Raw genomic sequence first — 116,373 nt, forward strand, 5'->3', positions numbered from 1 at the left:
GAATCTTTTTAACAGTTGATGTGGTTTAAGAAATTGTTTGGTAACACTTTAGTATAGGGTCCAATTCACACGAATAACTAGTTGCTTATTAGCATGTCTATTATTAACATATTAGCTGTTTATTAGTGCTTATAAAGTACATATAATGCATGACATCCATAATCCTAAACCAATACCCAATACCCTAAACTTAACAACTACCTTATAAACTATTAATAAGCAGCAAATAAGGAGTTAATTGAGGCAAAAGTCATAGTTAATGGTTATTTAATAGTCAGAATTGGACCCTAAAATAAAGTGTGACCATAATTTTTTTTTAGTTTGAGAAAAATGTTCCTGTAGTTAAACTAGCAGATCAATATGCACATTTCCATTGTCCTTAAAATTGCGCAAATTGAAATTGCGAATTGAAAATACACCTAATGGAAATCCGTTTTTTTCGCTCGCATGAGGTGGTTTTTCAGGCAATAATTTGCAAACTGCAATGTAAACGTTTTTGTTTTTTTCTCATTAACAGGTCACATGTCATACAACCCGAATTCCGGAAAAGTTGGGACGTTTTTTAAATTTTAATAAAATGAAAACTAAAAGACTTTCAAATCACATGAGCCAATATTTTATTCACAATAGAACATAGATAACATAGCAAATGTTTAAACTGAGAAATTTAAACTGAGAAAAACACTTTTATCCACTTAATTAGCTCATTTAAAATTTAATGCCTGCTACAGGTCTCAAAAAAGTTGGCACGGGGGGCAACAAATGGCTAAAAAAGCAAGCAGTTTTGAAAAGATTCAGCTGGGAGAACATCTAGGGATTAATTAAGTTAATTGATATCAGGTCTGTAACATGATTAGCTATAAAAGCTTTGTCTTAGAGAAGCAGAGTCTCTCAGAAGTAAAGATGGGCAGAGGCTCTCCAATCTGTGAAAGACTGCGTAAAAAAATTGTGGAAAACTTTAAAAACAATGTTCCTCAACGTCAAATTGCAAAGGCTTTGCAAATCTCATCATCTACAGTGCATAACATCATCAAAAGATTCAGAGAAACTGGAGAAATCTCTGTGCGTAAGGGACAAGGCCGGAGACCTTTATTGGATGCCCGTGGTCTTTGGGCTCTCAGACGACACTGCATCACTCATCGGCATGATTGTGTCAATGACATTACTAAATGGGCCCAGGAATACTTTTAGAAACCACTGTCGGTAAACACAATCCGCCGTACCATCAGCAGATGCCAACTAAAGCTTTATCATGCAAAAAGGAGCCATATGTGAACATGGTCCAGAAGCGCCGTCGTGTCCTGTGGGCCAAGGCTAATTTAAAATGGACTATTTCAAAGTGGAATAGTGTTTTATGGTCAGACGAGTCCAAATTTGACATTCTTGTTGGAAATCACGGACGCCGTGTCCTCCGGCCTAAAAAGGAAGGAGACCTTCCAGCATGTTATCAGCGTTCAGTTCAAAAGCCAGCATCTCTGATGGTATGGGGGTGCATAAGTGCATACGGTATGGGCAGCTTGCATGTTTTGGAAGGCTCTGTGAATGCTGAAAGGTATATAAAGGTTTTAGAGCAACATATGCTTCCCTCCAAACAACGTCTATTTCAGGGAAGGCCTTGTTTATTTCAGCAGGACAATGCAAACCCACATACTGCAGCTATAACAACAGCATGGCTTTGTCGTAGAAGAGTCCGGATGCTAACCTGGCCTGCCTGCAGTCCAGATCTTTCACCGATAGAGAACATTTGGCACATCATTAAACGAAAAATACGTCAAAGACGACCACGAACTCTTCAGCAGCTGGAAATCTATATAAGGCAAGAATGGGACCAAATTCCAACAGCAAAACTCCAGCAACTCATAGCCTCAATGCCCAGACGACTTCAAACTGTTTTGAAAAGAAAAGGAGATGCTACACCATGGTAAACATGCCCCGTCCCAACTATTTTGAGACCTGTAGCAGAAATCAAAATTGAAATGAGCTCATTTTGTGCATAAAATTGTAAACTTTCTCAGTTTAAACATTTGCTATGTTATCTATGTTCTATTGTGAATAAAATATTGGCTCATGTGATTTGAAAGTCTTTTAGTTTTCATTTTATTAAAATTTAAAAAACGTCCCAACTTTTCCGGAATTCGGGTTGTATATAAAAAAAGCAATATGATCATTCCTCAATGTACTATAACCTCCAAGAAAATCCAAAATCCATTCAAATCCATTGCCATGACTTATCCTAAGAGGAAAATTCCATTTCGCAATACTTTTTATCGACATTTATGAAATATTGCCAAAGCTTTGCAGGTCAACATCAATGTCAAGATTACACAGGGAACACCTACTACCAGGGACCTGTTTTTATAAAACAAGTTAACAAAGTAAGCTAAGCTTATTTCAGTCTAACTTATTATCAGTTGATCTGGTTCAAAATAAGTCTGACTAATTGAAATAAGCCCTCATCCTCATGTCGTTCCATACCCTTAAGACCTTTTAAGATATTTTAGATTTAGTCCGAGAGTTTTCTGTCCCTCCATTGAAGCTGTGTGTACGGTATACTGTCCATGTCCAGAAAGGTAATAAAAACATCATCAAAGTAGTCCATGTGACATCAGAGGGTCGGTTAGAATTAGTTGAAGTTTCAAAAATACATTTTGGTCCAAAAATAGCAAAAACTATGACTTTATTCAGCATTGTCTTCTCTTCTGGGTCTGTTGTGAGCGAGTTCAAAACACTGCAGTTTAGTGATATCTGGTTCAAGAACGAATCATTCGATGTAACCGGATCTTCTTGAATCATTTCACCAAATCGAACTGAATCGTTTGAAACGGTTTGCGTCTCCAATACGCATTAATCCACAAATGACTTAAGCTGTTAACTTTTTTAATGTGGCTGACACTTAACACTAAAACAAACCAATATCCCGGAGTAAATCATTTACTCAAACAGTACACTGACTGAACTGCTGTGAAGAGAGAACTGAAGATGAACACCGAGCCGAGCCAGATAACGAACAAAAGATTGACTCGTTCTGATGCACTAATCTAAATAATTTAAGAAATCTTTTAACCTTGACTTTCAATTTTGAACTTTTAAATGTTTGCCTTAGCAAATATTGATTCTGAATTTAAACAAATTGCCATTCAGATGATGTCTGACATTTTGCCTTTAAATTGTTTTTAGCAATGTATGCAGATAGGTCTTTCGGACAGCAGAACCTTGACCTTTAAAAGAAGAGCATAGTAAGATCAGAAGAGATGGAAGAGATCATGACGGGCAGTAGATAAGAGCAGGACTGGCCAAACAAACCAGATTAGAAGTTGTTGCATCACATTTAAAACAAGGCAGTAGCACCAAATTAACATACTGAAGGTGTCCCATACAAGCAGCATGTAGTGTCACTCACTGTCCACAAACATGGTACCCTAACCCCATACCGTCTTGGCCATCTTATCTGTGATGTTTCTCACTTGTCTAAGTCTTCGGAAAATCAGCTTTTTTCTCCTTTGTGGTTTAAGAGATTTCACTGCTTGTTTTATAATTTTATATTATTTTAATGGCATTATTGTCCCTATGAAAAGAAGGAAAGATGCAGCCTGAGCTGCTCTTATATGCTTACTAGTAAGGTTGTCACAATACCAAATTCCATTAGCTGACATCAATACCAGTGTAATTGCACAATTGTTGTTGCTAGTTTTAATATCAAAAGTTAACTATTTATATTCATATGGTCTGGAGGAAAAGACATCAGTCAAACATCACAAGAAAGAAAGGATGAGATGATCAGAGGTAAAGTGAACTCATATATATAAACATGGCACTTGTTTGAAAACTTGATTTCCACAGGCCCTGATATCCCTCTCAGGGTCAGAGCCCACACCGCTCAAGGAGATAACACCGCAGCTCTGGTCTGATTCATCGTAAAGATATACACGGTAGCGTTATCTCAAATAAGCAGTGTACACTCAGTGAAGAGTAGATGGACCAATATGATTGATCTCATGGTGTTATTAAAGGGAAAGAGACCAATTCACATCTATCATTCCAGCTGTATTGACAGATTAAAGTCAACTCTTGTGGCTTGTGGCTTGTGTTTGGCGCACATCGAAAAGAAAGTTCACCCCAAAAATGAAAACTCTGTCCTTATTTATTCCCTCATGTTATTCTAAACTGGTTGCTTGTTTTTTTTTTTTAAACATGGAACACAAAAAGTTTTGTTAGAAAATAATGACAATTATAATTCTTGGGTTAACCATTCTTATGACTTTGAGTAAATTCTCTCTTTTTTTAAGTGCTTGCCTTTCTATTATTAGCAATACAAAGACAGATGCTAAATACTTTGGCATATACCTTTAGCATTCAGCAAACACATCTATATCATCTCAACAAGTCTTGCATATCATTTTACAAACCTGGCAAACTTGTAGAATCCAGCTGTTAGATCTTCTGAAGTTTTAAACTGTAGTTTCTGCATTGGATGTGAACAGGAGAATCCCTATTTCAATCTATGTTGCTCAAGCCCTTCTATTATTGTAAAACTGTGGGGATTTGTTTTACCCATTTTGTTATTTGCCAGTCTAAAATTTTGACACTGATGACTGAGAATAACAATACCTCCTCAGAAAACCTTTTCTTAATTAAGCTACAGGTTTAATTCATGTATGAAGCACAAATGTGCAAGCAATGTTCACACTTTCAAAAACCACTAACCGCAAGTAAAAGTAATAGTGATATTTGACTTAACATGACTGTTTCTGTCAACCCCCTTATAAGTTAATTCAGAACAGTTTCTGACAACCCCCTCCATGCTTCATGCAAGAGTGTAAAGTACACAGCTTGAGAAGAGACCTGATAAGAGAATGTTCTTTATGGAGAACAGTTTTATCTGCACATAACGCTATTCACATTATACTGCCCTATATAATAATAAATTAATAACTGCCTTGCACAATATAAATCTCTACGTGGCAGCACTCAGCTCTCTGCTCTCTTTTATAAATTCATGTCAGGCATTCACTTTTTTAGACATTTATTAATTGTTAAACACACATGATGGAGAAAGATGTTAAGAAATATAAAGAAATATTTGAATATCATTTGACTGTAATGTTTTCCAATCAAATGTGATAATGTAATGTGATAACTGGCAATGAGTCTTTCACATCGCTGTGGAGGAATTTTGTCCCACTCTTCTTTGCAGAATTGTTTTAATTCAGCCACATTGGAGGGTTTCCGAGCATGAAAGGACTGTTTAAGGTCATGCCACAGCTTCTCAATCGGATTTAAGTCTGGACTTCAAAACCTTAGTTTTTCTTGACCTGTTCAGAGGTGGACTTGCTGTTGTGTTGGGGATCATTGTCCTGCTGCATAAAGTGCTCTTGAGCTTGAGGTCACAAACTGACAGCCAGACATTCTCCTTCAGGATTTTCTGAAAGAGTGCAGAAATCAAAAAGTTAAACTTTTGTTGCATCAGTCCACAGAATATTTGCCCAAAAGCCTTGAGGATAATCCAGATATTTTTTGGCATCTATTGCCCACATACAAAACCGTTTTAAGGAGAGAAAAGGTGCAGATAAAGGACATTAAAGTCTAGGATACAGAATCAGTGCTCTGCTTGCAGGAATGCTATATTGGAACATGCTTCTACAATCCTGTGGTGATGATTTGGATCATCTTGCTGATGTAACAAGCTCATATATTTTGCTTTCTGTAGAAATATGATTATTCCCTGTAAACCTGTTAAGGTTTACCCTAATAAGAAGCCATGGGTTACCAAATCTGTTCATTTCAGCATACAGAAAAAGAAACAGGGAGTACCCTCTGATCTGCATATAGCCACTAAGGAACTTAAAATAGAAATTCAAAAAGCAAAACAGACATACAAATCTGAATTGGAGAATAAAATGGCAGCAAATAACCTTGGCTCAGCCTGGGCTAGTTTGAAAACTATAACAGGCCTTGAGAATATACAGATCAGCAGCCAGGTTGCACTGGAAGGGTTTAATTCACCAGTATATTGTATACCAGACAGTTACAGCGGATTACTAACTCAATTCTAAATGATGACTCTCATCCTTTGAACAATGAATTTAAACTTCTGCCATCTAGACGTAGATTTGTATTTCCGGATTGTAGAACTAAACCGTATAAAAACAGCTTTGTGCCAGCAGCTATCACTCAGTTGATACGTTGTTTAATGTTTGTGGTGTCTGTAAAATGGGGTACAAATAAAGTGAACCTGAACCTGAATCTGAACCACTGTTCCAAGTTTTCTCCTATTTGTGGATAATGGCTCTGACCGTGGTTCACTGGAGTCCCAAAGTCTTAGAAATGGCTTTAAAACCCTTTCCAGGCTGTCAACTATTTAGTTTCTCATCTGTTCTAGAAGTTCTTTAGATCATGGCATGATGGGTTGCTCTGTAAGCATGCTCCACTTTGACAGGCAGGTTCTATTTAAGTGATTTCTTGATCCAACAGGTCTGGCAGTAATCAGGCCTGGGTGAGGCTAGTGAAATTTACCTCCGCTTTCTAAAATAATGTAGTTAATCAGTTATTTCATGATTTAAAGGGATACTCCACCCCAAAATGAAAATCTTGTCACTAATCACTAACCCCCCATGTTGTTGCAAACCCGTAAAAGCTTTGTTCCTTCTTCTGAACACAATTTAAGATATTTTGGATGGATTCAGAGAGACACAGAGGTGACGAATTGTTGAATAGAGTCATTATTTTTGGTTTTGTTCACGTACAAAAATTATTCTCGTTGCTTCATATTATTCTGATTGAACCACTGATGGCAGATGGACTATTCTGACGATGCTTTTCATTCTTTTCTGGGCCTTGACAGTGTATTTTACTTGGCACTCAATAAGACAGTCACAAGCCTCCCGGTTTTCATCCAAAATATCTTAAATTGTGTTCCGAAGACGAACAAAGCTTTTACGGGTTTCGGAACGACATGGGGGTAAGTGATTAATGACAAAATGTTCATTTTGGGGTGCAGATCCTTTTAACTGGAGGTGCCAATTAATCTTTCATGTAGGGCCAGGTAGGTTTGGACAGCTTTTTCCCCTTAAATAATCATTTTAAAACTGCATTTTGTATTTACTTGCATAATATTTGTATAATATAAAAATTTGATTGATCTGAATCTTTTTTAAAAACGGGAAGGGGACAAAAATCTTTTCACGGCACTCTACTTACACCACACACGCACGCATGCATGAATAAATATTTATATATATATATACATATATATATATATATATACATACACACATGTATACATTGCCACTTGAAAGATTGTGAACCCCTTGCAGAATCTGAGAAAATGTAATTTTAACAAAATAACAGAGATCTTACAAAAAGCATGTTATTTTTTTAATGTAATACTGTGCTGAATACGATATTTTACATAAAGGATGTCTACATTTAGTCCAAAAGACAAAAAAAAGGAAATAGTTGAAATTATTTAAATAATGTAGGAACGATTATAGATCGATCCAAAGTATTATTTGTAAGCAGCTAGTTATTTTTACAACAAACCATTTGTCCACGCTGAACCATTACTGTTTCAAGCAGCAAAACTGTTTCACTTTACACAATAATGACTAATCAAAAGATTTTTGACAATCCATACAGTTACAACGAGTGGCATTTTGGGCCAATGAGATTGCACAGTACTACAAGGTCAAGTGCTTAGTTTAAAAGCTCTTAAGCATTGTGATTTACACTTGACCTGCACTGCATTAGACTGAATGGACTGGATGTGTGCTGAAAATCTTACATTGAATTGAAAATCTGATGTTGAATCTGAAGCTTTAAATGGCTGCGCTGGTGTGTTAGCGAGATCTCTGCTGCCCCGCTGTGTTCATGCCCACACACACTGAAGGAATTCACATATGTGTGTTTGAACACCCTGAAGAGTAAATAAACTGTGACTCATTCATACAACCAGATTTGCAAATTTCCAAAAGCTTATATTGAATAATGAGTTTAAATAGTTTATCATTTTATTCCATTTCATTCATTTGCTCGTCACTTCAGATAGTCATAACATCTGCATTGTTCTTTCCCTGTGCTTTGTCGTGATGCCACATACTCTGGTTTTGTTGTTTCTTTTTTCCCAGTGATCTGGTGAATGGCCTGGTGTCCCTGATGAACAGTAACATCAGTAGTCCAGTGAACCTGGTGAGTTTAGCATTTTGCCTTCAGGCATTATTCACACAGTGAGTTATAGTACAGTGTGTGTGTGTGTACATATATATATATATATATATATATATACATAACTGTTAATATATGATAAATAGAAACAATCCAGTAATTTGGGGGTTAGGCCTGGTTTTCAGTTGTACTGTAAGGTGGAATGTCTAGTTATCATTTTCTCCTTAGAAACCGAGAAGGAAAAACTTCCTAACTGAGGCATCAGTACAGGTTTATTGTAGTTAACATAACTTTCAAATAATTACTTCAACTTCAGCAAGGAATCTATATATATATATACCTCACAATAAATAAAACCAAATAATTCAAATGCAAATAAAAAGGAGAAATTTCTAGATTTCTTTAAAATTATTTCTTTAAAGTTAAATGACTAAATGTATTTTATATATATATATATTTATTTATATATAATTATTATTTTATTTTTTATTTTTTACAGTTTTTAATAGTGTTACTTTACAGCTATAGACGGTTTCATCGGGCGCACGCGCCTGTCCCTAAGTTAACTTCCGGTCTGTGTTGTGTATATCGGTCTGGCTGCAGTGCCTTCTACAAACCCCGTTTAAAGTCAATGTGATGAGTAGACTGAAGTTGGGCTCAGGTGGTTGTGCTGCGGGATGTGTTTCCCATACATTTATTTATTTTTGGAGACTCGCCACAATTTTAAAACTGATCGATTTTCAAAAAGGCTTCATTGAATAAACATGAGTAATGTTATGTACTGCACGTTTAATAATAATAATTCCTTACATTTATATGTTTAAATATCAAAACGAGGCACAGGTGTTTATATATCGCTGTATTTCTGAAGGAAGACTTGCATCATGTTATATGCCTGATAAAGCAGTGTGTGAGCGTACCAGCTCTGCTTTGTTTACAGCTGTTACTGGGGAAACCTCTATTTCTCGCGCTTTATGTCTATGCTTTAAAACATCTCCTGCTGGCAAAGAATGAATTTGCATTTTCATTAAGTCCGCCTGATCCACGCAGCAAACATATTTTTTTTTTTGTTATCAAAAAATATCTACTCTAGAGGAACTTGGCTGTAGGTCCACAAAAGAGCACATGCGCAGTAACGTTTGTTTATGTTGTTGCCGTTGAAACTGTCTATACTATTGATTGTTGTTATAGTAATTAATATTAACCAAAATGCACACACAGGCAATTTGGTCATTTGATTACATGAAAATATGTTTTACATGTTTACACAAGTACATTTATGCTATATGGATAACATAAATGTACTCTCTTCTCTTTTGTCCTCTTCTCTTTTCTCCTCTCCTCTTCCCTTCTCTTTTCTCCTCTCCTCTTCTCCTCTTCTCTTCTCTTTTGTCCTCTCCTCTTCCCTTCTCTTTTCTCATCTCCTCTTCTAGGGCAATCCAGAGGAACACACTATACTAGAGTTTGCACAGCTTATTAAAAGTCTAGTTGGTAAGTAGAAATTTTATAAAATTGCAAATGAGGTTTTAGAATCTATGAATAAATTAACAGCACGCCGCTGATTGTCTCCTCAGTGAGCCGCAGTCATATTCAGTTCCTTCCAGAAGCACAGGATGATCCACAGAGAAGGCGGCCAGATATCCGCAAGGCCAAAATGCTTCTGGGCTGGGAACCTGTGGTGAGCATCATGAATATTAGGGCAGTTTTACCTAAACCTTTGTGTATGTAGATCTTTTTTTAATAGATTTACTTTTATTTACCACATTACATTTGTTCTTAGTAGTAATATTAATAAGAATTATAGAATTTTTCTGAATATAATAAAAGATGTATATTAATAATCAGGAATATTAATAAGTATAACTGTAGGCACATTTACATAGTATGTGTACAGTACGACAGTCTCAAATATGGTTGATCCGATCATATTTGTAGTCGGAGCAGTCGGTTTAATAAGATGTGATTTGTGTATTTGCAGGTGCCACTGGAGGAAGGCTTGAACAAAACCATCCAGTACTTCAGCCGAGAGCTGGAGCATCAAGCCAACAATCAGTATATACCCAAACCCAAAGCTGCGCGGATGAAAAAAGGAAGACCCAGACACAACTGATGAATTGTTGATCTCAGGGATGCTGGGATACTGAAGGACCTTAGACGTCCAGCAGCCATTTTATGGCTTGGGTTTCCCGCCTCCCGCTTTCAGATCCATCTTTTTGAGAAGAAAAAGAAGAAGAAGAAAAAAAGGAATTTTTCTGATGTTTTCCCAAATGTTTTGAAAAGCAGCTCAGGCAGAGAGCTGTCTCTAAAGAGTTTGTTTTTCAGTCAAATGTGCCTCAAAGATATCCGATTTACAGACTTTGCCTTGCACTTTGGTTTGTCAGTCGTCTGTCTGTTATTTAAAGCAAGCTTAGATCTTCGTGTGCATTTTTGTTGTGTGTTTACATTCTGTGCCGTTTTAATTGATGTGATCTATTTTTTTTATCGTTGTCAAAGCTAGCGTAGAAAATTATGGAAATTAGCGATTGCAAACTATTTAAAGATCTCGAATGTCTGGTCTGGAGCAGGAAATTTGAGGACACGGATGAAAAAAAAAAAAGCTTTGGAAAATGTTCTTTCTGCTTTAAACTTTGTGATGATTTTGAGCAAAATCTGCTGTTAACTTTGTGAAACTTCATACAGAACTTTGAACCTATAATTGATTTCAGGTGAAAATATTTTAATAAAATATTTACTGTGACTTTCACTGTATTCTGTTTTTAATCTCACTTTCTCTGCCCTTCTGCTTCATGAAAAGTTATTTCACCTTTTTTGGTGTATTTATCAAATTTTATTTTATCTCTGCATTCCCCTTTCTCTTTTCTCTGTTCACTACTGATTTTTGTCTGTGTTGTGTCGGGAGACATTTTTGGTTTGTTGACGCTGCATTTATTTGATAAAAAATAAAGTAAAAACAGTCATATTGTGCAATGTTAATACAATTCAAAATAACTGTTTTCTGTTTGAACACATTTTAAAGTGTCATTTATTCCTGTGATGCGAAGTTGAATTTTCAGCATCACTCCTCAGTGTCCCATGATCCTCCAGAAATCATTCTAACATGCAGATTTGCTTCTCAAGAAACATTTCTTATCCATTTGTGAGTTTTATAGATAGTTCAAAATATCTTTTGTAGCATTGTAAATGTGACTTTTGATCAATTTAATGCGTCCTTGCTGAATAAAAGTATAAATTTCTTTCAAAAATCAAACAAACAAACAACCTAGGTTCTGTGATTTTTTATTGTAACTCTTTCCAGCCTTTTGAAAACAACACACAGACACCAAGTTCACCCAGAAATGATTCGCTCATCATTTACTCCTTGGTCCAAAAATGTGGGCTTTTTTTTTTGTTTGTTTGTTTTGTTTTGTTTTAATAACATTCTTATTTTTATGAAAGAAATTTTTATGAAAGAAGACTGGGGCTGTCGAGCTCAAAATATGATTCGACAAGATTATTGCTAATGACCTAAATTTCTAAAAGTCCTTTCTTCACATAAAGGTATCATAATAGGTATATGGCAGTGGTTCTCAACTCTATAGGCTAATTTTATGCTATTTTTCCGTTATGTTTTTGTCATTTTCAAATAAATGATGACATTCTTCATTTATGGGTGAATTATTAAAATTGACTTTTTCCCACACAGTACAGAAGGAAGAAGCAAGCTGGCGTCACTGTGTGCTAAATCAGAGCGGTTTTGTCTTCGTTGTTTTAGTAGTAGTCATAATTGACATTAGCCCCGTGCCTGTAAGAGCCGGCGCTGCGAGGCCCCATGGGAGAGTTTTCATCATAGTGATGCTGGCGACCCTGGTCACTGGATCGGTAGTAGTCCATCCAGTAGGCCAGATCCGTCTCGAGTCTCTGAAGGAAATGAGAGGAAAAGGTTCAAACTTAAATATAAATCCCAGAAGTCTGAAACAAGATATCGCATCACTAAAACATTTACTGACACATCACAAACATCAAGAATCACGCAGGTGTAATGTACAGAGACAGTGTTGTATAAACTATATCTTTATGGAAATTGATTCAACTGAACTTAAAATAGCATATAAGTTACATTTCAGTGACTGATATTAAAACCAGCCTAATTGAGTATCAAAAGTATTGAGTTATTCATCATTATATTAAAAGATAATATAGCCATTGGCATCCTTATATTAAAAATTTACCTGTTTACATTCTATGTCTCTATATTAGACAAACAAAAATAAATGAATAGAAGCTGCAGCTCTGTAATGAAATACCCCCCCCCCCCCCCCCCCCCTCCAACAAAAAAAGCTTGATATTGTTTGGGAGTACCATTATACAGAGATGGCATCAAATGGTAATACCATGGTACTTATAGCATGATACTGACACCATGATATTTACATTGTTCATGTTCAAAACACCATGGTACTTTTTGATACTTTGTTGAATGTGTCATATAGGCTATAATGTAAAGTGATATGACTGCTGGTAAATCAAATTTTGGAAACACAGTAATAATTAAAAAAAGAGAAAAAAATTGTTGGTTACTACAGTATAGGGCTCCCCCTGGTTCCCACCCTTGCAGGCGTTTTTAGGAAATGACAAGAAGCACTCACTGCCTCATCATAGCCCATGTACATGAACTGCTGGATCCACTGCTGAACATCAGGGCGGCTGCGGTCCCACAGGTTCCTTTTAGGTCTTTTAAGGGAGGCCAGGAACTGTTTGGCCCTGGAGGGAGTCACAGCCACAGCTGCAGCTGGCTTTACATCACCGTCCACTAGTGGGCGACAAAGACAAACCACAGGCTCACGGTACACCAGGGGGATTTTTAGATTAGTGGGACGATTGGAAAACAAGTTTTCAGAAGATACTTAAACATACTTTTATGTTTTAAATTTACAAGATTTTCGCAGAATTAAGCAAAACTGCATAATATATTCAGACATGTTTTCAGAACATTTAGGCTATATCGAAAGTCTTCCATGTTTTTGAATTGGTGAATATTTAGATAAAGGAAAAAAACAAATTACCCTTTTTCATCAACAGTTTTTCCAGAGTGTTCTCACTTGCAACATCTAGAAAATATCAAAAACTGAATTAGAAGGATTTATATATTTTATACATTTTTAAGGTTTATATATATATATATATATATATATATATATATATATAGTTTAAATTGCAAACATATAAAACGTTAACATTTTTGTCGTTTTTACAAAAAAAAAAAAAAAAACAGTAAAAATGCCACAAAATACCATCAAATGTAAAAACTGTCAGTGTCAAATTGTGGAAGTAAAACGATGAATTACCATATAATTTACAATGACATTATTGAATTACATTATTTTATACAAATATTTTTTTGTAAAGTGTTTTGTGTTAGGCCACTGTATTTTTGGTTGATTATTTAATATTTATTGCATTGCTTTAGCGTCAGACATGTCATGCAGACTCCAGATGAATTCTGATTCAACATGGGGTTTTCTACTGTAATCACATTGTTTGTTTATTAGGCTCTCAGTGGAACATATTTACTCAAAACCAAAGAGAATACAAAGAAATATTTATCAAGATGTAAGCGAGGCAATCAGCTTCACAAAAGAATGTCCTTCAAGTACATAACATTCAGCTACGTTTATTATTTTCAAGACTTCATTCAAGAACTGAACAGTTTTCATGCATTCAAACTCTCTGTGAAAAGTTTGACTCAATCAGACGCTACCAGACGGGGGAAGGGAGCGGGATCATAAGCCTATGCAAAGAGGAAAAACATTTAGTCTTAATAACCTTCAAGTGCTGTAGGTGTCCAATTCACTTTTGAAGATTTTAGTGAGACTTACAACTGCAGAGATTTCAGAACTGTTTATTTTTCATACATTTTGCATCTCTCCTGCTTTTACAGCTCCTTTCACACATTTAACATGTTGTTTGATGATAAAAAAAGAATTATTTGTCTTTAAAGTGCACATCCACAGACCAAACAATTATAGAAATTTCTGCCCACAGTACATTTACTGACCTTTCCCACCTCTTCTGCTTACAATATGAGGTGAAGGCTTCAGACAAAACTAGACTGTGCAAGAAACTTTTAACAGGCATTTTTGAAAGAAAGAAAAAGTTAGCTGCTAAGTGCAAGAAAGAACGAGGAGGGTAAAAAGAGAGAAGAAATTACCCGAGAGTGCCAGTACTGTCAACAGGGTTACAAAGGTGAGCAAGCGCAAGTAAAACTTTTCAGAAACCATGATTTCTTGTCTTCTCTGTCGATTTGCACAACGCCGTTGATCTGCAAGCGAATGCACAGAGAGGAGAGAGGAGGAGAGAGCCCGAGGGAAGCCCACGCAAACATTCTCAACAGAAACTGCAGCTGGCAAATGACTGTAAACCAAGTCGACCATGTCTCGTTGTATATATAAGTGCTTACACATGTGCAGCTCTAGTATTTTTCCACATTAAGGGGGGTTTCAGCTTTTCATATAGAAACTACTGGTCTGAATTCTTCAAACCTCCTCATGTTGAGTTATTTTATAACTGTTACCACTGTACTTTAAAAACAGTTTACACTTGGAAATTACTAGAACATTTCACCCCAAAAACTTACAAAGAAATGGCAAGCAAGAAATAAATATGAAAGTAGAAAGAGTGAAATTGCATTTTCTTGTAAAACATACTCCTGCATCATATTTGATAAATTGAACCCAAGTTTCTTACTAATTTTGGGGTGCTTATTTAAAAAATAGTGCATGTCTTCTGTAGCATGTCACACTTTCTCACAAAATATGATGCTTTTTGTAGCATTTTTCTTTTGAAATGTTTTTTTTCATCCCTTAATTATAACTTCCACTAAGAATGGGTCATCCAGTAACAGGAAAAATGCAAACGTCCCAGATGTTTTCTGGTACATCTGTTGGTGTTTTAAACAGTGACAGAAAATTACAGATTTTGTGGGGTGTAAAGTTCTTTGAGATTAAATTGAGTATTTGGATTTATTTATACACTCCTTTGCAGACTGTAACTTTAATCATACATTTAGAATAATTATTTTTGTCATTTAAAACAAACTACTTGATTCATTGATTATTTGTTTGTGTGTGTGTGTGTATGTGTGTGTGTGTGTGTGTGTGTGTGTGTGTGTGTGTGTGTGTGTGTGTGTGTGTGTGTGTGTGTGTGTGTGTGTGTGCGTGTGTGTGTGTGTGTGTGTGTGTGTGATCTTTATTTACAACTTCATAATCTTTTTTTTTTTTACATTGTGTACAAAATGAAATCAGATGAATGTGTTGGATTGAACGCCTTCTCAAGTTGTTGGAGCTCTTTGTTTCAGACTGAGGAGGTAAGGTTTTCCCCTTTTCGAAAAGCCGACCCGATGGGACATACGCCTGGAAACAGGCAACGGCTGTTAGTGGTCACAGGCTAAGCTAACAGGCCCAAAGGCTGAGGTTGGTAGAAGTGCGAGCACACACTAATTTGCTGCTCCACCAATTTGTTGGTTGCTAGCTGTGTCGGAGGTAATCCAGGAGAGCTAACAAGGGCTTGTTAGAGACTTTTTCTGACTACAGGATTATATCAGCTTGCATGAGCAGAACTCATATCCCAGTCTGCTTTATTAAGTGTTTAGTGTTTCTCAGTTTTAGAAAATGGGCCTATCTTCACTTCTTCATAGAGATATTTTATTCAAATTTGACTTTTTTTTTCCATCAAGCTGAATCAAACATCATTCGTATTTTTTGGTTCTGAGACTTCAGTACTGGTGATTTGTCCTCTCCAAAGTTTGGATTGATGTGTTGTTGTACTTTATCAGATGCTCACAGGACCACAGACCACCAGTAGTGAAAGACACCAGTAAATCAGCAGACCCTGAGCTTCATCTGTTGTTTTGTTGAAAAAAAGGATGGCTCTGCTTTACTGATGTTTACCTTCCAGTTGATCAAAGGAGAGACGATTCCTGATTATTTTGATGCAGTCAAGAGTTTTTGTTCAGCATAGTGGAGTGGTTGAATGAGAGTTGTGTTGCTGGATCTATTTGAGGGCTTATGCATAGATTTAAATGGTCTATTTGATTAATCACTGTTAGTCATTTCCTCTCTATGCTTTTTCATTAAAGATCAAATGGCTGAAGTTTTGGACTGTGATAATAATCTGGAGTATTATATTACTGCCTGTTTTTTCATCATTTCATTCTCCTCAAAGCTGTTGTCCTTCTTCTAGCACTCATGTGTTTTGAGGCCAGCCATTCAGTGCAGTTGGATAGTTCAGCTGCACTTTGAAATGATTGTTTCATAAGAAATATTGTCATAGTGAGTATAATATTACAGGATTGTTACACTGTGGAAAATGAATGTTAGAATGTAATATCCAGCAACCGCAGTGGACTTTTTTTAGAAGAGCTGAGCAGAGCTGTTGCTTTAATGCTTCATAAAGTATAGCACAGGATATAGATTGACTGGCAGACGCAAACTATTTTCAGTCAAGGACTTTATCAGGGCAAAGAAATGTAAAGTCTTAGATTGCCCAAATCACCATGTAACACTAATGTCATTTAACTCCTCCACAGCTAAGCTCTTGCCTCAGCATGGGAGTAAATCACAATTTCAGACTACAGGCTTGACAATTTGGTAAAACAGCAGTAATGGTAAATCATCTAAAGAAGTCCTAGCTCCTTTTGCCTTAAGTGCTGGGCGTTTGACGTTTTAAACCTATTTGTATTATCTTCCAATTTTTCTTTGGAACAGTAAGTTTCAGCTGAAAACTGCAAAACATAAAAGTAAGACGAAAAATGGCGATTATTTTAAACAAGCATGTTTAAAGTCTTAATCATTTATTGTAATTTGTAAGTGCTGAAACACAATTATTTTGAAAAAATATAAGCTATATTATATATGACTGTGACCTCAACTGGGCCTCATTTTCTTAATTTGCATAAACAGCGAAGCTTTGGGTCGACGCGTATAGTTATCTTCTATTGTTAAATGATCACAATACATTAATAATGCAATTATAAAACAGCTTGAGCTCCTGAACTCTGGTCAAATAAATAAAAATAAAAAATTTGTAAACTGCATTTATTGCTGTACTTATATTTAAAATCACTGATTTACAAAATGTGCCTGATGTTGTACTAACAATAAACATCTTTTGAATCATTTAATGTGCAAGAATAAAAGAGTGAGCGAGAGAAAAATCTGCAAAAATGATTCACAGATGGGGGGCACAAGATAATGATCCATAAGGAAAAATACATGTACTGTAATAGATACACAGGCAGCTAATGGAGGGGAAAGCTGTATAGAAAAAGCCCAGTGGGAAAGACGTTGCCATGTTATTTTAAGTCTTCAACTTCCAGCTCTGGATGATGGTCTTTTTGCCCTGGGGTGCTTCCATAACCTAGATAACCAGCAATGGGAAAGTGAGCCCAATAGTTTCTCGCCAAGTCCAGCAGCGTGTCATATCCGCTCTGAGATCGCAACTCATCCACCCAGCCATAGAAATCAGAGGACCAGAGGTTCCAGTACGGGAGACTTCTCTTTGCCCTGATCTCCTTGTGAGCTGGAACACCTTACAGACAAACAAACTGGAATACGTGTCAAGGCTTTAAAACACTAAAGCCATCAAACACTTGCAGACTTTGTGAATGGTTACAGAGATAAATATAATGGAAATATAAATGAGGATCAGTTACTCAAGTTGTTCTGAACACAAACTCATGCATGTGCCTTTTTCTAGGAGACGTGGCAACTGAAAACAAAAGGTACGTTAAAATCAGCTCAAAATATCAAATATATTTGATCACTGACGACTACAGTTAGCTGTCTGAAGCTCAAAGAAAAGTTCATTCAGCAACTAGTTTTGACTCAAATGAATTATAAATTGGGGCAAACATCTGGGCAAAAATGAAGTAGTTTTTTCAAGCTTTAAGATGATGAAACAATTTCAAGGAATAAGGGTATTTCTTCATCGATGGACACTATTTATATATTTATTTTTACTTTTCAAAATGTCTCCGTTCTAGATATTTTTATAAACCATGCTGATTTAATCACAGAGTGAAATAAACAATTTCATTATTTAGTGTGTAAAACTTCATTTGAATTTTGCACAAACATGGTTCTTCCACCAACCACAACAAATGCTTTTGGTTCCAAGCAATGATTTATTTATTTTTTTATTATTTACGTCAAGTCCAAAGGGCCAAAAATTCTCATAACTAAAGAAACTTAAATATAAACCCTTAAATATTTAACTCAAATATATATTTGCTTTTTAGATCTCAAAACACAGATCATTTCTCATCAGTGAGAGAGTCTCAAATATTTAAGACCCTTGGCAAGCAAATCAAGTAATTCCACAGAAATATCATTCATCTGACAGAAGATATCTCCCTCTTTCTCAACTACACTGGGACAGAGAAGAAAACTTTTTTAATGCAGTGAAGAATGTGCTTTTAGGACTGATACGGCTCTCTTACATAACATTCAATAAGTTCCAGTTAGTTTTTAAAGCCTTTACTGGCAAAAAGCCTGTGTAATTAGCGACTATAATGCTACTGAGCCAGACTTGCTGGCCAAATGTTTGGACTGTTTAGTCCGGTGGTGTTAATGGATCTGGCTAAAGCTGAAACAGACCAACACACACGCTAAATCAGCAGTAAAAGAAATACTTAAGAACAGTTAATCACATCAACAGATGGGAGAACTGAGATCTTACCTGCTTCACAGAAACAAATCAGCAGGAATGTGCTGAGAAGCACAAACATACGAATATGAGGCATTACGTCACCCTGTGTGCTGAAAAGATCATGGGATAGAATTATTGCAAAAACTATATTCAATTATCTTTATGATAATAGCATCACACAACAAAACGAGTACGCTTGTATTAGCTAAATTGGCTCTGCTAGCAAAACCTAAGTGTACTTTTTACCGTTCTAAAGTCAAAATTTGGCTTCCAAATTTTTTTTTCAATACTACTTTTTCTAAGGTCTCTGACAGATGAAGGCTATTCATTCCTTTTTGAAAGAAGAAAGCAAAGTGCATCTAATAAAAAAATAAATTAAATAAAATAAAAACCCTGTGGACAAAAACAAGGACACTCATCTCTAGCTTAAGAGACTCAACTGGGAGCTTGAGCTGTTCAAGTGTAGAATGGGCAAATTAACAATTAAAGACTGAACTGTAAAATATTTGAAAATAATTTAATGGCTGGCTGAATCAGTTTGAGGAGTTGAGATACAAGTTGAGATACAACACCAAAGGGACCTTCGGCAGAAACCATGAAAAAACACCTGATTTCTATCTTAATGTGATTGCTTAATATGAAAGCACAACATATTCACATTTAAACTATATCATTAATTAGAAACAGAAATGACTATAAACACCTCTACTGTAATTTTAATACATTTTGCTGAAAAAAAATCTCTGTTTTTGAAATGATGTTGTCAGATCCATGAGAGGTAACTTACCTAGAAGTTAGAAGCAGAGAAAAGCCTGTAAAACTGAGCTTGTCTGTCCTTCTCAAATAAGTGCTATTGACCAGTGAAGTAGCATGAAGAGTGCTTTGCTTTTTTTGCCAGAATTGATGCCATCACATTCTTTTTCTAAGCCAGACTCAACATGTCCATGTTACTTCAGCGGTGAGGGACCATTTGTGATTGCACCGACAGAAGAAACAGCCAGGGACAAGCAGAAGTAGAAGAAAAACAGCTCAGTGGTAAAATTACCGGTCACAATGTCATTCTTGTTTATACAAGATTTTATTGACATGACAGATTTCAGGAGTGCGAGTGAAAACCATATGCCATCAGCAGACAGAGAGAAAAACACTGAACTTCTTCACATCCTCATTGCATTCATCAGCACAATGATCGTCCCTGTCTGAGAAAACACTCTGCCAATCACACATTTATACAAACAGTGCATGTGAATGAGGACTGCAGATCATTTTTATATGGTGAAAACAATTGAAGGTTGATCCAAATTTAAAAGAACACAAAAGAACAAAGGTTCCTTTTTGCACTAAATTGATTTGTTCAAGACGTCTTTTGTCCTGAAAGAAAGATGTAACCAGACAAAGTAGTAATCAGTTGCAAAGTTTGGACTACAGTTTGTACAAAGTACAGATCATGTGAATGAAAAATCTAGACATCTATTAAAAAATAGAAGAGAAAAAACAAGCTATGCTACTTTGATGTTTTTCTTATTAAGGCTATAATAATAACTATCTATCTACTGTAACTAGCTAAACTATAACAACAGCTTAAATATAGGCCTATTAGCATCTACGCCAAAGAATCCATAACACTGTCTAAACATTGTCTAATTGACTGTCAGTGTGTTATTGTTCATCAGCTAAGAAAATTTTGTTGTGAAAGTGATTCCAACACTATTTTTCCAATTTGATGATTGAGTTGTGGTGATTGTTTTAGATCTTCTGTCATTTGTTGGAAATAGAGGAAAAGTGGCTTTAGACCTTATGGTTAGTTATTGTAATAGTTTAAATTCTTGGTCAAAATGTGCATTTACTCTTCTTCTAGACATTAGGGAAAATAGCATATTGAATTTTATGCTGATGAATAGCCATATACAAAACCGTGAAGAATCCTGTGATTCAGGGGATTTTGCAGTTCTTGTGCTCTTAGATTTAACAGCTGCTTTTGAATACAGTTGACCATGTTGTTCTCATTGATCGATTAGAACATTGTGTTGGTTTAAGAAGTGAAGTTTTAATCGTATTTTGCAAGTATGAGTTTTTCAATCAAGATGGATGAGCATTACTCGAGTAATGCTTTTTTGCCCTGTGGGATTCCCCAGGGTTCTATTTTGGCTCCTTTGCTTTTTTCCCTCTGTATGCTCCCTCTTGGTTTGATTTTAAGAATCAACAGTTATTTCACTGTTATGCAGAAGATACTCAGGTTTATCTGCCTGATAAATGAAATTCTGTGGGCTGTGAATCTCTTATGGCTTGTTTGGTGGATGTGTAGGCCTGGCTTTCATTACATTTTTTAAATTTTTAATGAAATGAAAACTGAAATTATTGTTTTTAGCCTGTCTGAACTTACAGACTCCCCGAAATTGGATTTGGGTGGGATGCCATTGTCTCTGAAATCATGGGTAAAAAACCTGGGATTAGTTTTTTGATGATGGCCTAAAGTTTGACCGTCAAATTAATACAGTTGTCAAAACTTGCTTTTTTTTCAGCTGCGTTTGCTTTCTAAAGCAAAGCTTTTTCTTTCTTTTAAAGATTTTGAAAAAGTGATTCATATTGTAACCCACTTTATTTTGGGATTAGCCAGATGGCTTTATCCCATCTACAGCTTGTTCAAAATGCTGCGGTTCGACTCTTGAGTGGGGTTAAATAAAGGGAGCATATTACTCCTATTTTACGTTTACTACACTGGTTTACTGTTCATTTTAGAGTAGATTTAAACATTTTGCTCCTTGCTTATAAATCTCGAAATAGTTTGGCCCCTACCTATCTATGTGAGTTACTGACTGATTTGCAACCCAATAGAAATTGTCATTGTCAAGGATGCAATGCACTGGGTCATACATCAACCAACAACTTTTTTTGTCTACTAAAAAACTGCTTTTTTTTCATAAACTGAAGGGTATCATAGTGTTACAGTACAACCACTGGAAACAACGTCTCTTACATCATCACTTTATTGGTTTAATTTCCCGGAGTCCATTATTCCCCAAATACTACGGTTGCCACACTTCAAGCAGGGTTGCCAGGTTTTCACAGCAAAACCCGCCCAATTGCTACTCAAAACTAGCCAAAAACTAGCCCAATCGCTTTTCAGGGGCGATCCCCGGTAGAAATCGCGTCCCGGGGGGTAAATATCACGTTATTGTGGTCGCTTTAACCCGCGGACATAAAAAACATCCCGCGGGAACAGTGTAAAAGTAGCGGGAATTCGTAACACTGACCTTAAGACATCCATCGGTTGATATATTTAAAGGGATTCGTCCGGATTTTTATACTTAAAACGCTAATGCAAGTAGGAATATTTCTTCCGCATCTCATCCAACGCCTATTTTGCTAGTTCCAAAACGTCATTTTAAAGCTGGTAATGGAGGCTTGAGCCGTTGATTGCATTCTAATGCAGTTATTTATCAAGTAGTTAGAAAGAGAGCAAGAGAGACAGAGACACAGAGCTTGTGTGAATTAGGCTAACGTTACCTCTGTGCGCCAAAATCTTCTGCAGCAGCGTCTCTGAACAGCGCTGTTATTTCCTCGCTAGTGAGAAATGGTGACCTTGATTTCACCAAGTACAACATGTTCCTGGATCAACATCCTTGTTGATCCTGGAGCAACATTCCAATCAGCCAATCAGAATTCAGATATAACCTTTCAGGAAATATCTGTTTTAGGCTTAAAATCAGGGTTAGGTGCTTCTACACTCTTGTTAATCAGCTATAATTTCCCACTGATTTTAGGAATAAATTATGGGCAGTGTTAGGATTAGGGGTAGGAATTGGGTAAAATCTATATTTTTAATAATAATAATGTTGATCCAGGATCAACAAAAGATGTTGATCCAGGAACATGTCATACTTGGCAAAATCACGACGACCAGTGAGAAATGTCATGTGTAGCCTTTAAGCTGCTACACTATATAGGCTAACGTTAACTGATAAATTCGTCAGGGCAACACTGCGTGACCGTCATTACAGTTAACTATGCGCTGATATGGAACTGCAAGGGGCCGTTCACATATCGCGCCTAAAAACACGTGGAAAACGCTAGGCGCGCCGCTTTCTCCTTCTTTCCAAACCGCTCGGGCAGTTGCGCCCCTGAGGCGGCTGCCGTTGCTAAGCAACCATGACGTGCTCTCTCCATGAAGACGCGGAAATTTCAGCAAAGGACAAATGAATTTGCAGCACTAAAAATCGCTTGCAGTAGCTCTGCTACTAAATTTATTTCAAAATTCCTTAATCTTGGTTGAGCTTTCAACGTTGTTACGGGTGAGGATGAAGCTGATTGGTTGGTTCTTGTCACATGACCTGCGGTGCGCTTGTGGCTCTCTGAAAAGTTGAGATGTTTTTAACTCGATGCGGTGCGGACGCGCCTGGAAAAAACGACCGCGTCGCTTCCATTATGAGCACGCATACCGCGCGCCTACATTGGAAAAAACTAGCTTGAGCGTGCAAAAGACGCGATATGTGAACAGCCCCTAATGCGGTCCAGAGAGCTGCATGGAACTACGTTCACCATGCGTTTATCAGAAAATAATTGTACGCCTCAGAACGTTCGTCAGCCAATCAGATTCAAGCATTCAACGCCCCGTTTAAAATACGATAAACAGCAGTCTACACGATAATTTAAACGTCTCAACATTTCCGATATAAAAAATGAATAATGCAAAAGCTGATGTAACTATCACAGTATAATAATGTATGTTGCTAGGTTTAGATTAGATAAAAAGATTGCGCCTGGGTTTATGGTATGAAAAGCCTGGAAAGGTTATTTTGTGTTTTTCTAAAATATAGAGCTGTCTGATAGTGCCATCCACCGGTGAACTGCACACATGGCATGCACATTTTTGTAAAAATATAACTAGTTTCAACCAGAGGTTTCAACAGGGATGTCAAACTCAGTTCCTGTAGGGCCACAGCCCTTCACAGTTTAGATTCAACTCTAATTAAACACACCTGATGCAGCTAATCAAGTCATTTAGGCTTATTTGAAAACTACATGGTATGCGTGTTGGGACAGGGTTGGAACTACACTCTGCATGGCTTTAAATGTTAATCTGCAGGTGATGTGATGAACTGATACATTCTTTCATTGCACACTAGAAATCAATAGTAATGAGAAAAGAAAGCACAGGCAACGCCAAAGGTCATTAAGTTATTTTGCAAAACTTTTATTGAACAAAAGTATTTCAATTCTCACCACACTGTCCTCAGTACAGTACCATAATGCTGGATCTAAATGATTCATATATGCACCATATCTGTTTTTTAATATATATATGTACATACAGTGGATAGAGGAATTAAATAACATTGCTCAATAACATTCAGACAAATAGATAAAAAAAAAAAAAAACCCGGAAACCCCTTGACCAAACACGCTTATTGGTAAACAGACTTAGAGTAATAGACTAAAGTAAAGAAATAAAATGATATTTGTTTTATTACTCTTGAATTAGTGTTCACAATCAACTATCTGTTACTGAGAGCAGAGAAGACATGTTGGTGAGGTGCAATAAGACATCAATAGTAGCAGAACTGGAAGTGGGTGGCACATTTGGTTGAAAGGACACACATTCAAACTTTCTCCTTGTTTACAGAATCTACTCTCTCTTAATAGCTACACTCTTTTCTCTCTTTACATCCATCTCTTTTAAAGCCTGTCATAACTGCGGCATTTATCTCCCTTTATGACGTACCCTGATTCTGAAGAAACCCTGATCCAAGAGAAATACCTGGAAAGCTGTGTATGTTCGCATTATAGGAGCAGATAAGTCCAAACACTGCCTTCATGTATGTGGGATGGACTGCAGATGCAAAAACAGTGGTTGTAAAGGCTCAGAGGATGGGACAGCACCACTTTATTTCAGGGTGAAATCTGACTGTCATCTCAATTATCAGTTTGGATTCAGATTAAGACTGCAGCTGCAGTGTGAAAATACAGAGAAGATACACGGCCTTCGGATGAGCCCTATGAATGGAGACACCATCTGTTGGAAACCAAATCACACTCATTCTTCATATGTTCACCTGCTTTGAAGGATCAAGGTTCAGACATGCACATGAATCTATTCTCCTCTGCCAACTCAGTACAAGTAGTACACATTTACATACTGTAATGCTCTTTTGGGCAGAGAAATGTAAACCAATGTTATGTGGGTTGAAGATAATCCAGCAACAGGAAGAGCAGAAGAACAGCTGTCCAAAACCTGGGAGAGATTTCTACAGATGTTGCTCAGTGAAATGCCATTCTGTTTGTCCTTTACCAAAACCTCCAAAGTGACTGTAAATCATTAAAACAAAAACAAGAAACACGGCATGTATATCAAGGACGGACATCTGTTTAAAAGAATGAAAAGTTGCTACTGCTCCCAACAGGACTGGAGGCAATGTTGGGCTTAGAAAAGTCAAATAGTCCTTGAAGTTGCTTCTGAAAGGGGCAAGAGACAAAATAAGGTAAGGAGGGAACAGAGATGCACGGGGGGAGAGGTAACGTCTGACAAATTCAGGCAAGGGGCTTGACGAGATAGAGTTTGTCTCCTTGCTCACTGGTGAAGATGGGTGCTTTCTTGTAGTGCTCTACAAGCTCATCCATACTGCTAAAACGCCGCTGACCGATGCAGTACACTCCGTTCTGCAGCTGCACCTTGAAGTGCTTGTTCTTCTCCACAGCCTTCAGAGAAATTGAGAAATCGCTGGGCTGAAACAAAATAACAAAAAAACAGACATGGAGAGATAAATGAATGGGACGTTGTTGCTGCTGCTGCTTTTCCATATCTAAACACCAGATGGCAGCATTGATTCAAATAAAATAAAGCCTGACACCAAGTCACACAGCAGTTAAGAGAGGACAGCCTTGTGGGGCAGTAAAACTTCCTCCAAGATTTCTGTATTGAATAAAAAAAATTAAAAAAAGATTTGTTCTTTGTCATTTCCAGGTTTCGATTCTTTCTTGTTATCATTCTTCATAGGGTTCTGCAAGCTTTTTCATGTATCAAATCTATCTTTCTTTTAACTCTAAATACATCTTACAAAAAAAAAAAAAAAATTAAATAAATCACATTTGGAAGTACATATGTGACTACAGGACAAACCAAAAAACAACCCCAGGGGTGAGTGATATGAGGGTATATTGCGTGATGGTAGAAATGTCAACCGCTGGAGATTCTACTTTACCATATACCACAGCATGATTTTAAAAATCCCACACTATTCAGAAAAACATATCAAACATTGAAAACTGTGTCGCAGAAAAGCAGAGTTTACTGTCTGGTGAATATTACATATTCTGGTAAATATCAATTTGTATCTATCTTCCAATTAAAACTTCCACAAAAAGTTTCAAAGAAAATAATTAATTCTTAAAGTATGTGACAACATTAATAAAATTATGTAATATAAATTTTTTTTTGGAATTAATTTCCAGATTTTGTAATATATAGCATACATATATTGCATTACCATATATATGTAATATCTGATAAAACAGTACCTATGTAAGATTTTGGTCATAGCGCCCCATTCTAAACAGCACTATGGGAAGTCATTCAACAGTGTCCAAACTGGTCTCTGTCACACAGTACACTCAGTGGGTTGTGCATGTAAACTGATCCAACATCCAGTGGGTTGCACAAATAATTGGTTCACACTGTGCAGTTCAGTCGGCTAGTGCAGTTTCTATCCATTTGGGGTTCCAATACAGTACATTACATTACACAATAAGGGCTGCATAACTATGTGGGCAGGTTGCTGCAATAGTTTGCATGCAGATGTGAGGAAATTCAGTCCAACTTACCGATGACTCACTGTCCCGTATCAGAAAGTCTCCTTCCACTCCTCTCTCATTAAGTGCACCCTCAGCTTGGTGCCGTGTCACATTACCATAGTACCAATCCTTTCCAGCAAATTTGCCTGTACGTGAGGGAACTGTGTGACTGATGTGAGGGGAGCCGTGACTTGACCCTAAACCCTTCGCTATAGGACCATCACTGAGCACTACCACATAGTTCTTGGGCACAAGACCGACCATGCCATGACTGTTTTTACACCTCCACCACTCTGGGTCATTCTCTGGCTTTTCCAAAACTTCCATCGTCTCCCCTTTCTCAAAGTTCAGTTCCTCCTCTGTGACAGAGCTGAAGGGGTACAGAGTCTGGACCATATGCAGAACGGAGCTCCCAGAGCCTCCTGGCCGGCCGTTGGCCATCGCTGCACCTTGCCCCACTTTTAAGGACCGGAAGCCCCCCAACGAGTCCCCAAAGACGCTATCATGGTCTGTGTATCCCACCTCCTCTTGGACGTAGTTGGACGGGAACCAACCGACGCGGCCGGCATGGCTACCCCTCCACCAGCCGTCGCTGCACTTCTCCATCACGACCACCCTCTCCCCTTTTATTAGGTTGAGTTCATCTTCACGCTCAGCTGCATAAGAAAACTTCACCAGTGCGGGAATGTTGAGGTCATAGATCCGCTCAGCCCCGCCCACTCCACCTCCTCCTGCGCTGCCATTGGACGGGTACTCTGCCTCTGTGCTGGGTGTGGGAGATGGATCACGAGCACTAGTCTTCCTTTTCATTTTTCCAAGGCCTAAGTGGAATAGAGAGAGACACAAAACAGTAAGTAAGTAGAAATCTGGAAAAAAGCTGTCAAAACAGAAATAACAACTGATTGATTGAGACTTGACAGATCGACAGCTTTTACCAGTGCTTAAGAGTTGCTTAAATGAAATAGACTTTATATTAAGTTACCCTAGGTTTCATGGATTAGAAGATTTTGGGGGGTTGGCAACCTTGGGAATAATTATTCTATGACTCTGTTCATTTAATGGGGCTGCAATGATAAATCGATGCAGAGTCGATTCGTGGATCGATTCTGAGTAGAGATGTCCACAATCTCTATCCATTCAGCGGTGAATGAATGAATCTATCCATTCAGCGGTCTCCGTGATGGGATATGTCAACAAAGTAAAATTATCCCAAATGTAACTACAGCGTGGTCTCTTCATTTTCTCAAATGATCATAATCACATCTATTCATTATCCAATCCTGCTACTAGCCTTTTATTTAGACTAAAACCCCTTTTAATTCGGTTGAGGAATCCTGTGTTTGAGTGGCATTTGCACTTCCTGTCATGTTGTTTACTATATGCCACTGCAACAGACGCATTTTGCAGTATTAAGGTTAATGATTAATCATTTAATTGATTGTTAAAATAACAATCAATCATGGAAATAATCGAAAATTTATTTAGATGAATTCTGAGCTTAGATTTTAAGCAGATGGCGCTCTAATTTACTTTTTATCTACACACTCAAATGCTCACGAAAAAGAGTGCTGAAGAGCACTTGTGCGTTCGGCTGAGTCATGTAATTTCACGTCTTTTATGACGCAAGATTAATGTAAACAGCCCATTGTGAACACTCTTGTTATTTGCTTTAACCTTTTCAAAAAGCAGAGTATGGCTGTTTCTAAAGCATGCAGTGCCATCTGCTGTTCAAAACTACGCTCAGAACTGACTCGAGAAAGAACCGCATGCATTTGGAAAATATCAGAATCGAATGCTGAACAGTGAAAAAATACACTGAAAAAATACACTGACAAGAAAAAGATGACATGCCTTTCTATTGCAATGTACTCACTGATTGCACATGCAACAACAAACATTCAGTATACAGATACACTTTAAAGAATCTTTTTTTTTTTTAATGAATCGGTCAAAAAGACAGAAACAACATTTGTTGCTTTAATGCCAAAGAGGACACATTTGGTGATGTAAGTGGCAGGGAAATGGCACGCTTCTGCTTTAAATTCCTCATGATTTCCATTCCTATTTTACTCTTTAATGAAACTGCAAAGTTCCCTTAAGTTCAATGATGTCTTAAAGCATTACATTTTCTCCTACTATAGAAAATTGTTCCCACTTCTGGGCAAATAGAAGCTGATCTACTCAAGACTAGTGATGTGACAGAGTAGACTGTGTTAGAGGGTAAACACTTGAGTCCTAGAGGTGCACTGAGAACTGTGGAAGAAAAGAGAGATTAAGGATTGAAGACTTTAATATTCAGCTCTAAAGACGGGGGGAATTACTCTGATATGATATATCTAACAAAGGAACAAGTAACCTAAGAAACAGACAATGGTTTGAGCACATAAATTTCCATTTCAAACATATACAAACATATATGTACACTAGGGCTGTCACTTTTGAGAAAAATCTAATTCGAACGGATATCGAATATCATGCAATGTATTCGAATATATTTGAATATCTACTTGCCCCAACTGGCTACTAGCTATTATTCGCTTGATACGTCTAGAGTGCCCTCTACTGGATAAGATGGCAAAGAATAAAATAAAAAACAAACGGTCTAATCATAGACTGTAAAAAATGCGCTACACATGGCATTTTAAAAACCAGATATTTTATTTATAGTTCGATTACGGATATTTCACGTCATGTTCGAATGCATATTCAAATATCGAATAAAAAGTGACAGCCCTAATGTACACCACTAGTGGGAAAATTATTCTTTATGAGTGTCAAAAACTTGGTTTTCTTATACAGTGAACATGTCAAAAACGTACTTTTAGTAAGCCAGATCAGTACACACATCCCCATTGTCCATAACTCCAATTTTGCTCTGCATGTAAATTAGGGCTAGGTAAAAAATACTGATATCTTGATTTTAATCGATTCTTATTTTTATGAAACGATATTGATTCTCAAATGCCAAGAATCGATTAGTCTAGCCTGTTTTCAGTTAATGGACAGAACATTGAAGGACACCTCCCATTCAATATATCACAATAAGTATTGTGCTTTGGTACTTTTAATATGAAACAAAGTCTCAGATTGCAAATTCTGTCCACTGTATAAAAGTATTCAAACAATAAATGGCATTTTGGCACTGTTTATTGTGGAGTGACAGATCGCTGTAGCACAACAAAAGGCGCATGTGAACTAATCATCTCCTCCACATTTATATCAGTTTCAGCACAAAATAAACATGACTAAACATCCGAAATTCTGTCTCATGTAATAGCTCAATCAGTGTATTCAGTGACCATAAACTCGTTAATTAGCTAGAAAAATAAATTGTAGAGAGAGGCATTTTGCTAAATATATGCACCATATAATATATTCATTATAATATTTTACTGTTCTTCAAAGTTAATTTTTTTTATGACAGTCACTATTAAAAACAAATTGAAGTTAAAATATATTGTAATTGTACATGTATTTTTTTTCCTTGAGAAAATTTGGCATGCGTACCTGATATATATCCAAAATAATCTATATCGAATCGAATCGAGACGTGAAATTTGTGTCAAATTCCAGCCCTAATGTAAACACCTCTGCCAGCATTCTGGCGGCTTCCATGTGTGCACGTCTTCTGCATGTTTCAAAATCGTGTTTTTATAATGAGCAGATTTTTGACAGTTACCAGGATTTCAATGTACATGTAAACACATTCATTGTCTAAATGCCAGTGAAACAGACAGGTACCCTGTCGTATCCTGAGTAGGACCCCTGTTTGCATTTCAGTGTCTTGACAGGCAGCCAAAAATAAGCCCTCTCACTTGTTCCCAGGTAACAGAGGAGATCTGCCACTGCCAATGTTCCTGCCTCCTCTACTGATCCCAATTGGCCACATACAGCCCACAATCACACGCTTTATGTTCTCATATGCACGCTCGGTGTGCTGTCACTGCGAACAGAGTACACAGAAATAGCGAGCTGTGGAAATTGGGCTGAGGACTGGTAACTCCTTGCAGACTCCAAACCCCAGCTCTCTGTGAGCAATTCAAATGCAATGGGTATCCCAGGCAACAGGGGCAGCATGCTTCATATTGATATGAATAGAAAATGTGCAAGGGGAGGACGAGAAGTTTTCAAAAGAAACTCAATCTGACATGAGCTGACAGGAGAAAGAGAAGTCAATTTGCAAAGTAATGACACACAGAATAACAGAGCCGTGGGAAAGCAGGAGAACATTTGATGTCTGTCAAATTCTCACAATTCTCCAGGAGCCTATCAAATGATCTGCAAAGCTTTCTCACATGCATCCAGGCGTGCTTGCACACACAAGCATCTCTTGCACGCGAGCAGCATTCTTAGGCTCGAATAGATATGTGTGAAGACAAAAAAAAAAGGCCGACTTCAACTCCTGGGTCCTTGACCACTGAAGTACACTTAACAGGTACTTTCTCTAGGGATTGTCAGTCTCACACCACACTGCACATTAACCTGGAAATATCTCTACCAAAGGCTTTCTGGGGCGCAAACTAATCTGAAGCCATTCCTGACTTCAGACTAAAATATCGACCCTTGCAGTCCAGAAGGTAGGGATGGGCTTGTGTACATGAAGAATTACTCAAAGTGACTCCAATGATCAATCACGATATAAAGCAAATGTGGGTGATTATATATACTGTATGTTAGCATTAGTGCTCTACACATTGACTTGCTGTCTGGAGTAGTAACAGCACTCAAAACACTATGATGTGGGAGTGACCTGGATCGCAAACAAGAACAGTTAACACAATTTTCTAGTTCAAAGGGAGCAGAAACTTTTCCTTATTCTGGAACTTAGAGACTGTGTTGGCTGAGAGTGGTGTGTACTTCTGAGGCTCGGGCTGATGGGGAATGAAAACTACAACACAAACAGAACAAAGGCCTTCTGGGAAATCTAGAAATTGAAGCACGTTCCACCACAAGTGACAAATACATGAGAGGAATGCCTGAGAAGGCTTAAAAAAGGAGAATCAAGATTGAAAAATCAATGAAAATCACATACAAGAAGTCTTTGAGATGACACAATGTGAAGCCTCTTTTCAGACGTCCCAGAGAGGGATAATGCTGTTGACTTGAGCAGAGGAGATTTGATTCTGGCCAATCTCAAGTGAACAAAACATGGCACACCAAACTACTACAAGCAACACAATAACGGAAACTCCCTCATGGCCGTTCTGGCACATTAATTCCAATGCAGCCAGACACTCATTTTCATACATTCATTTCATTACAAGCTAGCAATATAACCGTTCATTAATCTGCATTTCCAGAAAGCAATCACCCCTTTTCTCTTTAACCTTTACACTTACAGTTTACTTATGTCTCCTTATGTCAAATATAAAACTGACTTGTTAACAGGCAAAATTATCCAACCAACAAAGCTGCAATAATGGCGCTCCCCCACAATTATGCTGTCCATTAAGCTCCATACCATAATAATACCCAAATATCCCTTCATTCAATTAACTCCCCATCTATATGATTAGCTTGGAACTTAACCCACAGTAAAGCTGCAGGCTCCATTTGTCTTTCATTGAGCCTTGCCTCTACGTATTAGGGAAATACGATGTTGCATATTCAGAAAGTTTTCTGACAGGGAGACTGTTTCTATCCTACACCTCATCAGGGGCGTCGGACTGGGGGTAAAACCAGTACTGATTACCAGGGCCTCAAAGGAAGAGAGGGCCCTTGAAAAGTCTGGAATATTATTTATATTATATTATATTATTATATATTATATTATATTATTTATATATTTTCAGGGGGGGGGGGGGGGGGGGCATTAGGACTGCCTAGGGCCCGGGATCTTGTGTAGCGCCCCTGCACCTCATGGTCCACATATTGATGCGCTTATATTTTAGAAGGTGACAGAACCCCAAACAGTATTGTTCAAAATAACAAGCTAAAATAAATATAGGAAAAGAAAAAAGGCAATCTATAAAATCAATAGGATTTTTTTTTTTTTTTGCTTTAAAAAAAAATCACGTTTGTTTGTGCATACTGTGAAGAGTGATCAAGCTGTGTCATAATGCGAGTGTAAATGATCAAATGTATTTCTTGGTCAAAATGGCCTTTTTTAATGTGGTTTTAATGTAAACACAGTTGGTTGTTCGAATGCTGAACTTTACTATTTGTAATCCATTTGACCATAAAGTGTCCCATTTGTCATAAAGCCAATCATGAACAGCCTGACGCTTTGCACCCCTGATACATCCTTTTGTGAACTCCACAGCAGACAAAGCAAAAGTCGATAATGAGAAACACTTTAACCAACTAAAGTTAGGTTTCAAAATATCTGCCACTGGTTGGACAAAAAGCAAACCTACAAGAGATTCATGTTTTTATTGAACCCAAGGGCTAGATTGTACCTACACCATAGGTACTTTGTTCAGAGTAACTGCTTTTGAATGATAGACCTTCTAAGTGAGGCTCATTTTGTTAAGTTGGGCTGGTCAGGATATCCAAATAAGCAGCCACTAGCACCACAGAATCACATTATTTGCACTTTTGTTTTTGTTCTGTTGATGGAAAGCTTATAAGGAAATGCCAATTCACAGAACAACTCGTGTGAGTTGTGGAGCTCAGAGGTGCCATGAAGAAGTGTATTAGTGTGTGTATGCTGACAGTTCTTTAGCGAGATCCTCTGATCTTCAAAGAGTGACAGGTTTTGAGCTCAACGGGATGGAGGGAGTGTTTGAGTGCAGGTATCCGTGACAACCACCAATCAGAGGTCCCCCCTTGTGGCCCCTCAGTGGGAATTAATTCCCAATGCAGAATTAACTTAAGCCCCTTTCACATTGCCATTCCGGCAAATACACGGGTAAAGTGTTCCAGCAATTGTTCCCAGGTCGCTAGATTTTGCACTTTCACACTGCCAGTGATTACCCGGAATATGTGCGTGCTTTCACACACAACCCGTAAAGATCCCGTAACGACACGTGACATCAGAGCATGACGTGTAATGTACGAGTCGAAAACGTTAGGCACGTTATGCTTTCACTGAAGCAAGCGAACGATCTCAGCATCAGCTCAGAAAGTGAGGAACTAACTGATCTCTGCTTCATTACAGTTTGCACATATTTTTTCATCGCGAACGTTGATCTTCCTTCAAAACAGCCGGTAAAAGAGTCGTCATCACTTCGACATGACATTAGATCTGGATTTTGTTCACACAGCGCTCGTCCCGGGTTGAACCCGGCAATGTTACTAGGTCCCCGACCCGGGTTCAATGCCGGAATCAATCCCGGGACATGGTTGCTTTCACACAGAAGGCGACCCAGCAATGTTCCGGCAATTTGCCTTGTCCGATGTGGAGTGTGAAAGGGGCTTTAGAAGGTCACTGATGCATATTCACGACCTTCCTCTTGGTATACAAGTAAATGGCCCTCTTATCTTTGTTCCATAGATTATTAGGGAATAACTAGAACACCAAGTAATTTGACAAATGTAAAAAATCAACACACACAAAAAAAGTAAACCAAACTGCGCTGGATCTATTCCTAATAGGGCCGAGTGATTTGGGGAAAATATCTAATTGTGATTTTTTTTTGACAGATATTGTGATTGTGATTTGATTTGCGATTTGAATTTTGCACAGTCAAGCTTCAGCTTAATATTGTCAATAGTGTGCAGCACAGTATGGGTATCGTTACCCAGCTGAAAAAAAACAAAACAATAAAAACCATCACAGAAATTCTTATGGTTTCGATTAAAACAATTACAAAATTACTTTTTGTAGTGTGTTTTGGGCATTATTCCCATAGGAATTACTGTTGTTCTATTGTTTCCCATCTGACAGATTACATCCCACCAATAGAATCTGTCAAATACCAGTATAATTCACATTAAAGCAGGGAATATTGTAATTTTATAACAACTTTTAAATAATCTACTTAATTATTGAATTTCACAGGAAAGATTAGTTTATTTTGTGTAAATAAATAACTGTATTACTGTAGTAAATTATTAAAGTACTACTTAGGTTAGGTAGGCTGATTTATACACTTTTAAGTATTTGGGATTTTAAGAACAAGTGGAAAATGTGCTGAATGTTTCATTTCATCCAAGTGAAATTAGCAAAGCAGACTGAATTCACATTCATTTTAAAAGCGGAGCCAGACAGGTTACGTGCGTGCATCAGGTCTCATCCATATTGCCAGATGCACTCGTGGAGACGTGCGGAGCTGAGCCGCACGAGTATAACCAAACATTACAAGACAGGCTGAGTGTGTGTGGCGAGTTTAAACGGCTCCTCCATGAGATGCGGCAGAGAGGAGGGAATATGAGAAGCTTTCAGAGATACAGGCTGTGTGTGTGGTCTTCTGAATTGGGAATAGCGAACATGCATTATAAACTTTTATCAAATTAGAATCTGTTGGGGAGATACAATGTGCAAGTTAACGTACATGTATTAATAAAAACATATAAGAACATACATTTTATTCTCCAGTAGTGAAAGCAGAAACAATAAGGGAGCTCTTGATATGTGTTGTGACACAGCTCTTGTAAATTAATGTTACCTTTTTTGTTTGGTGTCTGTCATTTCGAAGCCAAGTAATCTCATATTACATAAGTTTTTCTTTAGTATTAATTTAGCCTAACTATCGACCCTGTAGATGCTATAATCACACACACACACACACACACACACACGCTCTCTCTCTCTCTCTCTCTCTCCCACTTTCCCTTTTTTAATGGTGGGCGTTTACGCAGTTGGTTAGAGCAGTGCTGATTGGGGAGAATGGAGGTGTGCTCACTCTGTTGGTAAGACAGTCACTCAAGGCTGACAGTCAAGCATATGCCCTGGAACAGAATAATATCACGTCCACATCGCAGGTTTTGCGATTAGCAAAATCGCAATGTCTCAAATCGCGATTGCGATTCGATTCTGATTAATCGCACAGCCCTAATTCCAACTGTTTATTATCCTGAAATCTGAAGGCTTTGCTATGGACGGACAGATTAAATTTGAATGAGGAATCTCATTTCAACACTTGTCTAACCTGCTTTAAAAATGCTCCACTTAACCTGCTTGGAATTCACACACATTCACTCACACACAATGGAACACAATGGAAAGGAAGCAGGTAAAATGTAACACTCTTTTCATGAAAGCCTACTCCAATTTCATTGGCTGTCTCAGGGAAGTGGATGGGGAAAATGCTTTGCATTTAACAACTTCAGTAGCTATTAAACCTCTCCATGTCTTTACCTCCCGCAGCAGAAAAGGCATTATCGATTCACTGCTTCCTGTTGTTCAGAGCTCATTAACAAAATAACAAAATGTTATTTAGAGCTCATTAACTCATGGTAATCACTTATGGGACAAACAAACACATAGACAGGGATAAGCATGCTCTCATTAAGGGATACTAATGATTTGGACAGATTTATAAATAAATAAAAAATACATTGGTCAATGTGATGTGGTTAGTATCTTAGATTAAATAGAATCATATGTAATTTTTGTCTGACAATGCAAGAGCTTTTTAAGTTTTCCATATTCTCTTCCCAAACTTTCCAGGTTACATTCTTTCTTTTTCTCCGTCTGCAGCACATGGAAATGGAAACGCCTAGAAGTCAGGCATTTCATGAGAAGGGCAGAAATTGGGATGCAATGGAGCTAGAAATCCATTAATCCTCACACCTGTAGTGTCTTACCCATATGTAGGTCCCGAGATGGCCCATGGGAGAACTGATTGATACCTTGCACTTGTGGAAAATATTGCCAGCTATGGCAAATGTGATTCTGCACCCTTTAAATGATAAATAACTGTTTAGCAGAAAATATAAAAATAGTCTCTATATATTTCCAAAAAAGTACAACGTATCAATGTTTATTTTGAGGGCTAAACAGTATAGTGAGGATTATTGGTGGTTTTGCTAATGGACAGCAGGGGGTCCCAGCCTCTATGGCAGGGGTAGTCTCAGCCTCAGATGTCATGCCCACGGACCAGTGACTAAACATCTGATGCATATGGGACACAAAAGTGGAAATTTTTAAGGAGTGTCGAAGTCGTCATCGTATTAGTTGAATTCTACAGGATTTCTGGGAGATGTGTGTCTGGTTCTTTAATGTTCTGCCTGAAAACAAAAATGCTGTGCCGCCAAACTCCTCACGAAAGAAGAAAGCCATCGAGTTTACAACTGTGATGACGAGTGCTTATCAGGATCAACTAAATGCTGGATATTAAAAATTATGTGAAATATTTAAAGTTTGCGGCATACAATCTTTAAAATAAGTCAGAGAGTTTTACAAACCGGTCTGTTATTGTGGCAAGATTTACACACCCAGAAACGTGATGGTGAATGAAATGAACTGTGATTGGTTGTTTGACATGTCGGTTAAACGGCCTCATGGGTGGGCCTTGGCCAACGAAAGATGCCATGGATTCCAGACCTTCAGCCATCAGTCTGAAGGTATAGCTACGCGAGACAAGGGCAAGGGGTGGCAAACTCCAGCCCCGGAGAGCCACAGTCCTGCAGAATTCAGCTCCAACGGTAATTAAAACTCACCTGCCTGTAATTTTCTAGTAACACTTCAGACCTTGATTAGCTTGTTCATGTATGTTTTGATTAGGGTTAAAGCAGGACTGTCATTCTCCACCTCTGCCCTAGGGCAACACCAATCTTGAACATGAGATTCATTTTTGAACAGTCTACATTTTCAATAAAACAATTCCCACGAATGCTGTCCTAAAAAAACAATGCCCTCAAAAACTTGTGTTCAGATGCTTCACCTGCTTTTAGTGTTGTGATAGACACTTTAACATTAAGATGTTTTATTGGAATGAATGAAGGAGGGCCTCTCAAGGTGACTTTAGATCAAAGTATCTCAACAATAAATTCAATCATTTTTTATGAAGCATAACACATGCAATCAAAGGATCCCAGGGTTTGTCTTGTGTTGTTGGCTTGTACATAACTCACTACAAAAAATGACAGTCCCAAGAGTTTTCCTTAGTGCCTTGAGATGACAGATTGAGCGTTAAAAGGCATGAAGCTCCGGAGGCGTATGGGGGAAGTAGGGCATTGCAACTGCAAGGGCGTTTCATACGCGTCATCTCCTACTGAAGGATTAAGAGGTCTAGACCTGTACAGACTCTTCAGTATGACATTTAGATCAACACAGAACAATTTATCTAACAACCCAACTATTCTGAACTTTAAATCTGACTGGCTTAGGCTTAGGCCATGAAAAGGCCTGTTGTCAAATTCACAACTGTACGAAAACAAAGGAGAGCAAGCATTCCAGTCACTGTCAGATTTTGATGATTTGGCATTTTATGGGCACTTAGCAGTGCTGGAGATTTCATTTTCTCCCCAGTAGATATTCTATTTGCTTACATATAAACTAGCTTCTTGATGGTGTTGCCAAGATGACTGCTAAATAAACCGACTTGCCTTGTAAGGATTTTTCTGGTTTGGCAGGACTGTCAATTGGTGGAATGCTTCACTGAGCTGTGAGTAGGGATGGGTATCGTTAAGGTTTTAATGGTATTACTACTCTTACCGATACTGCTTAACGGTCCAGTACTTTAACTGTATTCTTATCGGTACTTTGTGTTGTGTTACTTTGTGTTGTGTTAGGCAGTCGAAAACTTTGCATTGCTCTGTCTGCACATAATGCACTTTTGAAAGATGCTTTGACAGATTGCTTGTGTTTCCGCCCTTACATGCAAAAATTTTGTTGCACTTATGACAACCAGCATTGTCTGCATCAACTCTAGTGAAGTATCGCGTCTAAAAACGCGTGGGAAACTCTAGGCACGCCGCTTTCTGATTTGTTTTTCCCAAAACCTTCGGGCACTTGCGCTCCTGAGGAGTCTGCCATTGCTAAGCAACCATGACCTGCTCTCTCCATGAAGACGAGGAAATTTCAGCAATGGATAAATGGATTTGCAGCACTAAAAACTGCTTGCAGTAGCTCTGCTACTAAATTAATTTAAAAACCCACATACAGCTATCAGCTGTTCCTTCATCTTGGCTGAGCTTTCAACGTTGTTACGGAAAAGGTGAGGAAGCTACATGACCTGCGGTGCGCTTGCGGCATTCTGAAAAGTTGAGATGTTTTTAACTCGATGCGGTGCGGACGTGCCTGGAAAAAACGAGCTCGTCGCACCGCATGCACGTCGCAACTGCGTCGCTTCCATTATTAGCGCGCATACCACGCGCCTACATTTGAAATAACGAACTTGAGCGCGCAAAAGACGAGATATTTGAACGGTCCCTTATGCGTGTGTGTGCGCCGTGCTCGTTCTTGTTGTGTGTGTGTGTGACTGACAGACAGCCTCCGCGGCACACATGAGAGATCTCGCAGATCTCACAGACAAACGTCTTAATATGATCACACATTAGAAATGTTTGGTGAGATAAAATGTGCATGATAACATTATTAAGCAAAAATACATAGTACATTATTTTTTTTCCTCCAGTTCCCAAAGCAGAACCGATAGCGTCAGATCTTACTGATACTACGGTCTTTCATAATTTAGCCCCGGGGCCAGTTTAATACCGGATTTCGGTACCCATCCCTAGCTGTGAGACTTCTTACCGAGAGTGTCTTTCAGGTTCTTCACTAGTGAGGTTTTCTTCAGACTGTTTTTGCGCTCAACATAATTAGAGGGGACGTAGCCGGTGCGGTTGGATGCGTTGCGGACTCTCCACCAGGTCTTGGAATCATCCAGCAACCACAGGCGCTCGTTCTTCCGGATGTCCAGTTCCTGGTCTTGCTGAGCTGTGTAGTCCCACTTGGCTATAACAATCACCTCCTCTGTCATCTTTCATCGAGTCCCACTGCCAAGAGAGAGAAAGAAAAAATTATATTAAATATTATTGGAAATCAGAATGATCAGAATGAATCTCCTGACTGATGAGAACCTAAATAGTTTAATAAATGACAAACTGCCCAACTATAACATTCATTAAGTGCCAAGCAAAGTCTAGAGATCAGATTAAAAATTAAAATGGTCTTCAATTTGTCCTCCAAAAAAAAAAGGTCTAGACCTTCTCCTATAATAAGACATTAAGTCAAGCCTCTATGACAAGTGCAGGACTCAGACGAGAGACAGACATGATTACATATGCTCTATTTAACACATCTTGATCAGCAGGTGAGCTCACACTCCCTCCACCCAAACCATTTACCAGAAGGAGGAAGAGAATAGCAGGAGAATGTGTGACAGACTGGAGGAGTCAAGAAACAAAAATAATTTTGGAGGATACAGTAATATTTCATTCAAGCTTAAAGGTGATAAATAGTAAGCCATTCACAGGTTCATTTCCCTTAAAACACTTGTCTCTGTAGTGATATCAAAACATTGCTGTTTGTCTAAAGAGGTGCATTCCCTGTACAACTCACTTCTTAAATGTATCATTGGTGAAATTAACTAGCTAGCCACATCTGTTTCCTGAAACCACAGTAACAAAATTCTCTTCTCAAATGTAAAATGAAACTTGTGTATATTTGCATATGTACTGAATGAAAGTTGTTGCATTCCAAATTATGCACTATAAACTATGCACTTAAACAATGCATTATTAACCTCGAGGTTAACTTCCCTGCAGAGTTTAGCTACAACCCTAATCAAATACACCTGAACAAGCTACTCAGTATTGGGGATTACTAGAAAGTCACAGGCAGGTGAGTTTGATCAACGTTGGAGCGAAACTCTGCAGGAAAGTGGACCTCAACAGCTAGAGTTGAGAACCCCTGCATTATGTACTTCTGTCAATAGTATGAAAATTAAAAGGTTATTTTGTCATCCAATATCAAGTTTAATGGCCCTTATCTTCTGCTACGTAAAGAAAGCATGACAGTTCAGTGCATGAGATTGGAATAGAATTGAACAGAACACACGTGAATAGTGACACACAGATTGTACTGAATGCTATTTTGCTTTTTAATCAAGAGCATGATCTATTTAGGCCTACATGTCATACTAACAAGAACCTAACCACAGGTTAACCACAGATAAAGAGCTATAGTTCCGACCACACAATACTGAGATGCAGTTTGCGAATGTTCATTGGAACTATGATTTCAGGAAATGACAAATAGCTGAACTGTGTTGCTACTAATGCAGCCTGCAACCATAGTTGACTAACAATGAAGCAAATTACATGAAGATATTATTAAAATGAGATCGACTGATATGTTGCTTAGGACTACATTTGATAATATTTAGATCAGAGGACAATAATCTACTTGGATATTTGGCTCCGCTTTTCTAATTTTTAGTGTAATTTATGAGTACATTTTTTTTGGTTACAACAATTTAATGTGTGCATTTTATCACATTATGACATTATATCAACCTGTTCTGTACATCATCAGTCATGGCCATTAAAAACCCATAATGGTTGACCACTAAAACTGATACAAACATTCTCATTCCATTAAACAGTCAGACCGGATGTATCTAAATATAGCTGACAACAGCACTAACAAGCCTTGAAACAAAGCAAACAGTGAATCTGAGAATTTAGTCAGAGAATATTATAAGCAATAAAAAGCAAGTGAGGCAGAAAAGCATTTTCGCAATGGATAAGCCACTTAATCCATGGCTTTGGTCTTAATAAATAAACAGCTAAACCTTCTGACAGAGCCATTAAAAATGACTGAGACTGTCAAAATACATGGGTTTTCAAAATACATGGAGCGCTCTTGTTCCTCCGAGCAAAATGACAGAAATGATAGTAGGCAATTGCTAAACCCATAAATGAGTAAGTAGGCGGGTTTATTGGCATGGCCGATTTTAAACGCCTAGCCTGAGATGTGAGAGCGAGCTGTTGAAGGATTAAATATGCACTGAATAGTAATGGACTGATTAAGTATTGATGGTGTTTCAGGCAAACGCACTTAAAGCTCTATGCTCCTGCTGAGAGAAGCTTTAGGCACGGCTACTAAGCCATTAGAAGAGAAGGGCAGACCTAGTGAGCCTAGTGAGAGATGGGCGCATGTGGGTGTGTATGAGCGAGCAACAGCTTTCATTTCACGCTTTGCCTACAACGCACATGTGATGCAGATCCCATATGCATAGCTTTCTGGATTCTGAAAGTTGTAGTGAATCTGTTCTTTAATACACTCTTATGTTTATGTATCTGTAAGTATGTTTCCATTACCCTGTTTTAATGCACAATTTGAAGTATCGTGTAAGAAACGAGTGATGGAAATGCCAATTTTTTTTTTTTTTTTTTCATTTTAATCAGTGAAAACGTTTTTACACTCGCTTGAGGTGGTTTTTGTCTTGTGCAAAAAAGGGTTAATGCGAATAATGAGAGTTTTTGCTGTATAAATTCCTCTATGCACATCAAAAAAAGTGTACTTGCTAGGGGTGTAACGGTACGCAAAAATCACGGTTCGGTACGTACCTCGGTTTTAAAGTCACGGTTCGGTTCATTTTCGGTATAGTAAGGGAAAGAAATGCAAACATTAAACTGCAGGTTGTTTATTACTATAAACTTTTTTTTTTACAATTTGTTTACACTCTTTTTTTAAATTCTTTTTAATAAAATATATATAAAATAAAAAAAGAATAAGAAATAAAATACGGCTGCAAAGTTCCTCACTAAATAAAATACTCTCAGTCTCAAACCAATATCATATAATAAAATATAATGAAAAATATAAATAAATAACTATGATTACAGTGCAGCATTACCAATCCCAGCTTGTAGGCCTGATCATATTTAAAAAATATATAATATAACTTTTCCAAAGTGTAAAGTGCAGCATCAACAGTTTCAGTCCTTAGACCTGCTCAGATTTCGTTATAGCGTTGGACCGATCGGAATTAAGAGCAAAGGTCTGTTTAAATGCAGATGGGAGCTGCGTTTGAATTACAATCGTTTTTTTCCTAGTTGTAGTGATGTTCACACTCGCGTGATGCCTTTTGAAAACCTTAGGCCGGTGACACACTGGCATATTGCACCTGTCAAACATAGTCTATTTTGCCGTCAATACTGTTGACGGTGTCCTTTATCAGTAGGCTTTATATTTATGCTCAACATGAAGTATAGATATTGTTGTCATGAAGACAAGATCCTGGTCTGTCGGCGGCCTCCCTCTATGTCACCTACAGTAGCAGCAGCACGCCAGGCACGATCCTGGTGTGTAAAGACACAGAAAACGCGAAGCAGCTGTCACGCAACTGACACGCAGCAGAAATGCCACGCTCACGCCACGCAGCCGTTAGGCGTTTCTCAATGTCAAGGAAGGATCCTCGGAAGCCAGAATTTCGAGAATGCTATGTCATCGACATCCGCCGAAGGACTGTTCCAATGTCAAGGATCCTCGGAATTTCAACCAAGGACTGAGTCCTTCGTTCGAAAAATCTCCCATACACAGGAAAGGATGCATATGTGTAGCCTTCATGCACTTCGCGCTCTCAAATCACCCACAATCCTAATCCCAGCATTGCTATCTTGACTTGTTAAAAAAATTCAAAAATGTCGAACGTTAGTCGTAGCGTCAACGGGTTTTATTTACGTTACCAAACATTTGTTATAACTGTAGTAAATATGAGTAAAGATTAACGTTTTAATGCCAGTACAAATTACTACCATATTGATATTGTAAATTATACAAATACAAATTACGTTATTGATGGCTAACTGAACTGGACCTGCGCATTTCTTTTATAAATAACTAGTTAAGTTGTCCAAAGTAATTTAATGTTTATATTATACCATTATACCATTCACAGCGTTATTTCAAACGGACCTTTTCACTGACATAATGACGCAATGACGTGCACTTGATAGCCTGTTCCATTTACATGTTCTCCGAATGCTAAAGAGGCGCCTCGCCTAGCCTCTGAAGGAAGTGACTTTGAAGGACCAGTCCTTCCAAGGAAGTATCCTTGTAGAGCTGAAACAACGAATCGATTTAATCGATTAAAATCGATTATTAAAATAGTTGTCAACTAATTTAGTCATCGATTCGTTGCTAAATAACTTTTATTTGCCGTAAGCGGCTCATTTCGTGCAAATTTCAAATCTGCGGTGACCAAAGTGTGGCAGTAATGAGCCACCGGAGGTTTTACTCAGCCAGTACAGCAGGAGAAGTAGCGAATAGCCAATAGCTGGCCTCGTTTTATGTCACGTGCTTCCCGAACAGCGTCTCTGCAGCATTCAGCGTGATGTGGGAGAACTTTACTTTGAGCCTTTAAAAAAGAAGAGTAACCTGTAAACTCTGCACTACTGAACTGTTTAAGGGGACGTTCACATATCGCGTCTTTTGCGCGCTCAAGTTCGTTATTTCCAACACCGCACCGCATCGAGTTAAAAACATTTAAACTTTTCAGAATGCGGCAAGCGCACCGCGGGTCATGTGACAAGAACTAACCAATCAGCTTCATCCTTTCCCGTAACAACGTTAAAAGCTCAGTCAAGATGAAAGGAACAGCTGATCATAGTTGTATATGGATTTCCATTTTGAAATAAATTTAGTAGCAGAGCTACTGCAAGCGATTTTTTGAGCTGCAAATCCATTTATCCTTTGCTGAAATTTCCGCGTCTTCAAGGAGAGAGCACGTCATGGTTGCTTAGCAAAGGCAGATGCCTCAGGAGCGCTTCTGCCCGAGCGCTTTGGAAAGGAGGAGAAAGCGGTGCGCCTAGCGTTTTCCACACGTTTTTAGGCGCGATTTGTGAACGGCCCCTAAGACTTTCATTTGTGCAGATTCTCCAATACAATGTTGTTTGCAAATGTTTAGTCGTAAAAGCTGAGAACATTGCTTTTTAACAGTTAACATTTAAAGCTTTACAAACATGTTCTGTGATCAGTTTGTCGTTTACCAGTTCAAAATTCAGTCGTGCAGCCTAATTATGACTGAATGAGAGAGGTAAATGTTTAAAGATATTTGAAATGCACTTTTTTTCTAAGTATTCACCGCTTTTTTTCACACAGCAGGTTTTTTGTGTGTGTCCAATTTTTTTTTCTGGACAACCTTCTGATGGATTTTACTTTAAATTGTGAGTTCCATTCAGGTTTCATGCCATTAGCACTTTATTCGAAGGATTGTTTACAATTTCACAGCATAAGCTATAAAGCTGTTTCCCAGTAAATAATAAAATACAATGCACTGCAATTTTATTCTGTTTTATCCTTATTCTTCGTGAAAATATGTTCTGAAAGATTCCTTAATAAGCTTTGTTTGGGATGTTAAACTACTTTAGGAGCTCTAAGGACTGCCATGGTGAAAACATTATTTGAAATCTCCTTGTGAAATTCGCTAGAGTATGGGTCAGTGTTCTGATTGCAGAAGAGTTCAACAAAGGATTACTAACACAATAAAACAACTCCAGGTATATTTTTGATGAGGATATGACAGTGAAAAATGGTTAAAATCTCTTAAAAATCTATGCTGAAGGATAAAGACCATTTATTAAAAATTTACTTGGGGAAAAAATGGAAAAAAACTAAAATATAAGTACATAAACCGATTAATCGTAAAAATAATCGACAGATTAATCGATTATCAAAATAATCGTTAGTTGCAGCCCTATATCCTTGACATTGAGAAACGCCTAGTGTGTCGCCTGCCTTAGAATCAGCTGCAGGGCAGGATTTGCACTGAACGCGGAGACTTCCGCCACTTAATATGTTTGCGTGGAAACACGAAAATGTCATTATGTTCCACACACAAAATATTGCATTCGGTCATTCGGTACACACGTGCACCGTACCGAAAGCCCTGTACCGAAACGGTCCGGTACGAATACACGTACCGTTACACCCCTAGTACTTGCACCTCATTTTTAGAAGACAAAGCTTGATAAATGCCATGATCATTGCTTTCGGAGGTGGATGCCTGCTGTTTGGGAACACATTCGTTTAATTTAAGAATTACATTTTTGTGACATTTAAGAATGACCATAACAACATTTCAGATGCTGTGCAACAACTCTACTGGTTAGTCAAGTTATGCCGACCCATCGCGCAAATCACATGACTTTTCTTATTCACATGGGGTAATTTATTCAGCAAATGCATTTCCATCTTCCATTATTCGCATGAACCCTTCTTCGCATACGACAAAAGCCAAAAGATTTTTAGTGGCAGATTATCAGTAAATTAAAAAATTTTTTCTCTTTGACTCAATGGATGGAAACAGTGGTTATTTATGCAGAATTCCAATCTTGCGGACAAGTTAAACTTTTAATGGAAACCCAGCAATATTACCCTATAGACTCAGCCTCAAGCATTACACCAGCGGAACGCCCACTGTACGTCCACTGACCGTCTGATGGAAATTGCACAAAAAACTGGCAAGCTATATCAAAAACAAAACAAACTATGGTTCAAATTGTCCCTTTCTATCTAAATAAGATCTTCTTGGTCAAAATGAGCTGCAGTGTGGACCAGATCTTATGTCTAAATCAAACGTCTGGCTACAAAAGACTAATCTGACATGTGAATTATGGGCTTTAAACTCAAATGCAGATAAACACACCATAAATTGATCTAGAGAGGACAGAGTAGACATTTCAGCTGCTTTTGCCTGTTTTATGTCTTTAAAGAAGTGACAATTCTAATATTAACATCCATCACACCGGAGCACACAACTCAAGAGATGCCTCCCACACGCAATTACACCACATAAAGGATTTCATTACCTCTGGTGAGATGAGCATCCATGCTGGGCTGTATTTCATAAATGCAAATATGGGAGCTCAAAGGCAGAGTTTGTTTTCTTTAAAAGCGGTCGTTAAATGACAGTTCAATTAGGAAAGAGGCTGGCCAAGACAGTGCAGCAGCTGGATAGAAATGTTCCTGTGCTTTAAATCAGTCATTCCACTCTGCTGGTTGTGAGTTCAGGTTCATTCATTACCTGAAGCGTGTGAACCCACTCACTGTGTTTCGGTACAGGGCGGGAAAGAGAGCCATGGAGAACAAGGAGCTGCTAAATGAGATTCTCTAAGGGATGAAAAGGTGGGGAGAGCAGGCCAAAGCTTGTCAGTGAACACTTTGTTGTAGAATGCAGAAAGGCAAGAAAGGGAAAGATGGACGACATGACAATAGGGATGATCAAATGTGTTATCTGGCATAAATACTAAATTGGCAACACATGCTATAAATACAACTAACAGTGGCAGTAAGTTGATAAAAACAAACTCAGCTTGTCAATGGATTCAATAGTTAGCCAACCAGACCAGTTTTGTTTTGTGACGGCCGATGGGAATATCGTAAGAGAGCAAGGTGGCCGATAACCGATACTAAAGCTGATATGGATGATGTCATACCGTTTCATTTAAATATGGTAAATAACACTAGCATAACAATTGCTGCAACCATATGCATATTTTACATAACATTTACTAAAATAATTGTAAATAAACAGAAAATTTATGCATTTGAAAACAAAGGAAATTGATAAAACATAAAATTAACATTTATATTTAGATAACCTCTTGATTCTGTAATCATATTGCAATTTTCAAGAATAATAATAATAATACAAAAAAAAGTAGTAAACACTGTAACCTGCAGTGCACTCAATATTCCAATAAGTCTGTGTTCAGTTGGAATCACATATTCTTAAAAAAAGATGCTGATAATGCCAAATATCAGCCGATATATTGCCTTGGCTTCAGCAAACTTACAAAAAACAGTGTTGTTTGTTTGTATTATTTACAACCCGAATTCCGGAAAAGTTGGGACGTTTTTTAAATTTTAATAAAATCAAAACTAAAGGAATTTCAAATCACATAAGCCAATATTTTATTCACAATAGAACATAGATAACGTAGCAAATGTTTAAACTGAGAAATTTTACACTTTTATCCACTTAATTAGCTCATTTAAAATTTAATGCCTGCTACAGGTCTCAAAAAAGTTGGCACGGGGGCAACAAATGGCTAAAAAAGCAAGCAGTTTTGAAAAGATTCAGCTGGGAGAACATCTATTGATTAATTAATTTAATTGATATCAGGTCTGTAACATGATTAGCTATAAAAGCTTTGTCTTAGAGAAGCAGAGTCTCTCAGAAGTAAAGATGGGCAGAGGCTCTTCAATCTGTGAAAGACTGCGTAAAAAAATTGTGGAAAACTTTAAAAACAATGTTCCTCAACGTCAAATTGAAAGGCTTTGCAAATCTCATCATCTACAGTGCATAACATCATCAAAAGATTCAGAGAAACTGGAGAAATCTCTGTGCGTAAGGGACAAGGCCGGAGACCTTTATTGGATGCCCGTGGTCTTCGGGCTCTCAGACGACACTGCATCACTCATCGGCATGATTGTGTCAATGACATTACTAAATGGGCCCAGGAATACTTTCAGAAACCACTGTCGGTAAACACAATCCGCCGTGCCATCAGCAGATGCCAACTAAAGCTCTATCATGCAAAAAGGAAGCCATATGTGAACATGGTCCAGAAGCGCCGTCGTGTCCTGTGGGCCAAGGCTCATTTAAAATGGACTATTTCAAAGTGGAATAGTGTTTTATGGTCAGACGAGTCCAAATTTGACATTCTTGTTGGAAATCACGGACGCCGTGTCCTCCGGGCTAAAGAGGAGGGAGACCTTCCAGCATGTTATCAGCGTTCAGTTCAAAAGCCAGCATCTCTGATGGTATGGGGGTGCATAAGTGCATATGGTATGGGCAGCTTGCATGTTTTGGAAGGCTCTGTGAATGCTAAAAGGTATATAAAGGTTTTAGAGCAACATATGATTCCCTCCAAACAACGTCTATTTCAGGGAAGGCCTTGTTTATTTCAGCAGGACAATGCAAAACCACATACTGCAGCTATAACAACAGCATGGCTTCGTCGTAGAAGAGTCCGGGTGCTAACCTGGCCTGCCTGCAGTCCAGATCTTTCACCTATAGAGAACATTTGGCGCATCATTAAACGAAAAATAGGTCAAAGACGACCACGAACTCTTCAGCAGCTGGAAATCTATATAAGGCAAGAATGGGACCAAATTCCAACAGCAAAACTCCAGCAACTCATAGCATCAATGCCCAGACGTCTTCAAACTGTTTTGAAAAGAAAAGGAGATGCTACACCATGGTAAACATGCCCCGTCCCAACTATTTTGAGACCTGTAGCAGAAATCAAAATTGAAATGAGCTCATCTTGTGCATAAAATTGTAAACTTTCTCAGTTTAAACATTTGCTATGTTATCTATGTTCTATTGTGAATAAAATATTGGCTCATGTGATTTGAAAGTCTTTTAGTTTTCATTTTATTAAAATTTAAAAAACGTCCCAACTTTTCCGGAATTCGGGTTGTAAATAATATAAACTTATGGAATGAAGCATCTAAAAAGCTTTTTTAAATGCTAAAATCACAACATAAATCACAACGTAAACTGCACGTTTCATTTTTCCTCTCAAAAACTATTATTTTTATTGAAAAACATACAGTCTTAAATCCAACATAATCACATAAATTAGTAGTTTAACTAATTTATCAACACTTCCAGTTTTGGTTAATAAAAACAGGCAGTATTGTCATAAATACAGCAGAAGAAAAATTTAATACGGTCTTGGAAAATGTGGCCTTTGAGCAAAAATTTTAAGAACCACTGAATAAAAGGAGATACACATTTGAAATTAAGAAATTTAGTTTCTCATACAGTCTACAGTCTTCTTTAAATAAACAAACAAAAGAAAATGCTGTGGTCAGTGCTAATAGCCTTGTGGTTAGTGCGTCAACAGCGCAGCTGTGCTCACAGCGACCCAAGTTCGATTCCTGTCTCGAGGTGCTTTTCTGATCCCGCTTCCCTCTCTTCTCCCAGTAATTTCCGGTCATCTCTCTACTGTCCTATCTGAATAAAAAGGCATAACAACTGCTGCTAGAGTCATAAAAACACTGTCTGTGAACATCCTAATTACACAGGTCTGTCTTTAGACTGGTTAGACCATAGATTTTTATAAACACCCAATCTGGATTCGATTTATAGATAAATTATAACATTAAATATATGATGCTCAAACCGTTTTCAAGACTTTATGCATGAAAAGACTAAATGAAATTGCATATAATATTCTACTGCAGTAAGAAGAGATATCAGAACATTTTTCAACCATCTTCAAAATGGTACTGAAATGGAAAAATTAAGCACAGAGAATGATAACTTGAGATGATGTATGGAATACCATCTGCTGAGATAAGATCAACAACTTTAAAAGAAGCTTGTTAGTAGAAAAAATGGATGACAAAGGATATCATCTTCTGATATAAACGTAAATCTACTAATTAGGCACTGCACTGCTATCATCACTCATTGGTTCAGCAGATCAGGACAGAATCGTGGTCATGTCAGAGGACGCTGTTAAAGGTGGCCTTCCATCTCCTTCCTCTCGGTCCTCTTCAGACAACCGAGGAGGTCTCTCCCAGCAGCGCTGTGATAGATGACACTCATTTCGCTAATCGGAGACCCGCCCCCTGTAACATCCACACAGCTTAGCCCACCTCCTTAATAATCAAGGCTGTTAAGAAGACCGATGGCTCTGCCGCAGGAAAGCAGATCAATCCTCAAGGCTAAGCGTTCACTCAGATGCCGGAAAGCTGCTTGGTAATGATCAATCTTACCCGGCTCACTGTCAGCTTACGCTCACTTACATGTGCGACGGGAGAAGCCTTTTAACCGAGAAGAGACAATTAGCCGGGTAATAAACATTTCTCACTACGGGAAGAAAAACAGTTGTACTCCACTTCGTATAAATGGTTCAGACTTGCAAACAGAGTCTGTCTTGCATCCGGCGGCCATGATGACTGGTGTTGCAATGTTTGTGAAGACAAGAACGGAAGGAAACTACTCTCTGACCTTGAATTGATCTATCCTCGGCCAAAATGTGTTCCCATAGTCCAGATGCACTTAGCACTCTGAGTCCTGCTCTCGAGGGACTAAAAACATTTAATACGACTAATACATCCGCTAGGCAAATGTCCAACTCACATTCGCTTAACCCAACTAAACAAGTCTTGCACGCAAAGCAGCTGCCAAATATCTGCTTAAATGTGCAGATTACATAATAATTCATGTGTTATTTCAATGTAACTCCATTCAAATTAAATAAAATGAATCCAAGATTTACATTATTTCATAATAATGATGAAGGGCTGGTTTAAAAGAAACCAGAATTTAACAAATTTTAGCAATTTACCAATTAGACCTGTGCTTGTAACTGCAATGTCCTACTTTCTAAAAAAGTCAACAGAAAAGTGGAAAAGACAAGTCCAAAAACACTTATAGCTGGATTTGGCAACACAGAGACTGCGTCCACACCCTCACTAACAACTCTCTCTCAAACCTCGTTCACTCCACTAACGTCTCGCAGTGATCATATTCATACCTCGGACACTAAACATTCTTGTAAAATCTCTCAAAATCTGTAACTTTGTCTGATACAGGCTCAAACATAGGTTGGAGGCCTAATCTCTCCATCGTTCACGCCGGACAGTAGAGTAATAGTAGTAGTATATATTTATTTAGAGCCATGTCAGCATGGCAAAAACTATTTTAAAATACAACAAATACAATAAAAACCAGCAAACACGAGTTGTTTTACCTACACAGCAGAGATGTGATTGCTGTGTGAGCTACTTAAATGATCCGCACTGTGAAACAGCCAATCAGAGCAAAGCTCATTATTATTTATGACCTTTCCAAATAAGGTAATAATAGACCATTTCATTCTAGGTACAAATCCTATGGTTGTAAATGGAAATGTAAAACCATTTCTAGATAAATTTTGCCCTTACCTAAGCCACATACCTTCTATGTCAATATCACGGCAATCACAACAAAAAAAAAATCAAGAAAGAGTGGCTAAAAGATGTACCCCTTGCTTTCCCAAAATGCATCTGGCCTGGCCTTCCCCCTGCCAAGTGGGAATTTTGAGTAGGACTTTAAGAAAGACTTCCGTCCGGCTGCATCAGCACTATATAGAGCCTCTCTGGAGCTCTTTACCCAGCACAAAAACACTGGGACGAGGCAAAAAGAGGGAGCACAAAGAAACAGAGAAAGGAATACAGAGGTCCCACCAGATTCTTCAATATAGAGGTTAAGAACAAATCTACCAGTCATCTCTTTCACGCTTTCCTGGCCTCTTTTGGTGGACTGCCACATTCATCTCCATTCAGCAAACATCTCCTGGCACTAAAACAGAAGCATTCAGGACCATTCAAACGGGCTTGAGAATTAAGCTAATGTGGTGGAGTGTGGAGCAGGGGGACGGAGTAAATTTGGCCCAATGTGAAAGCATTAGAGAAATCAGGTCAGGACCTTTAATAGGCAGGGACATGTGCTTTCCCATTGCTGGTGTTAATGATTAGTCTGAACTAGCAGTGCACCCATCGCACACCTCCTCTGTGCTTCTCTCCCATGAATGAACTCTCATACACCCCGACCATGCTGCTCTGATCTCAGAAACACAAGACATTACATCATACAACAGTGAGAAATGGATGAGCAGCTTAAAATAGAAAGTGGCTAGAAGGAATCAAGTTGGAAAGTGACATAGCGAGACCAGTTTCAAACCAGTTATTTGTGAAAATGAGCGACTACGAAGATGATGATGAAATGTCGGTGGACTGTCAACACAAGTTACACTAAAGGATGACTTCACCTTATTTTACATATGGACAAAGCAACTGCATGAATCTGGTTTCAAATGGTCTAAGAATAAAGGTGAAAATGTATAATATTTATGAGATTTACAGTAAATGCCACCAAGAGCACATCCACATGGTGCGCTATAGAAATTGTGCTTTTCATAAATATATTATAAAACTCTGATATAATCAATCAATGCCGACTGATCAATGCAGTCCTGTTAAAATACACTATTTAAGATGCTAACTATCATCTTAATTGTGCACACTCACTAAATCTAAAAACAAATTTAAATTACTTGAAAATTAAAACAAAGCATAAAATAAAATCTAATTAAAATAATTGTACAGTAAATCAATGATATTAAAATTATACTGGTCCCGGGAAACACCAGATATAAATTACTACTATCTTTTAGCTTAATAATTATGGTTAAGAAATTTGCTTAATAACATACCAATTTATGCTCCTTGTGTTGCTCACCAAAAGTAGTCTGAGACGAACAACTTTTATGAGTCATTCATCATGACTTGAGTATGTAACAGCAATAACAGTTTGACTTTGACACCAACACAACCTTCTCACAATGATTATAATGATTATAACTTATTTGATATGACAACATCACAATGAAGAAGGCAAATAAATCCTTGCAATGATCTCTCACTGTAAGATTTCTGGAGCTATTTATCCTGTTTTAGAGTGAAGCTGAACCCTCATACTGTTGACAAGTTCCAGTTGGAGCACAACGATTATTGTCATAACAAAAGTACTGTTTTCTGCCAGTATATTCCAGTTCTAATGTTTTACCAAATTAATTTTGTTTCTGTAATTATAGGGTGTGCAGCATTTTGCTGTTACTTGGCAATAAAGATATGCAAGGGGCTCAGAACTCGCGAGAAAACAATTATATGCTGCAATTTGTACAAAATATACATCTTTTAGAACAAAGCATGAAGGTCTAGCCATAACCCTAACTCTCAGTGGGGCATAAGCAGATTGTACAAAAATGTATGTATTCACATGATCCAATTTTCCAAAATGTAAAACAGTTAAAAATTGCCATGTTGATGTGATCAATATAAGGTCTCAAATTTCTTGGTGCCACACTAATATCTATGACTCACCAGTTCTGTTATAAATATGTCACATTTATTGCATCAACTGATGCAAATTTGCCAATGCAAACAACAGCGTCCTAAAGTCCAAACTGCAGTACAGTGGGCTGGGCTTGAGGTGACACATCCTGTAATGACTCTGATGAGGTTTTTTAGTAAGCAATTAAAGAAAATGAATGACTGTTTGACTGCTTGGTGACGTCATCCAAGAAGCCTTCACGCAACTAGCATTAAATCTTATGATGAACAGATTTCCAGGTCCTGCATTCCTCAGAAACATTTGATCACAATGGAAAAAAGAACAATAAAATGAGTGACTGATTGAACCACATTACAGAGTAGACCTTTAAAAAGCTACAGCGCATGACTTTCGGCAAAATCCCGAGGTGATGTGATTGCATCCAACATTTTTCTTGCAAACAACAACCTTGTTTGTGTCAACCAAATCATGACTGTTTCTTTCATCGCTTTGCAACGATCTGAATTAAGACTTTGAGTGCAGTGAAAAAACACGGAAAGCTAGTTCGTCTTTGATGTCAGTCCTCAACGTTGTTCCAGCAGTGCTTTTCCACAAATCAATTCAGCATTGTTCAGCAAACAATATTTCCATTGTTTAACAAGCATCTCAGACCTCTGAGTAATAATCTAAAGAACCCCTGATCCTGAAATGACCCCTGAACCCTGACATATAAAGAAAAAAACCCACACAAATATGCACCAGTCAAAAGAAAATATTCATTGTCATTTGAATACTACTGGCAAAAAAAAAAGGCAAAGACCATCTCATTTACATCTATGAATAAATGCCAAGTTCTGTCATGAAACTCTAAATGGTGCAGACTGATGGGTCCTTAACATAAACGGAGTATATTTTCAGCAACTTGGGAAATATTGGACTGGGATGATTGGTTCATATGCATACACAACCAATGAGCTTGCTGCTTTACATTGAAATGGCTGGTTAGGATTCGCTAGATCATTTCTCAGCACACTTTCATAGATCTTCTAAAACCCTCCACCTCCCCCAGCTCCACCTGTATAGATCTGCTATGGGTTATTATAAATGATATTTGTGCAGCAGCAGTGGGTCTTTAATACTCTCAGCACTGTAATGCTTATGTATTGGCAGTATTTGCTTTCAGCAGCAGCAATAATCTACAACTACAGCAACAGACAACAACAGCAGCAGCGTAGCAGATCTATTCCACCAAGACCAAATACATTAACAATCATATCAATTACCATGCTAAAATCTTCTGAGAGTTGTCATGATACAAATATTTATGCATTGGGTTTGCAAAATGACATGTTTTCAATCCCGACCAGCTTGTGGGTTTCCTGAATTACCACTACGTCCTAAATAAACAACATTTAGGCTGCTTTTGGGTTCGCCTGACCCAACTGAGAAGATGACCCAGAATTTTCACAATGCAGGGGTGTAGATGAATTTTCTTTCAAAATCAAACAATTTTAACTTGACATGGTATTTAAAATACACAATAAGCAATGCTAATTAAGGCCAAAAATCTAAAAAAAAAATTTAAAACTAATCATTCTCATGAATCTACTACTCAGTTTTTGGACAGCTAGTTGACCCTCTTGACCCATTCTCTATGAATTTATTTTAAAAAACTGTTTTTTGAAGAGACTAATATAATACGGCCAGACTAATATAATGATACTAACTACTTGCTTGTATGACCATGTGGCAAATGTAGGATTATGATACAAAGAGATATAAAGGCTCAATGAAACTGCTGAATTGGTGAAATTTCATGGGCAAAAAAGGTCCAGTGATCACTGTTAATAAGCAATGATTGAACCAGATCTCACACAGAAGTTGCTTCCAATACAAGCAGCTTTCTGTTGGTCAGTGTGACAAGTTTGTATAACCATCATGAACCTGCTTCAAAATCTGCACACAAATTTCCAGACTGTGTGAATTCCTATTAAAATTACTGGATTCTGCCCACAAAAATACACTGAATAACAGTAAAGGATTAAGATGACATTTAAACATCCGTCACTTGTTTCCTGAGAAACAAATGAACACTTTGCCTTTATTATGTCACACAGGAATGTGGGTAACATCCATCTATGTCATAGGTCTGACAGTTCTCACACTCATCATCTCCCCAGAACAGATTACCACACAAGGAACACCTTTCCTTCACTGAGTATTCTCACTCAGCCTTTTCCTTTCTTTCGTCCCTCCTTCCTAAGAGTAAAGGCCATTGTTTGCTGGTTTCTATGGCTGCAGTGGCCAAACCCTCTCTGAGGCGAGGGACAGACAGGCAGACGGGTGTTCTGAGCTGAACAGAGAGAGGAGACTGAGCCTACACAAACTGAAACAAAAGGGTTTGGCATGCCCCGAACACCAGAGATGCACTGAACAGGTGGTCCATAATGGCAAATCACATAGTTTGGAGTCCTTTTCCAAAAAGATTGTTCCATCTGTAAGAATTAGGAGAACTGTTCATCATTTATTTTCTTATCTGAGCCTTGAAAAATTAAGCAATTTCATATGATATGAATAGCAAGTAATATATGATAGTTTAAGTTAGGGCTGTACGATATTGGGAAAAAATGACATTGCGATGTTTTATTTTTCTGCGATATATATTGCGATATGAAATCTAATCTATTTTTTTCTTAAAAACAAAAATGGGGTGACCACACTTACATTCTCATTTTAAATTATTTAAACATCGACACCATTGTGTCAATTGATTAATATGCGCGAGGGAGAGAGAGCAAGACAGCACTCGTGTTGTTTGAAGACGGTGAGCGTGCGGCCGGGGCTCGCTCGCTCTCGCTCTCTCTCTCTGTCTTTCTCTCTCTCTCTCTCTCTGTCTTTCTCTCTCTCTCTCTCTCTGTCTTTCTCTCTCGCGCTCTCTCTCTCTCTTTGTCTCGCGCTCTCTCTCTCTGTCTTTCTCTCTCGCGCTCTCTCTCTTTGTCTTGCGCTCTCTCTCTCTCGCGCTCTCTCTCTCTCTCTTGCGCGCGCTCTCCATGAATCACATTCGTCAAGGGCCGGGGAGCAGCTGGCCCGTACAGTTGATGAATAACGGATCAACTACGACAGCCTACATTGCACATCCTGCGATGTGACTATCGTGGATTCGTACATCGGGATATCGTTGCTTAAACGACACATTGTGCAGCCCTAGTTTAAGTGAATTAAATGGAAAATATACTCTACTGTTCAAAATGTTGGCGTCAGTGAGATTGCATTTATTTGATCAAAAATACGTAAAAAAAAACGCTCTCTTGGTTTTGCTCTTCTGAGATTCCAGCACTTCCTTCAAACGACTCATAATTCTTTCTCATGCTGCTTGTTTGCTTGGATGCTCCTGAGAGTGAGGTTATTTCTTTTCTTTTCCTGTTTGTGAGCTCAGCAATATTCCCAATACACTAATAATTCAGAAAGCACAAAAGCTTTGAAGTATAACCCAATTCTGATGTCTGCATTCTCCCTAAAGAAACAGTGTTGTGTATCTGTATGTATGGTTTATTCACAGAAAATGTCACAAAGAGGTCAAAGCCCACATTTGTGGGAACACTTGCTCTATGACACGTTATCTCCTTCAGCTCCACTACTGGGGTCACATATCACACAACAGACCGGATATTGTCTAAGATCTACAAGCCCATCCTGTTCTACAACATTTATCTATTATAAAATGTGGGTGAACTACAAAACAAATTAACATCATATAGTTTGGATACTTGCTACTGTCAGCTTTAACTGATCTAAAAAACCAACTGTGCTCAAGCTACATTAAACATGCCTTCAGTACAGCTTTGGGTGTGTATTACAAATTCAGTTCAGAGATCCTTCCCTCCCTGTGGTGTTTATTTCTTCAGTAGTTTAAAGTCGCTAATCAAATCTCATACCGATGCATCGCCCCAGGGTGTTTTCCATGTGAATCTGAATGGAATCCATCAGTCGGAGTACAGCTGTTACCTCAGACAAAGACAAAGTTGAACACAGACATTTCACAAGGGTGAAAACAAGTGCTGCCAAAGAAAAAAAAAAAAAGTTTAAATAATAATAGTTTGACGTACAAAGCTTTGTACAAAGAGTTTACACTGCATCAAAGAACACTACAAATCCACTGATTTCAAAGGGGATGACGCATTACAAGGAAAAAACAAAAATTTGTGAACATTCATGCATGGGACTAAATCTTGAAGAAATTCTAACTTGCTGCAACATGTAGAGACAAACAAATTAATTAAACCAAAAAGTGGCAGGTTTAACTTTAAGAATAAACTATAGGTTATTGACAATCTATCCATGATAGAAAGACAACACAAAATCTTTAAAAAATCTAGCTTAAACCATGTACGAATGTCTCAGAAAAACATACTCTGTCTTTATTTAAATATTTATTTAAATTTAATAACACCAAAATGTGGTGTAACCAAGTTAAAAAGCATCTTAATCATTTTCAAAAAACGTTTTTTATTTATCCTCGAAGCATCCTATGTGTATGTGACTTTCTTCTTTCAGAATAATCCAATCTAAGTTACATAAAAAAAATTGTCCTTGCTCTTCCAAGCCTTTCAGTGCGGGTAAGTGGGTGTTTGTTGTCAACAGTTCAGAAGACATGAAATAAAGTGCGCGCATCTGTAATAAAACATCCCTCACACGGCTCCGGGGGGGGGGGGGATAAATGCCCCCTGTAGCGGATCCATGAATATCCAGATGTATATCCAGATTTCAAATGTAATAAACACTTTTTTCCTCACTTCTGCTGACTGTGGGGAACCAGAAGAAGTGCAGCCGGATGTTGTTGTTCATCAGCGCTGCATGGTCAGAGACGAGCGCAGAGAGAAAACAAAACAAAACACTGAACGTATTAGAAGCACAAAACGAAGATTTGTAAAGGAAAACGTCTGAGGATTTCAAAATGAGCCAAGAGGAGACTGGAAATTCCTTTGCTAAAGTAAGGAAACTTTGTTTCCTTTGCATCTTCATTTTCCAGAGGCGCTCGCGCGACACATACATCTTCCTTCCTTCCTCTTATTACGTTTGAAATCTGGATCCTTATCTCACAAACATACATGGATTCACAACAGGGGGCCTTTATTCACCCCTCGGAGCCGTGTGAGTGACAATTTATTACAGATGCGCACACTTTATTTCACGTCTTCTGAACTGTCGACAACAAACACCCACTTACACCCATTGCAAGAACTGCCGCTAATTCGCTAAGCTATTTAAAAGCAAAGGAAAGCAAGAAAAAGAGGGAAAATTCAAACTAACTAAACTTGCTTTACATTGAATTGCTGCTATTTGAAAGTGAAAGTAAAATGCGTACAGCTTTTACAAACCATTTAAAAGCAAAGGAAAGCAAGGCCAAGAGGGAACGCCCTCACCCCCACGGTGATACCGGTATAACCGGTGTTGTCACACGTTGATTAACTGGTGGGAAAATGTACTCACCGTCACAACCCTGTATAGAACACTTTATTTTATTTCCTATTTTTTTGCATTTCTACTGCACAGCCACAGATCTTGAATTTCCTCTAAAGATACACTGACAAATTGTATGCAAGTTCAATAATGCTTTAAAAAAATTAACCCTTTCTTTCCACAACAAATCAAATTTTATACATTCCTTATCAGTCAAATCCGCCACAGGAGTTTTGTCTAGTGTGTAACTGCAGCACACAAGACTTGGGCTGATGGATTCTCTAAGAGAACGATCAAAATCCTTCAGCAGTCACAGTCGGGGAGGTCTTATGTTCATCATAGGCCTGCGGTAAATCACATCATACCAAACTGAAGTGATGCAAATATTTAAGAAACAATCTTCAAGTAAACCTGCTGTGATCAAAAGGATATGTGGGGCACAAAGCACACCAGCAATGCCCTACAGCAGGGCATGCATAATAAACAGACACGTTGAACAGCGCATGTACTAATCATACCGTTTACTCACACATACTTTCATCACAAAACAGGTACGGACAAAAATACAAAAGGCCCTTAAGCAAAGATGAAAGAAAGCCATTTACGGAAAGGGCAGGATGTCACAGGTTTCTGGTGTCTCATTACAGGCTCATCTCTCTTGTGCAGGGGTTTGACCTTGCCTCTGCTACAGGGCAGGCCTCTGACAAGCTCTCTTCATGACTTCCACAGCGCCAGAGGCAAACCGAGGCTGACCACCATTTGCTAACCCGTATGGCTCTCAGCTACAGTTACACTGCACAAATGCAGCGCTACAGAAGGGCTTCAACACCTGTCAAAACAAACATGCCAGACACACATGTCCGCTGAGTCAAACCAAAAGAGAGCTCAGTCAAGCAGCACAATAAATTCTTTTACGAGACTTTCAAGCCTACCCACCAAATTAGGAAAATTTACTCCTCACAAATGCTCAGCTTGACTCTCCCTCTACCTGTTCGTGGTGTTCTGTGAGCAGTGCTGTACATCAAGTCACTTTTAGCTGAATGAGGACTTTTAGAAATGTGCGTTAAGTGCTAGGGAATTTGAAATGATTCAGTAATCAACAGTTTTTTAATTATACATAAAATGAGAGTCAATGGTTGCCGGCAAGCTCAAAACTGACAACAACAAAAAAAAGATTTTATATATATATATATATATATATATATATATATATATATATATATATATATATATATATATATATTTATATATATATATATATATATATATTAGGGCTGTCCAAATTGCTCAAAAATGACGTTTGAATATTCCCTCTAAAAATACACGAATATTCGAACTATTCGAACATCTGGTTGCACATGTTGTCAATGTCGCGCATTACGTCAATAACAGGACAAAATAATACAAAGAGACATAACTACTTGTATAGATAGTCTATTTAAGTTTAAAAATATATGACAACGTATTACCTGCACAAAAACAAGGAAATCAACTAATGGCCAAGACTGCAGACCTCAAGCTCTCTCACCCTCACGTTCTCTGCGCATAATGGTTTAAATCACAGTTACTCTGCCGCTATAACTGGCGGCTCGCATAGTAGCTTACAGTATCACACTGCCACTTGCCTTCAGAGCATGTGAGGCGGGAGCGAGCGGGGAGTGCGAGCGGGCGGATCTTGGACAGAGCGCAGAGCGGCAATTTCAAATGGATGGTGGACGGAGCGTCGCATTTCCCGCTCCAATTTTGCTCTGCTCACACCACCAGTCTGAAGCATGCTCATTCAAGCCTGACCCTGAATCCATTAGTCTTGCACAGTCATCAACAGTAGACTATTTTCAAGCAAAACTCGGCTCAATAATGGAGTTCAAAAAGTAAAATGAGAATTCATACAGGTGTAGCCTATCAATATAAGTCGCTCCGGAGTAGCCTATAAGGTGCATCAGTCAAAAAATGCGCCATGAAGAAGAAAAAACATATAGGCCTAGCCTCGCACTGGACTATAAGTCGCATTTATTTAGAAATGTATAAAAAAAAAAAGAATTAAAAAAAAAATCTTATGGACGGGACAGTCCTCCGTTACGGGCATGAGCGCTCTGACAGCGGCACTAAGACTGCTTTTAAACTTTCACTGAGACCTCAAACAGAAAGCACAAAGCCTGTCTTTAAATTTGATTTCGTTTTGTATTAATTGTATCTTACTTTTAATCAAGGTTTCATCAAACAATTGTCTGGATTTAATAAGAAGTAGATAAATAGAAAATAGATAACCACGATACGAAGGAGCCGGTGTGAACCCGGAGTTTGTCTCATGAAAGAACCGAAACTCAGCGTATAGCCTACTTGCCTCACAGACCCGACAAATAGGCTATATATAAAGCTTGAAATGTCTATTTTTAAACAAAACAATTCAAAACGAAAGAAAACAGACTGCTCTCCCTCCCGTATGAAATGTGCATTTCTCTCAGGCGCGTTCACTACCGCGAAGATCACGAGTCAGCATCTTTCTAGCCAACAGACATAAAAAAAATTAAATGTCTTCTGCTATATTTTACATATTCATAATCATTAATTTTGCCGGTTCGTTGTGACAGCTTTTAGGTGCCCTTAAATGTTACATGAATGCATCAGCACTGAAAACATAGAGATTTTTTTTTTTTTGGGGCATTTTGTTTGACATGCATGCCAGCTTTCGCTCATCCCACTATTAAAGTAAATCTGTTCTTAAACGAAAATGTATTGGCCGTGTTATTTCTTTTTTGTGGGATGTCCAATTTATATGTAGAAATGCACATTTGCAAAGGTGACTTAGTATGTTGTCGTAAAAGTGGCTCGCCTTTTGATTTTGCTCTGCCAATGTGGGTCTTGTGAAAAAAATAGTGAGGATCACTGGTTTAAATGAACAAACAAATTTTTGTGCAAGCAATTTAAGGTCACGATTGTTGTCCCAAATAGAGCAGGCTTCATTCAGTGATTGAAACAAATATTATTAATATTAATTGAAGTTTTACAGCATATAGAACTGACATTGAATGCTCCGAGCGAGCTGTGCTGTGGTAAACATGGAACTTTTCCTTGACATGAAACGATAAATAATCAAACCTCGGATCCATTGCTTGACAGAACTCCCCGAAGCGTGCCCCATCCGCGATACTGATCGGTCTCATGTCCTTACAAATGAACAAAATTATTTTATCCGTTATGGCCTCTTGTCGTGCTTCAGACAAAGAGCTTGTGGCGGGCGATGCAAAGTAACGTTAAGTGTCGAGACGTGACTGTTTAGCTGGAGTTCCACACATTATGCCATGCTCATTTGGGTGCACTTTTTTGAAATGTGACCTCATGTTGCTAGTGGTCGAATGGTATGCTAACTGTATCTTAAATAGCTTGCATACAACTTTATCTCGCGGGTCAACAATTTTACCTCACTTTCTCTGGTGCGGTCGAGTTGGGCTCTGCACTTGCTGGCATCTTCCATGAAGACGCGTCAACTTTCAGCAGTGATGCTGTGCCAGACAGTGCGACTCCTGTGACCTGTCCCTGAACCCTCAAGCGCGCCCACTCGCAAAGCAGACAACCACGCCTCTACTACCGCGGGCGTTTTTTTCCACATTTTTTTATATTCGAATATTAATTTTCACCTTCGAAATTCGTTTTTTTTTTACTATTCGAATACATATTCGAATTTAGAATATTCGTTGACAGCCCTAATATATATAAATATATATATATATATATATATATTTATAAAATTACCATAAAAGTATAAAAATGTCCATATGACAAGTCATATTCAAAGTATTCTCAAGCTGTGTAACAGTTTTGTGTGAGAATCTACAGTAGAGCACAGGATTTTTTATTTATTTGGAAAAACGAGCCATAATAAATCATGACAGAATTTCAAATAATTTTTTTTTTTATTAAAAAATTTACATTTAAACAGTATGACAAACATTATACAAAATATTTGCCATACTAAAGCAGAATATTACATAGTCTACAATCATCAATCATTGCAAATCATTCTGAAATCATAGTGATTAATCAATATTCTGCTTAATTTTAGATTATCAGCATTGGCAAATAAATAAGTGTCAGAAGTGTTAGTTTTTTTATTATTATTCATATACATCTACTGATAAATTAACGTTTTGGCGATTTTGTTTTGTCATTTTAAATATTAATTTATTTAATATCATTCAATATTATTATTAAATATCTATCTATCGATCTATCTTTGCACATCTAATGTGATGGAAATCAGCATCAGAAATGGATCGAAGCAATGTTTTTCTTTGAAGCTTTAGGAAACCACCCATCCCAGAATCCCCTATGACCTTTGGCCCCAGACAGCAATGATCTTGGGATTACAAGTACAAGTTCCAAACTAAGACTTAGGCGGACACAAATGAGATGCTAATGAATCTAACTGTATGGCAGCCCTAAACTAGACTGGCCCGAAAATATACTTCAAGCTCTGTGTGTGTGTGTGTCATCCAGCTGCTTCCACTGGGACAACTAATGACTCACTCTGTGCCCTGGCGGCGATGTATCTACTGCATGCTGACATCCAGCTCTCACGGATACACAGATAATATATGCTCCCAAACACACTAAAACAAACATATATCTCTCACAGCTCTAAATCAGAACAGACATGCGTCTACCCACACTCACACTACAAAGCTTGTGGTCTATTATACGTACCTGAGTACACAGAAAATAGGATACCTGCGGTCCAAACCCAGAGCAGGAACAAACATCCAAAGCAACACATGCCTACAGATCCCATCTCATTTCTCTGTGTGCGAACGATACGAGCGGGGAGATGGCAGCTAAACAGACAGTCCTGATCAAACATGGGGCTTCAAATCGAGCACAAGATTATGAGCACACGCTCTGGGGATGGAGACGAACGAGAGCACACAGCTGCGAGAGCCGGAGAAGAATTCATTCTTGAAGATTGAAGGCATATCTCTCTCCAGCTGAGGTAATGAAAAAGTGCTTGTGAACATGAGTCTTCTGGCTGGGAGAAAGGGGACTGTAAGGAATAAGAGAGGAGAGGATGTTTTCCAGAGCCTGGCACAATAATGGCAGTGGAGTAATAGGCCTACAGCCATAAATCTCAATCTATATCTAACAGCAGCACTACATGCACACATTCACGCACACGGATACATCTACATTACGTTACACTGTGAGTCTTGGGGAAGCAAGACATGGGTATACTGCAAATCGGCAATCCAATGAGTAGAGACATTATAAAAAGGAGAAAATAGACCACTTGTATTAAAATAAATGGGAGAAAGCACAACATTTAACATGGCGGCTGTAGGAATGGAAGTATTGTACCATTAGTAGAGCCAAACACCTGTTTACTCATTAGCTGAACATAGCTGATTAGAACACATGAGCTGAAAATAGCTGATCGATCAAAAGATTTTATGAAAGAAATGAATACTTTTGTTCAGCAAGAAAACATTAATTTGATCAAAAGTGACAGTGAAGACAGTGAAGAATACAAAAGATTTATATTTCAAATAAATCCTGTTCTTTTGGTTCATTAAAGCATCCCAGTAATATTATAAAGAGGCACAACAATTTTCAACACTGATAAATGTTTAAACGCCATAAACTCCCATTAGATTGATTTCTGAAGAATAACATTAAAGACTGGAGGAATTATGCTGAATTGTTTTTGATTTAACGTCACAGGAACAAATTACATTTTAAAATATATTTAAATAGAAAAGAGTTATTATAAACAAAATTTTGCTATTTTACAGATTTTTTTCTTAGTAAATATAAAAGACTTAAAAAAAAATCTAACCCCAAAATTTGGAACAGTAGTGCAAGTTTTCATTTTGTTTTTAATTCACTGGATTCTTTAATATATTAGGAATTATATTTTCTAAATTAGGAAATATATCACATTTTTAAAGGGATGGTTCACCCCAAAATGAAAATTGTTATTAAATAGTGACCCTTCATGAGTCCCAAACCCGCTAAACCTTTGTTAATTTCTTTAACACAAATTAATACATTTTTGATTAAATCCAAAAGCCAAGACCCTCCGGTAACTGACACGTTCAAGAACCAGAAAGGTGGTAAGGACATCGTTAAAATAGTCCATATGACATCAGTGGTTCAACTTTAATTGCTTGAATTACGAGAATACTTTTTGTGTGCAAAGAAAAAAAAAACTACTTAATTAAAATATTTATTTAAATAATTCATTCGCATGGAATATTCTAACAATATCCTTACTACCTTTCTGGGCCTTGAATGTGTCAGTTGCGTTGTTGTCAATATAGGATCTGAAAGCTCTCGGATTTCATCAAAAATATCTTAATTTGTGTTCCGAAGATGAATGAATGTCTTACGGGTTTGGAACAAAACAAGGTTGAGTAATTAATGACAATTTCCATTTTTGGGTGTACTAACCCTTTAATTGAAATTTCAGCAATAATAACTATTGTAATATACACAGGGCTCAACATTAATGCTTGTCTGCTTGGTCCTGATTTTACTTGCCTGACCGGACAAGTAACCTGATCAAAATTTTAATAACAATAACTAGGGCAGCACCAAAACTTTGGCGAGAATGATTCTGATTTTATTTCTTTCGGTGTAAACTGTGACTAATAACGGATAATGTATTGACAGTATCAAGGTTGCATCAGTTGAGACTTGTGCAGCCGGTCTGACTTGCGGAGAAATCAACACTATAAGCGCAACAGCACACAAAGAAACATGAACAAACATACTGCTGTAAAAAATATATATAAATATTCTATATAATATATGCAACATCACACGACCAGGAGTGATGTTTTCCCAACTTTCAGCTCGATTGCAAATGTGATATTGATTTTATACAACTTTAGTTAAATAAACAAGTAATATTAAATGACACACATTTTAGACACATTATCGATCATTTTTGTTCCATTTCGCTAACAAAAATAGTTCTAAACAAAGCCACAGAAGAACAGTCGCGCATCTCCGAGCAACACACAACAGTCTTTCATTACTAAATGATTCATTTTTGAACGAGTCAATGATTCAGTGAGCCATTTATAAAAACGGTTACTTGCTTCATTTATTGAATGAATCAGCCGTTTGAACGAATCGGTTGAATCAATGATTCACTCATTAAGACAGTGACTTGCCACCACCTACTGGTGGTTTAATTTCATATTTAAAAGTATCATTGCATTTTTCCAACATTTCATATTTGTATGTCAAAAAAGTAAAACATTAGTGAACAAGTCAGTTTTTTGTTCATTATCTGGCTCGGCTCAGTGTTCATCTTCAGTTCTCTCTTCACAGCAGTTCAGTCGGGGGTATTGCTCTGGGGTATTGGTTTGTCTGAACTCAGAGGGAGTGTCAGCCACATTAAAAAAGTTAACAGCTTAAGTCATTTGTGGATTAATGCGTATTGGAGACGCGAACCGTTTAAAAAACGATTCAGTTCGATTTGGTGAACTGGTTCAAAAAGATCCGGTTACATCGAATGATTCGTTCGCAAACCGGATATCACAAACTACTTTGTTTTGAACTCTCTCACAACAGACACAGAAGAGAAGACAATGCTGAATAAAGTCATAGTTTTTGCTATTTTTGGACCAAAATGTATTTTCGATGCTTCAAAAAATTCTAACTGACCCTCTGATGTCACATGGACTACTTTGAAGATGTTTTTCTTACCTTTCTGGACATGGACAGTATACCGTACACACAGTTTCAATGGAGGGACTGAGAGCTCTCGGACTAAATCTAAAATATCTTAAACTGTGTTCCAAAGATAAATGGAGGTCTCACGGTTTGGAACGACATGAGAGTGAGTTATTAATGACATAATTATGATTTTTGGGTGAACTATCCCTTTAATCTAATAACCTTATTTATGCATTTGGACAGATGGATTTTTTTGATACTGATTTCATTTGAATAGTAACAACCATATAGTATCTTATTATTATAACATTTGTGCCAAAAGAAAAAAAATATTATTTTTTTTTTTACTTTTTTTACTCTGACAAATTAATGATTGATTTACTTGTCCAAAGGACAAGCTCATGTCAAAGCTTAATGTCGAGCCCTGATACAGGTGCATCTTAATAAATTAGAATGTCGTGGAAAGGTTCTTTATTTCAGTAATTCAACTCAAATTGTGAAACTCGTGTATTAAATAAATTCAATAGACACAGACTGAAGTAGTTTAAGTCTTTGGTTCTTTTATTTGTGATGATTTTGGCTCACATTTAACAAAAACCCACCAATTCACTATCTCAACAAATTAGAATAATTCATGAGACCAATAAAAAAGAAAAAAATATTTAGTGAATTGTGAATTGTTGATTTAGTGAATTGTCCAGTATTTACTGAAATTGCAGTAATTAAAGCAAAAGGAGCCCCTACCAAGTACTGAGTACATGTACAGTAAATTAACATACTTTCCAGAAGTATGTTAATTTACTGTACATGTACTCAATACTTGGTAGGGGCTCCTTTTGCTTTAATTACTGCCTCAATTCGGTGTGGCATGGAGGTGATCTGTTTGTAGCACTGCTGAGGTGGAATGGAAGCCAAGGTTTTCTATGACAGTGGCCTTCAGCTCATCTGCATTTTATGGTCTCTTGTTTCTCATTTTCCTCTTGACAATACCCCATAGATTGTCTATGGGGTTCAGGTCTGGTGAGTTTGCTGTCCAGTCAAGCACACCAACACCATGGTATTTAACCAAGGTGCCAAATCCTGCTGGAAAATGAAATCAGCATTTTCAAATTGGTGAAGGAACCATGAAGTGCTCCAAAATGATTGTCTTTTGGTAAACTATCAGATCAGCAGTCTTCCTTGTGATTGTGTAGCCTAGTGAACCAAACTGAGAGACCATTTTGAAGGCTCAGGAAACCTTTGCAGGTGTTTTGAGTTGATTAGCTGACTGCCATGTCACCATATTTTAATTTGTTGGAATCCATTCAGATCTACAATTTCCCCGCTAAAGCACTCAGGCGTGAACTTTCTGATGATTTGTATGTGGTGCACCGCAGCTGTTCTATTTGGCCACTGCCCAATTAAACCCTTGTGAGATATGATCAGTGGTACCATAAACCCCCTTGAACCGCTCGGTTTGGCTCCCCTCATCTTCGCTCCATATGCAGGTCTATAATGGCACACAGTATGGACAGCATACATATCTGCTCAATTTCATTCCATCACAGTCCCTCTGAGATGTCCATATGGAGGGTCTCTCTCCATCTTCCTCTCTTCCTCATTACATGTACCGAACACCCCAGTTGGAGCGTGTCGGGCATAATCCCAGGCTGTAAGCAGACATGTGGGTAATTTCTTTAATAGGTTAGCCTGGGTTTTACACCTCCCTCCCTCTCACAGGGTAATCCAGAGAGAGCCACCACAATAACCACAATAACATCATCAGTATGCATAGAGACTGAACCAGAGGATGGCAAGAACGATGGAATATTCATGTTTTCCTAATAACCGGATGTGAAGAATTAATCAAATCACTCTATAATTTATTAATGCGATCACTTTAAGGCCGGATATTGTCTAGAAAAAAATGCATGTAATGTAAATGTATGCGATGTACAGTGTGTGTTCAACCACAGGGGCTTTCAGTACTCTCTGGTGGCTTTCTTGTTCATAAAATTATATTTCTGCTCATTAAACCACTTTTATCTTATATTTTCTGCAAATAAAACTGGCTCTTTGTTACCTAGTCAATATTTATTTGTATGGGTCAAAGACATGATGTCCCACTTCGGTGATACTATAAACATATAAAGCATATGCAAGTTAGAGTGAAGTAAAAAATGTCTGCTTTAATGATTCAAATAACTTTTTTGAAAATAAAAATGTCAAAATATGGTGAAATAAAGTTCCACCATCATTCAGTGTACCCCCAACAATCCACTGCATCCCAATACCATGTTCAGAAGGAAAATGACGTGTACTACTGAACCCCTAAAGGGAATAAATACGAGATTGGAGGATTGAATATATATTTCAATACTTTATCTCGCAGTTATATTGTTGGGAAATTATACTTTCTATAAATTGTAGGCATCAGGGTGCCGTTATTAATATGTGAGGCACTGAAACTGCTTTTGAATGCACGATTGCTATTTACTTTCACTTGCGAGATTCGTGATCACACTTGCTCTGTGTATACTAGAGCAGCAGTACTTACCACACATTAAGATTAGATGCTTGCCAGTGGTGCTTCAGGATCTACAAATCATTTGCCATTGTCCTCAGTCATCATTCCTTACTCCGTTTATGTGGTAAGTGAAAATTTATGTACTTTTAATGTATGTAATGTAAAAGGCAATGTTAGTAACGGCTAACAATGTCTCCTTAGTGGCTCGCGTTATTTGTTAAAACGCGTTATTTGTTTTCTGTGCCTTTCTGAATGTTGATTCATCCACCACCCTCCACCCTCCCCCATCCTGACAAGAATTTTTGGTATATGAATATATATCGTATAGTTACGATGAATTATATTTTAAGCCCAAGACGCACCAAGCTGACGGTCGGCCGTTGGTGAGCATCTGTCGGGTTAGTTTGTTTGGTGTGCTCCACTCATCGGCTCACATCAGTGGAAGTTTGCGTCGTTCATTTTCAGTACACAAATGATGATATTTTTGATTAAATCCAAAAGCTTTCTGACCCTGCATAGACAGCAATACAACTACAACATTCAAGTAAGCTAGTGAAGACATCATTAAAATAGTCCATGAGACATCAGTGCTTCAACCATAAGTTTAGAAAGCTACAAGAATACTTTTTGTTTGCGAAGAAAACTAAATAACTTTATTCAATGATTTCTTTTCTTCTGTGTCAGTCATGGTATTCTCATGAACGTATCAAAGACTGACACAGAGGAGAAGAAATTACTGAAAAAAAGTTATTTTTGTTTTCTTTGTGCACAAAATATTCTTGCAGCTTCCTAAACTTACGGTTGAGCCACTGATGTCACATGGGCTATTTTAACAACGTCCTTACTGCATTTCTGGGCATTGAACGTGGTAGTTGCATTGATATCTATTGCAGGACCAGAAAGCTCTCAGATTTCATCAAAAATATCTTAATTTGTGTTCTGACGCAGAACGAAAGTATTACAGGTTTGGAACGACATGAGCAATTAATTACATTAATTACCATTTTGGGTGAACTAACACTTCAAATAAAGAAGGCTGACTGATATGCTGAAAAAAAAACCTTCACAGATGGATGATGTTAACATCTAAAAAAAAAAAAAAACAGTAGATAACCATAGGACAGCTCTTGTAGAATGCAAAATAGTGTAAGGATCTTATAAACAATCACTACAGATGTGCATATGGAGCAGACCTTAATGAGCTGTCCGATAAGAACTGCTGTTTACTCTCACTGAGTGTGTCCTTCACCTTCCCTTTGTACTATAGAGCTCCCTCTCTGTTCACTGCTGAATTATTCTCTTTGATGCAATGTGTGCAGACCTGCCACAGGCCTCTCTTCCCTTTTCACGATTAGACCTCAGGGTCCTCATCTCTGAATCATGTGCTCACATCAGTGAATGAGCATTCTGGAGAGTTCACACTTCCTAAAAATCACAACAGGTTAGCAAATGGCTGTGGAAGTGTGGTGATTTTGTAATGTTAAAAGGTAGGAGTGTAAATATTTAGGCTTGATCTATATGTTTTTAATTTGTGCATTTTTATTAAATTACTTATACAAGTACTTTTAAATTCATAATAAATCAAAACTCTAGCGCATACAAAAGTCATTGTGTGTATGCCAATAAAAACTAAGCATTGAATCAATTCTGAGTTGTTGAAGAGAGAATTGTGATGCATTTCACAGGATCCTTTTTTTATTCCTAACCCATTAAAGAGACAGTTCACCCAAAAATGATTTTGTAAGAATGTTGGTAACCAAGCCATTTTGGTGACTACTGACTTTTTCTTATGGACAAAAAAAAGAAAAAAAGAAGACATGTCTCAAAATTCCTTCTTTTGTGTTCCGCAGTTGAAATAAAGGTTTGCAATGATAATGTAAAAAAATGTGTGAACCTGTCCCTTTACAATTTTTTCCCCCAGTTTGATGCGCAGAGTCAACTAAAAATAAGCCATTCACAAGATTTGAAAAAAAAAAAAAAAGTATGTAGATATTTTTAATATTTTTTTTTTTTTATATGTTTTTGACCAATGGCAGATGACCAATGGCAGTATGTTCAGGAAAAGCCATGTATATTTTTTAAACATATACTACAAAAAAAATCGTATTGAATAATAAAACTAATATATTACATAATAATTTGAATTAGTATGTAGGACTGGCAGGTTCATGGCAAGTTCATTGTCAGTTTTTCATTTTTTTTTTTTTTGTCAGTAACATACCCTCATGTTTTTCAAAACAGTATGACTCTCTTTCCTTTGTGTAACAAGGTTAGAATCTGACAGTATCGGTCAGCTCCACTTTCACTGCATCTTTTATCAGTATAATGAAAGTGAAAGATGACTAATGCTGTCATTTGTGCTAAACATCTCCTTTAGTGCAACATGGAAGAAATAAAGTCATATGGGTATGGATAACATGAGGGTGAAGTAAATGAAGACAGAATTTTAGTTTTCGTCTAAACTGTTCAATCAAGTCCTTTTCACTTCTCCATCAGGGCTCTACCACGCCTTTCAACACAAGCGGCATTCAAATAGTTGCAAATAGTGTGATGAATGGATGATTCTTTCATGACAAGCTTTCGCCGTTGTGCTGTATAATGCTAATGATAATCATATTACGTAAAAAGCAAATTGAAAGGAGTAGCAAATGTGACCTGCAAGTATGCAGTAGACACAAAAAAGAGTCTTTAGTCTGCTCAAAAGCAGCATAGAGTCATCACACAGAAGGCACATATTCCTCCATTTACAGCTATCAGCTGCATGACAGCTCCGCTCTGAACGGAATAGTTTTTCCCCTTCATTTTCCTTGATTGAGCAAATCACAGGGGAAGTAGGAAGAGACTCTGAAAACTCACTCACCCAGTTAAACCACAAATTGTGAAAATATGACGCATTCACAAACCTTTTAAAAGCGAACCCCTCCTCACCTGCCCAGCATATCTCCTCTACCCTACCTTCACCACAATAGAACACTTTGTTTTAATAAGAACTAGGATGACAGCACGCTGCAACGGGAATGAGGCAATTAGATCTAAAACAAGAAAAGGTACAAGAAAAGGTACGCTTAAAAACGCAATTAAATATGAACCAAAGAGACACCAGTGAAAGAATGCAGAGGTATATTTAGATACTGAAGTACTGTGAAGATATCACAGAGATAAACAGTCTTAAATGAAATCTGTTTTCTAAGCTCCGCTGTGACAATGAAGATAGGACTTCGAAAAGCACAGCTGAGATATGTGCACTTGTCAGAGTCGAGATGCCGTTACGTGAATATTGCAGCACTTACCCCGTAGCCATCAGTGAGAAGCATTCACAGAGACAGATGCAGCGCGTATCTGTCCAAAAGTGTATATATAGACATCACTTGGTAAAGAGCCACAGTTCAGATGATAATGTGCATCTACAAAGAACTATGGCTGTAACTAATGATCATACTATTCTGACAAGAATGTCTTCTAGAGATATTAATCAAGTATTTAACGCAAGGAATAATCCACAGCTTTTAAAGCATCTTTTTCATCTAAAGCAACATCACACATGCTCAGCAGAACACTGAGGAGGCATCTCAGCCAGCACATTGACTGGTTTCAGCAGACACCTGGGAGCAATAACAGCTGAAACTTCCTGATTAAAGAACGGTTTCTTCCCAACAGCTGTCCAGCTGCTCAATAAACATCCGTAGAGTAAGCATATTACTCCTCTGGTGCATTTTAAGCCCATGTTTACATGCATATCAGTATCATCACAGCCTATTTTGATTATTTTCACTAGTGCAAGGATTTCTGCTCTTTTGCACATTGTATCATTTTAGAATATATATTGTACTCATTTGCATAGAGCTATTGAGTTATTATTTTTGTTTGCACCTTTATCTAATCATTTTTTTTACAGTGTATCATTTATTGTATTTTATATCCAAATATTCAGCTTTTGCCTCGAGTTTAAGTTGTATAAGGCATGTGCTAGCTATAAATAATACTAATTGAAACCAAATAACTTTTAATACCATTAACATAATTACAACAAAACTGTAATTTTTTAAAACTTAAATAACCATTTTATAATAATTTTTTAAATGTCTAAAATATATTTGTAAATAAACTAAATCCTTGCAATTTGTGTTTTTTTTTTTTTAAGGCACACGTTGTTGCCAGAGCTGTACTGTACAAAATACTGTAGCAACATTTTAGGTTTTACAAACTGAATTTAAACTTACTTTTTTTTAAATTATATTTTATTATAACTGAAATAATGGTAATATAGGATTCATCTATGTTTACCTTTAAAATATACCGACAGCCACCTTAAAACACAGTTTGTAAAGAAAAAAGTATATAAGCTTTTCCACAGGCAGAGATGTAACATAAAACCCCAATGTACATATCTTATTAAACAATTTTTTATGACAACCCATCAAATGTAAAGCATCACAGGATTCTTCTGTGATTTTTTTTTTTCTACTGAAAATTACGAGATGACATCTTTTTCACTTCCGATAACTCAAATTACAAGAAATGTCCCATTAGATCAATTTTGTTTTTTTGTTTTGTTTTTTTCATATGAAATAAAGGAAGTTACTATCAACCATTTAAGGTTTTTGCCCAAAGAATCATTCTTACAGTAAAAAATATTAAAATAGTAAGCTATAGCATGACTTAAGAGGTTATTGTTTACACTGCCAGCTATTAATTTTGGCCCTACAGAGCACCACAGTTTCAGATCACAAGAGCTTGATGTTTCCAAAGTACCATTTTTAGTAAATTAGTCCACCTTTCCATCTGCCATCTGAACATGAGCAGTCAGGAAAGTGAGGGGGCAGAGGGCAAAGGTTAATGGTGTCGCCTAGCTGATGCTTGAAGGTCAATGCATTGGCAATGCAAGCTGGTGGGGGACTACCGCATCCCATAATGAAACCGTGCATTTGTGTGTCACTCTAGCCTCTGACCGACGGGGGACAAGCTTAAAGGGGAGGTGGTTCATTACGTAAGCCTTATGCTTTATCGTGACAGAGCAGGCGGTTCTGGAGAGCGAGGTTAGGGTCCAGAAGAAAGACAGGAAGCTTCTCGCCAAGAGCAGATCGTGTTCTGGGCTCCTGAAGGGCAGAGCCTGGCAGCATGTCCATGCACAGCATGTGTCACGGCGAGTCAAAACACAACGTACGGCTGAGACAGCAGAAAACACATCCTGCACCTCCCTCTGCCTCCACCTACCTATTCATCTACCTTTCCATCCATCACTCAATAACTCAACCAGAACAGAGCTGCAAACCAAAATAAATGACTAGGAAGCCACCAACTTCTACAGTACAACATTTAGGAGCTAAAAAAGATGTTCGGAAGTCCTTATTTAATCCTTTCAATATTAACAGACAATAATCAATTCTCGGAAATAAAAAACGTCACGATACCTAAATTTATTAGTATCGATACTTCAAAGAATGACTGCGTTCCAGATTTGTAAGAGACGTATTTCATGTTGGTGTGTGCAACGCACGCTTCCAGTGCCTCCCTATGGACGTCTCCTCACACAAGCAGCAAAAAAGCACTACAGCGAGATGGCTGTATTAGTGGCTTTACTAAACTGATTTGGCTTTACTAAAATGTGTGCATAATCGCATTAAATAGTTTAAATAAGTTGTTCAGATGAACAAAGCACAAGGTTTTCTTGCATAATTAACATTTTAATTGTTTGGTCAGACAGTTCATATATAATATTCACATTAATCGGGGATTAAACGTGGAGTTATGTTCTGTATGCTAAATATGAAAACGAGCGTGTCTGCACAGCTCCTATAACTGCGCTTTGTATCTGCTGATTGCTGATCGAGATTTACATGCTTGGCTCACTGACCCTGTGAAACTCGTTCACGAACGAGAAGATCACTCGATCTCGTTCAGTGAAGGGCGGATTCGATCACTACATTCAACAAATCACATGTTCCGTCACATCTTGAGTAACTTTTTGACAGGATGAAACAGTTCACAGAGCTGTTCACGAGCTAATAGTGAACACGCTGCTAATAGCGCCGTGCTCGCGCGCTGCTGTGGAGGAACTTCAGTGAACAAGAAATATGAGTCTAGTAGCAACGTATCTTCCGTGATGTCCCCGATGCGCATAAAATATTACTTTATTTGGGGGCTGGGTCAGGCCAAATAATTTCATAAAAGCGGGACCCTTGGGTTGGACAAATACCCGACCCGCGCATCACTAGACTGCATGTGCGAGCACAATTGATACTGTGGCCGCCGGTCCACGACTGGTAGATGCTCAGTAAAGCTCACTGGCTGAGTTTTCTCCTCTGAAAGAAAAGGTTGCACAACTGACAGAATAAGTTACAATATCTGAGATATTGCTGTTAATTTTATTTGCTTTTTTTTTTTTTACTTGAATGCCATTGCTTAAATTGATATTTATCTTTTGACATTTAATCTTCTGAGTTCAGAAACATTGTTTAATATAATCGGTGTTCATATTTTTATTCAAAGTTCAGAATCAAGATAAATTTATTACTTTTATGTTTCTTATGGTAACTGAGATAATGCTGCTAAATTTATTCTTTCTTTACCTTGAATGTCATTGCTCTATTTAATTTTTTTATTTTGAAATTTCATATTTTGTTCAAATGTTTAATATATCTGCTGTTCATATGTTCATTTATTAGTGAGTTATATGATTAGAATGTTGTCCCGGTTTTAAAATAAAGCACATCAATGATATTTGAGAGTGTATTTTCCCTTTTCAGGAAAAGTATCGAAAAAGTATCGAAATCGCAATTCTTGACTACGTATCGGTATCGAAACAATAATTTTGGTATCGTGACAACACTAGTGGCAACTAGATTTTAAACTGTTGTCACCATATTTTGGTGCTTATGCAACCATTTTTGTTGCAGTCTAGAGCCTCGCAAAAATATTCATCCGACGCTCTTTCTGTCTATCAATATGTACTACTGAGAGTCTGTCCTTGGCTTATGCTGGCTCTCCTTCTGGGTTGCAATTTCCATCTTTATCTCCCCACAGATGATGTCATTGTAAAGCCATGTGCCAGCTAAACAAGGGCTGGCAAGGGAGAGGATTGTGGGATTTTGGAGCATGGAGCACTAACAAGTATTCACACAACCCTCTGTTCACTGTATGTCCTCTTCTGTTGACATCCACTCGGCACAGCCATGGCTTAGGCAATGAAACAGAACTTCAATTACACACTTATCTGGTTTAGCTCGAGAGGTTCTGGGGCAGGGAGGACACTCGCTCTATGATTGTTCGCTGTGCCCCCCTTCAACATTTCCTGCTCTGCTTGGGGGCGCATTGCAGCTGTCACAGGCCTCTATTCCCATTGCCTAATAAGCCAGTAATGCAAAAATCTCTATATAAAAAACCCTCTGCCAACCAAATGTCTGTGATGGGTGAGGGAGTCTTTTTATTAGAAGCAGCACCCCATAATTACCATTCCACTTCACTGAGTACCGGCCCAAGCAATTAATGTGTCATCTAATTAGCCCACCAGGAGATCTGTAAAGAGTCCACCATTGTTAGCATGCAGATGACTCAAACCCAGGTGACGCTCAACATTTGCAAGCTTAGGTTTGCCTACAACTTAATGTATACGTTACAGTTTAACAACTTACTCATTAAAAACACTCATTTCAGGGTGCTTTCAATAAAAGTTAAAGAACCACCTCTTCAGTTTTAAAACACCATCATCAGCATCCAAATGTGTTTTGCCTTGGAACAAGGTCAATGAGTTAGGGAAATTTAACAGTCATGAAGTGATATTTTGCATTTTTATTTAACCCTCAAAGACCGATATAGCCGCCCGCAGCTAAAAATAACTGTTGTTTTTTAATGTTTAATAACTTTTGAACCGCTAATCCAATCAGAATGCTTTAAAAAGTGATGTAAAGCAGAGATTCTCCACATTTCGGAGATATCCTATTCATTTCTCATCTCATATCTCATTTGGATATTCAGAGGCGCCGTAATGCACGTGATAACGTCATCACATTTTGACAACATTGATTCGTCAGAAGAAACCAATGCTTTCGTTCCTCTGAGCCAAACAGAAATGATTGTTGAAGCGTAGTCCCACCCCCGAGCCCAGATTGGTTCAAACTGTACCATATTCAACCAATAAGTAGTTATTTGAACTACTACTTAACATATTGCTTTTGAAATATGAACAAAAACAAAGTGAAAGTGAAGTCTGTGCGAGTGCATGGATTCAAACACAAATGAACACATTTGCATGAGAAAACTCTCTGGGGAAAAAAAAAAAAAAAAAAAAAACACACGACAGAGAACTTTTACATAAAACAAATCAAAACCAAGGATGAAACAGTGGTACATATCTGATAAAGCACTGGAATTTATCTCTCAGGTCGCTAGGCAATGTTCCGGTAAAATCGATTCTTACACGTATTACAGCCATGGGATCTCTCATTTATATTATGTCTATTATTATTAAATAATTATACAAAATATATAGTTCAAAAAGCAGTTTGCACTGTTTTTTCTGTTGCACTCTGAGTATTTCTCACTCATTTTGTGTAGTTTGTGAATCATTTGCACTGTTTTTGCAGTGTATTGTTGAAGACAATTTGTGCAATTGTTTAACTACAGCCTATGCTGCATAGTTTATGTTTATAGTTCATACTCAGATTGAAAATATATTTCTCAGAAGAAAAAAAAAACTTGTTTTGTTTTGTTATCAAATAACACTCTTTCCATTTTCTTTACTCATTAAAATGTTTTTGGACACATCTCTATTGTTAGTTAACGAAATAGGCCTGTTTTTTTTTTACTTAAAAGCAGAGATAACAATATTGTAATAAATGGCTATAATTTGCTTGGGGAATGGTACATCAAAAAAAAAAATTATTTGGAAGTGTAAAACACCCAGACACAACTTTCTAAAGAAAAATATCCAAACTTCAGGAGTTTCTGTTTGAGTACACAGTAAAAACACACCCAAAAGTTGCTTGCATTTTTCTTAAAATTCTGTAATTTCATTAATTCTTTGAGAAAACGAAAGTAAAATTGAGACTTTGAATTAGTTAGACTTAAACTGTAAGTTCTCCTATTTATAATGATATATGGCACTTGATGCTGACTGCTAGAATAGGTCTGAAAAACAAAGAAAAGTGCAGGTGTGTCAGGCGCCCCAAAAATGTTCTAGGTCTTTAAGGGTTAAATTATACACTACCATTCAAAAGTTTAGGGTCAGTAAGTTTTTTCTTAAGATACCTACTTAAGATTCTTCAGGAAGTCCCATTAAATTGACCAAAAGTAACCATAAAACATTTATAATGTTTCCTTAAATTACCACAGTTTTCAAAAACTACAATGCAATAAAAAAATTTCTTGAGCACAGAATCAGCATATCAGAATCATTTCTGAATCTGAAGAATCATGTAACACTGAAGACTGGAGTAAAGAATCCTTTGCATCACAGAAATTAATTACTTTTTAAAATATTTCACATTTTAATGCTATTTCATAATATTACTCTTTTGACTGTAAGTTTAAGATTTTTTATTTTTTTACATTTCAAAAAATTTGTATCAACTCCAAGTGTTTGAATGGATGTATATTATTTTAATTATTTTTTGACAATATAATTATTTTGCCTTTTTTCTTCGTATATGTGTGTCAAAAAGTGTATTTCAGTCTATCATTGCATCATCATTGCTAGTATCAGTCTCTGTAAATCTGATTCTGTCATAAACAGATGAAAACAATATTTATTGTGCTTCACATACAGCAGGGCTGTGACGATGGCAGATTTTTACCACTGCGGTGGTAGTGGATCAACTACCGTCGCTGGCACGGTGTTGATATCTATCTATCTCTATATAAATAAATTAGTATTTATTATATAATTTATGTCGAAAATTATATATATATATATATATATATATATATATATATATATATATATATATATATATATATATATATATATATATATATATATATATATATCCACAATAGTGTTGTCAAAAAACCCGGTACTTCGGTACCAAGTCGGTACTAAAAAAATGTAAATGTGACGGTACCAGGTTTCTTTAAGTACCGGTAGTACCGAGGTCCCGTTCAAACCCGGTTCAGTGCTATGATTTCCGCGAAGCAGAAAACGAGGACGGAATCTCAAAATCCAGTCATGAAAATGAAACTTACATTTTAATATGGACAGTCATGGAATTTGTCAAAGTAAGCATAAATTAATCAAATCAAATCTCCATATGGACCAGTATCTGTAAATGTTAAGCCGCAAAAGTTGTTTGAAATATGAATCCGTGTTCTGCGCGTCTCTGTGTGAATTAATGAATGGCAGAGACGTGCGGGTTTGTTTACTACATAGACTGAAGCGCATGACGCTTGCATTAATTTCAGCATCTGAGCTTCAGAGTTCTCTCTCCATCAAGCGAACTGAACCTTTCAGTTCATCTCAATGGACGCACAGCGCACCTGTATTTGATGCTCTGTAAACTCTTTGTGAAGGCGCACGACTCACCGTCGCTTTACTGATAGCGCTGTTTCTCACACATGCAAAGAGAGAGAGAGCGAGAGTCTTACCACGCTGAATCGACACGCTATATGTAAACTATTCTTTGTCGTCTTCTCCTGTCAAAATAATGGAGTTCATTTAGAATTATTCATATTCATTTTCGAACAAGCAGAAGACATACCGGTTTCTCCAGTAGTGGGCGGAGCTAATGCGCAAATGGCAATTTCATTGGCTGGCGTTGATCTAGTAACGTCCCTGTTTTGATTTCAGCAAATCATTTTGACCGAACGCAGACAACGTGATTAATATTCATGAACCCAGCAGCTCATCAATTCATAGTGCATTGTATATACATTAGTATGATAGTAGAATTAGTAGTAGTATTATCTTTTAATAATAATTAATATGATCTATTACTATTTTTTTTACAGAAACCCTCAATGACCAAAAATATCTTAAGCGTCACCAATCACCAGTCTTAAGTTCAGTTAAAATGACAAATATGCATTCATTAGGCCTAAAAGTTTTTTACATAAAGGCATTTTTTTACATATTTTTACATAAAGGCATTGTGCTAGAAATATTACTATTATTTAGTAAAATGTATGTGATACTGCTACTACTGTTGAAAAAATGTATAAAACTTATTTTTTTAAAGAAATAAACCACAATATTTCTTCCATGTTTTAATTTTAATAGCAAATCCCCTTTATTTACCAAAAATAAAATGTGTTTAAATTTCATAAATGAAAATTTATGAAATGTGAAAACTGAAGTGAAACTTGTTTACTATTTTTCATAATTATATAACTTGTAGAAAAACTTTAAACACAAATGTAAATAAGTATAAAGAATGGCATTGGTTTTATTTTTAGTGCTAAAAAGTAATTTTTTTTTTAATTAGCATATTTTTGTGTTTTGCTTTGGTACCGAAATTGGTACCGAGAACCGTGGATTTTCACTGGTATCTGTACCGAATATTGAAATTTTGGTACCGTGACAACACTAATCCACAAATAAATAAATGATGCTCTATCGTCGATTAACTAATGTGCATGTTTGCTTTAACACTTCCTTGAACACGCAGTCTGCAAAACGCTAAAATAAATATCAAAGAAATATTACAGTTAGATAAGAAGGTAGCCTAAATAAGAAAGTTACACCCTGTCTACCAGATGCGAGTGATGTGACAAAATACTACAGAACTCATTATAATCAGTGATGCTGTCTACAATAGATGCGGCACGAAACGAAATGAATCCCCAACAGTAAACTGCCTTTTCCCATTTATGATGTACTGACACAAAGCATTCACTACACAGAGCCGTAGTTCACTGACAAACTAGGCAACATTTCCTAATTGTCAGTGAACTACAGCTTTGTGTAGTGAATGCCACTCAATCTGAAAGCAGGTGATGGTGATTTACTACTAATCACAGGACCGGCTTTACTCATGAAATGCGCATGACAATCGAATGCGATTAATTACACAGCCCTAACGTAAAGTATAAATTATGTCACACTACCTAATAAAATAACTTTCAACTTTTTTTTTTCTCTGGCAAAGCATTAATGTGAATGTAATATTTAATTTTGGAGACTGACAACAACATAATATAGGGCAAGAATAGAGATTAAAGACCTGAGGAAATAATTACACCATATACTCACACTGCCAAATCCAGTACAGGAATGTGACATTCAAGCAAATCGACAAACACACTCTTGTACAGGAAATGGTCAGGTCATAGTGCACATCATTTCGTCTGTAAACAGAGGGATGCATTTCAGCACTGGCTTACAGAATGTGATGGAGAGCAACTTGAAAAAGTAGGTTTGTGAATTGCAAAGGGAATTCTTTCTGGCAAACATATTTAATGATGCAACCTGAAAATCAGCTGAGTTTCTTTAGTCGACCATGTCTCAGAAGAAAATATTTCACCTTGGGGAACCAAACTGGCTCAATCTGTTTTATGAAATCTTTACTCATAATAAACAAAAGGTCAACAGTCTCCAAATCATAAGATGAAATACTGGAATGTTCTTGCAAACATTTCTTAATTGGTAGTTTATGTAAGTTTATGTTATACACAATTTGAAATTAATGGCAGCATTGTGTGGCATAATGTTACTGCAGCCTCGAAAAAACTGCATCATGGAATTATTAAAGGGGTCATATGATGCGAGTTTTCCTTTCTCTTTGGAGTGCTACAAGCTGTTTGTGTATAGATAAGTTCCCAAAAGTTGCAAAAACTAAAAACAAAACAAAAAAACAAAGAGATATTCTATTTAAAATTTAAGAATCATTTAAACAAGGCCCCACATTTTTACATCACTGTGTGGGAAGATTTGCACAACACCGTCCACATGTTCACGCTTTTATTCTTGCTGTAGTTTTGTTGTGGGGCTGCTCTGTGTTTTGTTGCAAAAGCGAAATTACCTGAACCTGGGAGAGTAGCCTACAATGCTGGCTGTTCTGACTCACAGCCTGTAAGTATGTTTTCATATTTAAAGAATTTGCCACGACTATTCAAACGTGAGTTTTGAGCAGTGTAGAGTAGTGCATGTTGGTTGTCATTTCTCAGATTACAAAAGCAGACATGGTTTGATGTTTGCACGGCACGATGCAATGCAACACATAAAAAGACACTATAAGTCATTAAAATCAGTAATTATGTTCCCACTGCAGGGCTCCAAACAAAAAAATCGAGTAAGGAGCCATTGGCTCCTATAAGAAAAAACCTTAGGTGCCTAATGATTTTTTTAGGTGCCACAGAATAAAAATGTTTTATGCGTTTTATTTAAATTATTTATTTTACATTTTAACTTTTTAATACTGACGTGTTTATGTCTCATCTTTTCTTGACTTTATCAGCATTTTAATCCATCTTGTAGATGACCTGGTAATGAAGGTTCACTTAAAGTGGGAGCTAAATGTCTTTTCCAACTTGAAACATACAGTAATGCGTTGTTTATTACACAAAATCTGTACCAATATCATGGACCATAAGCATCACTTGGCCCCTGAGTATAGTTTGGGGTCCTTCTCAATGCATCCTGTAAATGTTCTCATACTCTCTTAAAAATAAAGGTGCTTCATGATACCATAGAAGAACCTTTTTTTCCTGTCCTAAATGGTTTCATAAAGAACCTTTAACATTTGAAGACAATAACAGATTATGAAAAGGTCAGAAAGAGATTGTTCTTCAAAGAGCCTTTGACTGAATGGTTCTTTGTGGAACCAAAATTATTCTGTGAAGAACCTTTTATGCTCCTTTATTTTTAAGAGTGCATGTCTTTCACACTTTCAGTCTGTTTTTCTTAATTAGTAAAATTAAATTGTATAGGAGGAGTTGAATCATGTAGACAACAGGTTAAGTAAAAATATTAAAATTCAATAGCTCATAAATATAGCAAAATGCTCCTCTTTATAGTTATTTTTCTAGCTGACTGATGAGCTTATGGACACCGAAAGGTTACTGAAGTTAATATTACGTTGCAATGTTTACAAGCTTTACACGTTTTCCGCAGTTTGAAAGTGTTGTACTGTAGAATCTCTTATAAAATATCCTACCTTTTGATGTTAATTCATGTTCATTATGTACTCTAGTAGTAAAGAGCAAGGTATGATAGGTTCACGTGCTGCTTGAACTGAGGCACTACTCGCGATCGCGCCTGCCACATTAGGGGCCGTTCACATGTCCCGTCTTTTGCACGCTCAAGTTCGTTACCTATTTCAAATGTAGGCGCGCGGTATGCGTGCGTGCTCATAATCCACACAGATGACAGATGAATCCACTCATATCCACACAGATGACAGCTTTACCTGTTGTAGTTTGTTCAAGTTATGAACGAAATAGACGCTGTTTTACTGCACTTTCTTTTCAAGTCTCCATCATTTCTCTCTCTCCCGCGTTCATCAGGTGTGTGTCGGCACTGCTGCGCGGCAGATGAGGACTGTTAAACTCTTTTTCCCACTAAAACTTCGATGTGCATTCTCTCAATGCGCGAACATAACAAAAGATGTGAATGCAAAACAATTAGGAAAAAAGGCATAACATGCAATTTTTTAAGAGATAACATGTAAATACATAGGCCTAGTCGCCAGTGGCGACCTCAGCAAAAACTTCAGTCGCATTTTAATATTTATGGTCGCAAATGCGACCATTTTAGTCGCAGTTTGGAGCCCTGCACTGGATGCAACAAATGCCTCATTTGTAATGGGTTTTATTGGTTTTGACTCGTCGCACCAGGACACAGCATTACAATATGTTAAGGGGCGCAACATTTCTATAACATGCTTGAGGAATTTGACCAATCACAACAAACTGGATAGCTGGCCAATCAGCATATACCTCGCTTTTCAGAACGAGGAGCTTTCAGAAAGGCGGAGCATATAAGACAGACAATAATGCACAGTATGTGGTTTTTTACCTGAAACCATATAAACACATTTCATTACACCAAATACACAAAATAATTTAATTTTTTAGTAATGTCATATGACCCATTTAATTATGATTTTGCCCGCTGATTTGTACTAGAAACAGCTTTTTTCCTCTTCAGATCTTTCTCTTCAAATTCCAAGTTTTGTTTTCAATTGTTCCTTGGTACATATTACATACTGTGGATCTACTCTGATTTTAAGAGCTTCTGGGAAGTCAAAACCAATGTTCACACCAATGGAAAGAGAGGCACAATGTAACCTAAACAATGTAAACTTAATTATTAGTTTTATTTATAACTTTGTGGTGCAAAATGGGTGTGAGCCCTGAAAATGATGTAACACTGCAGTCAGAATATGCAATATTTTCTAGTGTAGTGGCTGACTTAATAAAAAAAAAAACTAATAGCTCAGAAACAATGTCATTTACATTGTATAAGCACAATAAAATCTAATGCAAAAGCTAAGGCATATTAGCAATGATGCTTAATAATGACAGCTATGCCTAAGTTTGCAATATAAGCGTTACAGATTGTCCTGTGCTCGTCCACACCCTTAACACACAAAGGAAGTAATTTGACTGAGTTTGCTTTGTTTAGCTTTTGTGAAGTTTTTGACTGTGTACGTGTGAGCGTGTGTACGAATAAATAGTACGGTAACATACCACATCGGTCAAACTCCAGTCAAACAAAACAACAGGAGATTTGGCAACAGCCCAAGACTCTCGTCTCCACAGTGCAGGTTCAGGTCAGGTCATTTCTGTCCCATTCATAGTCATTTTTTCCATTCTCATTTATACGTACAGCACCAAGGCTCACAGAGATTTACCCCTCGGCTTCCAGTCTGTTACATCCATCAAAGCTGTGGCCCATACTCACATTCACAGCTGAGCAGTTCCAGGTTTGATGCTGTGCTGTTTAACCTCCAAGGCTAGAACCACAGAGCAAAGCCGTCTGAAAACACATCTAAAAACACCATAGGAAAACTTCTCATCATAAATCTATAAATAGCACTGATGTATGTATTTTTCCTCTTTCCCCTAGAATATCAAGGAAAATTCCCACCAAGAATGACACAAGCTGGATTCTCCATTTGAGGCAGAAGGCCAGACCAGAGTGTGAGGAAATTACAGTTGTGCAAATCTACATGGTCCAATGACATACAGTGAAAGTGTGTCCATGATAAAGACAAGGAAAAATCTTTTTAAAAATCTCACTTAAAACACGTCCCATGATTTCAGAAACATAATCTTTCTATTCATGTTGGTTTCATATGGTTTTTAAAAAAACAGGTAAACGTAATAACATATTACCCTTATATCTTGACTAAATGTGAGTGTACAGATTTAAAAATATATATGTTTTACTACTAATACTACTACAATATAAAGTAATTGTTTTTAAAATGTCATTTTAAATGTAATTTATTCCTGTGATGGCAAAGCCGAATTTACAGTTAGCCATTACTCCAGTAATCCAATTTAAAAAAAAAAATATTCTTATCAAAGTTGAAAACAATTGTGCTGCTTAGTATTTATGTGGTACATTACTTTTAGTAGAGATAAAAATACAGCATTTATTTGAAACTGAAATATTTTGAAAAAATGTCTTTACTGTCATTTTAATGTAATGGGTTCTTAATGTATTATTTCCTTATCTTTTGTTTACTGACCCCAAACTTTTAAACTATAGTGTACAGTATATTTGGAATGTATATGGATATTATATGGAATAATCGGCTTTATGGTGCAAAAGAGGAAATATGTGGTTGACTATTGACTAGAAGACAACACCTTATCAATAACAAACTTTTTAAAATAAACTTTATCAAAATTTTGTACTATAGTGCATATTTTTACAAGGTAAACTGTATTTATGCACCATTTATAAATTTGGAAATATAAAATTTTTGGAGTCGCACCACATGATTTTGAACAACCTTAAACTGATCTTGCTTTGTCATAAAAACACAGTCATGAGGGTCTACAGGGTTCATGTCTATATCATTTCTTTGAATCCGTTACAAAAGTGGTCCTTTGATGGCTTTCAAAAAGGGTTTTATACCATGCTAACTGCCTAAAAGCTGAAGTCTCTCAAGTGACTTTTATCCTCTTAGTCGACTGGTTGATGGACTAGTCAACTAGTCAAGCACATTTGTGGCATCGGCCCAATAAACACAAGCCACAGCTTCATCAGCAAATATCTTCATGTGCTTCCATGAGAGAGTGCCGTGAGTGAGAAAGCGTGTGTGTTATCTTTCTCTGTAGGACTCCTTTCCCTTCATGAATAAAGAAGAAGTATTTTGCACACTCAGCCAACATGCAATTCACATTGCAGCACAAGCAGGGCAAGGCCAGTGAACACAGTAGAGAGAGAGTGCAGGGTACTTACACAAAGCAGTGGGCTGATGGGATCTACCACTGGGACATGGACAAAGGGGAGTCTTAACAGTTTAGCTAAGATCAGACACACACAATCTCCAGACATTCGAAGACAGCACACTTATGGACCACACGCAGTCCAGTAACTGGTGCATAGTGCACAAAATATAGCAAGAGCTGCTTGAATTACTACAAACAATTTGGAAACTAAATATAGTTTAGCAGAGCTTCTGAGAAAAAAAAATCTAAAATTTGCCAGGTTAAATCTTTAAAGGCCCGATAAGTCTCTAGTGCAGGGTATAGGCAACGTCGGTCCTGGAGTGCCGCTGTCCTGTAGAGTTTAGCTCTAACCCTAATTAAACACACCTGAACAAGCTAATCAAGGTCTTCAGGATTACTAAGGCCTCATCCACACTGAGGTTTTGCTGTATACGCATACCTTTTGTATCGTATGTGTGTTTCGTCCACATGAATCCAGAGTTTTGGGAGAGTGAAACCAATATTTTTTTAAACCGGGTCCCAGAGTGGCTAAATCTGAAAACCCCGCCCTTCCGTTTTCATGTGGACAGCAACAAAAACATGAACAAACACTGAAATATTGTCTTTTTATTAACTAAAATTAACATAGATTAATAAATGTATTGTTCCATGTTCATTTTGTACACCGCACTCAAGGTTTATGCGCATAGTCCAAGTCTTCGCCATTTTTAGAGTATCTCTGTGGCAGAATTACAGCGCCACATACTGGTCTGGCATGTATACTACATCATTTTGTGTCAGTTTTGAGGTATCATGTGGACGCAGATATTTCTTGAGATGAGGGGGGGGGGGGATCGGATGGGAAAAGATCTGGCTTTGTATGGACGTAGACTAAGACTTCACAAGTGAGGGTTTTTTTTTTCTGGGTTGGAGCTAAACTCTGCAGGCTATCGGCACTCCAGGACCGATATTACCTAACCCTGCTCTAAGTAAAATCAAAGAATGATCTAGTGTCATTTCAAACAAAATTAAGCCAAAACAAAGTTTATTTGGAGTTTCAAATGGCTTTCCAGAAAAGTTCAACCTTTGAACTGTCATTGGTCCCTGGTGATTATGAAATAGGTAGGTGTGGCTCTGGGGATCCGCCTTCTTTGAGGTGGAAATGTTCTCTAGTTCATTAATTCTGTTTAGTCTGTCATACGCAAATACAAACATGAACACACTGTTAATGTTATAATTTGCATTGTAAAGGGCACTAAGACTTTTTTTATGTTTTATTAGGGCCCTATGATTTCCGTGATGCGGAAAATGAATACGGAATCGTGGAATCCAGTCATAAAAACATATTTCACAGTTTAATGCACAGTTTAATTCACAGTTTAAGTAGGTCATTGCACTTAAATCAAATCACAATATGGACTAGTATCTGTAAATATTAGGCCGCAAAAGTTGATTTAAATATGAATTCTGCATATTCTGCGTGTCTCTGTTAATGAATGGCGCGGATGCGCAGTTTCAATTACTACACGTATACTGAAGCGTGCGTGACGCTCACGGTGATTTCAGCGTCTGCTGTCTTACTAAGTGAGGACTAAAACACATGAACAACATCTCAAGAATGGTTCTGAGAGTCACTTCATGAGCATTTGATTGTTTGATTTGAGTAAAACCATAGACAGTAAAAGAAATGGACACAGCGACCCCATTGGATTCAACGGAGACAAGTGAAGTCAATTAGAAGCACTCACTTCCTGGGGGTCGGGCGTACTGCGCAGACTCAAACTGAACTTGATGACGTAGATGTCACGTGAGCAACCTGTAAGTCCTCTAATCGCTGTGCCAAGAGAAATCTGAATCACCCACCAAATCTTCCAGAGAAGGCGAGCGTGAACAGGAGCACATTTTGGTAAGTATTCTGATTAATTATCTCCCTTGACTTCATGCCTCCAAGTCCCTCCCCATTGCCTCATAGACAGTAAAAGATTGCCTGCGAGCTTCTCCTCCTGTCCATATGGTAATTTCTCTACTGTGCAACAAAAAGTCGCTGGTTATGACGCAATCGTTAGCCTATGTTTTACAAAAACTGCTTCTACGGGACCATAACGTAAGATACAAGGTAATGGAGCCTTTTATACATTTTCGTGTTTCTTTAGAAATAATTAATGGACAAATGGAGTCTTTAAACGCCTCAGATGTAAAGTTATTCGCTGTCAAAGTGACGCCAAAATGAATGGGAATCAATGGAATGCTAACAGCAGGTGGGGGTCCGCTAGCCAATGGCGGCGCCCAGGGGTGCTTCAAAAAAATATGAAACCTTGCCCCCCTGAGTAAAACTAGCGTCATATATCACATACACAAAACTACCCGTCAAAATACAAGTCTGGTTTGATTTCAAGACATTGTGCCTATTACTATTTTTCAGTAGAATGTACATAGCCTACTGCTGCTACTACTACTACTAAAATGAAACAAACATTATTGAGGAATGATCACACAACATTTGTTCCATGTTTTAATTTTAATAGTAAATCCCCTTTGTTTGCCAAAAAAATTAAGTTTGCTTAATTTTGACAAATTAAAAGATAAATTTAATTGATTGTAAAAAAAAGGAATAAATAAAGGTGTTTTGTTCATTCAAAAAATTAGACATGCTAAAACACAGAATTTAGTAACAATACAAAATATGGTGAGAAAAAATAAAACATTTCATAGGACCCTAAACATGTATTTTTTGTTAAACTTAATCAATTTATTTGAAAATGTATGTTTCATGATTTCATTTAATTAGACATGCTTTTTGGTTAATAAAATGTAATTTAACTATTAAAAATGAGTCAAGAAAATTTTAAACGAAAAAAAGAATCCAGAAAAAAAAGGAATTTGCAAAAATAATTAAAACGGAATTTAGGAAAAAATACAACCGAATTCATAGGGCCCTATTTTATACTGTAAAGCAATCTATCACATGTATTACACTTACACATCATGATCACATGCTTTCTTAACTACTGTTTTCTCAACACGGTCATTTTTGTTGTTTAATTCTTTTATTGAGAGAAAAGCCCTCCCATACATGAAGGAAAAAAAGAACTTTGCCATTAGTATATCAGGCCCTTAATCTGAGTTTGTAGGAAGTTTCTTTCACTGTCTATTGTGGCATCATTGATGAGCTGTGAACTTGGTTAAAGTGTAAATGGTTGGTCTGCAGAATAAGTTGCAAAGTGGACCAACCCTTATTCCAATAGTCAAAGTCTGACTACAAAGTTCATGCATGAGGGTTTTTGAATACATATTGATAAGCTAGAAGCAGTCAACTTAACCTTAGGCTACATAATAAACATAGGTTCTGAAGCTAAAATCTGGAGCAAGTATATCTACAATAAATTCTAATGCTGGGTCACAATGTTAAGCTTTAAAAAGTAGTTTCCAAGCATGAGTGACCTGCAGATTATGGCATGAATGAGGTCTGGTTAGAACATAGAGATTTAGGACAGTCTCCCAAAAGGTTAAAGAGGTACTAGAGGACAGAAAGAAAGAAAAAACCTTTGGGGAGAAGTAAGAAAGATAAACCAAGAGATAATGGTATTGTCTATCAGGCTCAGTCACAGTTTATAAGAAACTGGGTAAGAGTTCAAGCTGTTTTGTCTTTCGAAACAAAGGTGAAATTTATTATAGGAGAAATTTCACGGAAACTGGTGGCACTGCTGAAGCGAATACAACCTCACCCATGTTTAAAGTTCATTTACGAGAGGGAACAGGTCCGGAGATGGAGAACATGTAGTATCACGTAACTCTCGATGTAAACACAGCTTAATGATAACTTACGCTGGGTACTACAGTACATCCGTTCCCTGAAAAATTGAGATAAAGAAAGATTCCAGGGTATCAAATTCATTTTCTCTGGCTTTCCAGAAGGGATTAAGGTATCCTCAGAAAGCTTGCTATGGTTTTCTCAATAAGCAAGAGTGTGTTTAGTTATATAGGGACCAGGGCTGAGAAGGATATTAGATGATAATTATATATTCAATGTGAACTGATACAGTCAACTAAATTATAATGCACTTTTTATTTGCCCATTAGTGTGGATAGGTTAGTGTGGTTGGTTTCATATGAAAGTGCTTAGAAATAAATAATAAACCTCAACAGAAAAAAACTTCACAAGAGCTGAGAAGCTTGATCATTTCCACCAATCAGTTTGTTTCAACTGTCCACTTCAGAGTATTAAAAGAACAGCAATTTATGTTTTGTTTTGACAAAATTGTTTAGGTAACATTAGTTTTGCTTTAAATATATTTTAGCAAAAACACTCTGCTGTTCAAAAGTCTTGGTCAAAGGTTTTTTTTTTTAAAAGTTACATTTAAAGATGTTTATAAACCAAAATTTATCTCAATGTAGTGTACATGGATTGATGTTTATTTCTATGTACTGTACAGTGCCGTTAATTAGTAAATATCACGCAAAATGATTTTTCCATTTTTGAAATCTCTTGGGCAACAATGGCTGTTTGGTCAAAATTCTACCATTTCAAACACCCAACAGAAATATAGAGAGCTTGTCGACTATTGTTAAAAGGTCCTCAGAAACATCACCCCAAAAAAACACAACTGTTTATTTAGAGATGCCAAAACACTTTTACACAATTGGATTCATGCAAGCAGAAAACCAAGCTAATTAAATGAACAGGAGCAACAGCCATCAGCACCGCTCCAAACAAACCTTCTGACAAAACAAAGCAGCAAACACTTACTGCAACAACAGAATCAAACTTGACAGTGACAGCACACAAAGCTCAACTTCCTGCCTCTTGCTCTCCGTCCCTCTGGTACATCTTTGTTTGGTGTGTGAATCTCTTATGTGAACTCCTCTGTTCTTCCTCCTTTCCATCTATCGCTCTCCCTCCCTCAAGCTCAATCTCCTGTCTCTTCTTCTATGCGGTTGACAGCACAAATTTGTGGTCATGACCTTTATTTCAGAGGCTGACTATGAGTGGTCAGGCCTTGGGCTGTGGAGCTCTGAAGCAGTCACAGATATCCACACACAAACACACAGCCCCTGGTTACCTATTCATAGACAATTAACCTCCACTGTCTCCAACATGTGCCTATGGTCAACACATCCATTTCAACATCTGTCTATGTTCTAGCTTCTAAAACACTTGATATACAGATGTCTGTCAGAGTACATTAACTGATCAGTGTATTTATTTTTTAAATAAACATATTGATTCATCATACAAAGTAGTGTTGTCACGGTATCAAAATTTCAGTATTCGGTACCGATACCAGTGAAAATCCACAGTTCTCTGTACCAATTTCGGTACCAAAGCAAAACACAAAAATATGCTAATTAAAAATAAAAATAACTTTTTAGCACTAAAAAGTGCCATTCTTTATACTTATTTACAACTGTGTTTAAAGTTTTTCTACAAGTTATATAATTATGAAAAACAGTAAACAAGTTTCACCCAAATTTAATTTGTCTTTTAATTTATGAAATTTAAACATTTTATTTTTGGTAAATAAAGGGGATTTGCTATTAAAATTAAAACATGGAAGAAATATTGTGATTTATTTCTTTAAAAAATAAAGTTTTATAACTATTGAAAGTTTTTTTCAACAGTAGTAGCAGTATCACATACATTTTACTAAATAATAGTAATATTTCTAGCACAATGCCTTTATGTAAAAATTAACTTTTAGGCCTAATGAATGCATATTTGTCATTTTAACTGAACTTAAGACAGGTGGTGATGCTTAAGATATTTTTGGTCATTGGGGGTTTCTGTAAAAAAATAGTAATAGATCATATTAATTATTATTAAAAGATAATACTACTACTAATTCTACTATCATACCAATGTATATACAATGCACTATGAATTGATGAGCTGCTGGGTTCATGAATATTAATCACGTTGTCTGCGTTCGGTCAAAATGATTTGCTGAAATCAAAACAGGGACGGTAAGAGATCAGCGCCAGCCAATGAAATTGCCATTTGCGCATTAGCTCCGCCCACTACTGGAGAAACCGGTATGTCTTCTGCTTGTTCGAAAATAAATATGAATAATTCTATATGAACTCCATTATTTTGACAGGAGAAGACAACAAAGAATAGTTTACATAAAGCGTGTCGATTCAGCGTGGTAAGACTCTCGCTCTCTCTCTCTTTGCATGTGTGAGAAACAGCGCTATCAGTAAAGCGACGGTGAGTCGTGCACCTTCACAAAGAGTTTACAGAGCATCAAATACAGGTGCGCTGTGCGTCCATTGAGATGAACTGAAAAGTTCAGTTCGCTTGATGGAGAGAGAACTCTGAAGCTCAGATGCTGAAATTAATGCAAGCGTCATGCGCTTCAGTCTATGTAGTAAACAAACCCGCACGTCTCTGCCATTCATTAATTCACACAGAGAGGCGCAGAACACGGATTCATATTTCAAACAACTTTTGCGGCTTAACATTTACAGATACTGGTCCATATGGAGATTTGAATTTATGCTAACTTTGACATTCTTTTTTTTTTAATTCCATGACTGTCCATATTAAATGTAAGTTTCATTTTCATGACTGGATTTTGAGATTCCGTCCTCGTTTTCTGCTTCGCGGAAATCATAGCGCTGAACCGGGTTTGAACGGGACCTCGGTCCTACCGGTACTTAAAGAAACCTGGTACCGTCACATAAAATTTTTTTTAGTACCGACTTGGTACCGAAGTACCGGGTCTTTTGACAACACTAATACAAAGTTGCTATAGAGGTTAGAGGTTATAGACAGAACAAATAGACAAGAGTTAGTTTTCGGTGGCATGGTCATGGATTCGGTTCACTGGCCAACTGACGCATATTGCTAAGAAAACTGGAAAGCACAAAGATCACAGGTTCCAATCAGATTGTACTAGAACTTCTGCAAGCCAGGATGCAGAATGTTTTATCAGTCTGCCAGGAAACACAAGAATGTCTAATAATATTTCATCATGATTTCTCAAGACAAAATCAATTCAATAGCTTTATTAAATATTTATATTTTATCCACCAAAAAGTAATTTGGTTCAATCAACAAACAAATGTAATTATATATTAAAAAAAATATGTAATTATATTTATCAAATTATATAGGCCTTATACAGAAAATAAAAGTTAAAAATGGAAAAAAAAGGTGCATGCCTCATGCCACAAACACAAATAGGGCTAAGATGCAAGACAAAAAAAGTCAAACTGAAGCAACGTTTCGACCATCAGGACTTCGTCAAGTCGAAATTGTTCAGGTTGTAGTGTCATGAGTAAAATTAATAAATCAATAAACAAATGAAAACAGTGATTTGCCATCTTATAGCCCCAGTCAGCCGAATAGTGTCTTCCTGTCTAAGTGGGGGTTTATAATTACCTGCAAAACAAACCAAATTTTTTCATAGTTCTTGCTAGAGGAGGTCTGACAGTAAAAAGAGTGATCAGAGGATGGATGGAAGCAGCAGCCAGGGCTGCAATCCAGCAAAGACGAAACAAAGCCAGGAAGAGAAAGATGCTCTATACAGCTATATAAGTCTGTGATAGTCCCTGGAAAGCTTGTGAAAGAAAGAGGTTCAGCCAAGGGACAAAGTCTAGTTCAATTTCCCAGTGAGTTTTCACACGGTGTAGAGCTCCTCTGTTAAAATCTCCTTAACTGCTAATAGTTACTCTTAAGAACATTCCCCATGGTCAACAAACCTTGCTCCCTTAATGAAAACACAATTAACAAAACAATGCCCTCGTTAAATAAATTGCCCTTTCTAAACGGATGCCACCACAATGGCACAGAACACCCAGATCGAAAACAAAATCTGCATGGAAACATAGCTAAAGGAGGCTTTTGTACAAACATGGAAAAAAAGCCTGACGATGAGCTATAAACTTTGTCTTTTGTTGAGAATTTTGTCATATTTAACAACTTTTCATCATCATTTTGTCATGTCTACAAGCCAGTAAACCACTGTCTTAGGGTGTGTACACACTTCACGTCATTTTTGGTTCGATTAAAACGAACTCTAGTATGATTGCCCTGTTAGTGCGGTTCATTTGAGTAAGTATGAACAAAATGAGCAGAGGGCAAACTTGGAACCACGAGGAGGTAAAGTGTGAACGTATGACTATGCCTGTAGGTTCGGTATCTTTAGGTTTGCTGTCAAAACTGCCAGTGTAAACGCAAAGTGCATCAAGACCAAATGTATCATATTCTTTTTTGGTCCGGACCAAACGAACCAAGAGAACCGGACTACAAGTGTGAACGCACCCTTAAAGTTCTAAAAATATAACACAACCTCATGGCAATTCAAAATTATTTTATGTTTTGAATAATTGGAGGCTAATTCATATGATTTTGTTTTCATTTTACAGTACAAATTCATATGATATCTCCATCTCATAAAATAGTTATCTTTTTCCATAAGACTGCATTGAATTATTGCCTATATGAGACTTTCATACAGTCATCTTTCCCAGTGGCTTTGCAGGCACTGAATATTCCATGAGGGGAAAAAAGCGTAGTTTTTTGCTGATTAAGAGGAACAGTCTCTGGAATAATGGTCCATGATCGCTTTCACAGTCAAATCTCTTTAGTCTCCACGTATGACCTATAAAAAAACAGTGCTAAAGAGAAAAAAACATATGTGGCCTTTCAATCCCATCCAACCAGAGGAATAACACATTTCAGGAGCACCGCATTCTGCACAGGATAAATCCTCTTTCTCACCAGAGGCACGTCAACCAATTCAGTTCCATCATTGCTAAAATCAGCTGTACGCATAAAAGCCTCTCCAGATTACAAATGATTATGGTAAAAATAACAAAACCCTGGCCTGACCTTTAACCATCATCTGTGCGCTCTATAAGCAGGGACATCTGTCTCAGGGGCCAGCAATCTGGGCCTTCTCTTTCTCTTATTTTGGGGAAAGATTAAAATTTTCTGTAGGTCACCAAAAAAAAAAGCTATTTCCAGCTAAAAGTCACAAACTCCACTGTGACAATGTCGCAGATTGCAAGCCTTTCTCTCCCCACATGATCTAAATTTACAGAACAATGATACGTGGGATTTTTGTTCATACCATCCAGATCCATTCTGTAGGTTTACATCAAGAGTTTAAAATAGAGTAATTTCACAAAAATGTGAGCACCATGAACATCACCTATACAAACTTCTAAACTTTTAGTGGACATCCACCCAGCGAGGGAAAACGCGTAGCTTTAACCACCAGTATGTGATAAATCAATACATTTACAAAATACTATACCACAAACTATCTGCGGTTACGCCGAATACTTGCATGACCCTGCCAAATCCATAAACACTATAATTACAGCCTTTTATAGAAAAGTTCAAGTACATTTAGGCCAAAGTTCTGAGGGAGCCAGTTGAGGAGATGTTGGCGTAAACCAGCTGAGAGACGCAGAAAACACTTGCCTTGCAAGATTTTTAAGCCGGACACAATTACCAACCAACGTGAACTATAATTTCAAACAAATCATGTCTGGAACTGCAAAACCAAACATGTCTCTTATTGACTGACTCATCTGTAAATCACCAAGTACCGCATTTCTGAACGAGGGCTGACAGCACTAATAGATTTAAATATCTTGCCTTTACAGACTGTAACTTAATAACATACAAAAATGCATAAATGATGGCAGATTCCGTCATTCGAAGACTGTGGACATACCAGTGAGCTATCTCTGAAAGTTTTAGTCATGTGCTAGAGATGGCAAAGCTCAAAATTGCCTCAAATGGAGAGGAACGCTTTGACTGAACAGTCTTTTGTTTGGGGACTGGTGGCTGGTACTGAGAGAGAAGCGTGTGCACAGCACATTCCAGAGCCCTGGTCCAGAAAACAGCACATTTGTAAATGAGATCAGTGACAGGAGCACTCGGGACATTTTTGGACTATTCTGGGACTATTTCAGGACTAAAGGAGAACTCAGATTCCTTTCTTATGCCACAGGGATAAAAGGAGGAGCACACTGTGATGTCAGTGTTGTTTTCAAATTTAACCTAATAAGTAACACATTTCAAAAGATTTTACAACTGTTCTTAAATATGAATTAGGAAAAGATGCTTAAAGGGACAGTTTGCCCAAAAATAAAGATTCTGTGGACCACTAGCAACTGCTCGGCCACCCTCTACATTGCGAGTCAATCATTCGCAAACGTGACTAAATCTTCACTCTGGGTGCTAAATGATGTCTAATATTAGCCAATGGCTAATAAATTCTCAGATTTTACTCGCCAGTGTGTGAGTTTGAGGCTAAGTATATGTTTAGCACATGTATATTGTCACTCGCCAAACACTCTGACTGAGCATTTCAGAGTTGCACTCTCAGTCAAGCGATTTGTACTGTTTTCCTGTTAAACTGATTGAATGTGCATCGCACCTGCATTTGACGTACCGTAAACTCTAGTGTGAAGGCGCACGACTCGCCGTCGCTTTGTCTCACACAAACGCACAGAAAGAGAAAGAGAGATAGAGAACTGACGCGCTGCATGTAAACTATATTCTTTGATGTATTTTCCAGTAAAAATAACAGCGTTCCCTTGGAATTCTTCAGCTTTTAAGAACTGCCGGGTTCTCCAGTAGTGGGCGGAGCTAATGCGCAAATGGCAATCTCATTGGCTGCAATCTCAGTCTCTGTTTTGATTTCATCAAATCAGTTCGAATGAACGCACAAAACCTGATTAATATTCATGAATCCAGCAGCTTATTAATCCTTAGTAATACTTGGTGCGTTTTATATTTCGTATTAGTAGAATTCGTATCATTATTATCTTATCAGTATTTTTTTTTTTTACAGAAACACTGTATGACCAAAAAAGCACCACCCCCAGTCTAGTGATGTTCATTTAAAATGACTAATATGCATTTAAACATGGTTAACAAGTTTATTTCTAATTACTTAAGTTCTATTATTAAATAATACTTGATTATTATAATGCTTGACTGACTGATGTTAAGAGTGTGCTTTCAGATATTTAAAAGACTGTGCCATTTTACACAAAATTTTATATATATATATATATATATATATATATATATATATATATATATATATATATATATATATATATATATATATATATATATATATATGTATATGTGTGTGTGTGTGTGTGTGTGTGTGTGTCTTTCAAGTAAACAAAAAGATTTACTAGCCACTGGGGATTAAATTGCCACAGTGTGCATAAGAGGGTTGCTTGGCTACCAACATTCTTCAAAATGTCTTCTTTTGTGCAAAAAAATCTCATATGAGTTTGGAACAACTAAGGGTGAGTAAATGACAATTTCGGGTAAATGATTAAAAGCTGCACTGATAAAAAGCTTTTTCTGTCAATAGAAAAATCTAGAAATTTTCCATAACATCTGCATCAAAATTCCCTGACGTTTCCAGATTTTCCTTGCCATTGGGATCCTGTTTATGGCAGAATGTGCCTGGTGAATTACGTAAGCGCAGTTATGTTGTCTTTGTTGCGCAATGACAGACACTACGTGACACTTACATATGAGTTTCATAATGTTCAGTCGTCATGCCTAAGATTCCACTTACCTGTCAAAGCAAGGCAGAAACGCTACAGATCACGACTCGTGAAAGAAACGTCAGTAATGGGTGTGATCAGAGTGAAACCTGAAATCAGTCGAAACTGAAATTCGACATATCGTACATTATAATCGATACATAACTCAAACAAGAAATCCAAAATATGCTGAAACACATACGATTTGGGAGTTTTGTAAATGTGATAGGAATACAACACAAGTACCAGCGTTGCGTAGTAAGTATAAGCAGGTTAGCTTTTCCAATCCTCTAAGGATGTTTCATGAGAAACTATAAAAATAGGATTATTGTGTTCAAAGTAGCCCAGTATTTGAGCCACTTACAGCACATAAGCCGAGGAGGCGAAATCCTGATTCCTGACTGGTGTAAAATTCATTTATCATAATACTAGGAAGTGTGCAAGTACCAAGAGTCTGTGAAGGGGAAATGGAAAGGAATAGATAGTATCAAGAACCTGACCATAAATGTAAAAAAAAAACACAACAACTGTAAATCACGAGAGACGCCATGTTTGCTTTAGGCATGAAAGAAACCATTTGAAAATAATAACAGCAATCAGACAGTGTATTAAATGTAATAAATCTTTCTTTGGGACCCAACTTTTCAAATGATCATCTTTAACTGTATTTAGCACATTCATGTGGCATCATTTAAGCAATGTCTTCATGTTATAAGGACAGCTTAAGGGTCCTGAAATATGCATTGAACATTAACCACACGTTCTTCAAAGTATGACTTAGTATAGTAATGTTTTTTTTTTCTGTTTAGTGTCAATTCCAGTGCAAAAAAAATTATAAAGTAAACCGGAGGCATATAAAATACATCATGAGGTTTGAAGACCATTTAAGCCAATCTCACTTTACATCAAAATCCAAGTTTCATTCACTTCCAGTGAAGTAACGTTCACTTCTTGCCATGCTTATTCATTCATAACACTCTCACCTCAGTCAATAACATTTATATATAAACAAAGTATAAACTACACTACATCCAATCATCCCTCACGGCTCTGGATGTATATCAGGGAGAGCGGCTGTGGCTCCATGGCGCGGAATGACAATGGACATTCTCAGCAGCCATCATTTCATTCTCTCTCTAATAGGATGCATTAAAACAAAGACAAACCAAAAGCGGAATTTAAACTATATCGATCAACAGATGATCCTCATTGTTACACGAATCTGTGTCAAATCCAGCAACTTAAGGAGGCGGTTGAAATCTCTATTGTGGCAACAGAGCTGTTAAAGACAAAAGACGAGCGCGAGAGAGACAATCACTCAAAGTGCTCCTGTTTCTTTCTCATTTTGCAATGCACCATGTGCACAGACCCTCTCGATATAGAAACTAAATTAATACAGACGCGATAGTGATCACAGTTTTTGCTCGGAAAGCACACCAAGGCAACTTTAAGCGAGCCTTTATTACTCTATTTTAGTGTGTTCTTCCTCTTACCTTGCTGTAACTCCTTACAGATCGGGCTTTAGGAAAGCAGAAAAACACACTCTGTTTGCAGACTTGGATTGGTGGGACGATCCGTAGCGAATGTTAATCCTTTTCGGCGAGTTTTTGTCCGTGGGCCCAGGCTGCTGCTCTCTCTCTTACCCTCGGTCTGTTCAGAAGCTCTCGCTCTCTGCCAGCGCGAATCAATGCACGGGTGACGTCACCGCTGCCGAGAGAGCGAGGAGGGAGGTGCGCGCGAGAGCTCTGACGGTGATGTTGATGGAGGAGCTTCTCAGATATTAAATCACATTATACTTTTTATAGTGAATGATATACTAATAAAGTATGGTAAAGATTCGAAAACGTGTAAGTTACTTCGTCCACGAGAGCAGTGCAGATGTCTAATAAATTCCAGTAGCCTACATTTTAACTGAAAGATGCATGCTTACTGAATAAAAATCATTAATAATATAGTTGAATGACTTACATTATTCTCTCTAAAAAATAAACTATTCCCCAAATATATAATACAAAAAAAATATTATACAAAATACAGCCACTGGCGCTGATAGCCTTGTGGGCAGCAGGCAGACATGGGTGTCCCGAGTTCGAATCCACTCGAGGAAATTTCCTGATCTCTCTCCCACTTTGCTTGCTGTCAGTTCTGAATCTGATCAGTCCTATCTAATTCGGAAAATGGCAAAAATAAATCTTTTGTAAAAATATACTATAAATATGTTGCATTTTTAAAAATAAAAAAATAAATAGTATTTAGTTAAAACAATTAATTGAATTAAACAGTTGTAAAGATTTCATTGTAATATATTTTGGTTTAATTTTTAAATTAATAAAAAAAATCAATCAATGTAAATATATTATTAAGCAGTACTACAGTAGTACTGTATATAGCTACTGTATATGCAGCAGTAATCTATATTTATATTTAAATTACATTTTTGTATCTAAGCAAAACAGAAATCTCTAATTTATTGCAGTAGCCTACATATGGACCACAAAACCAGTCATAAGGGTGAGCCGAATTGATGTATGTTTTATTAGAATAAGACAATATTTGGCTGAGATACAACTATTTGAAAATCTGGAACCCGAGGGTGCAAAAAATCATTTAATATTTATAGAATATCTTCATGGAACATGATTTACTGAATATCCTTATGATTTTTGGCTTAAAGAAAAATCTCTAATTTTGACACACATAGTATTTGTTGGCTATTGCTACAAACCTATGCACGTATAACTTATGTTTTGTGGTCCAGGGCCACATTAACTTTTGCAGTTCACTCTACCAAAACAAAGAGTTAAGGATAGGGTAGTACACAGATGCTTCACAGGTTTTAAAAATCCTTCATGACACAAAATAGGGTCACATGGTGATGCTGACAGGCAGGGGCGCTGCCAGGAATTTTGGGCCCCATGACAAAAAAATCAAATTGGACCCCCTCTGAGCAGCTGTTGTCACCACATCTCTAGGACATAACTGTCCCATCAAAAGCTTTACATAACTCTAATCAAAGGCTTGCAACTGTCTTGCTTCTTGTAGTTCAATACTAGTACTAGCACAATATTCACTGCTGGTGATTTGTAATTGGATGTCTGCATACAGAATGTAGTTCACTATTTGATGCAAGATTAAAAGCCACCAAAATGTCCTTAAAGCAACACTATGTAACATTTTGTACCTTAAAATAATGTTTCCAAAATCGTTTCAGTGGTTCATCAAGTCATAACAGGGTGAAAGGCACTTAAGCCTCCCTGGAGTCCCTGGAATGATGCTAAGTCATTAACACAGTGTTGCTCGACTTCTTCACTGGGACAGGGAGGGGTGCAGTTATGGGGAGACTGGGGTGCTGCTGACTCATCTGTTGTTAAGTCTGCTAAAAGGGGCATGGACAATGATTTAATATGAATATCTTGCTAAACGTTTCCCTGCACTGATTAAATGTCGATGGAATGTAGGCTAACACTAGCCTGCAGCTTGCTAGCTTATTTCACTATGGACAACAGGTTAATACCACTCATAGAGTCATTTGAGTCTTTCATAGTTTTAGTCGATGAAGTCATTGCATTTTTGTCAACTTTTATTCATTACTTTTAGTCAATACTTTTATCCAAACTGTAGTTACCAAAATGTATTTTAATTTATATGTAGTTTTCAAATTACAATAATCATTAATTCTTCTCTCTTTAGACCAAATAAATTAAGCTTATGAGAAATTTGAATCAAGGAATACATTTGGAAAATATTGAATAAATTATGACAATTTTTCATTTTTGGGTGAACTATCCATTTAACAGAAATGAAAAAGGAGCAACTTATAAAAAAATACTATATATATGTGTGTGTGTGTTTAAAAAAGCCAAATAAGACAAATACAATAGAGATACAAATTAAACTTATTTTTTCAGATACTGTAGGTTTTACTTAACATGTATACATTTATTTAACGTCTTTTGTTGGTTAAAATTAATGAGATATGTATATAATTTGGAATGCTGTCCCTTTAAGACGGAAGGCATCCATTAAATACTGACACACATTCAGTTTTCACACACCTGTTCACGTTCACTTAATCCATAACCTACTGTATTTACGTGAGATACTCTACACAATAAACATTTGGACTAATGTGTGTATTTGAGCGCTGAGAACTGATCGTGTGCTGTAACTGATGAAGTGGAGCGCGCGAGAGAGAACACTTCTGTCAGCGTGATTTCGCCTATCCCGCCTTCACTAACTTTATGTTAATCGAGAACTAATTGTGACTCCCGGGAAAAATATAAAATATTTCTGGTAAGACGTCTGGTAACCTCATCCCTAACGTTACCACTTCGGGTGCTGAGGCCATTGTTTCAGATCGCTAGTAAGCGTTTTATTAGTCTATCCATCCACTGCGGCTGTTATACTGACTAGATATACAAACGACCCTTATCCGATCGCAATCCAATGACAGGGATGCACATTTTGAAAGACAGTAGTTAACGAAAACGCTGCATAAATTTCTTCATTATTTCGTCATCAGATATTATTTTTAGCTCATCAACGTCTCGTCTTCGTCACATAAAAATTGTTCGTTAACAAATATTTTTCGTCGTCGTCTTCGTTAATGAAATTAACACTGCAAGATTGTGCATTGATAATTTGACTGTCTGCAAATAACTAAACACTGTCACTGATGAGTGCGCTAAGGTAGGACCCAACCATTTCATGCAGATACAGGGGGGTGGTAGGTCAATTTATTTTTTAGTCAATGGTGATATTTAACTTTTATTGCCAAAATAAGTAAAATCAAAGACATCATTCATTTTATTATTATTTTAAATATACTTAATGATGATGGTTTATAAAGTGTATATAATACAAATGTTAAATTAGTTTTTACCTATTTGTTGGGGCCCCTGTCAGTCAGGGGTCCTTGGAATTGTCCTAACTTTTCCCCCCTATATGGCGCCCATGCTGACAGGCCATGTCCTTCTTCTGAATGATTTCTTTCAAGCTTTTAATGAAAGCTGTAAATGTTTTCAGCAATGTATAACTGCACTGAACATTTTTATTCACTGGAACTATCGTGTCTCCTGCCAAAACCTGACTGGAACTGCAGACTACACTGTAGTAGAATGTCATCCCGTCGTTGTCACATGAAAGAATGAGTCAGTTTGATTCACCGCTGAGATTTTTATAGTTTCAGGAGATGGAGGGGAAAAACCCCACACATATTTATTGGATTTTGATGAAGGTTTTCTCAGGCTGAAAAACAATGTTTTATTGGCTCAATAAGTGCCTGCAATGCAATGACCAAGAGTGCTTTCATCTGAATAGTTATCTACAGAGTACTGCGGCAATTTAATCATTCTTCTTCTCTTTAGTGGGATTAAATCACGTCTAAAACAAGCGATTGCTGTGAAAATAGGCTTAAGTTCATCGCATTTTAAACCGCACTCTTAAAATAAAGGTTCCATATAGGGGGGTTTCACAGCAATGCCATTAAACAACCATTTTGGGTCACCCCCCCAAAAAAAAACACTGTCAGGGAACAGCTGACTACTGCCAACACAGTTTAGAGAGTTTAGAGAACTGCCTAAAATGATAGCAGTGTCCAAGAACTAATACTAGAGTTACACAGTGTCACCTGTAAGGCGGTTTTGGTGGATTGTGACCAAAAAATTGGTCAAAACGGTATGCAACATTATCTGCCGCTTAGCAGAATCAAACTAGACAGATGCCATTATGGATTATACAACACAATATGGTCTATCTAAACCAGTGTATTTATATACAGTATATCTGCATCTCAGCCAGCCTTCTGTGTTCTGGATTCTCACAGCCGGGCATCAGGCCTAATCCTGTGTTTGAGGAACAGCATTGTGATCCTCTGCATGTTAGGGACTGAAAACATGGATAATGGCCCGTTCCAATCATGGATTTGTGCCTGACACATTATAATTTCACACGGTAAAGCTAAACATAGTGTATCACAATATTTCAGATTATCGTTTAAGACAGTCTATGGCAAAAATGTGCACAACAAGACCAATATGATCATTATAAATTGCAGAAATTATTACAAATCATTTGAGGCCATGTTACAATGCCTGACTGAAACAACTGTTGTTGTTTTATAAAAGCTATTCTTTCACTTAGTGTTTAAGAAAGAAAGAAGTAGTATCCCATATACAGTGCATAGTGTGCAGTATTCAGTAAGCATAAGATAATATTCCATTCTCAACACAGACTCAATATGCACATTACCCTGCTTCATCAGGACACAGCTGCATCAGAGCTACAACAGCCTTGCATGCCATATTTATTAAACTAGCCTGCATAAACAGGTTACTATATATGCTGTTTCAGCAAACATGGGTGAGTCTAAGAAAACTGATGGCAAGATTAATATAATAACTCCTTAATATTTTCAGAGAATCCGCTAAGAAACAATAAAATGAAGGCCCTGTCATGTCACACATGTCTTGCATGATTAATTTTGCCTGCATGACCTCAGATCAAAATACACTAACAATTACTGCCATGAAATGTCCTATTTTCTTATACGTATATACAGTATGTGTGATAGGGACCCGAGCGATCACAACTAAGGAGGATCGCATTGAGACGTAAACACAAGAGCAATGTTGGCATCCAAAAAGGTGTTCATTTTGAGCAGATGTGCAAACAATATGAGCAACAGTTAATTAATAAAACAGTCTAAAAACTGGAACTGCAAGGTACTGAAAATAATACTAAAATAACAAGGCTGGGGTTGCTTACTGCACTTAAGCAGCATTACAACAACCTTGTACCCCCTTAGTGATAATCAGCCTCCATCGTTCCTGCTCTTACTAATTGGAAAACACCATTTTTAAAAATATATAAACTCTTGCCTCACCTTGATTAAGTACATAGGAGTTAAGAACAAGAGTTAGAGTTAAATAGGTAAATAAAATACAAATGATGGATAAAACCAATACATATTTGCACAAACCTTACCTAAAACAGCTAAAACTAGCACTTTTCACAAGTTTGGGCACTATTAAAACAATGTACAACTCAGCTAAAACAAGAAATAAACACCAGCAAAGCACACATATCTAAAAAATTCATAAGAACACAATAAAAACAGTGATAGAAGATAACTGGTAAGTCTCTCTCTCTCTCTCTCTAAGTAAATCAAGTGACAAAGTTAACTGACTGATCGTACGAGGATTTGTAAAAAGAGCATTTCTCACAATTAAGACCCATTAAATGCAGTCATGATTAATAGTTTCAAATTAATTTTAAATGAACGTTTGGGCCTGTGGTTGTCTTGTTTGTTACCATATCTACATGTGGTATAATGGTTTAAGCAGTTTATATGTGGAGGTGGAGGTCTTTTACAAAAGAACACAACATCCAGATTAATGTAAAGGAAAGGTGATACCATTCGCACGAATTTTCCCAATGTACATAACGAGTGTTCCCATTAGTCACGGACTCGAGTGCATTGATAAGAGCTGCTCTCCTGCAGCAGGGGATTATGGAGACTGAGAATAATATTATAGGAGCCCAGTCAATATTAACGGGGAAAAGTCAACAAGACAAACACAGACTAAAGATATTATCTGGTCGTTGAGCTATATATTTTACTTGATTATATAAGCATGGAAATTAATAAAATACAACTCGATGAAAGAGTATTGTAATTAATATCAATATTTCTATTGACAAACCATGGGCAATGTTTTATGATGCTTTAGCGCCCCCAAGTGATTGACAGTGTCATTACAGCGTGTCATCGCGCCAATAGAGGGCACAGTTCTGACCACAAACTCTGATTTCCTTATGTGCATTCATTTGTGATTTATATGTGCAGATATATAATTTATTTTATTTGGTTTTAAATAACTTTATAGATATAGATAGATACTTTATCTTTCTTGGATTCTGGTGTGTGGGATGTGGATTGACCAGACTGACTGAAACAAAACTCCATTGACAGTAACCATTGAGAAAGACAGTGTCCCTATCCAGTTTTGACAAAGCCATATGATCAAACTATGTATTTTAGAGCATAAAGGTGAAGAATTAAAGGCCAGAAATTAAATTCCAAAATGGCAATGTTTCTAATTCATGAACTCACAATGTTCTTGTTATCCCGGAGTAAGAGCACAGTCTTAAGAAATGATTTATATGAAACCATTTAGCTACTTTCTTTGTCCAGCCCATCAGCTTTTAAGAAAAGAAGAAGAAGAAGCACTTGAACAGTGATGCTATTGACTGTGGCACATTCTGATAATTTTAAGTAAATTATGTTTAAACTCAATGATTTTGTGTCTGGTCTTCTGAATGCCACAACACAGTTATTCTTCAATTATACAGTATACTGTCCAAAGCCTGTTTTTGATGTTAGTTTGACTTGATTGTTTGGCCAAGGCTTTAATTGAGCTTTGAATAAATATGCCTCCTTAATTACCCTTATTATAAGGTTTCATAAAGAGCAGCATATTGTTATCATTTATTCACCAGCACACCATTCATGATTCATGTACCTGATTTCTCTTCACATTTTCTGTAAGGACAGGCAAGACGGTGTTGCATATTTCTTAAGAAACCACAGGCATAACCTCCTAGTCAAGTAACGTGTTTTTTAAGTGTTTTTTTCTCCAGTTGCAATCCACCTGTTTGTTTTGTTTGTTTTTTTGCTTTGACGTGGAAGTGTGTTGCATTTATGGGGAATGGGGCTATAGAAAAGGAGGAGGACTCTTTGCACCCTGGGAGACAGTGAATGGGGTTGTTCAGCAAAGCCCAGACACAGAGAAATGAAGTGAATGTCTGTCTCCATGACAGTCACTTTGTGAAGACCATTATTGTTTCAAGATAGCTTATGCATAATTGATACAGTAAAAGTCTCAGTCTGAATGGCCTATATAATCTTTCTGCACTGGAAAAATGATTTTTCTAAATAAAACAGATTATTTGAAGATGCATTACTATAAAAATACTAAAATGGCATGTTCAGTTGAATGTTTATTTGTCTTGTTATTTCTTTGTAATCATTTGTAAAATTGGCTAGAAATCACTGAGTGTGCCTAGCTAAAACTGAAAAGGGTGTTTATGAAAAAAAAACATGTACATTTAATATGAAGCCTCCTATGCAAATAAGGACACATAATGCATTATTTGTAAATTTGTAATAGTTGAAAGTTTGTCATATAATTAATAATGAAAAAAGAAAAATACCATTATTCCCTTGAGGTTTGCCTAAGTCTGCATGGACTATATGCATGCAGTTAGATACTTCCTCAGGCCCATGTGGAAAGGCAGTGGTTTCATATTGTGTAGCAGTAATTATGATGCTGACGTTTGTGCTGATACTGTTGATAATGATATGATGGATGATGCATTTCCGAAACCTACAAGTCAAGGTGATTGCAAAGGGTAATTATGTCTGCAAAAATACATCTCCAGAATTAGAGCTTACTCCAAAGTCATTCCAAAGATGTAAACTGGTATGCTGAGTCTCTAATGGAGATTTAACAAAATAAATACTCAAGTGTCGGTACTAAAATCAATGTTTTATCAGCATTGTATAAACAAAGTATTTTGTGAAAGACCGCTTCTTAACAGTTTTCTTAAATAATAATAATAATGAAGTGCCAATAAATCACTAAAATTCAGTGTTTTTTTATTAATTTATTTTTATAATAATAATAATAAGGAAGAATGCCAATGAAGTCCAAAAAGAAATAATAATAATAATAAAACAAATCTGTGTTTTATCATCATTACAACAGTATTTAACAAAAGGCAGCTTCTTAATTTCTATTCAGTCATCTCTAAAAGTTTTTTTTTTAATAAACTGATGAATTACATTTTTATAATAATAATTATAATCATAATATTTAAAATATAATTATACATAAGTCTTTTTAAAATTCATATTCACAGTCATAATAGTAAATAATCTGAAAAATAATTGCATCAGCAAACACTAAGAGCAATTATATACATTTTTGTTCTACAAAGTCAGCATTTTTGAATGGCGTATAGCAGCTGCTAGTTTTAATGACAGAGCTGGTGGGTGAGTTTGACAGGAACGACAGAGCAACGAATGATATCTGTGGCAGTTGGCTTTTCTCATTCTCAGTTACTAATCATAGTGCAGGATTTTAAGGGGATCTGTGTCCATGGTCCGAACGCCTTTGTGTTTAAATGCTGAGTCCCAGCTGTCTCCACCTCAGCAGTGCTAGATTTGCTAGATAAACACTAGAGAGACAGACTAACCCCTGCACTATTAATAAAGAAGATCAAATCGCTCCTGTGAGACTGGTGGAAAGAAGACAGCTCTGTTCCAAAACTTAGCGAGCTGCATTGCTGTCTACTGCATGAAGATGTGGCCTTCTAAGACAAAATCCTAACTGGCCATTCATTGCTAATTTATGTCTTACATTAATGTTTGACTCTGGCTACATTTTTAAATAACCTCAGGGTCATTGTTCATTTGACACAAAAACATCCTGGATGCTTGCATGGGTGATGTGAACTATGGAGAGCCTGGAGTGAAAGCAGTAGTGAAAGCTGTAGCCCACTCCCTAAAATAACCACATCTGCTAGGATACAGGCAGCACAACCACGCAACAAATATCCACAGGGCTTTAGAGGCCAGGCCTGGGCACAATGCATGGCCAAGAGACTCTAGATTTGACTGTTTTGGCTCGATGTCCAACTGAAGAAACACGAGCTACTGCATGGTCATGCAAAGTCAACTGCATTTGACACAATTTTTTTTTATCAAGTGCCCTGTTGAAACCCAGAGCTACATTGTTTGCAGCATTAATATGTACATTTATAAATTCAATAACCATAATAAAATCGAATCTGAAAAATGATTTTACATTATTAGGCTAATAAAGGACAGCACCTCTGTAGAAAGCATATCAACCAAATTTGATTTCGAACAACACATGGACTAAAAAACTAAATCATGAATTGGTCAGCACAGCAGACTGTTTTGTGTATTGTAAAGTATAACGAATAATATAGATATGGATGTTCCTAAATGTCTTCACGTGTACATATATTGCACATACATGTTCCCATATACAGTACATGTGGATATATTTAGTACGTAAGTGTTCCTATATACACATACACACACACTGTAGCCTACCATATTGTATGTCATGCAAATTTCTATATTATATACAACCCGAATTCCGGAAAAGTTGGGACGTTTTTAAAATTTTAATAAAATGAATACTAAAGGAATTTCAAATCACATGAGCCAATATTTTATTCACAATAGAACATAGATAACGTAGCAAATGTTTAAACTGAGAAATTTTACACTTTTATCCACTTAATTAGCTCATTTAAAATTTAATGCCTGCTACAGGTCTCAAAAAAGTTGGCACGGGGGCAACAAATGGCTAAAAAAGCAAGCAGTTTAGAAAAGATTCAGCTGGGAGAACATCTATTGATTAATTAATTTAATTGATATCAGGTCTGTAACATGATTAGCTATAAAAGCTTTGTCTTAGAGAAGCAGAGTCTCTCAGAAGTAAAGATGGGCAGAGGCTCTCCAATCTGTGAAAGACTGCGTAAAAAAATTGTGGAAAACTTTTAAAACAATGTTCCTCAACGTCAAATTGCAAAGGCTTTGCAAATCTCATCATCTACAGTGCATAACATCATCAAAAGATTCAGAGAAACTGGAGAAATCTCTGTGCGTAAGGGACAAGGCCGGAGACCTTTATTGGATGCCCGTGGTCTTCGGGCTCTCAGACGACACTGCATCACTCATCGGCATGATTGTGTCAATGACATTACTAAATGGGCCCAGGAATACTTTCAGAAACCACTGTCGGTAAACACAATCCGCCGTGCCATCAGCAGATGCCAACTAAAGCTCTATCATGCAAAAAGGAAGCCATATGTGAACATGGTCCAGAAGCGCCGTCGTGTCCTGTGGGCCAAGGCTCATTTAAAATGGACTATTTCAAAGTGGAATAGTGTTTTATGGTCAGACGAGTCCAAATTTGACATTCTTGTTGGAAATCACGGACGCCGTGTCCTCCGGGCTAAAGAGGAGGGAGACCTTCCAGCATGTTATCAGCGTTCAGTTCAAAAGCCAGCATCTCTGATGGTATGGGGGTGCATAAGTGCATACGGTATGGGCAGCTTGCATGTTTTGGAAGGCTCTGTGAATGCTGAAAGGTATATAAAGGTTTTAGAGCAACATATGCTTCCCTCCAAACAACGTCTATTTCAGGGAAGGCCTTGTTTATTTCAGCAGGACAATGCAAAACCACATACTGCAGCTATAACAACAGCATGGCTTCGTCGTAGAAGAGTCCGGGTGCTAACCTGGTCTGCCTGCAGTCCAGATCTTTCACCGATAGAGAACATTTGGCGCATCATTAAACGAAAAATACGTCAAAGACGACCACGAACTCTTCAGCAGCTGGAAATCTATATAAGGCAAGAATGGGACCAAATTCCAACAGCAAAACTCCAGCAACTCATAGCCTCAATGCCCAGACGTCTTCAAACTGTTTTGAAAAGAAAAGGAGATGCTACACCATGGTAAACATGCCCCGTCCCAACTATTTTGAGACCTGTAGCAGAAATCAAAATAGAAATGAGCTCATTTTGGGCATAAAATTGTAAACTTTCTCAGTTTAAACATTTTCTATGTTATCTATATTCTATTGTGAATAAAATATTGGCTCATGTGATTTGAAAGTCTTTTAGTTTTCATTTTATTAAAATTTAAAAAACGTCCCAACTTTTCCGGAATTCGGGTTGTATTTTCATATCAAATTACATTCATGCTTTGCAATATATGAAAAGTGACAATTCCTTAATAACACAAAATATATTTCTGTATAATAATTTGATTGCTAATATATAAGAAAATATGTTTTCTGTGCAATTCTTGCCATATTAATGATCATTTAGTTTATGATGTAACACTAGGGCTTGCGGGTGTATTCCAGTAGTGGCGGGTAACACACGACATTAATGCTTGTCCGGGATAAGTAGATTTTTTTTTTAAAGGGGCCAGTAAAGGAGAATTTTAATTGCCCAACCGGACAACACGTCCTTAAAAAGTCTCCAAAATTTCAGCAAGAATGATTCTGATTTTATTACATTTGGTGCTATTTATAGTGGGTAATCTACTGACAGTGACGAGGTCCTAAAGCCTGTCTGTGTGTAAAAAAATCTTGTGAAGAAATCAAAGCAAATGGAAGCAAATGCACACAGAAGAAACATACTGCAGTAAAAATGTAGTTTTTATATTTATAACATATGATATTGCCAAGTTACGCAACAAGACACGACCAAAAGAGTGCAGTTTTATCCTAAAAAGTAGTATGACTGCAAATGAAACATTGATCTTATGCAAGAGTTCAAACAAATATGGTGAGCAAAAAAGTTGTTGGACGTCATACAAAATGGAATTCACTCTCGAGCTCTGAGCGTCTCTTCACTCTAAAACATATATTTTTTTCAGGTATAAGTAAGTGCAACCCACATGGAAAGAACCTATATAAACATATATGTTTTAATATAGGTTTTGATATAGGTTTTAAATATATGTGACATTTATCAAATTGGCCGGTTTCCTATATTATATGTACATACACCTGAACACTTGGACTATATTAAATGTTTCCTCTACACCCACGATCGAGTGATAATTCATTATTGCTGATGGGTTTCTCAGGAGGAAACTCAAAAGCGCGTTCTGTGTGAAAAGGATCTCGTGAATTTGATTCACATTTGTGATGATAACTTGACATTAATACTTCAGACCTCTTTGCAAACTGGTTTGACAAATTCAAAGGAACCAAATTGATTTAAAGATGAATTTGCAAAGTAGATGTACAGTATGATCAGCAAAAAACCTCTAGCTGTTTTATTCCCCCACAAGGGTATGCATTCCTATTAAAATTATCAATTTACATTTACATTTAGTCATTTAGCAGACATTTTTATTCAAAGCGACTTACAGACGAGGAAACTTTTTTACTTTTACTTTCCATTGCAGCAAAAGTACATATTTTTTGTTTAATTTTTTTAAAAAGTAAAAATATTTATACTTGAGTAAAAATGTAAGTAAAAAATAAATAAATTCATTTAAAAAAGTATTTAAGTAGGCTAAATAAAGTATTGTTTCACTACTATACATTGCTGGTATGGCAACACAATGTTTATACATGTCAGTACTGTGGAATATGAATAATATTATAGGAAAATAGTACTAAAAAGCACACTAAATGCAGTTTCTTTGGTGTTGATGTGCAATGACTCTTTCTGAATGTTACATCACAATGCCAGTAGGTGACAATGAGTGTCTGTCTTTATGAGTGAATCATTGACTTATTTATGCAACTGATTTGTGCTAAACACTGGTTCATTTAGGAAAGAAACAAGTAACTGGGTGCTTCTGAAATGGAAGGACGCTTACTAGTGAGGATTCATCCTTCCAAGTCCAGTTCTTCTGAGGGTTCGAGGCTAGAGTCCTACTCAGCGTTAAACACTAGAATATGATGGTCTAGAAAGTTCACAAGGCAATGTCATAAATGTTTTCACCCGCGGTCACTAAACGAAAATACTATTAAATACTACTAAAATGAAAGTTTGTAGAATACTTTATATTATCAGACTTTCTATTAACACAGTAAATATGACATGGCTACTCAGTTTAGCATTGATTTTATTACAACAAAACAAAAGAAAAAACAATTATTTTATCACCTATATATATATATATATATATATATATATATATATATAAAATATATAAAATTTTGAAAACAGGTCAAATAAAGGACGTGAAAGATCTTCAAATTGAGACACCTGTCGACATGGCAGTTGAGATATGCAGCCTTTCTAGGACGCAACTTTCTGATTGATAAAGCACCCTCTACTTTTTATGGGTAAGTCATTGACTCATTCACTCAACTGATTAATCCCACAATACCACCACTGCACTTTCTGTAACTTTTTTGTTGTTTTATGTCATTAAAATAGCCCTGTCACCAGCCTTGCTTTATTTATATTACATATTGTAGTTGCATATTGATTGACAAAAGATATGCTTCAATACAAGTCTGTTGGGTTTGAGGTGCCAATGGGCAACAGCTTCAAGATAAACTCTGAGTATGTGTAGCTGTCTAACTTGTTTGATTTTGCCCGCTTAAGTCTGTTTGTGCTGGCACACTGAGGAGAGGAGCAGTCTTTTGTAATGTAACCTCCAGGCTGGTAAGCCTCTCTTAACCCTGTCATGGAATGAGATGATATAAATAGACCCATCAGTGCTGGAGGCAAGGTTGGGAGATGAGTGTTGCCCCATCTGAAGGAGCCTCATTGGAAAGGGTTGTTGATCTCTTATTATTCGGAGGACGTTTATATGAAAATGTGTTTGTTAGGACCGAAATGTATAAGGGGTTTGCCTAATGGAAAGAGACATCATTACAGCATGGCTTGTTGATCCAGTGGCTCAGGAACGCTAGATTTAGGGATGCGGTCAGAAAGTCTTTGGATGAGATGATTATGAATAGAAACAACAAACCAGTATGATTTTCCTATAAGCCTACTATCTGCACTTGGTACAATCTGAAAGACAATACATTATTTATGAACTGAACTGTAAGAACATGCAATTTATTTTTAACTAAGAGCCACTTCTTCTTGATTTAATCAATAAAATATGCTTTGTTGGTTTAAATGAATGTATTTAGGTTCATTATTCCAGATGAATCCAGTCAGAGTTATAAAAATTGTCTTTGATCTTTCAAGCTCTATCGTTGCAGTTAGCGGGTGTTTCTTTGCTTAAGTCTAAAAGAAAACACAGCTGTCTCACATGGCTCCAAGGGGTTAACAAAGCCCTTCTGTAGCGAATCGATGCATTTTTTGCAAGAAAAATATCCATATTCAAAATGTAATAATCACTAACTTGAGCCAACAGAGAAGCAAGAACACAGAAGCAGTTCTGGGGTAATGACGTATGAGGTCAGCTTTGTGCATGTGGCAGTGAGTCTTGTGAAAACCAACATTTGTTAACAGGAGCAAAAGAAGTAAAGTTTCCTTACTTTAAAGGAAAACCAGTCTCCTCTTGGCTTATATCGAAATCCTCTGACATTCTTCTTTACAAATCCTTATGTTGTACTTCTAATTAGTGACCATTGCTTTGTTTTGATCTCTCCACTGTGCGCATGCACAAAGCTGACCTCATTCGTCATTCCGCCGGAACTGCTTGTGTGTACAACAGTGAGTGCAAGCTAGATTCAAGGGATCATTACATTTTGAATATGGATATTTTTCTAACAAAAACACATCGATTTGCTACAGGAGGCCTTTGTTCAAACCCCCAGAGCCGTGTGAGACACTTTTTTATTTATGGAAGGGCACTTTTTATTTCACTTTTTTTTGACTGAAGCAATGCAACACTCACTGACTGCAACAGTAGAGCTTGAAAGACATCGATCCAAAGACAGTTTTTAATATAACTCCGACTGGATTCGTCTGAAAGAAGAAAGTCATATACATCTAGGATGCATCCAGGTTGAGTAAAACACAGCCTAATTTTCATTTTTGGGTGAACTAACCCATTATGCCTCAGCTCTGCACAACTACAAGTACAAGGTGTTTTTGAACCATTGTTTCTTCAGGATAAAACTTGATTTGTGGGTTAAATACTCCTTTTTTTTCTTTGAAGGAGGCTTTAGCATGGGAAGAATAAGGACGGGTAAAGGGAAAATAAATTAAATCAGACGAACACAGGACTCACTCTCCCACTGAGTCTATGAAACATCTCAGTGAAGGGCCATATTAAGGACAAACATCTGACTTAAATTTCCTGATTTTCCAAACAGTACAGTGCTATCTGGTCACCCTACACAATATATCCTCAGATGACATCCTTACTTCAAATTATTTATAAAATATTTACTCTTTTGCTAAGCTCCACTCCAGAATGGCCCATAAGATTCAATGAATGTGAATACTGACATTTTCTATAAAATCTGCTCGCAAAGGGATATGAATAAATAAATGAATAAACTTTAAATTCAGCATTGAATAACAAAAGTTACAATTATAAAATTAATTTGACATTATTACTAAATACACTTTTTAAAGTTGTACTAAGTCTGTTATAAAACATAATGAATCTTTTTCACAAGGGTTATAGATTTTTTTTTACGAAATTAGGTGTAATAGTAATACAATTTTCAAAGTATTTCTTTTAACAACTACACCTTCCTAATATGCATTCTCCTGTTTAATTCACCATCTGAACATATCTGATGTAGTTTTGGGTCTCAGTGATGCCAGTATGGTAGCGACACACATCTAGTTATCTGAAAAAGCAAGTGTTAAAGATTGATGGCAGTGAATATATCCACGCTGCAAATGAAACACAAGCTGGATGGCTGGTAATAGCGTAAGCTCTGAGATGACAGATGTTTTGGGTGTTTGCCGTCATTAGTCCATCTGTTGCAGTATTGAGATGACTTCCCAAACTCCACACTTGCATCCTATTGAATATCATCCACAATCACTTTCTTTCTACAACAGAGGGAACCCCCAATTGATTTATCAGCGTTAACTATCACAGCTACTGATAAATCAACACAACATGGCTTGTTTGATGAAACAGACGTAGCCTGTAGATTTCTAAAGTCACATACTGAAGCAGATCTAGTGAGTACCATGGATCAGGATCTCTCCATAACTGAGAGAGAAAGATAGAGGGGGTGGGGGAGGCTGTGATTAGAAAGGAGAGAGGTGAAGAGTGAGAGATGGAAAGGTGCAGAAAATAGCTCCACAATATTCTCAGAAACCAAACAGAGGGTCTGTTATCAGGACATATGGAAAACATCTTTAACACAATTCCCTAGAGTGACAGAGAGGTGGAGAGGGACTGAGGGCAAGATTTAGGGTCAAAGTGTATGGTATTAAGTGGTGAGAGCGGGGGATACTTCTTGAAAGTCTTATAACCCTATACTTCCTATTTTTACACCCAAAAATAAAAAAAAACACTTAAAAGGTAAATTTCAGTGGAGTCTTCAAACAAATGATGCTGATTTCTCCACATCTTTTTTGCTATCACATGTAACCATGCCAGCTGGAGTCAATGGAAGGTATGATGTTCTCCTGAAGTTTAGGTCCACAGGTGTAGTATATCACATCACTACGAACATGATCCACTAATGTCTCAGAGCCAGAAAATGTCCAAATATGAATTTATTGTTTCGTAGGATCTTTTTGTGAAATGTTTGATTGATTGGAATGTGTACTTGTTCACTTACTACAAAAAAAAAAAATATTTACTTGCCTTCATGCCAGTCCAAACCCATATGACTTTCTTCTGTGGAACATAAAAATAATAAAAAAATATGTTTTAAAAATATTAGGTTTTTTTTGTCCATGCAGTTAAATTCAGTGGTAAACACAACTGTATTGTTAGTGGTGCTTGCCGGAGGCAAAGCATCGCTATTATTATCTCACATACTTATTATTCTTATAGATCCGTTTTGGCGCGTAACTTGTCCCTCAGTTTTTGTCACAGACCAATGAAACAGGCGTCAAATCGTGCGT

General features: G+C 37.2%; 3 protein-coding genes across 5 annotated transcripts in view; 1 reads left to right on the forward strand and 2 right to left on the reverse strand.

Moving 5' to 3' along the window:
- LOC132094992 (UDP-glucuronic acid decarboxylase 1) overlaps positions 1 to 10,897 on the forward strand; it is a 77,711-nt gene extending 66,814 nt beyond the window's left edge. For both annotated transcript variants that reach the window (XM_059499699.1, XM_059499700.1), the window contains 4 exons: positions 8,124 to 8,184; positions 9,594 to 9,651; positions 9,735 to 9,838; positions 10,139 to 10,897. In XM_059499699.1, the coding sequence (XP_059355682.1) occupies positions 8,124 to 8,184; positions 9,594 to 9,651; positions 9,735 to 9,838; positions 10,139 to 10,270 (355 nt within the window). In that variant the 3' untranslated portion in view covers positions 10,271 to 10,897. The remainder of the gene's footprint in view (positions 1 to 8,123; positions 8,185 to 9,593; positions 9,652 to 9,734; positions 9,839 to 10,138) is intronic.
- Positions 10,898 to 11,837: 940 nt separating this feature from the next.
- On the reverse strand, positions 11,838 to 14,542 carry ecrg4a (ECRG4 augurin precursor a). Its single transcript, XM_059499337.1, has 4 exons — positions 14,348 to 14,542; positions 13,203 to 13,247; positions 12,786 to 12,949; positions 11,838 to 12,057 (listed from the first exon to the last, which is right to left on the reverse strand). The coding sequence occupies exons 1-4, from the start codon at positions 14,415 to 14,417 to the stop codon at positions 11,908 to 11,910; spliced, it is 429 nt and encodes a 142-aa protein (XP_059355320.1). The 5' UTR covers positions 14,418 to 14,542; the 3' UTR covers positions 11,838 to 11,907.
- A 9,474-nt stretch (positions 14,543 to 24,016) lies between these two features.
- On the reverse strand, positions 24,017 to 99,468 carry LOC132094993 (cytoplasmic protein NCK2-like). Of its 2 annotated transcripts, none has more exons than XM_059499701.1 (4): positions 99,285 to 99,468; positions 39,215 to 39,456; positions 26,662 to 27,452; positions 24,017 to 25,566 (listed from the first exon to the last, which is right to left on the reverse strand). In XM_059499701.1, the coding sequence occupies exons 2-4, from the start codon at positions 39,438 to 39,440 to the stop codon at positions 25,372 to 25,374; spliced, it is 1,212 nt and encodes a 403-aa protein (XP_059355684.1). In that variant the 5' UTR covers positions 39,441 to 39,456; positions 99,285 to 99,468; the 3' UTR covers positions 24,017 to 25,371. The 2 variants fall into 2 exon arrangements, with proteins under 2 accessions (XP_059355684.1, XP_059355685.1); XM_059499702.1 differs by lacking the exon at positions 99,285 to 99,468 and adding an exon at positions 50,299 to 50,348.
- Between the last annotated feature and the right edge of the window lie 16,905 nt (positions 99,469 to 116,373).

This window comes from Carassius carassius, chromosome 19 (genome assembly GCF_963082965.1).
Source record: "Carassius carassius chromosome 19, fCarCar2.1, whole genome shotgun sequence".
Classification (NCBI taxonomy): Eukaryota; Metazoa; Chordata; class Actinopteri; order Cypriniformes; family Cyprinidae; genus Carassius; species Carassius carassius.

Bases quoted from the DNA above. Each gene is read 5' to 3' on its own strand.
- ecrg4a (XM_059499337.1), bottom strand. From the start codon at position 14,417: ATGGTTTCTGAAAAGTTTTACTTGCGCTTGCTCACCTTTGTAACCCTG. The intron at 13,248-14,347 runs GTAATTTCTTCT...GATATTTTCTAG, and splicing joins GACAGTACTGGCACTCTCGG to ATGTTGCAAGTGAGAACACT. The intron at 12,058-12,785 runs GTGAGTGCTTCT...CATTTCCTTCAG, and splicing joins ACATGGGCTATGATGAGGCA to AGACTCGAGACGGATCTGGC.
- LOC132094993 (XM_059499701.1), bottom strand. From the start codon at position 39,440: ATGACAGAGGAGGTGATTGTTATAGCCAAGTGGGACTACACAGCTCAG. The intron at 27,453-39,214 runs GTAAGAAGTCTC...TATTCCACTTAG, and splicing joins GAACCTGAAAGACACTCTCG to GCCTTGGAAAAATGAAAAGG. The intron at 25,567-26,661 runs GTAAGTTGGACT...ATTTTGTTTCAG, and splicing joins TACGGGACAGTGAGTCATCG to CCCAGCGATTTCTCAATTTC.